The sequence below is a fragment of the Rhipicephalus microplus genome, chromosome X (assembly GCF_043290135.1).
Source record: "Rhipicephalus microplus isolate Deutch F79 chromosome X, USDA_Rmic, whole genome shotgun sequence".
Classification (NCBI taxonomy): Eukaryota; Metazoa; Arthropoda; class Arachnida; order Ixodida; family Ixodidae; genus Rhipicephalus; species Rhipicephalus microplus.
The window spans coordinates 489,449,851-489,594,029 of NC_134710.1; the positions used below are offsets into that span (position 1 = coordinate 489,449,851).

General features: G+C 43.0%; 2 protein-coding genes and 1 non-coding gene across 3 annotated transcripts; 1 reads left to right on the forward strand and 2 right to left on the reverse strand.

Moving 5' to 3' along the window:
• The first annotated feature begins 21,107 nt into the window (after window positions 1-21,107).
• Window positions 21,108-25,012, forward strand: LOC119161654 (piggyBac transposable element-derived protein 3). Its single transcript, XM_075876998.1, has 3 exons — window positions 21,108-21,381; window positions 23,230-23,364; window positions 23,448-25,012. Exons 1-3 carry the CDS (start codon window positions 21,108-21,110, stop codon window positions 25,010-25,012), a joined length of 1,974 nt encoding a protein of 657 aa, XP_075733113.1.
• Window positions 25,013-41,047: 16,035 nt separating this feature from the next.
• On the reverse strand, window positions 41,048-75,826 carry LOC142775061 (uncharacterized). The gene is made up of 7 exons (XM_075876380.1): window positions 75,560-75,826; window positions 72,539-72,655; window positions 67,610-67,818; window positions 63,250-63,355; window positions 63,071-63,168; window positions 44,420-44,606; window positions 41,048-44,290 (listed from the first exon to the last, which is right to left on the reverse strand). The coding sequence occupies exons 2-5, from the start codon at window positions 72,617-72,619 to the stop codon at window positions 63,097-63,099; spliced, it is 468 nt and encodes a 155-aa protein (XP_075732495.1). The 5' UTR covers window positions 72,620-72,655; window positions 75,560-75,826; the 3' UTR covers window positions 41,048-44,290; window positions 44,420-44,606; window positions 63,071-63,096.
• TRNAP-CGG (transfer RNA proline (anticodon CGG)) lies at window positions 44,936-45,008 on the reverse strand. Its single transcript has one exon. It is a non-coding gene; the product is annotated as a tRNA-Pro (tRNA).
• Window positions 75,827-144,179: the final 68,353 nt, after the last annotated feature.

Below are 144,179 nucleotides of genomic sequence, written 5' to 3' on the forward strand. Positions count from 1 at the left end.
AAGACATGTGAAGAAAAAAATGCTGTACTCCTCGTACAAAGTAAATGCTAACTTAAAGCTAGTAATATGTATTAAATGCAAAAAAACAACGTCTGAAATAGAACATTGACTGAAACACGTAAACATACAAAAACTAACAAACCAATAATGCATGATGAACATTTAAAACATTAAAAACATGATGTAAAACCTAAAATAACTATGTATCTCTTTCCCGCAGAGGGCCCTCAGCCATGGCCCGCTTTAAGGATCGGACCACCTGCAGGATGCTCTCCTGTGCTGCTGCCGCCCGCTCCTGTGCTGCGGCCGCCCGCTCCTGTGCTGCTGCCATACGCCGCGCTAGAGAAGTGATGTGGATGGCTGACCTTTTATCCCCCACACCGCCTGCAGTGAATCATCATGGTGGAAATGTTTGCATGAGCTGATAAAGAACTCTCGACCATCTCGTGGCTCGAAGCTGCTGCTGCGGAGAATTGCAACGTGCACAACAATTTCCCCTCAGTTGAAAATTCATTGGCCGGGTGGCACCTTTTGAAAGTGTGAAGCTTCGTGTACAAGCTATGCCCTCTTCGTTTGGATCAACAAACAATTGCTGGAACTACTCTTCATGCATCTCCTCAAATGCATCTCTTACCATGAAACAGCCCTTCAGGGCTAACCAACATTTTGCCCGGCAGTTTATCATTGCAGATGTCAGATACCGTGCCCTCAATACAATGCATGTTTCTTATTTACAGCCCAAGTTGGTTTCAGTCATCCTAATAGAGCATCAAAAATGTTCACACCTTTTACGTAAAATTTAAACAAACGGTCTACTCACATCAAGCAACTGCTCAGTCAGCTCGAAGCTATGGTCGCACTGCGAAGACACCCGCAACAAGGTGTCGGTGCGCCGTGGCCTCTGTCGACGGTGAGGCCGCACAGGAGGCTGAGACACTGAAAACATGCAACAATTTCGTCACCGCATGCTGTGGTAGGCTTTAAGTCTATGGCCATGTTGTGAATAATTGGGCAACTCGAATAACATACGAGAGGTTATTTTCTCAAAACACTTTGATGATCAATAACTCACCCGGTGCAGCGGGAACGCTTTCAGGGTAACTTGGGGGGCCTTCTGTGGAGTAAAGAATAAAAGTTCACGAACTGGGGGCACATACGTCCTATAATCAATAAAACACTAAGTTCTCAGATGCTTACGTGTCACTGTGTCACTGTCACCTTCCACCTCCACCAGTGGCTTCCACCTCCACCTCCACTGCAGGAGCGGGTACATCCGCCTGCTGGAGAGTGTCGTGGGCATAATCTTTCAGAAAAAGGGTAATCATTACTCTGGCTATTTTACAACCTTGCGTACTAAACATCTGCGGAAATGTTCTACAGCTATTCAGTGGTCATTGAATTGGACCCAGGTGGTCTAAATTTCCGGAGCCCTCTACTAAGGCGTCTCTCATAATCATAGAGTGGTTTTGGGACGTTCAACCCCACATATCAATCAATCAATCAATTGATATCACGTATTACCATTTTAGTGCATGCACTTGCCCGCAGGCATTGTGTGTCTGTTATGATAAATAAATACGCCTTTTGCTGCAAGGGCTGCAAAGTGAGATTTCACTTGACAAACCTACCTGCTTTTGAATTTTTTTCCTGCACTATCTTACTGTTCAACAAGGTTCTCCTAAAGGCACCCCTTACAAAATGGGCAAACTCTCTCATGGCACCGCTCAGGAACCCGTGATACTGCGGCGGCAGAGTGCTTACCTGTTGATATTCGAGGCAAGCGAAGACGCCCCCGAAGCGTGCCAACCCGTTTAGCTGCAACAAGCGACCACGGAAGCCTGGCAGACGACCCCCTCCAGTGCCCCTGAAAATATACACCAGTGTCAAAGAACAAATCGCCCACACATTCGACGGTCACTCACGTTTGTGCCTCCTTGATGGCAGCAGCGTCACGGCGGGCCTCGTGCACCTGCCTGCGTCACCAAGCCTGCCACTCATCCACGTTTTCTGCGCAGGGCCTTCAAGGTTCAGCGCGTAGCTGAGCTCTTGCCACAGCCGCCGCCGGTCGGCGACCGTGACGCCATTCTGCAGCTCAATGGCTTTCGCCGCGAGCTGTGGATGTTCAGTCTTGAAGGCGAGCACCAGCGCGCGCTGACCCTCGGAAACGCGGATGAGCCGCTGCTGCTGGTGGCTAGCGGTGCCATTGCCCTCCGCCATGACTGCGCTCGACCGAGCCAACGACTTCGAAAGTTGCGCCGTTTAGTAGTGGAGTTTTGAAAACAGTAACTGCTTGAAACAAAGTTGTACCTAGCGCCACCACTAACCGTTCCGCTAAATTTAGCGTTGTTTAGAACAATAACAGAAAAAATACGTTTGGATTGTATCGTATTCCTTATTAAACAATTGAAAACTAGTGTCAACACATTTTACTAGTGCGCAATAATAGTCAAACACTTCTGAACATGTTACAAACACTTTTTACTTTGCTATACGGTCCCCAAGTCGACGTCAAAACGATGACGCAAGCCTCCACTTCCCTCATTGGTTGTTCACTTCCTCTCGTCCTCGCGACCTTTGCGGACCGCCCACTTTTTGACGTCACCGACAGACCACCTCCGTCCGGATTTGGAATTTGTATATAATTGCACCACAGGTCTCTACCGCATCTTACGCTAAGTAACTGACGTCACTTACAAAATAGCCCCTACGGACCTAGCCATCACTCACCCTCGCACTGACATAGCACATGTTACGTGACTCAACCCACATCAGTCCAGTGCCTCCTGATTAGCACCGGGTTGGTGCTCCAGCGGCTGCGAAAATCATGTAACGGGCGGACGAGAACGACAAAGAGGACAGTAAAAAAGACGACGTGGTCTGTCTCTACAAGTAAGCTGCACGCCATCTTGTCCGCCTCGAGTTCAGTCTGTATTTTGGTCAGTAAATTAAAGTTATTCTCCCCGTAACAATATTAGTCTATATACAAAAGCACCATTCACTACATGCATCTGTGCAACATAGAGGGCCCTTTGATGTGCTAAAGTATTCTGACCCTAATTGTTATTGTAATTTTCATTATTCACTCAATGGAGACGAAATAGTAGAGGCCTGTGTACTGTTCGATGTTAATGTACACCAAAAACACCAAAGTTGAAAATTTCTGTAGCCGTCTACTATGGCGTCTCGCATAATCATAATGTGGTCTTGGGACGTAAAACCAGATATAAAAATCACTCAGTGAAACGTTCGTGGTCAAGTTTCAGTATTAGCACATCCACGTAGATTGAAATTTGTGATTTTAAAACACGTAGAGGCACTACAACAGCCGTCATGCCCATTAGCCGTGCCAAATCAAGCGGGAGATTCTGGTGAGTAAAAGCGCTGTTGTGCATGGCACATGAACATTTGGCGCACTTTTGGAAACTGTGACTTATGCTGCAAATGACGTGTCTCCAAGGCACGGCAGATAAGTTTTACTGTTGCCTAATTCATTTTGTACTTGTGCAGGGCAGAACTAACCACCGGTGCCACCAGCAACATTCGTAAATAAATGGGGAGGAGCAGCAGCATTTAGAGTTAACCTTGTCCAGATGTAAGCATGTGGCTCGCTCTCGCAATGTGTGTCACTAAAGTAAATGAGCTGCCTCTAGCCCTCTGCAAATAACTTTTAAGTCAACCTAGTGTTATCAACTTTATGGGACTTCTCTGCACCACCAGTGTCCAGAGCAGCCCGAACTGATCAAAAAGAAGGCGCTGTCCATGGTATGAATATTTTTCGGGGCCTCGCCCACTATGACTGATGGGGCAAAGCGCTTGTTGGGTGTGAGATGTTAAGAACACTATTTGAGTGCAGAAAGACAAGACTAAAAGAGGCATGGGTAGCTTGGCAAGTTGTTAATGATCCAGGAGTTTACGTCCGTTTTTCGCGCAGTATATTATCTGGCTAAAAAAGGCCAGATAATATCACCCATGAGACTCTGAGACCAGTCACATCGGTGCTAAGAGATGGTGTTTTATTGTGATAGCAATTAAATGGACACTCTCGGCTTGACTTTTCCACCGGCGTCAGACGCATCAATATTGGCGTGGGCGTCGATTCCAGGCACCGTATATGTACACGTATCCATATATATATGAAAATGCAAGAAAGGAAATAATCCAGAAAAGACCCTGTAAAACGTGAAATCGAACGTGGGACCTCTGCGTCGTGAAAGCGAGGCGTTGACCACTAAGCCACCCCGAAGCACATTCTTCACCGCTAAAACGGCTAGCTACTTATATCTACCACTTACCGCTGCTCACGAGCATTTTGGAGGGGGGGGGGGGAGTGGTGTTTTCAGCATTATGTGCAAGATGGCGCAATGAGCGCGCGTCGCCACATCGCGTGGCGGCGCCCGCTTTAATCTCCAAGGCGTACTTTTCCCGGCTTAGAGAACGGGAGCGACGCTCCCTCACGCGCCCTTATCTCACGGTGAGGAGGAGGGGAAGGTCGCACGCCTTGACTGGCCTCGGGATTCACCTGGAATGATTCTTCTGTAATTACCGAGTGCACAAAGGTCACTGCAGTCATTGCAGTCTCCGTTTGCAAAAAGCTCGCGCTTTCCATACACAGCAAAGTAACAAATTGGGCACTTATTCACGTGCATTCGTACCTGTCAGTACGTTTTGTGCGTCATTTGTGCGTGAGTAACACGGGCATGTTTTTATCTGCTTTCCACTCTGCGCATCACCTTTTAATTCGTTGCTATCACGTTGATTGCTTCGCCTTTCCGGCAAAGCTGTGACTTTTTTGAGAATGACATGAGCTTTTGGACAGCTTGGAGTTGGTGCATGACGTGCTGGTGCGCATTTGCTTCATGGCAGCTGGCCACATTCTGTAGAGTGGAGCCTACTCTTAATGAGTACCCCCACACCATTTGGTCAAAGAAGCAGGCTTCTTGCCACAAATAGAACACAACGATGAAAATTGGGAATGAGTCAAGTGGAGGCTCTAGAAGTAAGATAATTGTGTGTCTGTAAAAGTCTGAAAATAACTGATTGGCCTTTGCTTAATTTGAGGTGTGGTGGAAGGAAATGTTTCTCAATGAGTCAATAGTAAGTAATTTTGTTGAATGTGGTGAAAGGATTCTGTTAATGAGCGGGTCCATAAGTCTCAGCTTGGCACAAGTGTTGTCGCGTTAGGCATAAAGCCGACTCATTGGAATTGCATCCAGAAATACTTTTGACGGGATCAGGTAACCACAGAATGTGGGGACCACTGGTCTTCTATTTACTGGTCCTCGCAGAGACTTGTAAAAGATTGTAGCAGCTTAGCATGATACTAAAGCATTCGTGTAGGTTGTGAGTGCTGTACGTTAATGAAAGTAGATGGTGATGACTGTTTAGTTGTATCAAGTGCCAGGACTATGCCTGTCTGTACAAAACATGTAGAAAGCGTGTACATGTTTTGTTGGTACTGATGCTGCATCTATTAGTACTTTTCGTGCATCAAGAACTGTTATAGCAAATTTTTTTTTTGTATTGGGTTGCATCAAAGAAGAAAACATCAACCATATGTGTCGCCTCAAAGCTCTTGAAGATAGCTTTTGCACGAGCAACTCTCCAAACCTTGTTAGTGTTAAGATGGATGCGTAAACCTTTTTTTCACGATGATGGCTTCTTTTTTGATCTGCAGATTTTTCTTAAAGTCTATTATACCTTTTACATATGCAGGACTAAGCCTGCCTTTAAATTATCGCCCAACCTAACACAATCAAGCAGGTGCAGCTGCAAACCTCACTACTGGTAAGCAAGCGTCTCATAAAAATATAACATTTTGCTCGATTCAACAAACTATGACTTGTACAGAAAATCTTTTGCTCCTAGGGTAAACAATAGTACAGTACATTGTTTGCAAGTAACATTGTTTTGTGGTTGAAATAACCTTCAACATATGCAGGGCTGAGTGAACAGCTCTAACTGGCAATCAGCTAACAAGCCAAGATTGTGAACCACTTCGACAGATTAGTGCTGTTTAGAATCCTGTTGAGATATTGACACTTTGCAGGCACTTATACAGCATGACTATAAGGGGCAGTGGCTTAAGTGACAGAATCTTGTTTTTCAAATATATATGTCATGCGGCTATGTTAAAAAGTTTAAATATCTCGCATACTCGTACAAACAGCGAGACTAAAACCACACTAGTGTTGTTCAAAGCATTGTCTAACATTCAATAGCGAATATATGAATTAACTACCCTTGTATATTGCATAATATGTTTTCATTACCTTGAAGTGACATCAGTTTCTGTGGAGGTAATTCATTAAAAGAGTCAGGTTAATATTCATTCTTAAAAGGCATTAAATTGATAGCTTCGTCATAACAGCTGCTTTTAACTGTTTGGGCCACAGTGGCATTATTAGTTAAAAATACTGTAACAGCTAGATGGAGTGTTGCATTTGCCAAAATCAAGGGTGTGCCCCCGCAGTACTGCTATAAAAAATTTCAGAATGGTAAAACTATAAATGAAGACAAGTATGCACAAAGGCTATTTGAAAGCCGCTCATTAGTATCGAAAGATTATTATTGAGCATAATTCAACATGACTATTTACTTACTAAATAAAGCTAGTGAATAAATGCAGAAGGAGTGCAAAGCCTCCACATTTATTTTTGTATACCCCTTTCATTTTCAGTGCGCATTCATATTGATATGAAAGATTACTCTTACAGTTACTTGCATATTTATTGGGCATTCGTGGCACATTGCACATTTCTACTTCTTAGGTCATTACCCAGAAAGAGTTAGAAATAATTCGCTAATTTCAGGTATCCTAATAAAGAATAATCGTTTTCTAGTAAGCTTAGTAACTCTTCCACGACACTTATTGAAATGTAGTAGTTGTCTGAACCTTCAATACTCTCACTCCAAGTACCAACTCTGAAGATTGCCATTTCTGCGTTATGTGTTCCCAAAGTTGGCCACGTAATTATGCTAATTGTATATTAAGTGAAGTTTTCTAGGCTTCATATACAAAACATGTTCGCGGTAAAACTTGTGCGTTTTTACTCCAACTTCAAAGCTCTCCAAGTAGTCCAACGGAATGTGTCTTGCATTAATACTTCCTTCTACATCTGTTGTATGCATTACTCTACTGAAGACTGCATATGAACCATTCGTTCGTCAACAGTTAGAGTACGCAATACTCATTTGGTCACCCCATCAGGCTTACTTGAATAGTTTTCTTGAAGCTATTGAAAATCGCGCCACACATTTCATTTCGAAAAACTAAAACAATCACTCCAGCGTAACAAACTATAAATCGTCACTCTTTCTTGCTACTTTGCAATCACGCTGACTAATTTCATTATTTTGCTTATTTTATAAAATGGTATATAGTGCCCACGAGTCGTCGCTGCCTCTCGTAAAACCTTTCCGCAACTTTTGTCGTTTGAATAACCCATTAAGTTACCAACGCACTTGAGATAAAATCATCGCATTTATTTTGTCCACCTCGCCACAAGCCATTATTCTTTGGTATGGTCTTCCGGAGCACATCGTTAACATTCGAATTGCAATAAAATTCAGGGCCGAGGTAACGGCGATATTTTCTAATTGATGTCCTATTTGCCTACTGTATAGGGACGTTTTCTGTTCCAACTTTTCTTTTTTTCACTTACCATTTGAGCCATTCTGTACCACGTCAATAAGCGTTGTATACAGTTTATATGCTCCAGTTATTGTTACCCATTCTTATACACCCCCCTCAAACATTATTACTCCAATGTAGGAGCCTGTCAGGTAATTTGAATAATAACAATTTGAATATTAATGTTACTCTAAACTTCAGAACAGCAATTCTTGCACAGGTTCTCTAGATGTTGAATTCTAATTAGCTCAGTGAAACGACCTAATAGTTCATATTGTTATGCCTATTGTTTCTACACAACTGTGAAAAAGTACAGATGCGGATCCGCCTGGCAACATCACCGCTCTTGAGCAAGCAGTGTCCATAAGCAAACTAGAAGAAAACGTACGGCACTCCTTGGCTGCACAGCATGCGTGCTCCAATTCAGACTTCTTTTGCACCCCGTTCCGTGTATTTGCCAGCCTCACAAAAACTCACCAGGGCGAATATACAATTTTTAATGTGCATTGTGCAACACTATGTTTGCTTTCCTCACACGTTATCAAGACCATCAAAGAGTAAAAAAAGGAAATGCACAAGTCACAGAGATTTAAGCCGAGAATCTGATGATACAGAGAGTGGGCAAGGTGCCGTAGTGCCTAAAATATCGGCAAGAATTTCCAGGCACCTTGAACGCATTGTAGATATCCTAAGATGGCCTTTACGAATGTTGTTGTGGAGGTAGATGAAATGTTCAATGCCGTTGGAGTTTCTGCCAACATTGAAAAAATAAAAAAATAACCATCTCCGAAAAAACCTGACTGCAAACGTTTTTGTGCCACCTACTGAAGTTAGGCTTGCTGGAGGGCAATAAGCCTACATCGTAAAACTTCTTGATGTTTGAGAAACATCTTGATGATTGTAGAAAATGCTGCTTACACATTCAGAAATTGTACAAATCCAATAATTATGGTATACAATATGACTGTATAATTAGTGATGTCACTGACCGTGCAAGGTTTTGTTCACACCCTGTATTTAAAAAGCAAAAAACTATTATCTTGCTCACATGATGATGTTGAACTTTCAAACCCACTTGGCATGAAGATAGGTAAAAACGGAAAGTTGAGTATGCTTTATGTGACTCTGTTGAACCAGCTGCCTCAAAATCGTTTGAAGCTAAGAGATATTTTCTTGATTGGCACTGGTCATACAGCTAGTTTAAAGCAACTTAGTGAACGCCTCACATTTTTAGGCGAGTTTTTACACGCATTGAGTTTGCAAGTGAAGGTGTTTTTTTATTAGACGGGCAAAGGCTGCGAACAATTTTCGTTGCACTCATGAAAATTACAAACGTTGCACTGGAAACTCACTTATTGGCAGGGTTTATTTAGCCTAGTGGTTTACCGTTCTTGTCGCACATGTCTTATGCCTACAGCAGATCCTGCAGTGTACTCCCGCCAATATCAGTGCTATCTTCGAACAGAGGGCAGCCTCAGGATGTTGATGAAGAAGCTTACTGACTGCAAAAACACCGCAGAAAACAAAAACTATCTAAAGAACCTGAGATCAACACCGAATAAGTGCTGACTTCTTTATTCCTTTTTTTTCTTGACAAGAAAACATACTGCATTATTCGATGCATGTTCATCTGAAAGGTGTTGTGCTCTTTTTTTTTGTCTTGCTATGCGAACAAAATAAAAGGCTCACAAGGAAGCAAATTAACGCTGCTCTCGCTAATTTTTCGTTTTACCGTATAGTCCCCACAAGTGACAGGCCACTGCAGCTTGAAAATGACTCAAATTTTGTTTCTTTTGCAAGTGCCTCTCTTGTATTTATACCTCCATTCCCACTACATGTAGAAATATCTATTCCAGAACACACACTGCACATGAGGTGTCTTATTCAGCTAGTGCCGATTATTCAAATAATTTTGTCACCAGTTCTGACTGCATGAGCTATTGAAGACTTAGTGGAGCTGATTTTGAGCCACCATAAACTGTGCCGTGAATGCTATGGTAATGAAACAATTTTTCAAAAATGCACATCCTAACTCACATTGTTGGCCAAGTGAGGAAACATGACCCAGCATGTCACCCTTGGACAATGTCAATGAAGGGAAAAATGTTTTGCAGAGAAAAAAAATGGTTAATTTGACAAATGTGCCTGTTTCTGTGAGGGATTTTATTCAGACAAACACATCTTATGTCTTTTGGAAGGACGATGGCACACGAAGAACAGGATATGCAGATAGCGAAACTCAACCTGTATAAGAAAACCTCTTGTACGTAGCCACAATAGTTGTGATGAAGTATTGGCTCTTGTATGATATCAGACAGCGTAGCTTGTCACTGCAGAAAGCATTAGTTGTCAATGCGGTGATTAGAAAGCTTAATGATGTCACTGGACGTGTCAGTGAGCTGCCATGTTTTTCTTAAGTTTCTGACATCGTGTGCTTTTAAGACCAGGTTTTCTAAACTGCAGACTTGTGACAACTTTTGTCTAAAAAGTAAATACCTTTGTAGGAGGCATTACAAGACATAAGAACATTTTGTCAACTAAAAGCTTACTTCTCCCATAGCCTGCGCCTACGTATGCCAGGCATGATAAACTCTTGTGCGTTCCTCAGTGTATACACACGGCCCCACATGTTGATGCTCAGTAAATATTTCGAGTAGCTAGCCAACTAGAAGAGAGGGAGGGAGAATAGTTTGTTCAATTGCAGCCTCTCTGCTGTGTGCTGTTGGGCTTTGGTTTTGTTGCAAAGGTCACAAGCAAAGGGCTTCTAGGTGCAACAGTGCTTACATTGACTCATGTTTTCAGTGCATGCAGTATTATTGTGGTACAATGATCCCTGGACTTGTTGTTGTTTGGTTATTAAACCGTGTTAGACAATGCTGATTCACCTATTCACTTTTTTTAAAGATGTGTGTCCTGTTTGATAGTGCTTTAAGGATAAATTGCCTGCTTACTGTCTCGGCAGCCCAAAGATGGGAAGTGAGCAGTGAGCTATCCGATTCAACGTGTGCTCGTGAGTCATGGCGTCGGTGAACCATTCTAAGTTGCAGTCGTTTGGTTCAAAGTGCGGATAAAGCGCATTGAGGGTGTTCTTTCATTACACGTATGTTACACGCCAACACCATGACAAGATATCGAAGTGGAGTAGCGTATCCCAGATATCATCGCTAATAAGTAACAGGCAGGTATTGTTAATAGTCAATTTTAGTTCTTCCGTAGACTTCTTTGCGTCTTGGTAATACCGGATTACTGCAGCTGCCACCATGAGAGGCGAGATAGGTGGGGCCATCTCAAGGCGCAAAGAAGAACCTGGCACAAAGGAACGTATCCTATTTCTCCACTGGTGCGCTTCCCTTGTGCCGGTGTTCGATTGACCCCTTTGCATATACCTGAATATTGTGCATGCTACACACACCAATACTGCACATTTAGACGTTCGAGTGAGAGTGGCCAGAACAAGCATCCCCGGGAACCTTCTCATTGCTTCTTGGAATGGCGTTCATTTTATATTTGCTGTTGTGCAATAGGTTGATTGAAGTAAATATGATTCGCGACGTCATGACTTGAGGCGATAACAAGCTTCATATTTGACGCTAATCGACATATTGTACGGCGGTGACAACAATGTAGTTGACAGGGCATGACTGCATGTGTGCGCCTTGCAGACAAAAGGTTTCTGGAGCAGCATGCCCTGACGTCCCTCTTTTCTGTGGAGAAGTGGTCAGCTGTGGCATGGTCTAGAGGTGAGCGTGAGGTAGCGCCACCAATGGTAGCGCTCCCAGCGCCAAAAAATGGCGGGGCTGTCAGCCGTTTCAATTCGAGCTAATTACTAGTGATATAAATCAATAAAAGTGAAACTTATTCGTCTTTAAATTGCAATTTAGGTCATGAATCGCTACTAGGGAGCTAATAGCTACCCACTGACGCAAAAATCTTGACACGAGTAAATTAAATGTCAGTGCTCATTTAAGGTCATGGGTACCTTAATGTCAGTTAGCATTTTCTGGGTCCCTCGGGTATACTTACGACCATGAGTCAACGCGTTTCAAAAAAATGTCTGTAACTATTTTCCCGCTAACGTAGGCCACTACGTGTGGGCAATCTGCTCCTGGATGTTTAGAGCATCAATTTACTTTGCTTCTGGAATAAGAAGGTAAATGTTACGTGGCAACAAGTTCACAGAAATGCAAAGAGGGGAGCATAGCAGTACGCATGAAATCTACACGCTTTTAGAGGATTGTCATGCTCTGTGGTAGTAGGTTACCACAACGCCATCTTTATGAATATTAGAATTTATTGTGAGATGAATGTTGCCTCGAATGATTTCAAACCCTAATGCTGAGGCTACTTTTACCGCTTAAGGTGGATGCTCAACTGAGGCTTCCAATGACAATGAATGATGCCATTTACCATGCAACAAGTCCAAACAAATCATTATTGAAATGTGTTATCGCGCGATGAAATCCTGTGACATTGATAACTACATGCGTGGTACACATGTAAAGTCTTCATCTACAACTGCAGTGAGTGACGATGCTAAGCAGTTGGAGTGCTTTTTAGTACCCATCAATTTAAAAAAAAACTATGTTATTTAGTGACCTGTTTATTACAGGTTCTATTTGCTCTAAGATAACATTTTCTGCCATTGAATTGTGTCCCTTCAAATGCTGCATTAAGGACATATGTCTAGTACATCTGTGCGCCCACCACTATACACACCTAAGCAATCATGTAAGTTAGTGCAGCCAATCCATTCCTGCCTTTGTGATTGTCCTGAGGTATTTCTATTTTCCAACAAAAACAGAAACCAGGTTTTTCTAGGTAAACATCGAGAGCGTCAAACTACAGCACTCAAGTGTAGAGAAAAGGGACATGCCCAACACACTATAGCATGCCGTCTGTCACTACCTGTGATATGTCATTATCGATAAGTGGCTTCAGGCCTTCATTTCAGCCTTTTATAGAAGTTAGCCAATGTTCTGCTTTTGATAAACTTATGGTCTCAATAAATTCCTAAGGCTGTTGTTCTTGCCCATTTTCATGACACAAACATACGAACATTGCATGTGAAACACCAAGAAACGCTTGCTGATACACTTGTGAGAACTAACAATGTACTTGTGGCTGCTTTGAATCAGCAGAGTTTCAAGCAATGGCATTTATATCTGCATATCGTGGTTGCTGAAACTGCTTTATTTCCTTATACATAAACCACGCCCATAGCCCAATTTCAATTTATGCACGGCTTTGCATAGAAAGCTTGATACATATTATTGCGGGCATTCATTTATCCAATACTTCTGAAATATCACCTTTTTTGTGAGATGTGCAGTGCAAACCATTAAACGTACATTAGTTTTTGTTAGCTTTTCTCAGTGTCTTGCAGATGCCCATGTGTCACCTAGACAAATGACTCTTTAGTACTCGGCTAAAAACTCATTTTTGCGCCGAGAATGTGCCTGTAGCTCTAATAGATCATTTCTTGATTGAAATGATGGTTGTTTGGGACTTACGGGACTTGCAGTATATTCTATCAAGAATTCACCCTGCCCGTCTGCTTTTACCCAAACACTGGGTCTGCTCCGAAATGTGGTTCATAGAGATGAGAGCTTCCCTCGTTGCTGGGCGAGCTGTAAACTGTTCAAGATTCTGGATAAACTGATAAGCGTTTAACGTGCATTATTTTTATGCAAGTTTATTTCGGTTTTGTGTGTTCCTTGCATGTTAGGCTAGGCGAATAAGGCTCCAGGATAGGCAAATTTTCATGAACTTTGAAGACATTCAAGTTTGTGTTGTGTTTATACATTTTTCAAAGCTCTTATTTTTTAGGATACCTGAGTAGAAAGGTACACTAGAAGGGTATTCCTTGATAGACGTCATGTGCAATACTAACTGTGTTTTTACGTACACTCTAAAAGAAGAGCGAGTAAAAAAGTTGTCTTTTTGTCCCACAACAATAATCGTCATCTATAATGCGTTCCATTCTCGCGCTATCGCCCCGCGCTCGGTACATTCCGGTCACGATCGACAAGCCCATTATCAGGGTTACATTGCATTCTCAATAGAAAAGTGGCCAGCTCCGAGTTTTCAAGAAATGAAGAGCATGCAAGCATGATGACGATTGTTGTTGTGGGACAAAAAAACAACCTTTTCACTCGATATTTTTTCAGAGTGTGCAGTAGACTCTCATTGAGTGGAACCTGAAGGAACCAGAAAAGTGTGTTCCATTTAACAGCAGTTCTGATTACTGAGAGGGGAACTGAGTTGCAGATTTCAGGTGTGAAACAAATCATACCAGAGACAGTTTTTCTATTTAGGCAGCTGTGACGTTTAACAAATTTTCATTCACTTAGAGTCCACAGTATTCAGATTAGGTGTTCATTTCATTGTTCTTCTCGTAGTTTACCATACACAGTCATTGTATTATTATTGATTCATAATTTTTAAAAAAGATCTATTAATTAGGTAATTATATTACTATATCACTTTTCGTAATTCACAGCTGATACCAGTGTAATGAAAGTATTGTTACGGATAGAAGGCGTAGAAATATATTGGCCAGTACCTTGAGGAAAGCTGTGTCCTCAAACTTTAGGCCTATTACTATACAGGGTATCCAGTTTAGTTATATACACTTGTTATAAGTCATAGTACCTAAGTTCACTACACTGCTCATGATAATAAACAGAATTTTTTAGGTATGTATTCTAGTCATATATTGCAAACTAAGTGCCAGAAACAGGCTGGAAGTTTGTAGCCTTTGAAGCCCTTCGTTCGCTTCCAAGACTACATATATTTATCAATAAAGGGCCACCTAATTGCAATAGTTCTTCGTTACTTTAGTCACTTCCGTCTTATCTTATTGTGTAATCATGATTGAAAAAGGTAGATGCTACCAATATGTCTTGCAATTTTTCATGTATGTATGGGGTTTTTGTATGTGTAGGGGAGCTCAAAATAAGTATGGATCCTTATGACTTTATTTTAGGCATATGAGAAGTCCTCAATTTCCTAAGTGCAACGAAGCACCATCTCTTTGTTCAAATATTTTATTGCCGTGTTCGTGGCTGTTTTGGAGACCCTGTTTCTTTAAAGTGTATGATTTACTAATTTACAAACTCTATATTGGTGTGTACTTTGTTGCACAGTTTGCCGGTCATTAAAAATAAAGTATGCCAATCTACAAAAAGGGCAGTGTGTGTTCAGGCCTATTGACTGAACAAAAAGAAACAAGTCATAATATTTGTAAAAAAAACCTGGTATGGTATTCAAATAATTTATAGCTGATATTGTCTAGAGAAAGACACAGGTAACTTCTGAGATCACAGTGATAAGATGCGTGATTAAAGCAGCGTGGAATGCATCAATCTGTGCATGCAGATGAAGGTACCAAGAAATTCACAGCAAATTTGATCATTACTGAGAGAGAAATGGTTAAGAAGTTCAACGAAAGAGATCGGCATGTAGAAACTATGGGTAAAAATGATACATTTACTACAATGCTGCATCAGTGAACTTGTAAGACTGCTCATGTCTTGTAGTAGGTGTAGCTTAGGCCACGATTGCAAGAAAATAGCACATGTTCAAGGGCAAGTTGATAAGCTAGCTTGCTAGAGTATAACATATGGACTGCCCCCTTATTTTTTTGAAAGGATACGTTTGTGTGATTCAGTTAGCTTAATCTGATTCAAAAGGAGCTTTGAAAACCGCTTAAAAAACTACTGCGAAATTGTTTAGGGCTTCTACACAAGTGCTGAGGTAAAACACGTGGAGGCTTAGAACTGCCCTACAAAAAATAGAACATATATTTTAGGGTAATTTCATTTTTATATTAATTACACACATTGCTTTATTACTCCAACAATAAAGCATATAGGTGATGAACAGTGACAACGCATATGTATGGACAAATGTCTTCAGCAGGTGAGAAATGGAATGGGACAATAGTGAGCTTCAATGTTTAGTTGGTCTTTTGAAATTTTCCAAACATGTTAAGCGGCAGTGCAACCATGCTCAAAAATAGAAAAGAAAGTACGCAACAGAGCGCTGTATTTTATGTGCCTTTTCTTTGCTTATGGTTTGGTAGTGCTGCTGGCTAAATATGAAGAGCGAGCAACTAGCCCAGGTTTAAGTCTTCTTAGACGTGTGTGCCTGCTTTTTTGTCTGTGTCAACTAGCTGTCCTCCTGCTGTTATATACAAGACCTTGTCATTGTCTTGTGTTTACATTCTAGCGTGACAATATCTTTATATTTTCTTTCATGGCTCTGCACCACATTGTTCTTGTCAGTGGGCAGCTACGTCTCAGCATAACATGTTCATTTATATGAATAACTTCCCTGAAAGAGTTGATAGGTTGAGGGGGAGGCCTGGGCAACCCCTTACATAATTCATTTCTCTAATCAACAAATGTCGAAATGGTGTTTATACGAATACACGTGAGTATAAAAGTGAGTCCAGGCAAGGCTGAAGAAGACTACACATGAACATATAGGGTCGACAAAAAAAGTGGAACTCGACCAGACTCACACAGGAAATACATGTTGCACTTTGGATTCACCCAGACTCTGACTCGCCAAAAGTTTCATGTGGTAAACTCACATGGATTCAAAATCACGAAAAATTTTTTCAACCTGACTCACTCGAACTCCGACTCACAAAACTATTACACAACCGGACTCACTCAAACTCAGACCCACGGCTCGATCTGAATCTTAGTGAGTACGAATGAGTCGACTCATTTGTGAGTTCAGAGACCTGTGGTCTGAGCATAGCTATTGCGAAGCTCAGGTCTCAAAACTTGGCACAAAGAAGATGCTTGGCCGTGCATCTCTTTGTGACAGTTTATTTCTTGCCGTTCTCAGTAATAAATGCAATAGCTACTTATTTAGACATATTTGTTGGCATACTTATTAGATCCATTTCTATATGAGCTTCTAATTCTGCAAGAAAAAGAAAACAGGGCCACAAACAAGACCTGCTATAAAAGTTTTTTCGTGTAGTATTAGCAGCGGTACGATACAATACTTATATGTTGCATGAAAGCTGATAGTTAAATAAAGGTGCACATAAAGCTGCATGATATGGAACAAAAAGAGGGTTGACTGGGACACGAAAACCTTAATATATCGGTGTGCTCCTTTTGTGAAAGTGTCATTTTAAAGTTCAGCAAATATTTGCAACTTAAAGGACGCCCATTGAGTATGGAAAATTCTTTTATGCATACTACTTATTATTATACAATTTCATGTGCACCGTGATCAAAATCAAGCATGATGGTGACTGTGCAAAGACCGGCGACTATATTCTTTTGGAAATCAAGAGAACTGCCAGACATCAATCTGATTTAGCGTTGGTTAGTTTATACATTGAAGTGTCATTCCGCTGAAAGAACACTTGACTGTATGATGTCAATGTGAAGTTACATTGGCTTTTCTGGCTCCAGTCACATCATGTAGTAGTCGCCAAAGAAATAGTCGCTGTCGTTTGTCCCCAGCAAGTAGAATATGAAAACAACCTTCCCCTACTGTTATGTTTTGCCGCTCATAAGTTGATCGTGCTGATGGGACCGCACCAGAAGCTACGTTATTCAAAACTTCTTTCTCGGATCTCTCTCGGCAAGGTCGCAAATTGCTTCCTTTGAGCATGGGATGACAGCGCGGGAAGCTACCTTATACAAAGCTTCTTTCTCGACTCTCTCTCGGTATGCCCGTGTAACTATACAACACTTATCCTCTGGAATGCAAACTAAGTCCGTCTCCTCCACTGCCGGGGACAAACACACAATGTGAAACGAACCCGCTCTGTCAAACGGCTTGGAATGTTTGTGGTTTCCGCTGCCGGGGGCAAACGCACAATGGGATTAAGCGACCCCGTCCTGCCTCCACTGCCTGGCGCGAGCTCAGTGGGAGTAGGCGACACGCTCTGTTCTGGCGATCGGCTCAAATTCGCAGCGATGCACGACCCGAGCACAAGGTAAGCGGAGAAAGTCAAAGGCCGCTTGCTACCTGCGGGGGCAATAACGTTCCGCGCGCAATCATTCAATTACCGGCTTTGGAGGTTCGTCTCGACTCGCTGGGTGTGGGAAAGGGCATGAATGTACGGGGTCTACAATGCCGATATCTCCCGATCGTTAGAATTCCTGAGCGCGTGGGAGATGGAGAGAGAGAGAGAGACATGATGGGAAAGAGTACCAAAACGCCTGTTTAAACTGTAGAAGCGCTGCTGTCGAGAGTAAGGTCAGCCCAGTAGGGAGTGAATAATCTTAGTGGAAACAGATTGGATGAGAGAATGTATAGGCGGACCAGCAGTGGCCCCCTCCCCTTTTTCTTTGTTACCGCAAGATGCTTAAGACTGGAGGGAATCCGTTTCTCTTCAGTCGAGGCTGCAATCACTCAACTGATAGATCAGTACGACTCCGTACGATGCAACTTTTGTCTGGGCCGTAACCACTTGGTGGTCGAACAGTGAGACTAAGTACGTTGTATGTAGTAACAGTGTTCTAGGCTCTAACTTAATAAAAGTTAAGTAGAAGAGTAAGACGCTGTTGATGTCTGTCTTATCATGAGTGTGCTTCGGCAAGTTGTACATATGACTGTAAATATTTCGCTGTAATATACCTTCAAGTTTTCATTACCTCCAACCTGCCTCCTGCTTCATCGACGCCGATCATCTCCTTGACGGGACTTCAATCCATATCAAGGAGATCAACGAACGAGAAGGAAAACTTAACTGGCGCAGTCGACAGGAATCGGCGAGCTCTGAAGCACCATACACTGGACCAGCGCTGAGAGGACCGAGGGGCAAGGCATCCAACAGCCACCAGCGGCAAAGTCAAGACGCTCCCACAGCAGCTAACTCCGGCACCGTGGAGGAGATCCGGGAACGACAGTGCATACAGCAAAGGGTGAGCAGGATTTCTTGCGTGCTTCTCTAGTTGGCATGGCAGTTTATGTGTAGAGCACATGGTGAGAACACGCGGGGGTGCTAAAACAATGGAGTCTAATGAAGATGACGGTACGAGTGCGGCAGATGTGAATCGGAGTCGAGAACCATCCAATGATGGTATTCAAAGTTCTGGTCAGTCAAATGAGGCGACAGTGCCTACTCAGAGGCAAGAATCGATGCAGCAGGCTTCTCAGGTTTTGCCAAAATCAAGCGAAGCGAGAATGCTCGAGCTTGAAATTCAAAAGCTCAATCTTCAGATTCAGTACGAAAAGCTATTGCAGGCTAGAATGAACGCGGAACGTCTCAATGGCACGTTGTTCAACTCTGGGTTGGAGACGGGTGATCAGAGGCGCCGGGGTTTCGATTCTGTTCAGCAATGTGCAAAAGTTCTAAAAGGGTTCCGCCTGCCGAGTGACGCGGATGTCCTATTATGGTTTGAGGAAGTAGAAAAACTTTTTCCTACTTACCAGGTACCGCACGAGAGCCGCGTGCATTTGGTTATGCCAGCGCTAACTGAGCGAGTCCGTTACCTACTGCGTAACCTCAACCCTGACGAGAGTGCAGATTATGAGTCAGTTAAAGCAGCAGTGCTGACAAAACTGAAGCTTTCTGCGGCAGAGTACCTGCAGAGGCTCGAAAGAGCAGTAAAGCGTAAGGAAGAGACGTGGGCGCAGTTCGCGTCCCGCGTGAAAACTTATTTCTCATACTACCTCCAAGTGAGAGAAGCCGACACGGTAGAAGTGATGGCAGAGCTCATGGTTGCTGACCGCATAAAATCGGGCCTTAGTACGGAGGGTCTTGAGTATGTGAGAATAAGGGAAGGCGAGGTATGGCTTAGGCCAACTGAGATCGCGAAAGTGCTTCAAACTTTCGAACAAGCGGAAGGGAAAGGGCGTGCTTCAAAGCAACCAACTGTAGAAATGGGGCAGAAGCCGGCGACACGAGTTGAGAAAGGGGCTCTGAAATGCCACTTATGTCACGGCTCAGGCCATTCCGCTAAAGAGTGCCCGAAGGCTAGTGATAAGGAGAACAACCCCAAGAAGGCTACCGAGCCAAAGCGGAAGGTTCAAAAGGTAACGTTATTCGACGAGACGGATACTTAAATGCCTACTGGAGTACTTAGCGCAAAGGTGAAGTCTCTGAAACACGAGGGTGAAGGCACAGATAAACTGCACTTGATTCCTGTATCATGTGCAGGCATATCCGCGGATGCGATTTTGGATACGGGGAGTGAGATAACCGTCATCCGGGAGAGTCTGCTTCCGCGAAGTGTTGTAGAGCCGTCTGGCACGGTAAGATTGGTGTCCGCTTTCGGTAAAACTATCGAGGCAAGGCTAGCTACGTTACCGGTCAAATTAAATAGCCCACGAGAGGTTACGGAGCCTCAGAACGTCGACCTACTCTGCGCGTTAACTGATGAGCTCGTCGAGGGCACAGATTGTTTGTTGACCAAGGACGATCGGAAACTTTTGTTGAAGGCCAGCAGCCCTCTGGCACCCTATCGAGCGCCGGCCGAGCCTGCTCACGAGGCGGAACGAGCAGTAGAGAAACAAAAGGTAGTTGCCTGCAATCTTACCTTGGAGGAGAAAGATGATTCTGGGGAAGAGACGCAAAGTGATGAAGAAAAAGAGGCATCATTAGGCCAAAGAGTAGAGTTCCGCAATGTACAGTTGGGCGACACTACTCTAAAGAATTGTTGGGAAGATGCGCGTAGTAGGAAATCCGGCATGTTCATTTCAGACGGACTATTATACCACTGCGACTCAATAGCAGGCACTCGAGTGAGTCAGCTAGTTGTCCCCAAAGATAAGCGCACTGAGGTGATGCGCTTAGCACACGAGTCACTATGCGGGGGGCACCTAGGGTCAAAGAAAACAAGAGCTCGCATCAGGTATAATTTTTTGGCCGGGTATGGCGAAGGAGATATTAGAGCATTGTCGTTCGTGCCATGAATGTCAAATTCGTTCAGACAAGCGTCACACGGATAAAGTGCCTATAACTCCGCTCACTAGACCTGAGCACCCTTTCCAAGTTGTCAATGTAGATGTGATTGGACCCCTAGACACACCGTCAGCGAGAGGGCATAAGTACGCGCTGTGCTTAGTGGATCTTTGCACGAGGTGGCCAGAGGTGATCCCACTGCGCTCTTTGACAGCTAAGGCGACTTGTGATGCACTGATTGAGATATTCAGTCACACAGGCGTTCCGGAGATGATCTGCTCTGATCAGGGCACTAATTTCAAATCGCAGCTAACGCAAACGATGCTGGAGAAATTAGGTTGCATGCCGAGATTTTCAACCCCAGAACACCCAGAGAGTAATGGAGTTGTAGAAAAGTGGAACCGAGTACTCAAAAACATGTTGTATCATGTCATTCAAAGAGACTCCAAGAATTGGGACAAATTGATCCCAATGGTTTTATGGGCTTATCGGGAAGTCCCCCATGAGGTAACCGGAGTAGCTCCGTTTCGTCTATTGTACGGAAGGAATCCCACGGGACCGCTTCTAATACTGCAGAAGACTTGGACGGGAGAAATGCCGGTGCCCGCAACGTTGAGAGAAAACCCCGCTAAGTATTTACAGATACTTAAGGAGCAGCTCGAGACGGCCGCTAATATAGCCGAGCTAACTAGTGCAACTCATCAGGAGAGTTACGCCAGTGCCTATAATCGCAGCAGCAGGCTCAAAGATTTTAATGTTGGCGACCAAGTTGTGGTTTTCGACAATGATCGGAGTGGTAAAATGTCAGCTGAGGGAGAAGAGAAGCCTATTGCCTTTGCAAGCCACGGCTTCTCACCGACCCAGATGCGTTGGTCGACAATTGAGAGGGAAGCGTTCGCAATAATATGGGCCTTAAAGAAGTTTGACTACTGGCTTTTCGGTGCCATAGTAAACGTCGTTTCCGACCACAATCCGCTGTCGTACCTTACAACTTCGACTCCGCACGGGGCGAAATTAACAAGATGGGCGCTGGCTTTACAGCGATATCATGTGTCGGTACAACATCGGAAGGGAGTATGTAACGGTAATGCGGATGCATTATCTAGGCTTCAGAATAGTTCATGGAAGCCATCAGAATAACAGTGTCATGCCAACTGGGGGGGCGTGAATGTTCCTGCCCACGTGCTGCTGTATATTGTGGACTGTGTGATTGACATTTCAAGAAACAGAAACTAGTGATCTCACTGCTTGAAGCAGCACTGCTGTACTTGATTGTTTAGCATGTATTTGTTTTCGTTTAGTGTATTCTCCTGTAGTGTTGACTTGCAATTGTGTTTGATGCTTGTGTACAACTGTTGTGTGGTTAGAAAATCCAGTGACTTAATCGCGGCAGTGCTTTATCGTATCACTGAACGTAAGACAGCCCAGTATACTCTTTGGGGGGGACGTGTTATGTTTTGCTGCTCATAAGTTCATCGTGCGGATGGGACAGCACCAGAAGCTACGTTATTCAAAGCTTCTTTCTCGGATCTCTCTCGGCAAGGTCGCAAATTGCTTCCTTTGAGCATGGGACGACAGCGCAAAAGCTACGTTATACAAAGCTTCTTTCTCGACTCTCTTGCGGTATGCCCGTGTAACCATACAACACTTATCCTCTGGAATGCAAACTAAGTCCGTCTTCTCCACTGCCGGGGACAACCACACAATGTGAAACGAACCCGCTCGGTCAACCGGCTTGGAATGTTTGTGGTTTCCGCTGCCGGGGGCAAACGCACAATGGGATTAAGCGACCCCGTCCTGCCTCCGCTGCCGGGCGCGAGCTCAGTGGGAGTAGGCGACACGCTCTGTTCTGGCGATCGGCTCAAATTCGCAGCGATGCACGACCCGAGCACAAGGTAAGCGGAGAAAGTCTAAGGCCGCTTGCTACCTGCGGGGGCAATAACGTTCCGCGCGCAATCATTCAATTACCGACTTTGGAGGTTCGTCTCGGCTCACTGGGTGTGGGAAAGGGCGTGAATGTACGGGGTCTACAATGCCAATATCTCCCGAGCGTTAGAATTCCTGAGCGCGTGGGAGATGGAGAGAGAGAGACATGATGGGAAAGAGTACCAAAACGCCTGTTTGAACTGTAGAAGCGCTGCTGTCGAGAGTAAGGTCAGCCCAGTAGGGAGTGAATAATCTTAGTGGAAACAGATTGGATGAGAGAATGTATAGCTCCAAAGACCCTGCGTGCAACGTATTGCACATTCAGTTTTCAGCGCTCTGTAAACAAAATGAACTAAAAGCGAAACCAAAACAGAGTCTACAAGCTACAGTAGAGACTGGTAGTGCCATCTGTTGGTATTTCATTAAACTGTAGGCGCTGGGTGGCGCTCCTGCTAACAAACAAAAATGGCGTCTTTCAGTCCGGAGGTTTTCTATCGACGCCGTCAAGGTAAATCATTTTCATGTATTTAAAAATGGTCTGATGCTCTTGAATTTTGCTTTACGAGCTCATGAAGGACGAGGGTCTCATTCACTATCGTTATTTTTGCCTGCACTCTTCTGGTTTCTTCTTCATTGCACTTGTAAGTTCAATGTGCAACAGGTTGCACGTCAGGACAATGTTGACTCTTTGCGACTACATTTGGCAGAACCCGTTATCTTCATTTGGTCTTTCTCTCTATTGAAATTAGGGGTCTATTTAATGCAAATAAATAATAAAACATCTCTTTAGATGCCACCGATGCCTCTGCCCTCGAAATTCTTGAGAGGATTGGGGCAAATGGGGACAATTCCGACTTGGATTTGTCAGACTCGGAAGATTCCCCGGATGGTGCAGAAGCGAATGAGCAGTGCGACGGAATTCTAGGTAAAATTTCGTGGACTTCGTGCTTTAAAATTCTACTGCACCCCACTTCTGTCCCGTTATATACACTGTTATAATTATTGCAGATGAAGAGGAGCAGGATTGCCACTACGATTCGGACACCGATGTCGATGACGGCGATGACGGTGTTTCCAACCCAGTCATGCCTTCTCGCGAAAGGTGGCCTTGGAAGCAAGTCTACGCATCCGTGCTTCCCGACCTACCCGAGGTACCGTCCTCTACGGCCGACGAAAGAGATGGCTGGTACGCAAATCAGTACTACGCAAGCTACATGGATGACCAGGCTTTTGAACTTCTCCACGAAATGACAGAAGTGTCGTACCTCCAGCGCACAGGACGGTCGTTAAACTCATCTCCTGGAGAAATGAAGGTATTTCTTGGAGCGACATTGCTCATGAGCTGCTTAGGTTATCCTCGAGCGAGAATGTATTGGGGCCAAGGAACGCGTGTCGCCGCCGTAGCCGACAAAATAACGAGGGATCGTTTTTTTCTGATCCGATCGAACCTGAAGGTTGTCGACGACCTCGCTGTTTCTCATGGAGAGAAAGAAGCCGATCGGCTATGGAAAGTTCGTCCTCTCCTTAACATCATCAGAAACGCTTGCCTCAAACTGCCGCGCTCACCAAACATCTGTGTTGATGAGCAAATTATTCCATTCACCGGTAAGTGCCCAGTGAAGCAGTTCGTTCCTGGGAAGCCCAACCCGACAGGCCTGAAAAACTTTATCTTGGCAAGCCCTCAAGGCCTTGTCCTAGATTTTGAAATCTTTCAGGGAAAAGGGAGCCTCGCACAAAAGAAAGAACATGGAATCGGTGCTGCCGTTGTGCTGAGGCTTGTAGGGACTTTGCCGTGTGGAAGCTCGCTGTATTTCGACCGATATTTTACAGGAACACATCTTCTTGAGTCATTGGCTGAAAAGAACATCAGGGGGACAGGGACAATCATGAAATCACGTCTTCCGAAAGGGCTCAAACTCAAAGGTGACCGGGAAATGCGTGCGGAAGGTCGTGGGGCAATGTCACAGTGTGTCAGCACTGTCTTTAACATATGCATCACGAATTGGTACGACAACAAACCAATCGTGTTGGCCTCCACCCACGTGGGCATGGAGCCTGTGGATGACTGCACACGATTTTCAAAGAAAGACCGAAAGAAAGTTGCTGTCAAGAGACCAGCAGTTGTCGCAGAGTACAACGCTTACATGGGGGGTGTCGATCTCTGTGACAGAATGTTGAGCTTCTACCCCACTACCATGCGCACAAAGAAGTGGACGATTCGGACCCTCATTTTCATGATGGATGTCGGAGTCGTGAACTCTTGGCTGCTTTACAAGCAAGACCATCGAGAGCTAGGCACACAGAGAAAAAGCATCATGCAACTGCTAGACTTCAAGCTCGAGCTCGCCCATTTTCTGCTTGCCTCTGACAAGGGGTTTTCCTCAACTGAAAGTGATTGCGAAGCTTTGCATCTGCGAAAACCAGCAGTTGTGCCACTTCCCTCACCATCCGTGCGCACACTGAGTGCGTCACACATGCCGGAGATTGTGGACCAAAAGTCCGCAAGCAGGTGTCGAAACCCCGGCTGCTGTGAAAGGACAAAGTTCAGATGCTGCAAGTGTAACCTATTCTAGTGCTTGACAGCTGGCCGCAACTGCTTCAAAGCATTTCACAAGAAATGAGACCAGAGGGGGCAATAAAAGCGCGTGTCTATGACATCGTGTCCCACGGGTTTTTTTGACAACTTAGTCCTAGTGTGCAACATATTGCACATCTGATAACTTTTCAACGCAACGTCATAGAAAATAAAGAATCATATCAGAATTATCTCTGTATGCTGATAAACTCAATTAGTTAAAAAAATTGCTGGTTTTTATTACGTCATGTCTCGGGTCTCAGGAGGATAGGCGAACCAGCAGTGGCCCCCTCCCCTTTTTCTTTGTTACCGCAAGATGCTTAAGACTGGAGGGAATCCGTTTCTCTTCAGTCGAGGCTGCAGTCACTTAACTGATAGATCAGTACGACTCCGTACGATGCAACTTTTGTCTGGGCCGTAACCACTTGGTGGTCGAACAGTGAGACTAAGTACGTTGTATGTAGTAACAGTGTTCTAGGCTCTAACTTAAGAAAAGTTAAGTAGAAGAGTAAGACGCTGTATGTCTGTCTTATCATGAGTGTGCTTCGGCAATATGTACATATGACTGTAAATATTTCGCTGTAATATACCTTCAAGTTTTCATTACCTCCAACCTGCCTCCTGCTTCATCGACGCCGATCATCTCCTTGACGGGACTTCAATCCATATCAAGGAGATCAACGAACGAGAAGGAAAACGTAACTCCTACCATATTACCCAACGCATGACCTTCACCAGATTGCTCTTGGGCGCTGCTACGAGGTCAACTGAGGCACGTTGTGGAGCTGGATGAACCTTAAAGGTGCAAACAAAGTGCATATTTATTTTTCTATTGTCATTCACGTTTATCAGCACACATAATATATTATAGTGTTTCCAGTAAACCTTTTCAAGACACATCTTCCTTTTACCAAAGTAACATTATTTTATTTTTAACCCTTGAAAGCGGGGCATATTGTGACTTCATTTCACTTTAAGCATTGTTAGCTTTTTTTGATGAGACGTTTGGTAGAAAACATGGAAACATGTGTTCTAACGGTTGATAGAAGCGATTAAATGCGTGCTATTTTTCGCGCCATTCATGTACTACGTTTCAACATTAGTAAAAAGCAGAGAGAGCACCACTTTCAACTGCCAAAATCTAACTGCAAAAACAAACGACCTTCGACCCGCCGTTATCCCCAGCCTGACAATTCCACGGCATCCCTGGTCAACGCAGTCAGCCTCGAGCTCGGGTGACCACATTCTTTTTCTACAAATCCTTATTCTTTCGACTCGGCAACAACGTTTTGAGAGAAATGAGCGCGTCTTTTCTGACAGCTGGCCCGTCGCCTCAGCACTGTATACTGCATCACACCCCTCTATTGTGCGAATAAAAGATTATGGGCTTTATTGTGATTCTCTGGAATGAAAAGCTACACAATACTGTCCATGAGCGCACCAACAATGCTCATGAAAGACGTGGGAGACTGTACTACACCTACCTACACCTACACTACACGTACACCTACGTGCTTCGCTGAGTGGAGATACGATCTGACTACACTTCGTTATACCTCTCATGAGAACTTTTTATTAGCGGCTGGTTGCACATCAGAGCGCGTTACGCTTCTATAGTATGCTGGCAAATGAAAACGCACTCGAAAACGCGCGTTAATGGTTCACCTTCGTCTTCGTGCGGGAGGCACGAGACATCGGACGAGAAACACGCATATACAGGATGTCTCGCGTAACTTTAGCCAGACTTTAGAAATATGGCGGTACACGTAATTAAGACGACACCAAACGCATGTTGCTATTCCGTTGCCTTGAATGAGATTATTTTTGTGTTCTCAAATATTATTTATTAGATTTGTTTAATTAATCAATATTCGAAGGAACGAAGATGAATAAATAGTTTCAATGAGGAATTGTAGGTCGGTTTACAAAACGTCCAAACAGATAGTTTTAAACTTTGTATCTATCTAGTATTAGTGTGTTTTGGTAATTACAAGTGCCCGCAAAATACTAAAAATTTCACGTGACCAACCCGCTCGCGCGTCAGTGCGCACAATGATTCTTGTCCTTCCTTACGTTCCGCGTGCGGATGACATGCTTTCCTCGCAACGGTTACCGACAGCGATAAGCAGTCACAACAATTATCGTTTTTGTGGCTGATAGCAAAACGTGTTCATCGTGAAGCCACCACCATCGTTGCGGCCCTGCCGTGACAGCACAATGGGGCAAATTTTATGGTAGTTGAGATTAACAAGTTGACGGGTATATATGGCAGCAGCAAGCACAGGACGAAGTTGACTGGCCGAACATGATAGAGGCCTTTGTCCTGCAGTGGACGTAGTCAGGCTAATGATGATGATGATGATGATGATGATGTTGAAAGTTACGTGGGACACCCTGTATAATAGTCTTACACACTCACTGTGACTGCCCGCGAGGGTTCGCGGAATGTCGTGCCCACGTACAGGCGCATTTATACGTGAACGATGCCTCTAATATATGCAAAACTATATAAAAACTTCTAGCAGACAAACAAATCATCTCAGATAACTTGAACTGAATATATAAGGCCGCGCAAGCCCATTCAAACCATGTGGTGGTGCGCGGATGTAGTGGTTATATTTTCTGCCTCCCACGCAGTACCCCTGGGCTCTAATCCCCGTCGTGAAGTGTTCGTCTGTGTGTTGATTTGAGGTTTATGCCTTCTGTGTGCAGTGTTCTTGTGATGTGTAATACATATTCGTGAGGTAAAAAAAAGAAGTCACAACTGGTCAAAGAAAAAAATCATGAACTCTTTTTCGCTGAAAGTTTGTAAAAGGGCCGCATATATTTTCGCCGCATACTGAGCCATATGTAAGCGTCCCAGTGTTGACCTGAAATACCACTAACTTGATCAATGTTAGGCGTTACTTTAAGCGGTGACTCTTAAATGACCTTCTCGCAACAAAAAGAGCCGCACAAACATAGGCCACATAAAAAAGTGCCGCATAGCTAAAAGCCGCAGAGATAGGAGCCACTTGAAGAAACCAGGAGCCACATGAAGAAGAGCTATATAGCCAGAAGCCGCATGAGAAAGCCACATAAATGGGCCGCTTAAAGAGCCACATAGAGGCATCGAAAAGTTGATTTACATTCTACTTAGTATGCGTTGTTTTAAGCGGTTGTTTACTGAGAGTGTAGGTTTGAAGCATGCGAACTGCGAGAATACTGGGGCTTTGAGAATGACGTTGAGCTTTATAAACTTAGAATGAACCATGGAATGAAACACTTTTAAAAAATAATGAAGATGGCATCTATTTGATTGCCTAGATTGATTGATTGATTTGTGGGGTTATACGTCCCAAAACCACCATTTGATTATGAGAGACGCCGTAGTGGAGGGCTCCAGAAATTTTGACCACCTGGGGTTCTTTAACGTGCACCCAAATCTGAGTACACGGGCCTAAAACATTTCCGCCTCCATCGGCAATGCAGCCGCCGCAACCGGGAATCGAACCCGCGACCTGCGGGTCAGCAGCCGAGTACCTTAGCCACTAGACCACCGCGGCGGGGCTTGATTGCCTAGATCCTAATTAAAAGAAATGTAATGCAGAAAATTGCCTAGCTGTGTTACAGTACTGTAACTGCGACGGAAACTATGCTGAGCTGATGACAGGATTTTATTAGAGTCAAGAAATTAAATTATGTTTATATAATTGATGTCTTCTAACGTATTGCAGAAATTAGATGTAAAAGAGATTGGTCTGTACTGTGAGAGAAGTTGTTCGTCACCGCATTTATGCAAGGAGAGTACTTTGGCTGATTTCTATGAGCATGGTACTACACCAGTCTAAGAATTTCTGAAAAAGTTAATTTCAGGTATTGTGCTGGCCATAAGAACTATCGTACTATGAACGAAGTCGAAATAACTTCAGTACCATTACTCTTTTTAGTATCAAAATTCAAAACTAGGTTTAGGCAGTGATCACAAGTTATTGTGATATCTTCTAGTTCGTTAGAACGAAAATGATAACTAAACTCTGAAACTACATGATTATCGAGGGTGGAAACAGATTGAAGTATAAACTGAAGTCATTTCAAATAACACGGTCAATAATTATAGAATCATTATTCCTAAAATACATACTGCCAGTCATGCTAGGAGATAGCGATGTCCAGAGCTTACGAGTATTTGATCTTAGAAGTAGGGAAAGTTGCAATAAAGAAGTAGAAATCCTGATCATATTTAATGACTGTGTGAAGTTCTTCCTTAGCTGGTTTGAAAGTGGCAGAAACGTCAAAATCAGGTTGCTTAGATTGGCGTTGTCTATGAATACGTCGTGATAAGTGCAAGTTATTGCGGTTAATCCAAGTAAGCTTATTTTTCTTTTTAGTTTTCAATGGAATGTAACAAGTGATGCATGAACCTACCAGTATTCAACAAGCGCACCAACATGACACTCGGTACTGAATGACAAAAAGTGATAAAACTTTTTTGCCAGGGTGTCAGTGATAGACGCATCATCAGCCTTTGTGAAATCGCAATTTGTATTATATTTGAAACGTTCGTGCAAGGCAGGAGAGTTATTCTGCGCAAGAGCAGCATTGTGATCGTAAATTCTTTCTAAGGCTTCCTATCCGAAACCTAAACGAGCTAGACTCTCACTATTAAACACTAATTCGAGAATGCAGTTCTGTCAAGCGTTTTCCTGCACTACTTGTATTAGAATATGTGGCAATGAAAAGTAACTAAATCTCGGCAGGCAGGGGTACTAGAAGCGTAATACGTAAAGGACGGCCAGTGAATACCGGGAGAATTGAAGTCACCTAGATTGATTAAATTTCTACTTTCGAGGTGATGCTCGTGCATGAAATGTGGAATGTCTAACATATAACTAGAACCACCAGGAGAGCGATACACACCACATATAATAAAGTATTCTTGTCTATGCGACGCTAACACCAAACTGACTCAACTTTATAGGAACAAATAGGACAATAAATGTGAAATATGAACATGAAAACAAGGTGACACCACCTACTTTTCTACTATAGCGACCACACTGAAGAGCAATATAGCCAGGACGCGTTAACTCAGAATCATAAACTTCACCATTAAGCCATGTTTCTGTGATGCAAATAGCACGAGGAGAACACGAAGAGAGTAGTCAAAAGAATTGCAGGAATTTGTTATTAATGCTTCTGGCGTTAATGAATAGAAACTCCCTATTATTCGTGAGTGGATTGGATGGTTAAGGTATTGAGGATGATGCAGTAATGAATCGAACGTTGAAATCGGTGCCACGCGTAGTTATTAAAATAAAAAAAAACTTGCATGGTAAATATTTCACACAAAAGTGCTTTATGCCAGGGTCTACCACAGCTGCGCTGACGTATTTCCGTCACCAAAATGACGCTGTGAAATATATACTACCCGACTGCAGAAAACGACAAAGAAAAAAGTTTGTTGCCGGGTGTCCATTCCATGGCGTCTCGCTTCGCAGAGCGTGTAGCCAGCCACTAGGCATCAAAGCGCCTGTTGCGAAAATTGCCAACAGCAAGCTATTTATATGCACCATATACCGTTGCCTGTCATCAGAGCTCAGCAATTGCAGCTTTTTTTTTTGTCATCAGTAGTGAGGTAGAGGCAATGGCGTGCATTTAGTGCACCCTAGAGGTCATCGCCCCTCACGTTTTGATGCGCGTGCGCCTCCGCAGAGCTTGCGCGCTCGTGTGCGTGTTTACCTCTTGATTGGGAAAGGAAAGAAGGTCACTTATCTCGCTGCCGTGACCACATTTATGAAAGAATTACGCAGGATACACACCAAGAAATACTCATTGTAAGAGTCGTTCACGATTGTCTTGTGTGAACTTGTGCGTTCATTTTGTGCGTCTTTCTCTCAGTTTGAGCAGCATGCATTAGATGTCGAGCTGTCACAGTTAATAGTCCACACTCTTCCTATATATGCTAGTTCTGTGCAGGCTTCCTGCTTGAGGTGGGCGCTGAAAGTTTCAAGCTGCCTGCCGTTGATTTGATTCATTTGTGAGGTTTAACGTCCAAAAACCACCATATGATTATGAGAGACGCCGTCGTGGAGGGCTCCAGAAATTTCTACCACCTGGGGTTCTTTAATGTGCACCCAAATTTGAGTACACGGGCCTACAACATTTCTGCCTTCATCGGAAATGCAGCCGCCACAGCCGGGATTGCATTCCACGACCTGCCGGTCAGCAGCCGAGTACCTTAGCGACTAGACCATCGTGGCGGGGCAAGCTGCTTGCCGTTGTTCATGTGACATAAAAATTTGTTGCTGTAGCATTCTTTCGTTCACTATTGCGTTGAAACGATACACAATTAACGCTTAATAGCCTTTGTTAAGTCCCCTTTCACATTTTGTTATACCGACTCCCAGACAGATATCAGCCATGGTTTTTTTTTGATACTTTGATGTGTCCAAACACAGTTAGGTAGACATGCCTGTGGCTGTAACCTATTGAAGTGCAGCCAAATCATAAAAGTTTTGCAACATGAACCAATAATCTTAACTTCTGAAGGGCGTGTTGTAGGTGTATTTTGCTCGGAAAATAATGGCAGTGATAGAAGGAAAATTGATATTTCATCGTTCTGACGTTGTTGTAAAACATGCAGATCAGGGACCCCTTGAGACCAGTTTTATAAATCAACCTCAGAATTGTACAGCGTAATGTTGTGTAAAAACTTCGAACTGACGAGATACGCACTACAGGTTCTTCCAGCCATGTCTAAGATGTTCAAAATCTTTATCTATTGATAATTTTCCCATTTCACTTTGCTAACAAGCATTTCCTAACTTTAATGCTGATGTTTCAGCCATATGTGGTAAAATTGAGATGGGTTGTCCACTCAGGGATGCTGTGCCAGGAGCGTCTGCAATTACATTCATATATAATTTACGGTGGCCTTGTACTCATGGGAAGTGAATTTTTTGTAGATGCGTCGCTAAGAAATGGTCAAACATACTTATCAGTGTTAATTTGGTTGCCGATGGAAGTGCAGTCTTAGTGAGAAGAAATCTGTAATTGTTACTGCTGCTTATTTGCTTGAAGAAAGTATGCATTGTGTAAGAATATTACACAATTTTTCTGCATTGAATATAGAAGTATTATCCGAAAGTCTCACCGAAAAAGACCTGTCAAAGAACGAAGAGACAATGCCAACCTCAGCCTTCTCTTTAGACACAAGCAGTAGTCGCAATAATATTGCTTCTATTTAGGTGAGCTAAATATTATTTTGAATGTTTAATACCGAAACGACATTTGTTTCGCATAAAGAAGAAAAATATCGTCAAAGTTTATATCAAGGATTTAATCGAGATTACCTCTGGAACCAATATATTTGATTTTTACATTCAGTGTTTCCAACATTGTGCATTGTTTGCGCTTCGTTTGTGCAAATTGTATATATTTAAAATTGTTTGAACAATAAGCATTTTAAACTTATTTAGCAATGTGCGTGTAGTCACGCTTCCATAGAGTGCACATTATTTCCAAACACTTTGGTAGACCAAGGAACTACCACAAAGCTTCTCTTTATTTACAATAGTACTTGCGGACCCTATTTTTAAGCGGCACGGCCAGAAAATGACACATGTCGAATTCCATGATAGGCGACACACACAGTTTATAAATCGTTATCATTGTATCTCTTCTCAACTCCATTCCACTCTAATAGGTGTTGCAGTGCAAGCACAAAAGTGCTGGAAGAAAGGAACACAAAAAGCGAGGAAGGGAAGGCAAACTGCTGTTCGTTTTTCTTCCAGCACTTTCGTGCTTGCGCTGCAACAATTATTTCAGTGGAATTTAACTAACTAGCCGAAATAGCTGTTCCTACCCATTCTACGGTTCGCCAGCTTCTGTAGCTACCCCATGGTGCCTGTTGCATTACAGTAGAGTTCTTCAAGCTGGCTTCTGCAATGTAGTGTTTCATAATATATGATGCCCAAATACTAACAGCATGCACCCGTGAAAAGAGCTATTTACTATAAATCAGGGAAATGTTCACAGGCTGCCTAATAGAGCGTCTGATAAGCGGGCTTTTTTTACGTTCAACGTAACTTCTAGCATTTCTAAGTCATTATTCTAGCGTATTCACATAACAATGTAGCTTCTGAAATAGAGGGTGCAAATCATTATTTGTCGTGAAGAAAGCAATATGATATTCATACACAATAATTAGATATACTCTTTGTATGGAATGGAGCTTAGGAATATGGTCAATACAACTGGCGACTTCAGAGCTCTCTGTGGTACGCCCTGTCTCTGTTTATATATATTAGATGAGCATCTATCTTTAAAATCTCATAACTTAATTTCGCTTAATGGCTCCGAAACCTATTGTGTGATATAAAAATAACTGCAGTAGCAATGTTTTATTTGTTTATTAAGAATGAATGCTAAACCTTATCGTGCGCCTTAGCGAAATCAAGAGTAACTGCTGCTCAGTAATCACGCTCATGCTGAGCCCGACTCTCTAAATTCGGCACCTCAAATTCAGCTAAAATTATTAACAGCAGTTGTGTGTATATATATATATATATATTGTTACGCCACGTATGTGCCGGACGAAGAAGGAAAAAGAAGCAAGGGGTGTGGAAGAAGAAGATCATCATCATCTGCCTGCGCCGATACGGCTCGTCCCTCGAACCGTGTATCAATAAACCCCCAGACGCCTACTGAGGTCGTAACAGAGTGGTGGAAGGTGCTGGGTATAGGAACCAACGACGGGACCGCTACCCCTCGGATTTCGCCGGAGTCGTCGCCTCGCCGGCCTGCCTCCTTCTTTGGCCATCATGCCTGACGAAACAGAAGCTCGGGAACCAGTCCCCAGCAGTTCTTGGCCGTATCACAGAGAGCCACGAACCTTCTCCGGGAGGGCCAATGACGACGTGGACTCATGGCTCAAACATTTCAAGCGAGTAAGCAACTGCAACAAATGGGATGCTGCCTCCCAACTGTCACGCGTTGTTTTCTACCTCACTGATGTTGCCCTCGTTTGGTATGAGAACCATGAAGATATTCTGACAACATGGGAACGCTTTGTTGAAGAAATCAAGAAGTGTTTCGGCAACTCAGCTGCAAAAAAGAAGCTTGCCGAGCAGAGTCTTGCACAGAGGGCCCAGCTATCCGGTGAGACCTGCACCGTGTATACTGAAGAGATTTTGAGGCTGTGTAGGGAAGTCGATTCCAGCATGTCGGAAGAGGACAAGGTGGGGCATTTGCTGAAGGGAATTGCAGAAGATGTTTACAACTTCCTTATTAGCAGGGAAAGCCTGACTTCAGTGTCTGACGTTGTACGGCACTGCCGCACGTTTGAAACCCTGAAGCAGCGCAGAATAGCGCCTAAGTTTGGTCGTCTGGCAAATGTCACCTCAGTAGCCAGCATAGAAGCGGCCTCAACTGGTGACCTTTCGGCAACCATCCGCCAAATTGTTCGGGAAGAGTTACTCAGACATGGCGAAATGACACGTGAACGGGCAGCTGCCACGTCTCCATCCTATTTCCCGCAGGACACCACTGCCCCACAGCTTACAGTTTATGAACATCCATCCGTCAACGCAACGGAGGTTGCAGGGCCTCGGCGTATTCAGCAGTCAAGTCCGGTTTTTTACGAGCGATCACAGTACCCTCAACGTTTCCGTTCCGTACGCCCATACCACCCACCGACAACTGATTTCATTGAATCTCGGGCTTACGCGAACGCTCGCAGACGTGAACACTTCGAAGAACGGCGACGACCTCGTCCTGCGCCTGTGTGCTACAACTGTGGTCTGACTGGTCACATATCGAGGTATTGCGATCGTTCGCGCATACCACGCTATGATCAGTGGACAAGCTTGACCGATAAACCTGCTGTCCCACCTTTTCAAGGACACTGGCCCACCGACTCAAGACCCGGCAGCAGCTTCTGGCACGGACACTGGCGCAACAACTCCCCTGCCTCTGATCGAAGTGTGACGCCACCTCCTGCGCCTCGATCCCACCGGTCTCCATCGCCACGGCGCCGCCCATCGTCACCACATCAGGAAAACTAAACAGTGCGGCCGATGGGGGTGAGGTCGCTGGTGACTTGCTGCAAAACGAAATACCCCCGTCTGTGTTGATGTTCAAGAACAAGGTAGAAGTTTTTGTTGATGGTGTGTGTACGATGGCTTTGGTGGATACTGGTGCTACAGTTTCGATTATGAGTGCTGCTTTTAAACACCGTTTAGGACAAAAGGTGATGTTTTTGTGGGAGAAGGCAACAACATTCTGTGGCGTTGGTGGTAACTCGCTGTGTCCCATTGGTGTCTGTACCGCAGAAGTGTGCTTGGGTGATCAAGTGTTTGTCACAGAGTTTACGATTCTTCCAAGGAGCACACACGACATAATCCTGGGGATTGACTTCCTTCGAATGTGTGGCGCCACTGTTGATTGTAGAAATGGAGAGGTGTACATATGTGATGCTGCCCCTGGAGAACTATTAGAGAATTCAGACAGGGAGCACGGTGCGCTCCGGGTCAGTGAAGATAGCATTGTGCCGGCATTCTCTGCAGTCTGTGTTCCTGTATACTCTTCACGCATTGAAAACAGTGACAGTGCGTTCGACGCATTAGTGGAGCCCTTTCATCTCAGTTGCATTAAGAAGAACACATTGGTGCCGCATTGCATAGTGTCACTCGTTCAAGGACGCACAGGACTATGGGCGGTAAACTGTTCAGCTGAGTCGGTGGTTCTACCAGGAGGACTGAAGCTTGCCAAGTTCAAAACATACTCACCGATGGCAGTGGCTGCCCTCAGTGATGCTCCAGGTGGGGCCTCAGCCAATACTTCTACGGCCGATTCAAAACTTTTACCTATGATCGACAAGTCACTTACTACTGACAAACGCCGCATGCTTCTGGACGTTTTGTCGAAATACGTGGCGATTTTCGATTTTTCCCATGACCATGCGCCCTCGATTCCCGCGTCTCGGATTCTCCACAGGATAAACACGGGAACAGCACAGCCCATCCGCCAGAAACCCTACCGAGTGTCGCCGTCTGAGCGCAAGATAATTGATGAACAAGTGCGTGATATGCTGCAGAAGGGTGTCATTCGAGAATCATCGAGCCCTTGGGCGGCTCCCGTGATTCTAGTCAAAAAGAAGGATGGTACCTGGAGATTCTGTGTGGACTATCGCCGTCTAAACTCCGTCACAAAGAGAGATGTCTACCCTCTCCCACGCATTGATGACGCTCTAGACTGCCTCCATTCAGCATCCTACTTTTCGTCCATAGACTTACGCTCAGGCTATTGGCAAATACCTGTGCATTCAATGGACAAAGAAAAGACGGCTTTCGTTACTCCGGATGGACTATATGAATTTAACGTGATGCCTTTTGGTCTATGTAACGCGCCCGCTACATTTGAAAGATTCATGGACACCATTCTGCGCGGCTTGAAGTGGAACATCTGTATGTGTTATCTTGACGACGTTGTTATCTTCGGGCGTACATTCAGTGAACATAACGAAAGGGTAGAGCTGGTTTTGAAATGTATTCGAAATGCTGGCTTGGTTCTTAATGCAAAGAAGTGTCATTTCGGAGCTCGACAAACACTGGTGCTGGGACATCTCGTCAACAAGGATGGCATCAGGCCCGACCCGAATAAGACGGCGGCTGTTAGAGCTTTTAAACCACCTGGCTCATTGAAGGAGCTTCGGAGCTTCTTGGGCCTCTGCTCTTACTTTCGCCGATTTATTCCCGCCTTTGCAGAAGTTGCCTTTCCACTGACCTGTCTTCTCCGCCAAGGTGCTAGTTTTGAATGGACTCCTGATTGTGAAACTTCTTTCAACCAACTGAAGTTCTTGCTCACGTCGCAGCCTATCCTGCGGCACTTCGATCCTTCTGCGGCGACTGAAGTTCACACCGACGCAAGCGGCATTGGCATAGGTGCAGTCCTGATACAGCGATGTAATCAAGTGGAACACGTAATCGCATATGCCAGTCGTACTTTAAGTAAGCCGGAACGCAATTACACTGTGACCGAACAAGAATGCCTTGCACTCGTCTTCGCTGTGCAGCGATTCCGCTCATACCTATACGGTCGTCCTTTCCAAGTAGTTACGGATCATCATTCTTTGTGCTGGCTTATCAACCTTCGGGATCCGTCAGGCCGTCTAGCACGCTGGGCCCTCCGGCTGCAAGAGTACAACTTCACGGTATCGTACAAGAGCGGCAGGAAACACGCGGACGCAGACTGCCTTTCAAGGATGCCAGTTGATGCTACAGTTTGCGACGCTGACGATTTCGATCATCTGATTGCGTCCGTAGCACCAGCGTTCCCGGATAAGGCCACCTTTGAAACTGAGCAGCGGAAGGACGTGAGTTTGAATCCGTTATTCGTGATCGCACAAGCATCCACTCCGGAAAGCCGCTTTTGCGTCCGTGATGGTCTACTGTACAAGAAATCCATCTCCGGCACCGGTTCCCGCTTCCTGCTGGTGGTTCCAGAGGCACTACGGTCATCTGTTTTGTACGCCATGCATGATGACGCCACTTCAGGTCACCTCGGAACGACGCGCACTCTTCATCGTACCCAGGAACGCTTCTACTGGCCACGTATGCGCCAGTCAGTTGAGTTGTACGTGGCCAGTTGTGCGCAATGCCAGGCGCACAAATCTCTCTCAGCAGCTCCGGCCGGACATCTACAACCTGTGACGCCTCCCAGTTTTCCGTTCGAACAAATTGGCATTGACCTGGTGGGCCCTTTTCCGCGTTCATCGAAAGGCAACAGATGGATTGTGGTATGTGCTGACCATCTTACTCGGTACTGCGAGACTGCTGCCCTGCCATCCGCGACTGCTGGTCAAGTGTCGTCCTTCCTTCTCCATTCTATCATACTGCGTCATGGGCCCCCTCGCGTCATCATAAGTGACCGTGGACGTCAATTCACGGCAGACGTTGTCGAACAACTTCTCCGTATGTGTGGCTCAGAGCTCAGACACTCGACGCCTTATCACCCGCAGACGAATGGTCTCGTCGAGCGAACAATTCGAACACTGGTGAATATGCTTTCTATGTACGTTGCTTCGAACCACAAGAACTGGGACGATGTCTTGCCGTTCGTCACATACGCGTTTAATACTTCCCAACATGAGACCACCGGCTACAGCCCGTTCTTCCTCCTCTATGTTCGACCCCCCCGTTATACTCTGGATACAATATTTTCCTTCTCTGATCGGGACCAATCAGAAATCTCCCTAGCAGAAACTCTTTGTCTCGCCGAAGAAGCTCGTCGTCTTGCTCGTTTACGTACAATAGCCTCGCAAGACAGATCGAAAGTTCGTTATGACAGCAAGCACCGGCAGGCCACATATATTCCGGGAGATCTCGTGTTGGTGTGGAAGCCTTTACGCAAACGTGGCTTGTGCCAAAAACTGCTCGCGCACTACATCGGACCTTTTGTTATCCTTGACCGCCTGAGCGCAGTCGACTACCGCATCGCACGTCTTACAGCTAGCGGGAGACGTTCCAGAAAGACAGAGGTCACGCATGTCGCTCGCCTGAAGCCTTTCAGTCAACGCGACACTGCATGAAACGCGCGGCGCGCTTTGTCTGCGAGGGGGGAAATGTTACGCCACGTATGTGCCGGACGAAGAAGGAAAAAGAAGCAAGGGGTGTGGAAGAAGAAGATCATCATCATCTGCCTGCGCCGATACGGCTCGTCCCTCGAACCGTGTATCAATAAACCCCCAGACGCCTACTGAGGTCGTAACAATATATATATATATATATATATATATATATATATATATATATATATATATATATATATATATATATATATATATATATATATATATATATATATATATATATATATATATATATATATATATATATGTGTGTGTGTAATGTAAGAAGGTAGCGATGGTTAGGAGTTAGAAGTAGAAGCCGAGAAGGAAGAAGTGCAGAATGGAATAAACATGGCGTATGAGCCAGGCCACGTCACCCATTCATTGTAGCGTCACACGAGCCGACAGGATGAAGACCTGCGATCCCCTTGATCAGCTGCTCATCATCTACACAGTTCTCCGCATGACACCCTGAGCATACATGGACTACCGTACAAGCGACTAGCGTTAAGCATTGACCAGCATCATGTCAGAAGCATCTACTGACCTTCACGCCCCGAAGTGCATCGGAGCAGCTGACAATGAACCCGTACAAGACTGGTTCGACCTGTTCGAGCTCCACGCTACCACTGCATCTTGGTCGGAACGGGAGATGATTACGATCTTCAGCGACTACGTCTCCGGTAAAGCCTTCAAATTCTACCTCACCCACATATTTCAAAACGACGAGTCATGGGAAAAGATAAAACAGGACATGATCGTTTGGTTTAAAGATTACAATGACGACTACGACGAAGACTTGCTTACAACCAACCATCCACAGACAACCGCATTCCGCCGTCACAGTCCACGCTCATTTCTCAAGGAACATAGCCTTTCACCAGATTTCTCTTCGCGAAAGCCAGTGTTTTCAAAGTCGTCGCTCCTGAACACGACACGAGACGTTGCTTACCCACCTAATGCACTTTATTCTTCGTCTCGCGTACGTGGTCCACCACTCGCGTTTCAATCACGCGGCTTTTCAAGTGCTCCTGGCGCTCTCCGTTTGCCTCATAAGGACGCCGTGTTCACGATAGACGAGCTGGCGCACCGGGAACATACCCTGTCGAGCCATGCTCCTTCCGCACGGGTTTCTGCATCCCCATCCGGTGCATACACACTCGACAGTCGAAGCAACACCGAAGGCTCAGACGCATCGAGCGCCACACGCTGCAATTCGCAAGAGCCTCTCGTAGGGAATAGGGTAGAAGAAGCTTCTAAAGAACTTCCTACCAACTCTGAAGCATTATCTTCATTGCCCAAACTGCATGACGACAGCCAACAGACTACCAGCTGCCAACTGTGCACCACATGAAGTTGTCAAGAAAACCAGTGCGATGTTCAAGAAGGCATCCCACCGCAATGCGTTCCTCAGCAACATCAGCAACGCCAGCATAAGGAAGTCCAAGAATCGCAGACACTCCAACAGATACACCGACAAGGATGACGACGCAAAGTAAGCCTCTTAAAACACATTGAAGACGGGAGGCATCTTCGCATAAGCTATCAGCGCCAGAAACGCATTTGGCGCAAGAGATAAAGACTGCGCCTAAGATTACATCTTCGAAACCATAGAAAACGACGACAGAGACCAGAAAGCACCATCTGTACAACGCAGAGACAAAGACATCATTCTGATTTCATCAGCTGCGACCATCGCACACGAAAACTGGAAGCACACCGTCTGTTCCCGCCACGACACACAACTCGACGCCTTCAACATCCGAACTTCAAGTGCTACAAGGAGATCCAACCTTGTCGGTTCCTCACAAGAACTCAACCGATGTCATCGCCCGTGCAGATCTCCAGGATGTGGTTATGCCATCCAGGATGCAACAGCCAGCCTCGCCCAGCCGAGTTCTCTTAGTTAAGGCCGAACCGCTTCCCCCTGCTGTAGATTTTTTGTGCAAGTTAAGGAACTCCCTTTTGAAATGAAACTATGGTGCATTTTGACATTTATAGCTCGCTTTACCACCCGTTTTTGTTGTTTTGTTAATTGTCTGACGCGACTGCTTTCGGGGAAAGGGGTAATCCTGTAACGTAAGAAGGTAGCGATGGTTAGGAGTTAGGAGTTAGAAGTGCAGAATGAAATAAACATGGCGTATGAGCCAGGCCATGTCACCCATTCATCGTAGCGTCATATATATATATATATATATATATATATATATATATATATATATGCAATGAATGAGACATGGTGTCAGTCAGAACACCATTTTCCCCCACTCAACCATGAAGCGTCACACACTTCCCCCTCCCCCGAGAGAGCGTCAACTTATTGTGACAATAGTAGCGACGCAGTTTGTTGATTTGTATAATGCCAGTAGTTCTTAATGGTACTACGTATCGGTCGATCTTATAGTTCACAGGAGAGACTCTGCGAAGAATTGTGTAAAGTTCTTTTATGACCAATCTGAGCTTTCCTTTGTTCGGGTGCCAAGGTGTTTCGTAAAGGACCAATTCACCAGGATGGAGACCTTGTGGTAGGAATTTTCGGTCGTAGATAATCTTGTTCTTCTCATGGTAGGCAAGCGTGTTCTTGATTGCACTTTCCTTTGCTTCTTGCAGACTCTCAATTGGTGCGTCTAAAATTCTGTCATATGATGGGATTCCATACATGAGGTATGATGGTGAATATCGTGTTACTTCATGCGGGGTTCTGTTGTATTCATGGACGACATTCGAAAGATGTTTGACCCAAGACTTCTCTGGTTGCTTCTTCATTTTACACTTTAGCTGGGTTACAATCTTCTGATTCGTACGTTCGTTGATGCCATTACATTGAGGATGGTTGGAGGACGCGAACAATTGGTGGAGACCATTGCGTTTTAGAAACTGCTTGAATTTTCCAGCTGTGAAAGCTGGTCCACGACCAGATAGGAATTTCTGGCGCTTTCCTGCAGCAAAGATGGCGGTGATGCACGAAATGTATGCGTCACAAGTTTCGTTCTTGTGGGGAAACGCCCAGAGATACCGCGTAGCGTGGTCGATTGCCAAGTGAATAAATTTCTTTGTCGAGCCGCATCCTGAGACGTCACCCATAGTGTCTAATGCTAAAAGAACAAAGGTTTGTTCTGCTGGTGGCATTACTCGAGAGATCCGAATCTCTTGGTTTTCATCTTCTTGCAACGCTGACATATGTCACAGTGGCGGACGTAGGCTGAAATATCTGCGATGATTTTCGGCCAATAGTAGGATAATGACAACATGCCCAGAGTTTTTTTTACTCTGATGTGTCCGAACTGACAGTGTGCTTTCTGCAGAAGGCCCAGTCGAAGCTTGAGAGGAAAGCACACTTTGCGAATTTCTTTACGTGTCACAATAGTGACCAAGTTTTCCGTTGTGTACTCGCAGCGAGAGTGGTCATTCTGGTAAGTTTGAAGTTCTGGTAATGAAAGGAGTTAAACCATAGGGCTCCGCGAAAATGCGTCCGCCTCGATGTTTTCGCTGCCGTTTTGATGTCGAATGTTAACGTCATACACCGAGAGCTTCAGAGACCATCAAAAGAGCCGGCTATGGGGGTTTTTATGTTTTTGAGCCATTGTAAAGAAACATAATTGGTGACAACAGTGAATTGTCCTCCATGGAGATAGCAGTGCCACTTGTCAGCCGCGTCAATTGTAGCCAGGCATTCGAGATCTGTATTGGCATAATTTAATTCGTGCATGAGTAGCTTGCGCGAGTGATAGGCAACGGGGTGTTCTATACCATCACGATCTTGTTGCTTCAGAACTGCACCTAGGCCTAAGTTGGATGCGTCGCAATAAAGAGTGCATGCTTTCTCGCAAGAAAAAAATTGTAAAATGGGTTCTTTGGTCAGACAGTGTTTCATGTTCTCAAAACCTTTTTCACATGAGGAATTCTATTCTCATGGTGTGTTCTTTTTCAACAGCTTCGTAAGTAAGAAAACTATGTCATTGAAATACAGTATAAACTGGCGGTAAACGTTGGTGGTGCCTAAAAAACGCTGAAGCTCTTTCGGGGATTTTGGTCTTGGGGATCGCAATACAGCTTCTAGTTCTTCTTATAGGCGACACTGTACCGTGCGACACTCAGTGTCCCAGATATTCAATAGAATCTTGGGCAAAATGGCTCTTCATCATTTTAAGTTTCATATTCTTCATTTTTAGGGCATGCAATAGAGCTTGAAGGTGCTTTAGGTGCTCAGTAAGTGTGCCAGAAAAGACTACAATATCATCAAAATAATTAACGACATTCTTTAAGTTATGTTTTTTGATAACTGATTTCACAGCTATTTTGAACGTAGTAAGAGCGTTTTTCAAACCGAAAGGCATAACAAGCCACTCATGATGGCCATTTGGCGTGACGAAAGCTGTTTTTGGAATGTCCTCGGGGTTCAATCTGACATTCCAGTAGCCTCATCCAATGTCGAAAAATATTTTAATATTCCCAGGTAGTCTACAACATCATCAATACGTGAAATAGTTTGGTAGTCAGGCACTGTGGTAGAGTTAATCTTTTGATAATCAATGCATAAACGTGTGCGTTCTTCACGTTTCTTTCTGCAAGAATGACGGAAGCCGCGTATGGGGGAAAAATGGACACACGACAGCTTGCTTGAGAAGTAAGTCCACTTGCCTGACAATTCCCTCTTTGTCGGCCGGGGAGCATCGATACGGCGGTCTATGGATAGGGGCGTTGTTGCTGAGGGCCATGCAGGGCCGTTAATCTGAGATACATGCGAAGTGCATTTGAGACTTTGAGAAAATGTCCTCGTAACTGTGAAGCACCTCTCTCAAAGCAGCTTGTTGCTATGGTGAAAGGTGCGTGACATCAATTGCTTGGAGTGGTGTTGTATCAGTGGTGAAGACACACTTTGGAGTTTGAAAGGAATTCTGCAGAGCTTTGTTGTATTGAAACAACCCCATCGTGTTGAAGTCCAGTGACAGATTGAAAAAGGAGGCGTTGTCCAGGCCTAGCAACAATTCAGTCTTCATGCCTGGTAGAACGTGTGCTTGGACTGCCCGCTTTATCTTCTCTATTTACAACTGTATGTGTACGCGGCCAAAGTTTTTTGTGGTTGAGGTGACTTGTTGAACACTTATGCACGGATCCTTGAGCAACTGCAGCTTGAGATTTTTTCACGGAACTTCATTGATACAGGTAACAGTTGCTCCCATATTCAGAGTTGCGTTCACCATGTGTCCGTTCACGAGTGCACCAAAACGTATTAACGAAGTTTTGGGCCACCTTCTTCGCTTCCCTGGTTCTCAGTTGGAGCAGGCACCATTTCACGACGAGGGCACTCATTGTGCCAATGAAACTGATTTGGCAACCCAGCGGATGCACAATGTCGGCACTCACTGTGAGAGGTGCGTATTGATCCTACAGGGAGCCATGCTTGCGTAGATTGAGGCTCTCGATGCATGAGCTGCCGCTTTGACGACTGTTGGGAAGCATCTTTGCGGACAGTCTTCCGCTTGAAGCGCAGCAGCAAGCCACTTGACTGGGGTGGTGAGCATTAATCCAGCGAGGCGCCTTTCGATCGCCTTAGGTACACCGTCGGTCAATCTTGATAGTATGTGAACGTCTTTCAAGTCAGCGAGGCGACCAGGGCGCGTCTTCTCTTCGTAGTAGTGCCTCATGCGCTGTTCCCTTTTGAACCTAGAGTAAAAAAAATGGTGGAAAGGGTCACTGACAGGTGCAAAAATAGTGCTATCATGCTTATTGTGATACCTTCCCACGTATCTTCCGCGTCAAAAATCTTGGTGTGCTACCAACGGAATGCCTCACCTTCCAAGCACTCACTGATGCAGTCGATGCAATCTTGTTCAGACCAGCTGAGGTTGCTCGCCCTCGTTTCGAACAGGTGCAACCACTTGTCAACAGGGATGTCGTCTTCAGCTTCGGTGTATTTCGGCAGGCTGATAATCTTCTTTGGTGGGCTCACGATATTGCTGCGGTAGATCCTGTCGACTTACTGTAACGGATGAGACACGGCGGCAGTCAGAACACCGGAGTTTATTATGACTCTTCGTCTTCCTCATCTTCCTTTCCCCCATTTACCCATGAATGGTCTATACATTATATATATATATATATATATATATATATATATATATATATATATATATATATATAAAATAAGGGAGAGAAGTGTATACCTAAGGGCTCGTATTTCCGTGTTTTAACACAATATTAATGAGATATAACAGACAGTAATGCCAAGGAATGTACAGGGGAAATTATTAGAACCAATGGAATGTAAATAAGAAGAAAGAAGAAAGAAAGGTGGATGAAAAAAATACCAGCTGTGAGCAGGAATCGAACCTACGACCTTCGAATACCGCGTTCGATGCTCTAACCACTGAGCTATCACAGCGGCCGTCCCTCTATCCACTTTTTGGGGTTCATATGTGAATTTAGAAGTAGGAGTGACAGTCAGCGCCATCTATAAGCCAAACAACGAGTGTGAAAACACTCTTATTCGCATGTTTGGCGTCACGTAGCACGTGAACTTATTATGAGCGGGCAGCTGAATAATTGTCCCTCTTATACAACCTAAACACACCAAGTCTGCCAGTACGAGACCCTCGTTCAATGAAATAAGGGAGAGAAGTGTATACCTAAAGGCTCGTATTTCCGTGTTTTACCACAATATTAATGAGATATAGCAGACAGTAATGTCAAGGAATGTACAGGGGAAATTATTAGAACCAATGGAATGTAATTAAGAAGAAGGAAGGAAGAAAAGTGGATGAAAAAATTACCAGCTGTGAGCAGGAATCGAACCTACGACCTTCGAATAACGCGTTCGATGCTCTAAACACTGAGCTATCACAGCGGCCGTCCCTCCATCCACTTTTTGGGGTTTATATGTGAATTTAGAAGTAGGAGTGACAGTCAGCGCCATCTATAAGCCAAACAACGAGTGTGAAAACACTCTTATTTGCATGTTTAGCGTCACGTATATATATATATATATATATATATATATATATATATATATATATATATATATATATATATACGTGACCATTCATGGATATATATATATTTATATGGGAATATGGCACAAGGGGAGCGTTGTCAACAAGAAGAAATATATTTATTTTATTTATTTCCCAACAGTTTCGGGAGGGGTCCTTCCTTCGTCAGGGAATGAGTTATTTGTCTGCAACACCACCTACCCAACAGTTTTATCGTCCGCCTACCACTTCACTATTCGCGACGACCTTCTTAACCGACGCTCTTACAACACCGTCAACCACCAGTGGCTACCAGTGATATCCGCCCCGTGCGATCCGAAATACGTGATTCTTTCCGCTCTGATCCACAGAGGGCATATTTAGGCTTATCTAAAATTTACCACCGCCTTCGCAATTATACTTGCGGCACTGCTGAGCAGTATCGAAGACACAAGTATCTCAGACTCTACATTAGACACTCTTTGAATATCTTGTATGTGTATCGCGCTACTTCTCACAAAAAGTGTATTCGTATATGTTTTCTGGCACATTAAGTTATATATCGTAGTTAAAAGGTATCGTCACGTTTAAATGCACACCCTAGAAAGTGAACGTGGGACGACCACCACTGCAGCTCTGTTGGTAGAGCATTAGATGCGCTATTCGAAGGTCACTGATTTGGTCCCTGTCAACAGCAAGCCATCTTTCTGTAGATGGTTAATTTTTCGAACTTACAATACAAATACTCTTATTAACATCCGGCATACTTTTCGTAGCAGCAGCGAGAATTCTCATTTTTACTGTGTCTAACAAATAACGACCGCTTATATTTTCACTTCTTTTCTTTAAGATACTTTTATAGCAATGCCAGCGCGCAAGACAATTATTGCTGGCTGAATTCTGATTCTCAAGTTGATAGTGCTGACACTAAGCTACCTCCATACATCGAGATTCTTTATATGTTTCGCCAGAGTTATCCATGGGTGTAGGTGATAATATTCGCAAATTATGCCTGATGTCACTCACGCCGTCTCGATCAAAACAATCGCGCGAACATCCCCGCGCACCTGATCGTTCGCTTTTTCGGCATTTTGTTTACTTTACTGGTATTGTTCCATAACACCTAATAACTAGCCACTGTAGTCTGCCGCATGCTTCAATGTCTGCGTCGTCTTCACTAAGAATTATGATACCGCTGTAGTTTAGAAGTGTTGCAGCTTGTGCTAGTTGGTATGACATGACGATAGTTATAGCGCAACAACAGAACGACGACACAGCGACAAGAAGCATTCCTCGTGTGCTTCGCGTCCTTCTTTTCTCTGTGTCGTCGTTCTGTTCTCACGCTATAACTATCGTCACCGCTGTAGTGTCGTATTCGGAGTTTCTCGTCGTGAAGGTTTGTTACGAAGACTACAGCGTAGAAAAATGACAATGTTTTGTGTGTCATGGGTTTCACATTTCAGTTTAAAAAGTATCGTAGATGCAAGTTAGAAAGATCCTTACAACTATGGTGCAACCAATACTGACATAAATAAAATTTACCGAGCTTTTATCCAAAAGAAGATATCTTGGCAATTGCGTCTTCTGTCTGCCGACTAAATTATTCAAGGTGTTCGTATGGTTGAAGCTGGTCGATTCTTGCGCGTTCTTTTTTTACTCTCCACTGTATGCATATAACGTTTCTGCATGTTTCTTTTGTGCAATTGGTCTTGGGCAACCTGCTGCTACAATATGCTTTCAACTTTAATTTTATTTCATCAAATAGCATGAAAACACACAAAGACACAGAAAGGAGGCTACACGGGCGCTAACTTTCAACTGACGTTATTTTTTTTCCAGAAAAGCGATATATATATATATATATCTATAAATATATATATATATATATATATATATATATATATATATATATATATATATATATATATATATATATATATATATATATACATATATACAAACGATTGTTCATGCACAACGACTTCATCTGAACACAGAGAAACTGTGGACGTTATGCAGAAATGCTGCCATCTGTTGCTGTCGTGTGCATACCGCCATGTTAGAGACTCAGCGTGGCGTAGTGTACACACAGTCCGCATGTGTTTACGTATACGTATACGTATACGTAAGGCTTTTTGATGTGACGCCTATATAGGCTGATAATTGCAATGCTGACGCATTCGTGCGTCTCTTGCCGCACACAGAGGGAAACTCGGAATGTTGAAGGAAAAAAGGTAAGCGGTAAACTTTATTCCTTTTTATTTTTCAAGCGGATGACGTTTTTAGCATGTGCTCTGGCTACTCCTCTTGAAACATGTTTTTGCGGTTTCCTTTCTAGACGAGTAAAACATAGAATAACATTTATATCGTGTTCTGTCAAATTGCTGCACGCCGAATCAAGACAGTTTTTGCAAATTTTTCGCTGTCAGCCGTTCAACACGCGAAGGCGACTCGTAGGCTTCAAGCAGAAGTCACGTTCACGCAACGAGCTATATCACAGCTAATTACGCTCGCCTACATTTCGTTGAATATGTTGTTTTGTTTGATACGTTTCGGAAACGATATGCGCTAAATTCGAAGTGAATGCGCATCATCGGATTATTCTGACAACGGAGCCATGGTGCTAAAGCAGCTTTGTTTGATGATGTATCGTTTGCTCTTCAGAATTGCGACAAGCTGCCGTTTAGTGGGATCACTTGTGGATGACAGTGAACTTTTTTTATGCATTCGCGTGCTTGGCACAATAAACAAAATACGGGAACGCGCAGTTATCTGCGATAAAGTTTCTTGTATGAGCGTGGCTTCTGCGTGAAGCACAAGAGTCGCCTTCACTTGTCCAATGGCTGACAGTGAAAACGTTGCAAAAACTGTCTTGCTTTTGCGTGCAGCAATTTGAGGGTACATGAGAACAAGCGCTATTGCACGTCTTACTTGCTTGCTTGTAAAGGAGAACACAAACAGGTGTTTTGCTAGCAGTAGCCACAGCACGTGTTGGAAACGTCATGAGCTTGAAAAAATAACAAGGGGAAAAGTGTACGGCTGACCCTTTCTGTTTCAGCATTTGGAGTTTCTCTGTGTGTACAGAAAGGGACGCAGAAATACGTCGCATTGCTAATAAAAGCAAACACACACTTCACTTTGATATGCCTTACATGCCCCGCCGTGGTGGTCTAGTGGCTTAGGTACCCGTGACCTACGGGCTGCTGACCCGCAGGTCACGGGTTCGATTCCCGGCTGAGGCGGATGCATTTCCGATGGAGGCATAAATGTTGTAGGCCCGTGTGCTCAGATTTGGGTGCACGTTAAAGAGCCCCAGGTGGTCGAAATTTCCGGAGCCCTCCACTACGGCGTCTCTCATAATCACATGGTGGTTTTGGGACGTTAAACCCCACAAATCAATCAATCAATCAATATGCTTTACGTATACCTATGCGTAGTATACGTATGCGTTAACACACGTGCACTATGCGTACTGCGCCATGTGAGTCTCTAACATGGCAGTATGCACACGACAGCCGACAGCTATTTCGCATGAGGTCTATATAAACAAAATAAGCAACTTCACTCTTTTTTCGCAGCCCTGACGCCAGCAAAGCTAGTTCCTTTTCAGACTGCGGCCAAATGGGTGGATTATGCATTTATCATCTGAGAAAAAAGCTTGAGCTACCTCTCTAGTGGTTTGATTAGCATCGTTTTGAATTAGTACACCAGATATATCAAAACACAGTATCAGATGCATTCAGCGCCGTGAATGCACACGGGTCAAGTGTTGTATTCTCAGGTGCTGGTGTTTTTTTTTCGCGCTATTTCACAATGCAATACAAACTAGCTCAGCTTTCTGTATTATTGCAGTTTATTTTTTCGTTTGGCTCATTTCTTCTGCTTAAAATGTGTAATTTATTTTTAAGCTTGCCGTTATGCTAAGACAATGTCGAAGACAAAAGAAAACTAATAGAGGGCACGCAGACTATAGAGACACAAATATTCTGCTTACGAACACGTAAAGTAGCTATTTTGACCTTGCAATAAATGCTGTAACATACAATCAAACATATCTTAATGGTGCACAAATTTGAGAAACAATGAGGCAAATATGAATACTCCGTCCTTCTCGTGGACGTCTTAATGATCTGTTTTAAGCACTTTTTCAAAAACGCTCAGCTTTCTATTGTTTAATTTTGACATATACGTTCACAGTATGTGGCACTCGTATGAAATAGCTTCAAGGGATGCCGCCTATATTGTGGTTTACAGGAAGTTTCACAAAACTGGAAGCAAATGTTTTCAAAACTGCCCTAGAATGGGAAAATGCGAATGGTAAGGATTCATTCCTGGGAAGTCACGCATTATGCAATTGCTGTTCAGTGGTACATCAGTGTTGTACCGGAACAGCAACAAAGTCCCCAGAGAGCTCGCCGAAGCATTTTTGATTGAGAAAAAACACTTGTGTTTTCAGTCAGCTTTCACAGAACCTTGAAATCGGTGAGTTAGTTTTCCTCGCGCCAGCCTGGAATCTTGTTAATCTCGTCACAAAGGCTCGAGTCGCATGCAGCATGGGTTATGTAATCGACACGTAGGTCACATCGTGCCTTCGCTTTCCTCGTGACAAAGACTCAAGTCTGAGCTTGCAATATGTAATCCCATTGCAGCACCCGTGGCACTTTCAATTTCCTCGTGACAAAGAATCTAGTCTGAATAAGCCTAATGTATTTGCAAAGCAGCTCACATGGCACCTTCATTTTTTCACCACAAAGACTCAATCTGAGCATACCTATGTTAAAAATTAGCAATACAGTTCACATTACACCTTCTTTTCGTGACGAAAGCTCAAGCCTAAACTTGCGTTATGTTATCGCAATGCAGCAGAAATAGCACCTTCATTTTCCTAGTGACTGAGAATTAAGTCTCAATATGCGTTATGTAATCGCAACGCAGCTCACATGGGACCCTCTATTTCATAGACACAAAAGCTTGAGCCTGGGCATTCGCTGTGTTCTCGCATTGCAGATCACATATACCCTTTCCTTTCTTCGTAACGAAGACTCAAGTCTGAGCATGCCTTGTGTAATTAAAATGCAACACAGATGGCTTTTCTCGTGAGAAAGACTCAAATCTCTGCAGGGGTTTTTAATCAAAATGCAGCAAAGACGCTTTCTTCGGGAGAAAAGCCCAAGCTTGAGCGCGTAGAAGCAATTGAAGTGCATTTCACATGGCATCTTCGCTTTCCTCGTGACAAATACTTAAGTTTCAGTATGTATTAAGTAATCGCAATGCAGCTCATATGGCACCTTCGCTTTTCTAGTGACAAAGACTCAAGTGTGAGCACACATTATGTAATTGAAATGTAGCTCACATAGCACGTACGCTTTTCTCGTAACCATCACTAAAGTCTGAGCATGCGTTACGTAATCAAAATGCAGCTCACGTAGCACCTCCGCTTTTCTCGTAACAAAAGCGCAAGGCTGAGCATGCTAGAGTAATCGCATTGCAGCTCACATGTCACCGATGTGCCCCGCCGTGGTGGTCTAGTGGCTAAGGTACTCGGCTGCTTACCCACAGGTCGCAGGTTCGTATCCTGGCTGTGGCGGCTGCATTTCCTATAGAGGCTAAAATGTTGTAGGCCCGTGTGCTCAAATTTGGGGGCACGTTAAAGAACCCCAGGTGGTCGAAATTTCCGGAGCCCTCCGCTACGGCGTCTCTCATAATCTAATGGTGGTATTGCGACGTTAAACCCCATATGTCAATGTTAGCATGCGTTATGTGTTATGTAATTCGAACGACACACACATAGCACCCTTCGTTTCCTCGTAACAAAGAATCAAGTCTGTGGATGCGTGAGGCAATTGCGATGCAGCTCACAAGGCACTTTCGCTTTCCTCGTGATGAATACTCAGGTCTGTGCATGCGCGAAGCAATCACGGCGCCGGTCACAAAACACCTTCGCTTTCCTCAGAATAAATACTCATGGCTGTGCATGCGTGAAGTAATCACAATGTAGGTCACAAGGAACCTTCACTTTTCTCGTGACAAAGACTCAAGTTTGAGCACGTGTTATGTGATCGAAATGCAGCTCACATGGCACCATCGCTTTTCGCGTGACAAATACTCACGTCTGTGCATGCGTGAAGCAATCACAGTGCAGGCCACAATACACCCTCGCTTTCAACGTAACAAAGGCTCAAGTCTGCAGTGCCAATTTTTGGGCGTGTTGGTAAACGGAACTTGACGACATATTGAGCGCTAAGATACAGAGACATCAGAGAGAGGACTACAAAGTGCGCTAATTTTCAAAATTTTTATTTTCGAAAACCACAAACGTATATATCGATGCACAGTGGCGCTACCCGTCTATCCAATAGCCAAGCAGAAAAGCCCTTTTCCGATCTAAAAGGTCTACTGATCGTGCACTTACACGTGTGTCAGCCTTGCGAAAGATAGCACTGGTGAGAAGTAGGAGCAAAGTGGCAGTAGTGCGTAATCTGCACAAAGCTTCTCATGATCTGAAGAAAATAGCTAGGCGGGTAGGAATCAAAATGGCGTTCTCAGCACCACAAAACCTTGGCAAGACAAGTCGCTTGATAGACCCGCACCGCAAGCTAGCTGTCGGGTGCTCCAAGAACCATCGTGAACATTTTGTAGATTGTGTACAAGGAGTAATTTGTGGCCTCCCGCTGACATGCGATAATATTTCTATAGGTCAGATGGGTAGATGCCTTAAGGATCGTCTTCGCGAACACAAGCTTAATGTTAAAAACAAGAATAGTTATGCCCATTTGTCAGTACATTGCATCGTATGTGGTTGCACGCCATGTAGGAATCCTGCAGTGTGCGGGCGAAGCATAAATATAAAGACGTCTGAGGGATCATTGAAGCCAATGATATTTTTCGCAAAGGTGTCACATGTGTAGATGCACCGTCAGTTGATCTTTTAGAATGGGAAAGGGCGTTTTGCTTGGCTAGTGGATAGATTAGTAGTGCCACTGTGCATGGATATATACGTTGGCATTTTCTGAAATTAAAAATTGTTTAACTTAGCACACTTCGTTATCTTCTCTTGCTGATGTCGCTGTCTTTTAGCACACATTATGTCGTCAAGTTCCGTTTACCACCACGCCCAAAAAGACAATGCTAAATTCATTTCTTGTACATCGGGCTCTTTTCTGTGTTCTTCATAAAATTTGTGTTCAGTAGCTCCCCTCTTGATTCATGCCAACTGCCAACCTCGGTCAATTTACTTCTTCATCAGCTGCAAGCATCTACCAGTTAAAGTCATGCGGTTGTTTGTTGGACTTTCTGCTTTAGCCGGGCATGGCATCAGAGTCCTCAAGATTCTTAGAAAGGAAGGCAAGGGCAAACTCGGATGTTAAAGGACCTGCTGAAGACCTCCTTGTAAGATCCAGGAAGGATGCGATATGTTAGCAGAAAGTGGGAAAACTTCCTAGCGATTGTAAGCAGCGGCATGGAATTCGTGTGGTGGCAGATTCTGCTAGGCTTACGTGCCAGCGTCCCAAAGAAGACAGCTCCAACCACATGCAACGTCAGAACAACCGGCCACGTTTCTCTACCAGACTACGTTGAAAGTGTTCTTAAACTTGAACGTAAGTTCACCGTTGAGCCAAGGTTGAGTGCACTAGAACTTTCGAGCCTTGTACAACGGATATGAAAGTGTGCCCCTGAAGGTGAAGCAAATCTATGTGTATCGGAAGGGGTAGATGTGGTCTTGCGGAAAAATCTCTATGCTTCACGGGTGCCTGTAAGCCACGTAGTGTCGTTGTTGAAGCAGAAGCGCGCGTGCGTTCTGTCAGCGGATAAGGAGGGCGGATTTGCTGTCCTAGGGCAAGGTGGCTATAACGAGAAAACCAGTTCTGCAGTTGCCAATGTGTTTATTGAGTAAGTAGAGAGGAAGAAGATTATGTGCCGCAGTGGGTCATGCCTTTAGCGAGAGGAGCCAAGCGCGAGCGTTTGCCCGGAGTGCTGCGATTCCTGGGTCCGTTGCTGCCACCCGCTTTCCGCATCAATAGACCTAATGTGCAAGTACTACTTGCGCCATTAAACCCCGTTTCAAAGTGGTGGAGGTGCGGGGTAGAGTAGCAGCAACAGCAGCGTCAGTCAATGGCGCAGTGACAGGTGTTGTCTGAGAGACGGGCGGCAGTGCCTCGGAGACCTGTGCCTGTATTACCTCTCTGATGGCGGGCGCGAGACGCTCAGAAGTATCCGTTGCCGGGTGATATGACAGACACGAAAGTTGTCGGGCCACCTCCTCGCGCACATATTGTTCGATTTCCGACACGATTGTGTTGTGATCTCCACCTAGGGTCATTGCCGCGAGAGTTTCGTCGGTAGCCGCTGGCCGCCGTGACATGACCCGTTGTTTGCGCAATTCCTCGAAGCTCTGGCAAAGAGTGGTGAATTTGGACACGTTACGGGGGCCTTTGGCCAGCAGCATCTGGAAGGCGTCATCGTCTATCCCCATCAAGATGTGTTGGATCTTGCCGGCTTCGATCAATGAAGGGTCAAGGCGCTTGCACAAGTCGAGCATATCCTCGATATAGCTTGTGAAGCCTTCCCCCTGAAACTGTGCGCGTCCCCGTAGACGCTGCTCGGCACGGAGTTTGTGTACCTCGGGGCGACCAAATACATCGGTAATGGGTAGCTTAAAAGCACCCCAAGTGGCGAATTCCGAGTGGTGGCTGTTAAACCAGAGACTCGCTACCTCTTTCAGGTAGAAGGCCACATAATGCAGCTTCCATGTGTCGTCCCACTTGTTGCTTGCGCCTACCTTTTCAAAGTCTAGAGCCAATCTTCTACGTCTTGTTCATCGGTACCGTCGAAAAAAGGTGGATCGCGCACGAGTAGCGCAGTGGGCACGATGACCATTGGAGGCTGGGTCGTACCTTGCTGGGCGTTTTCTTTATTTATTTCTGGAATGGCAGGTAGTTTCCTATTGCGGAGTTCCAGTTTGAGTTACCCAGCACCTCCACCACTCTGAAACGGGGTTTATTGGCGCAAGTAGTACTTGCACAGCAGGTCTATTGATGCGGAAAGTGGGCGGCAGCAACGAACCGAAGAACCAATGCACTCGGGGCAAACGCTCGCGCTTGGTTCCTCTCGCTAAAGGCTTGACCCACTGCGGCACATAATCTCTTTCCTCTCTACAGGTGTAACAATTTGTCCCTTAGGAAGATAAAATTAGATACTAAATGTCTTTAAAAATGCGGGCCTGAGTAGATTGTGTTTTCATATTGACACAGACAAGAAAGATAGCCTGTAGATCAACTTCAACGTGAAAACGCACAAGCTTAAATAGCCGTTGAGGGTAATAATCTCAGAAATAGGGCCATGGCTGAAGAATCTGGCCATTTTCTTGCAGAAAAGGCTCGATATTTTTAAATTTGACGACCCTTCTTTGAATAGGCATTCCAAGGAAGTTGTATATTTCCTGAAGAGTAACCGAGACAAATGCTTTTTGGCCTGCTCCTTTGACATAAATAACCTATATTATTCCTTTGCCCCAAAATGAACTAATCATGTGCGTAGAAGAGTGTGTTCACACCTTTGGCGCGGTTGCTTTTTGGAATTCAGCCCAGATATCTGTTCAATGCTTTTTAGATTTCTTTCGCTGGTATCTCCGCTCGACATTCGCCATGTGGAATGAAAAAAAAATTATTTCAGAAGCAGGGCTTCTGCATCAGCTTCTGTTTGGCGCAAGTATTCAGTGACATTTTCCTGGCTCACCATGATAGAAATCTGGCACATGTCTCATCGAAGCACAGGATGGCAAAAGTTGTTAGATACGTGAATGATTACCCTGTCCTGTTCGAGCGAGAAGCATACATAACAGTAAATCAGCTGCGAACTGTTTTTACGCTTGCCTTAGCCAACAAATTATTACAGTGGAAGAGCCGTCCGATGACACGCTGCGGTTTTTAGACATTGAACTTGAATTCAAGCCACAGTACACGTGTTGGTAATACAAACCCAGAGATAGTTAGTCACTTTTGCTGTACCAAACTTCTCACTCGAAGCTAGCAAAAAGCAGTATTGCTAATCTGTGTTTTGGAAACGCATTGCGGAAATCCTGCCACCATGAAATTAAAACAAAATTTTAGAGTCAGTCTGAGAGGTTGTCCGCAGCAAGTTTCTCAGTGTCAGTACAGGTGTCGTTGGTGGAGGGTTTGTTTAAAAGATGCTGCTTGGATAGTCACCCTCCGGAAGCAGCAATCCAAGAGGCGAGAAGTAGGAGCAGAGTGGCAGTGGTGCCTTATCAGCACACAACTTCTTATAATCTGAAGAAAGTAGCTAGTAAGTTAGGTATCAAAGTATTGTTCTCAGCACCACAAAAGCTAAACCGGATAAGCCGCTTGATGGACCTCACCGAGGCCAGATGTCGGGTACTCTAAGAACGACCCCGAGCATTTTGTAGATTGTGTACAAAGAGTGGTATAAGGGCTTCCGCTGACATGTGGTAATAAAATAAACACGTGGTATATATAGGAACAATAATATTTATGGCAATTTGTCAGTACATTGCGTGGAATGCGGTTGCACACTTCTTTACGAATCCTGCAATGTACTGGTGAACCACAAAGTTAAAGACCTGCGAGAGACTATTGAAGCCAATGTTATCTTTCGCAAAGGTGACACATGTGTAAGTGCACCGTTAGTTGACCTTTTAGATCGGAAAAGTACGTTTCTGCTTGGCTAGTGAATAAACTGGTGGCGCCACTGTGCTTGTATATATACGTTGGCTTTTTCTGGAAGTAAAAATTGTTGAATTTAGTGCACTTTGTTGTCCTCTCTCTGATGTCCCTGTCTCTTAGCGCTCAATATGTCGTCGAACTCAAGTCTGACACGCGTAATGCAATCGACACGCGGCTCACATAGCACCTTCGGTTTTTCGTGACATAGAATCTAGTCCGAGCATGCGTTATGGTATTGCAATTTCGCTCACATGGCACTTTCGCTTTCCTCGCAAGAAAGAGTCGAGTCTGTGCATGCTTGAAGCAATCGCAATGCAGGTCACGAGGCACCTCCCTTTTCTAGTGACAAAGACGCAAGCTTGAGTATGCCTTGTGTAATCTCAACGCGGCTCACATAGCACCTTCACTTTCCTCGTGACAAAGACTCGAGTCTGAGCATGCGTTATGGTATTGCAATGTAGCTCACATGGTACCTTCGCTTTCCTTTTGACAAAGGCTCAAGTCTGAGTATGCATTGAGCAATCGCATTGCAACTCGGAAAGTGTCTTCGCTTCTCTACTGACAGTGAATCGAGTCTGAGTATGCGTGAAGCAATCACAATGCAGGTCACAAGGCCCCTTTACTTTCCTCGCGACAAAGAATCAAGTCTCAATATGCGTTATGTAATCGCAGCGTAGCCCACATGACACTTTGAATTTTCTCGTAAGAAATACTCGAGTCTGATCATGCGTTATGCAATCGAAATGCAGCCCATTTGGCACCTTCCCTTTGCTCGTAACAAAAACTCAAGCCTGAGCATGCGTTAAGCAATCACAATGCAGATCAAAAAGCACCTTCTCTTTGCTCATGAAAAAGACTCCCTTCTGAGCATGCGTTTTAATTCTCAACGAAGCTCACATACCAACTTCGCTTTCGTCGTGACAAAACCTCATATCTGAGAAAGCGTCGTGTATTGCAACGTAGCTCTCATGGCACCTTAATTTTCCTCGTAAAAAAACTCGGAGCATGCATTATGAATCAAAATGCAGCACATATGACACCTTCCCTTTCTTCATGACAAAAACTCAAGCCTGAGATTGCGTAAAGCAATTGTAATGAAGCTCACATGGCATCGCTTCCCTCGTGACATAGGCTCAAGACTGAGTATGCATTGAACCGTAATGCAGCTCACATAGCACCTTCACTTGTAACAAAGACTCAAGCCTGAGCATGCGTTACATTATCAAAATGCAGCTAACATGGTACCTTCATTTTTTTCGTGACAACGAATTGAGCTTGAGCACACGTTCGTTATCGTATTGCAGCTCGCATGACGCCTTTGCTTTCCTCGGAACAAAACTCAAGTCTGAGCGAGCGTTAGATGATCAAAATGTAGCACACATGACGCTTTTGCTTTGCTCGTGACAAGGCCTCTAGCCTGAGCATGCGTGAAGCAATCGCAATACAGCTCAAATGGCGTCATCGCTTTACTCGTGACAAAGGTTCAAGTCTTTGCATGCTTGAAGCAATCACAATTCAAGTCACAAGTTACCTTCACTTTTCTCGCGACAAACACTTAAGTGTGCACTCGCGTTATGTAATTTAAATGCAGCTGACACGGCACCTTCGCTTTCCTCATAACGAAGACTCAAGTCTGAGCCCCCGTTACCTAATCGAATTGTAGCTTACATGACACCTTCGCTTTCCTCGTGACAGACTCGAGTCGGAGCATTCGTTATGGTAATGCAATGCAACACATAGGAGAGTTTCACTTTCCTCAAGACAAAGGCTGAAGCCGTGAGCATGCGTAAAGCTTGCTTGCTTGCTTGCTTGTTCCTTTTGTTTTGTGGCTCTCACCCACTAAGGGGGATTGGCCAAGAAGCCGGTGGTTTATGCAAGTAAATACCTATAGATTTTCTAGATTAGGGGAATATGATTACTGCGTTTTGACAGCGAAATTAATTTGGCGCAATGTCAGAAAAAAAAGAAAAAAAGAAAAGAAAGGGGGGGAGAAATAATAGAATTTGTTGAATATCTGTGGTGGAATCTTTATATGAAATTCTCATGGAAGTTGAGTCATTGCAGTGTATCAGCTAAATAATAAGTGGTAGTGTGACTAGTAAAATTCGAGAGCTGATCGCTGACTCAGCAAGGTAATCTGCTTGTGTTATATATGAATTCACAGAGAGCCCCGCAGATGTTCCTGTCGCTGTGTCCCAATGAAATGGCCCCAAAAGACAAAATATTGGGAGTATTAGGTGGTATTTCTAATTTTCTGAATAAAATTTCGAAGAAGTTTTTTTTTTATTTTTGAATCGCTGACATGTGATAACAAAATGGTCGATATGTTCAGGTTCGTTACAGCTTGAGCACATAGGGGATGGCACCAGACCAGACCTGGTTAAGTAGAAATTAAGAGGTGGTACACGGCAACGTAATTTTGTTACCAAGACTTCCAATTTACGCGTGGGACACCATTTATTATTCCATGTGAAGTGCAGGTGCGATAAATCTGGATTCGGTATCATGGTTTTTGATAAGTCTTCAAGAAGAGAAAGTTTTCTAAACCTCGCTGCTGTTACATAAGCTGTAGGAGGCATGATTGGCACAATCGGAAGATCAAGAGATGTTCGCGCAAGTTTGTCAGCCATCTCGTTTATAAATATACTACGATGGCCTGGCACCCATATCATTCGCACTAGACGAATGTTTGCTGGGATTAATGATTTAAAAGTCTCTAGTACTGCTGATGTCGACGACAATGATAAGAATGAACACACGGATTACGAGTCAGTCACTATCACAGCTGTCGAATGAGTCACAGGAAGTTTACGAATAGCTAGTATAACGGCCATTAATTCCACTTCAAATATTGGTGTATAATCTGGGAGGCGTAATGAAAATGACCAAAATAATGAGAGAGAAAAAATAGCCACACCTGCCTTCTCGCCACTCATAGATGCATCCGTTGCAATTACTGTATTAGTACCTAATTGAGACAGGTGTTGTTCTAATAAACCAATCAAATATTTAGAGGGCAAGTGTTTAGCGTTCATGGGGAAGATATCGTCAAATTCTATTTGCACTTGGCCGATTGGTTTGACAGATGGTGTGATCTCGAATATATTAACATTTAAAGCATCTAGAAGTGTTTGAACAAATAGCACTTGGGGTTTATATACACGGGACCAATGCTCATTGAAAAAGACACCAGGCTCGGCAAAGAATACAAATTGTCGCCTTCTTAAAGTGAATTCAGAAAATTTTAAATAGGTGTTTACTGTTAAAATACGAAATCTGCAAGCAAGGGTGGGTATCCGAGCTTCTTGATACAAAACATTGTTAGCTGTGAATTTTGGCACACCTAAACAACTACGTAGGGCTTCCCGCTCTAAGAAAATGAGGGGGTTCCTTTTGTATGCTGGTCCACCAGAGAATAGTACACATCCGAATTCAAGAATCGGACGAACGTACATGCGATAAATCATGATCATCGTATCTCTGCGAAGACCGGAACGGAGGTGGCCAAGCCTACTCATCATTTCAACAGCGCGTGTAGCCTTAATTTTAATATATTCAATGTGGTCACGCCAGCTCAGTTTTTCATCGTACAGTACACCCAGATATTTAATACAATTAACCTGGGGTATTATTTCTTGGTGGTACTGAAGAGAAATAGTAACTGGTGCGTCCATCGGAAAAACTATTATAGCACTTTTAGTTACGTTCAGGTTCATATGAAGTTTCTGAAACCAGGTTTCCAATGTTGCCAAATAACACAGTAAAGTCGAATGTAGTGAATAAATGTCGTTGTCAGATGCAAAGAGCGCGATATCATCTGCATATACATATACGTGTACCTTATCACTCTGTGGTATTGAAATTACCAAATAGTTAAATAGCACAGGCGATAGAACAGAGCCTTGAGGAATACCTCTCGTTTGGCTATACTTCGGCGTGGATATACCTCGTTGGAAGCAATAAAATTTTCTGTCTTTTAAAAATTCGTATATCCAATTTGTTATGTACTGCGGGAACGTAAGCTCTTTTAGGACATTGATAAGAATAGCATGTTCAACACTGTCATATGCCTTGGCTAAATCAAGAGTTACTAGGGCCGCATATTGTCGTCTGTGCTAAGCAAGCTTTATACGAGCCTCTAAATCAACATGCACCCACCATATAGAGTAACCTGGTCTAAATCCAATCTGGCACGCACTGAGTATCGCATTATCTGTTATGAACTTCGTAACTCTAATGTAAAGCATTCTTTCTATTAACTTAACTACGTGTGATGTTAAAGCGATTGGCCTAATGTTATCTATCTGCATTCCTAGTCCCTGTTTTTTAAGAAGCGGTATTATTTTTGCAAGTCTCCAGTCAGGAGGTATCCAACTATTTTGAAGTGAATAGTTGACAACGTTAAGGAGGTCTTCAGGAGAGATGTCGAATAATATTTTTAACATTTCTGAAGTAACGCCATCTGGTCCAGGACCTGTGTTTGGCAGAATACGAACGACGTGCGCAAGTTCATCCCTACTTACTTCAATAAAATCATTTCCGAATGACGGTTTTGCACACTTTATTTTGATTTGTGATGTAAATCTCTTCTTCAATTCTATTGCAATTTCCGGTAATGTATTTTCCGAATCAGTTGGAGAAAAAATAACTGAGTCAATATTTACGTGCGTGTAATAGCTTTACGATTACGGAGAAATCTGAATAGAGCTTTCTTGTTGCCACTCTTGGATAAGTAACTGTACTGTTTTTCTTCATAATCGTCTTTCGCTAATGAAACTGTTCTCCTAAAGGTAACTTTAGCAAATAAATAATTTCTCCAATTAGTCGGACATTGGTTGGTGAGGAGTATTTTTCATGCAGCGTTGCACCGTCTATAATCTCTGGCGCAATCCGCATTCCACCAGGCAGATATGAATTTTCTCTTTGTTGAAGATATAGTGAACTGTGATTTTTTAATTGTACACTTTGGAGTGGAACAAACGCTCATAGATTTCATATTTGTTTCAATATTGGGCAAGGAAGACGGCGTTGACTGTAAGTTCTTTCTAAATTTAGAGTAGTTTACAAAACTTTGCACCTGGCGATCTACCGTCACTAAAGGAATGCTGCCTTCAAATACCAGGGGGCAGTGATCACTACTTGTAGCAGTATCAATAACAGTCCAAGACGATATTGTCACACTTGAGCTAGCAATTGTCAAGTCTAAGACGAACCTCGAATTACATCGAACGAATGTCGGAACTTTGGAGTTCCAACAAATAAAGTTATTCCGATTAGTCCAGTCCCACAACCGTTTTCCTGATGAATCAGTGCGGAATCCCCATGAAACGTGATGGGAATTGAAGTCTCCCGCAAATAGCATACTGTTTCTGCAAAAACTCGCAGTCACGTCAAGGGCTCTTTCATCTTGTATTCCAGCCGGAAAGTAGTTGTTGACTATAGATAGTGGCGCGCATCTGGGAAAGTGAATTTCCAGAACCAATACTTCATAATCGTGTGATATTTGTTGGTAAACTAAGTGTGCTTTATGGCAAATTTTGGATGAAATGAAAAACATTAATCCTCCACCACGTGAGTCTCGGTCCAGTCGAAAGCACTGATAGTCTTTTAGATAGAAGTTTTGATCAGCAGACAGCCAAGTTTCTTTTAAAATTATGACGTCTGGAGACTGTTGAGAAATTAAGTGTAATAAGTCTGTAGTTAAAGAGAGAATTGAATGGCAGTTCCACTGAAGTACTCTAAGGCACCCTATGATGATAAGCAAGCAGTAGCAACTGCTTGATCTAAGATACTATCTTTTAAGAAGTCCGCTTTAGTCCTAGGTTCCTTCACACTCTTTTTTGTTTTTGGATGAGAAGAATTATTAAGTTTGCTAGTGGGTGATCTGGTGCGTTTCAAAAGGCGAGCATCCATATCTACATCCCGATTAATTATTGATTCTGAATCAGATATACTTTCCTGCTCAGTTGTGTTAGGACTGGAAAGCATTGCCTCATTATCGATAGAGACATCTGACTGATGTTCGGCAGGTTTACTAATTGAGGCACTAGGAGGTTGGATACGCTTAGTTATTCGATCAGATGCACCCGACATCTGTGAATTCATAATACTATTGAGTGAGTCGGACAGATTGAGTAAAAATTTTTCTAATACTTTTTCTAGGGCCTTTTCTACCATAGCAGAAATGGACTGAGAAAGTGATGCATCCATAGAAAGAGGTGGACGAGCTGCTATACTGGCATAACCCTGACTGCTGCTTTGAATTTCTGCAATTGCTTCTTTACGAGAGCATCGTCTCCTTTCAATGATTTCAATCACCTGAAGTTCCTTCGATCTTGCAGGACAGTTAGGATTGTCTGCAGCGTGATTTGCCTTGCACAAACAGCATGTCTTATTGTCTGATTGACACACAGCAGTACTATGACCAGCCCCGTATATGGCTCCGCATATGCGGCATCGAGTCTCCGATCGACAACCTTTAGTACTGTGTCCAAAGCGCCAACATTTAGCACACTGCAGCGGACGGAGAGCCAAAGCTTCGACCTTATAGATAAGCGGCCATGCCTTGATCTCCGAAGGGCGATCTGTTTCAGCGATTGTGGCAATTACAGTTTCAGTGGGAACTTTCTGTTGGTTTTCTGTTTGTTTCAGCGGTAAACAGAAATAACACCTGCTGGGGAAAAGATGTCTAAGACTTCTGCTGGGCTTAGACTTGCGTCTACCCCCCGAACCAATCCTTTGCAGCAAGCTAGAAGAGGTGGGATAAAAGAGCTCACCGGATGTGATGCAAAAGTAGTGCACTTCAGAAGGTCTTGGATGCAGGCCTTGTCTGGTGAGCAGCATAGTATCCCCCCGCGTCCAAACTGACGAACCTCTGTTATCAATAGAAAGTGGGGAGTGATCGCACGAAGTTCCGTTTGGATTGTCTTGGGGTTTTTCATGCGGATGAACCTACCGGTGGCCGGCACCAAAGCGACGGGAATGCTACGGGTTCCATTGCGGAGAAACCACTCCAGAGGAAGATCTTGAGGGGGAACAGAGGCTGACCAGAGGGCAGGCCTCTGGTCCGGAGAAGAAACAGACATGAAATAAGAAGAAGTTACACTTATCAATGCACTAAAACAGTTGCGGAACAAGAGGTAGATATAATGAAATAAAATAAAATAAAAGTAACCGCCGGCTACTTGACCGCAACATTGAGGATGGAACAAGGAACGCAGCCGCAGGCACGAACGAAGTCGTTGCGACGTAAAGCAATCACAATGCAGCTCGCATGACTTCTTCGTTTTCTTCGTTACAAAGGCTCCAAACTGTATGAATTAAATCGCAATACAGCTCACATGAAACCTCCGCTTTGCTCATAACAGAGACTCAACTGCGAGCGTGTGTTACATAACCGAAATGCAGCTTACATGGCATCATCACTTTTCTCCTGAAGAAGGCCCAAGCCTGAGCATGCATGAAGCAATCGCAATGGAGCCAGGGGTGGATTCAGCCCCTCTATATAGGGGGGGGGGCTTAGTGCCACACCGGAGAGAGGGGCGTGGTCATTACTTTTTTTTAATTGAACGAAAATTCCATTATAGCATAAATAAAATAAGTGTGTGCTCAAAGATATTTCATTCATTTGTCCTAATTGGCAATAGCAGGTGGTCATCAAGCACTGAACAGAGGGGGATGGGGTACAGACAGGCTTTGAGGGGTGGTCGCTCCGACCCCTACCCTTCTGAACCCGCCACTGAATGGAGCTCACATGGCAACCCCGGCTCCATTTCCGATGGAGGCAGAAATGCTGTAGGCACGTGTGCTCAGATTCGGCTGCACGTTAAAGAACCCCAAGTGGTCGAAGTTCCAGAGCCCTCCACTACGACATCTCTCATAATCATATAGTGGTTTTGGGACGTGAAACCCCACATATCAATCAAGAATAACAGAAATAAACTGCCTATAGAAACGTTGGGTACATGTGCTATATGTAAGTACTTACACCTTACTACATACAGCATGCTCATTCCATTTTAAATACCGATATTGAAAATAACTGCTCTATTAGGAATGTGAAAGGTAAGGTAGAACTGAACGACTCTATAAAAAGTGATCCTATTATGACATCACGTTTTCTTATAACAAAACTGAATAAGACTCTGAAATATCATTATGCAAGAAAAAATCTTCAAAAGAACAATCAAGCTTGAAGTCATAATTATTATTATGGCTACTATGACTATAACTAAGGAATTGACCTCAACATGGCAAATGTTAGTTTTTAAGGCCTATGTTCACTAGACAATGAACTATACCACAAAAAGCACGGCGTTCATGCAAAGCACCACACAAAAAAAGAAAGCAGTCCTTTTTGTTATTACCTACAATGCCTTTAAAATGGTGTTTTTACCTCTGCTTTCCGCTTTTTATCTATTAAACTGGTGTGAAAGAGGTTAGCTGAAAATGCACTGTGCCTCCAAAACCTGTTGGTTGAATCTGAATTTTCAAAAAATGGTGAAGCTTGCACTAAATTAGGCTCCACAAGCCTTGGAACAGCGAGACTACATGACTCCTAGGACTACTTTGGTTACTTGTGTATTGTTTCTGGGCCTAAGCATAAAGACAAGGCCTAACTGAATTGCTGCTAACAAACAAATGCTTTCGAAATTGCCCGAGCGTCAAAGGATGCTCAGCCCATTTGTTGTTTTTCGCACTGCGCTATTCTACACCAAACATACAAACCATACTGCCTGGCGAACATCACAGATGTATAGTTTAAAAATTGATGGTAATTTACTCTTCTGAGAATAGTTATTTGCAGAAATGTTTTGAAGAGAAAAAAGTAGTGGTCACGTGGGTACTTTCAGAATTTTGCAGAATGTCGTGCGGGTGTTATTTGTGAGAAAAATTTCAAAGTACCGCTTTTTCTTACCATATCAAATTTGATCTACATATTAAGTAAAGGTGCTTCTTAAAGTATTTGAAGCCGAGTAACATTAGTGCAATTTTTCCGCTACATAGGCTTTGAAGAATTCAGCCAAACTGTTTATCGTTTGCATTTTTTGTATGGCTATACTGCATTTTGTATGAATATTCAAGCCACAAATACTCACTGCACAGAAGTTATATTTCACGAAAAAAATAATGTTAGGTCCAGATTACAAATATCACTATATATTTGTTTTTGTCCACATTGAGATGCAATTTGAGCTGTGTGTTTGTCTAATTGAAAATTACTTTTATGTGTAAGTTGAAAGCAAATAAACAGTTCTTGTTACATGGCAAGTGTTATCATTTCAATTTTCGTTTAAATGAGGAAAATGATTTTTGAAGTCTCCTATTGAGGGCCATGGGGAACTTCGAAACGAAAGCTGTCGTATATCAAATGCAGAGAACAGCCATCATAAGAAAACTTCAAAAATTCATTTCTACTTTAAGACAAAGTGTAATCATATAACTTGCCATTTAGAGAACTGCTTCCTTGTTTTTGATGTGGCGAAAAAATTACACTAACATTACTAAGCTTCATGCACTACACACAATCACCTTTACTTAATACCAAGACCGAATTTGGTGTAGAAGAGGCAGTATTTTTGAAACACTTTTTACTTTTTACAAACAACACCCAGACGACATCCTGGGAAGTCCAGAAGGCACCAACGTGGCTTGATATTTTGTTCTCTGCGATATATTTTAGCATTTTGCTGTTTTCAGAAAAATAAAGCAAACGAGCACAATATTTTTTTTTTCAAAACACATTTAGGACGGTTGGCAAAATGGCTGGGATGTTTGATGCGTAATTGCCTCACTGCCAGCATTTATTCTTCCGAAGCTCAAGCTATCACCTCTCTGTTACTGCCTCCCTCACATAGAATGCCTGCATAGGAAAGAAAAAGAAAGGCAGGTCCGACAAAGTTCACAAGGCAAGATATTTTCATGTTGGATAAATTCATTACCATAAACAGCAGCAAATAACATTCATTTTGAGTAGTCCAAGACACAAGCTATATACCAGTATACTAAGAGCAAAGTGCAAACTTTTCATTTGATCATGTGTGGTGATCATGTGTGGTGAGCCTGTAATTGAACTGAATGAAGTACAATGCACTGTTCAATCCAACACCACATAGGCATGTTTGCTATAGCAAGGCCATGTGTAATTGCTTCATGCACTAGATGGGACAATACAAATGTAAAAAAGTGAAAAAAAAGAAGGGGAGAAAAGAAGAAAAGGGGGATGCAAATTAGGAGCAGTGTAGCAAACTACTTTTACTTTGCATCCCCCTTTTCTTTCTTCTTTTCTCTTTTCTTTCTTTTACCTTTTTTTTGCTTCCCTTACTCCCAACCTCCGACAGGTAAACACTTTGTATCATCGCAATATAACTTGAAAGGAAGCGAGGGCTGCACACTTCTGCGTTATAGGGTTTTTTTTTCAGACAAACATTACCAACAGGCACACACACCTACACCAAAAGACGATGTCATTACTAACCCCATTTAAACTAACACGCCAAGGATGACAAGGTGACTTCTAAAAAACAGGTCCTCCTATCGCAACATCGGCCAGCCTGTCTGAGGCACTTCTACTGTTCACCCTGATTACCCCACTAGGTGCTTCCATCTGACGACTCGCATCTTCATTTTGGATAACACTAAGACGAGCTTACATTGATGAATACGCACGAAAGTTTAGTGATGTATCATGCATCAGATTAAGCAACTGTGTTAAAAAAATTATTGCGAGGTTGCTTCCAGCCTTTTTATATAACAATACGGTGCTTGAAGTAGCCTGAAGCTGCGTAACATCTTCTATGCACATGAATCAGACTGACAACGTAATGCACAACATGCTTAAAAATATTGCGAGAAACATGATAACGACAAAATGACTAGCCACCCAAATGTTTAGCTGCGCTTGTTTAAAATGTCTATGCTCACTCAAACGAGGTGCTTATGATTACAAGCCCAAAAAACCTACAAGTAAGGCCTTGAAGCCTTCTGTAAGTAGACGTGTAGCATTTTTTCTGTGGAGGGCTTTATACCCATAACTGAGGAACAAAACTCCTGCACAATGAAAAATGTTGGCAGCTATCAGTTATAGAAAAAACCAATGCAGCTAATCGTCCCTAACACATCTGTACATTTACAGAGGTAACGAAGCTTCTGTCATTTGTGGCAGTAACTCCAACAGGACCAGTGCGAAAATTGGCACTATTTGGCTAGACAAATGTCCAAACATGCCTGGCCGACTCCCTCTAGCCATCCCGACTGAATCTGACATGATTTCTTGACTGCTGGCTGGAGAAAACCAAAACCACTGAAGCACTCACAATACACAGCGTGATGTTCCTCTGGAGTGGTCAACTTCTTCTTCTGCGATGAAAGAGCAGCACAGTGCACTAATAAGGCACTTCTTGCAATGGTTTTCAATGCCACACAGTGATTTTGCTGTTCCTGTCGAAGAGAGCTTGGGGAGCTTAAAGAGTGCTTGCTCTCTTTGGGGACTGCGGCCACACCTCGTTTTCTGCTCAAGGTCAACCTGCACCAAGTTGTAGACGAGGCTTTAGGAGTTATATATATAGATATACAAAACTTTGCAGAACACACATTTCCTCGTAGAATACTGAGGAATTTCCTATAAAACTTGAGGCCTCGCATAAGCAAACATTTACAATCGATCCAAAGATGCACTTGACTCTGAAGGAGCGTTTGTTATGTAGTGTATATAAAGAAAGGTCCTTCAGCACAACCACAACTACAGTTGCACATGGAAACAACATTAGCTGGACGCTGTGGGCCGCTTTCATGGCATAGCTTAGCTGACACTGATCGTGCAACGATAAGAAAACTATGCAAAGATAGCCTGGTCGATTTGAGGCAGTACTGACGGGTAGGGCACGAATCTAGCGTTCTACGCATGAGCAATGCACAAAATTCAACATCAGTACCAACCCATTCAGCTAAAAAGTTTGAATAGGATTTCTTCATTAAAGAGACTGACAAGTCGCAGAATGTGTGATTGCAGGTGAAAATCAAAATCCGTGAATTGAACTGCATTCTTTTTGCAACTTGAGTGGCATTTCCTTTTAAAATTGCACTTAAAACGCCTAAAAATCAGTATGTCATGCAGCCTGTATGTTTACTGCAAGTAGGTTGATGCTTTAACATGCAAAAAGATTAGTGGTCAAGGTTACAGCATATATTTATATTACCTGTGCCAACATTATCTGTGCTGCCTACGCAGAGGAGTCAACCCTCAAAAAGCAGCACTGCCATCGTGGCAAATAGTGAGAAATGTGTGCATTTCACACGCATGTGAAATGCCTGCTTTCGCTGCAAACTGCAATGCACAAACATATAAAGCTGTTATGCTGACCTTTCACTGTTAGCAGCCTGTGTTGTGTGAATCTTCATAGCAGTCAAAGACCCAGAAATTCTTAAAATGTTTCCAGCACTTTCTTTGTTACCATTAATTGTACTCATGAAAGCCATGTCAAACAAAAAGGAACAAGCCCCAAAAATTTTCTTCTTTCACTGCATGATTATATGCTCAGACCAGTAAGCTTTCTATTGCAGAAAGAAACAGTCACTATAAAAATTGATATTCGGTCTAATTAACTGCTTTATGCTTCAAGCCATGTTATCATGTTAAACAGGTGTCCTGCTTTACACCATCTGGGCTGCATGAACTATTGAACCGGGCACCATATAGGTTGAAAGATGCACACAGAGTTTGAGACAAACCTAGTTTCCCGTGGAGTATCCTTATGCAATATAACAACACATCTCAATCTAGTTAGTTGATCAGAAGGAGGTGAAAACAGCTCACACTTGAAAAAGCACGGGCAGAAGGAATGACGCCTGCACCCTGTTCTCTCTGTACATTCTTGTTGAGGGTGCAGTTTTCAACTTATCCTTATGCAATTTCGCATTTATTACATTGCTCGCTGCATATTCTTTGTGGCATTAAAGTGTGTGTTACCGTCTTGTGTAGCCCATGTAATTTATAAAAATAGAATTCAAGATAGCTCGATTCAAAAATAACAAAGTGCATACTGCACCATGTCCTGTACGCTTTCTTTACACAAGTGGCAGAATGATTTATTCTTCAAAACATATCTTACTTGTAATTACTACAAGAGCTAACTCGTACACTGGCAAATTTTGTTTGCCTCTTTAGATTATAAGGTACATTTTCAGCAAACACCAAAAAATCTGCAAGAAGAATTGAAGTGTTGTAATTGTGAAGAAAGAAAGTAGAAGAAAAAAAGATAACCTGCCCTGGACAGGGACCAAGCCTGCGACCTTCGAATAACGTGTACTATGCTCTATCAACTTAGCTACCATGGCGGCTATCCCCCTTCCACTTTGTACGCTATATATGTGCATTGAATCATGGAAGAGTCAGTCAGCGCTGCATTCTGGCGGCACGCAGCACGCGCTATTATTACATGAGCTAACAGCAGACCAATTATCCCTCATATAACACCTCTAGGCACCAAGCCTGTCATAACAAGTTCCTCACTACGAATGAAGGGAAAAGGGCTCGTTTTTCTTTGTTAGAAACGATATTATTGAGAACTGACAGTGCTGCCAGAAAAAGTACTAGGGATATTAATGGAAGTATTTGTAATGTAATTGACAAGAAAGTAACGTGGAAGAAAATGTAACTAGTCGTGCGGAATAACCAAATCTGGAAACCTTTGAATAATGCATCTGATGCCCTACTACGAACTATGACAGTTATCTACCCGTCTATTTATGGGGTGCATATGTGCATTAAGCACAGGGGCGTTAGTCAGGCTGCCAGCTTGTAATAACATCACATGCTATGTGATGCCAATAGAAAAGAAAAAGTGTCCCAAACTAGCCATGATGGCAACAAGCGGGGCTGACTGTTTCTTCGAGGATTAGGTACACATATATACCTTGCCAAGCGGAAGGGGTAATAGCTGCTGTGGTACGTAAACAGTTGGTAGAGCACCGCACGCTTTATTCGTAGGTGGCAGGTTCTGTCCCTCACCATGGCAAGTTATCTTCCACTTTTATTTCTTGACAATTACATTACGACTACTTCCAATATCCCTATACTTCTTTGGCAGCATTATGCATCTGTCAGTTCTCAGAAAATGTGCTAGTCATAGGAGGTGGCAATGGTTCACCCTCCCGCCTAAATGCACGTACACGAACACACGCACAACTAATCAAAAAAACAAGTCACACACCGGTAAGATTACTGAGATTCACTGTTTCAGATTCATGAGTAAGGGAAAGAACTATGAATTTCAGGGTTCGTTGTCTTTGCTGAGCACATTATAATGAGAACTAACAGACAATGATGCCAAACAAACTGTAGGTGATGTTATCAAAAATAACTTTACCAAAATTGTGAAAACAAAAGTGAATGAAAATGTACCTTGCCGACAAGTTACTAATGGGTTCACAAATTTGACAATTGAATTGACATTACAATTTATAACAGCCCCATTAGTATTCCTGGGTAATGTTGTCGGGTAATTCTCATTATTAGACTGGTGAGTAGGCCGACAAAGTAAGAATATGGCATTGATACTTCTTTTGAACACCAAATAGTTTGAGGACCTTAAAAGAGCGGAAGCTGCTTTAAGTAGACCAGAATATTTAGTTGGAGCAAAAAAAAGTACATACATTTATACCCGGCTTTCTAACACACTTTGAGACATGAAAGTGTATGCTGCCAGTAATGTTATGTACCATTATTTTTGTCACACTATGCACTGTAGCAGGTGTAGTTAGAGTGGTGATATTGAAGTGGTGATATTGAAGTGGTGATATTGAATCAAGCACGCCACCAACTGCGTTCACATCTATGGTCGCGTATTTTAAAAGTAAACCTGCTGTATAGTAAAAAATTTGAGAGCATTTAAGATTTTATCAAAATCAAGCTATACCGACTGGGTAAGCAAACCATTTGCATAAAATCAAAAAGCATTAAGTGATTCATGTATTATAACTATGTGAACAATTTCAGCAACACAGGGCAAAGTGACAACAGTTATATTAAAATCCCTCTCATCATAACATGAATGAAAAGCACCACACCGGAATATCTTATAGTGCATGTAATATCGAGACTACTCGACTGTCTATTGACCTTTTCGAACAAGGATATCTTCTTCACGTTCAAGGGGCAACCACTTAGCCTTTTCCCGAGCTTTTCTGTGAATATTTCCTGAATTTAAGATATCATTAGGATTGAATTATAGTGAACAGATTTTGCTTACACATTGAAACCTAGTTCTGTATGTAAATGCAATAAAGGGTGCCAAACCACCTCCAATTATTTTTAACATTTAAAGCAAATGTCTGCAACGACTTCAGAATAGTGTCCTGATCAACAATAATAACTGCAGCAGCACAACTATCTATGGGTGCCTAAAAATAGCTAGAAATAATACCTTTCCCTCTTTGTGCCTTTTGGAAGTGTTCAGCCCCTCAGTGCTCACTTTACAACAAATTTGTTTTAATAAATGTTTGTGTGCCCACTGCTCTTGCTCCTTGCACAGTGAAGTAAGCACATGGCAAGGAGTGACAAGAAAGAAGCATAGCGAAAAAACGCCAAATAAGCGAGGACCCCTTTTGTATCATCCAATGTGTGTACCATTACTAATGCGATAACATATAGAAAAATTATCACGGCTATGCATTCATTGTAGAGCCATACACAGCTCCAACACCACAACTAAATTTCAACCTTGTGTTGGTTTAGGATTCCTTTATAGTGGCAAGCTAAAGATATCTGCATTTGTTTGACTCATATTAAGATGCGGTGAAATTTGATATGGTAATCTCATTTAGAATGCACGCCATATGGCCACAAGTAACTCTGGTTGCAAAGCAATATGGCACAGCCTAAACAGACGTCACCGACCACTCCAATCTGAACTTGCCTTCGCTACTTTCCCATTATCATCACAGCAACAAAATGAGAAATTGATTCTGCTATAGATATGTGCAAGCTTATGCTAAGGTTCAAGTGTGAAGTGTGTTTTGTCATTATTGATATAAGTTATTTGTTGAAGAACACTTGCTGTCAAACACAAATATATTGTTGTCGAAGCATCAAGACTCAAATATAAAACAACAAGAAGTGTCTCTTTAAAAATTACTGGCCACAAGGTGCAAGATAAATATTTGATATACTTGGGGTGTAAGGCATGCACAAGAGGTGCTGCTATATTATATTTTTCTCTGTGTTGAAACCTGCTTGCTTTACTCACTTTACACTTCTGTAGAGATGCCGTGAAAACACCAAGCATCTGATGCAGCATGGTTGAACACATGTCCAGGGATTCCACCATTCATATTGGCTAAGCAGCCCTACAGCCTCCACAGTCCTGCAACCATTTATAAGACAAATATAGTTCTACCCAAAGTTCTTGGTTTACATACACACATGCAAGTCGCATAACCACTCTACACTCTAGAGGAAGTTTGCAAGATAATGTGCTGGGTTGCAAAACGAATGCCAATATCAAGTAAGTATCCCGGCCTGCCGCTTCTTTCTTTCCGTTCTTAAAAATTATTCAATCAATGGTTAACAAATGTTCTCCCAATATGAAGTGTTACTGGCAGTCCGGTGAAGAATGGCAATATATTTCAAACACAATCCAATTCATGGCAAGTAAGCATGCAATAGCGTTTTGTCAGCTGTTCAAGAAAACAGCATGAAGTTTAGCTAAAACCCATGTTTTTTATAAACACTATTCAATTTGATATTTAAAGTTGTGAGCGATATGTGAAAGAACACCGATTCATGTTTAATCAATGATAACTTATAATGTACTGATATGAATGCAACTAACTGAATAATAAATGATAATTTTTGCTTGAGCATTTAGAGTTATGAACACTATCGCACTTGCCAGCTGCATCTTGTCCAAAACAGCGGCAAGCTAGGCTAGTTTCTTTAGGTGAGCAGTAATGAACAGTGCAAAGTAACAACGAGAAACACCAGTAACAACAGTATGAGGCAAGCACAGACTGCCAACTGTATAATTTATTGAACAAAAGTTGACCTGAATATCAGCCAGACAACTCGTGTAAATGAAGGTCCAGTTGGAAATGATTAAGTTACGAAATCAACAATGCCTGCTTTCTCTAACAAGACCCTCATTCACATAAAGTATGCAGCGATTTGCTCCTACCGAGGTCCGTCACAGCATGATGTCAAATGGCACACGTACAAGGTGTGGCTGGAAAAACACTACCACTAGTGGTTCAGCCCGGTACAGTCGGTGTTTGGGGCAAGTTTTAATTTTTCAAAGCTTACACTTCACGTTACAATGTCGACATTAGCTGTAGTATTTGTCAGCAAACATCTAACTGTGCGTAAACTCTGTGGTGAACTATTTGCTCCGCTGTCTGTTTATCTTGAAGAAGTGAACACACGTGGTCGCCGGTGCGAGGAACAGCGGCATAGTCTTCAAAATTGTGCACTGTAATTGCGCCATGCAGTGTGCATTCAAAGGTATTGAGAATATTGGTTAAACTGAGAATATTGTGTGTGGTGTGTGCAGTGTGAGTAACAATGTGTCTTGTTTGCGAGGCGTTAGCACTCGTGGCAGCGACCGGTTGTTGAAAAAATTTGATTCGACATTTTAGTCAAGGTAAATATGCACTAGACGCGATTATCTGCGAGTGGGTACGTCGCGGTGTTTGCGCTGTGTGCAGAAAAAAAATTGCATGGTCACCGGCCTGGAAGATACCATTCGCTGAAGCTGCATGTATGCATTGCCGCGACGAGTACGCAAGCCCAATAAAGGTATAACTCGTTTTATTGAAGGCCTCATATGTCTTCATATAATAAGCAGAGATTCTTGTTTCGCATATACACAGTACCTTTACCGCTTGATATTCATGAAGTGACAATGCACATTACAAGTTTGTGTGTTAGGTCAGCAATGTGAATATGCAATGTGAATATGCAAATAAGTTGTAGGTGTCAGAAGCAGCGATGTAACTGCACAAACGAATACGTATATATTAGGCTACAGGTTTGGAATCGCATACATATCAGTGGGTTATCAAGAACATCACCAACAACTTCCTTTCCAACCAGTCCTTGCACCGAGAAAGAGAATGGCTGGCACAGTGCTCGAAGTGACGTCACACGGTTTGCAAACATAGAGAGGTTTCTTACTTAGGCACCATTTTGCACAATACATTTTTAGATGGCAGACTCTACTCGTCCCACATTGATCATACTGATGTCGTTTGTTCTTTGTGCTGTCAATTACTAGGCATTTAGTCACCATGATCTTTAAAAGCTAATTTCAGTGTTCTCTCTCTTATTGCTGACAACTTTTTCGTTGCATATATTGGGCAAAAAAGCAACACAGAAAGGCTGTCACAATAAATACACCAACATGGGTATTCTCCTGCATACAAAAGTTGGCACTGGTCCTGTCATCACCCGTCTTCCTTCTCTCTTTGCCTTGTTTGTGCTAAAACAGCCAAACACCTGATGAGTTGGATGAGAAATATTAACGCATCAAAACTATAAGTGCTTGCATCAGCAACTACACTAGAGCATGATAACCGCACCCCTGCCACACAGCAGCGAAACGTATTTTGAACTTGCTGGCAATGTATTATTTTATAAAAAGCAACTCTGGCAGATTACAAAATCTCACATTGTGCAAGCAAGTTTTCTTCAAATTCAGGCGTACAATGTTGGTGCGGGCCGGTACATTATTAGTTACAAGCAAAGGCGTCTTGCAGGTACACATACAGATTGCACGAACACCCCTCTCTCTCTACACTAGGCACACACATTATATCTTTTACAAGCATACGCCACTGTTTAGGGGCATAATAACGCTCTACTGTGAACGTATGCTTAACAACCCACTTAGGTGGTTGGCTAGGTGAATTGAACCAAGTTACGAATTGTATCGCCCGCGAACATGAAGAAAATGCTGCTTTGAATCAAATGGCACCACAGGCTTCGTTTTATCAACAACGTAGCAGGCGCCGTATGCATCCTCCTCACAACATTGCACTTATGAAAAAAACGATCACCATACACATGCATGTTGCCGCAGTTGTCGTAAATTAGCTCCAGTAAGGCCGCGCCGATGCGCCATGGCTCTGTTGGAGTTAGCGTTGTCAAAGTGAATCGGCAACCGCACTCGTAAAGGCGCGTAAGGCTGCCGTTTCACGACTCCTAGTTCGAGTGCGGCAACACACACTTGCACTGAGTGGCATATTTAGTCTACATGATAAAGTGTCCCCCTTACCTTTAGTTTCTTTCACACTGTCCTGAGGGAAGCGACCACAGGCGTCAGCCGTCACCTCGGAGTCCTTCAAGCGCCCGCACAATCCACCAATTCCTTGGGCGACTCGCACTTGATCCGCACTCGAACAACCGCGCGAATAGGGCGCAATCTTTGCACATCACACGAACGAGGAACGATTCTTCCTTGAGTAAGTTCAACACATTTCGGGATCTCGTGTGTAGCAGCGAGAACACATGAGAGACGCACCGAAACAGCATGCACACGGAAACAAAGAAGACAAACAACATGTGGCTTTAGCTGTGAATAGATTTGACTTGGATATCTGTGTGTGACTTGTATATCTGTGCAAATGAAAAAAAAAATCTGTCGCTGCTATAAACTGAAAAAAATGTATGTTACCTGGCAAAATAACTTTAAAAGTGATAACTGGTTATTCAAAAAACAAGTTACAAATTATGAATATTTTTGCAGGTCTTTGTTTTGTTTTTTGTTCTAGCAGACGACAGCCTCCTACTGCTTTTACGACAGGCGTAGTGCGGTTTTACGTTCGGTGCGTGTCGCCGACGCAAAGCTCTACAGTAGTCATAACAGAGTTATCAATTCTCCATTAATCATAGGATGACTACAAAGCAGTAACATTTTGACATAGTGCAGTACGCGATGTTTCAAGGCATGACATTTCTTTGCTCTGAAGCAAATCGAAGGAAGCCGGCCGGCGCAATAAGCTGATGACGCCGCTACGCGAGGCATGGTCGTGCGCAATAGCGTCGCGCCCCGCGCTCGATTTGTCATCAAGCGAGGGAGCTACTGAGTGGAATACAGCTAGATGCAGGGATTAACAGCGTATCACTCTAATTTCCTGTGGTCGCCGACACAATCACAAGAGAGCCCCAGGAAACAACCTTCAACTGCTCAAGCTTGTGTGTGGGTTTAAAAATACTTGTTTTCATCCGCGACGGGGCGGCAATCTATAGTTGAAAGACATGCGAAAAGCATGTGACGTATATACAATCACAAAACATATGCACACAACAATAGATACGATCGCATATCGTACATAAATATGCCAACACATAGCGTGTAAACAGCAAATTTATATATATCGCCTAAACAAGCACACACTGTCCAGCACGAATACTTTAGCAGGGTAACGCACTCAGTTCACGTACGCGAACAAAATGGAGTGGCGCAGTTTCAAATCCGACCAAGTCTCAATTTTATTAGTTTTTTTTAATGTTTTTGATGTACTGCTATCTTTTCTAATGCGTTACGCTCTGAAACAAAATAAAAGCGGTATTGCGTTCAAGTACGTATGTCGGACTGTGTTTTTGCGCAACAGTTATTAGTATTTTCATTTTCAATGTTACAACTTTTTTTCCATATTATAACAAAATTAAGGACTAAGGGGAACATTGGGTCTGCTTGATTGTGAAGGGACTCGAGAAGTGAGAAAACTCAAAGCAAAAAATTTATTCGAGAAAAACTGAGCATGTCACAGTCGAACCAGCTTCTTCAAGGGTAGGCCCTAGGTATGCGCGGGACTTGCTATGACTCATCTAAAGCTGTGGCAGTTGATGGAAGGCAATATCACCGAGAAGCAGTTCCAAAATATATTTTGGTTGATGTTTTTTGATTCCTCCAAAATAAGAGCTGCACAATTGTGATCGAGCCAAACCAAGAATAGCGGGCATGAAGTCATGAGACAGAAAATGAATGATGTTGATCGTTTGAAAAATTCCCCTTAATAAAAGGAAGAGTTATGGTGTGCTAAGTAGCTTAGCTCGCAGTAGGAATTTTAGATATACCTATCGATAGTTTAAAATGGACAATGTTGCACACACAGACATTGGTTAAATTTCTTTGCAGCACAGTTGAAGCGTCCATGTAGAACTGAAGCGTCAAAAGAAGCTCATGCGTCCTCACTTCATTGCGCTTTACATTGCTTGTATGCGTCCTTGCAGCCGTAATATATTTTAAAGCATTTGTTTCACCTATAATCTTCCCATTCATTAAAGCTGGCCCATAAGTTGTGTCTTATGTAGCACTACAATTGAAGCGTAATCTGCATGGTGGCCTGAAACAATGCTTTTGAAAATCTCGAAACGACCCAGCTCTATACACGACCACCCGAGCATCAATGATAAGCACCATTATGTGTCCGTACGTATCAGTTGTGCTCTCATATTTAATTATTTTTCTGACCACTCCCTCTACCCCTACCTACGCTGTAGGGCAGCAATTTAAATCATCAACCTGGTTGAGCTACCTGCCTTTTTTCTGTCTTCTTTCTCTCTTTTTTCTCTGTTCTACTTCATTTTCCTGTGTACTTCACAGAGGCATTATTCTTGTGGATGAAGATTCACTGCCTATCGTAAAGTAAAGCAAAGAGGCAATTTTGCTTCATGCATCTGTATTTTAAATTTGCTCTCTTGATAACTTGCATGAAACCTCATAGCCAAGTAGCTCGACATGTGTTTGGTTGCACCACAAGATACGAGGTCTCAATCAATCTGTTACTTTGCGTTCTAGAAAACCTGAATAGACCCAAGACGTTCATTTTGCTGTTTAGTTTTTTGTCACGCCACGCACGCCGTGTTGCTTGTGGGTATTTTATCGGCTGTGTGTATACTGGTTCAGCGTGTCGTCTTGGCTCATGGTCACCATTTATTCTGTGATATAAAATTTCTATGCGTATTTATCTAGCGAATTAGCATTTTTTTATTTATTTATTTATTGATACTGCGATCTTTTAGAAGATCATAGCAGGGGTGGTACAAAACATAAACATAAACATCAGTGGAAACAGGCAAACAAACAATCAAAAACAAATGTAATACAAACTTATGTAACTGATAGCTGCAGTGATTCTTCGAGACAAGAGAATCAACAAAAAGCAAGGTACAAACATAGATAACAATCATTTCTGCAGTGACTCTTCAAATGCAGACAATGTATTTAGGGTAACAACATCGTTATGTAGACTGTTCCAATCCACGATAGTCCTCGGAAAAAAAGAATATTTGAAACAATTTGTTCGTTGCATCAATGAAGAGATAGTAAGATTGTGTCTCTGTCTTGTTTCGTAACCCAATGAAAAGTGAATGATATGTGATGTGTCAACTGCATAGTGACCTTTTATTAACTGGAAAAGAAATTTTAAGCGCAATATTCGATTTTTGTCCGGAATGTTTAGAAATTTGCTTTCCAAGAGAAGTTTTGTAATTGAAGTAGGACCGTACGAGTTATGAATGAACCTAACAACCTTTTTTTGCACCCTTTCAAGTTTTTGAATATCAGTCTGAGTGAACGGGTCCCATATGACCACAGCATACTCCAGTATAGGGAGGATAATGGCATTGTAAGCGAGGAGACGAATACTTGGTGTGGTTGATCTTAAAGAACGCCTTAGGAAAAAAGTTTACGGAGAGATTTAGCTACTACAAAATCTATGTGCTTGGACCAGGGTAGATTTTTTGTAATCCAGAGACCAAGGTACTTGTATTGAGTTACTTCTGACAGAATTGTATTGTTGGTAGAATACTGGAACAAAAGAGGTTCTTTTTTAAGGGTAATTCTCATAAAAACTGTTTTAGCAAAATTAACAGGCATCTGCCATTTGTCACACCGCGAAATTACTTTTAGAAAGTTCCGATTTAGTTTAATTTGATCGTCAACTGAGGTGATCTTTTCATATAAGACGCAGTCGTCGGCGTACAACCTAATGTGAACAGAAAGGTCAGTGACGATATCATTTATATATAACAGAAAAAACACCATGTTTTAAGAGGAATAACTCAAGGAATAAACGTTCCAAGTGAGCGCTCGTCCTGTCGACGTTTGTTTTTCGTTTATGTGCTTGTCATTTTGGCACGGGACTAGTTATTTCTGTATATCCTCAGTTTTTATCACTCTACATTTTCCTTTTTCAATTTTTGCGCCCATTTATGTCTGAATTGTCGACATAGACATCTCGTACAATCACAATGACAATACTTTTTCTGAACGCGGTGTAGCAGCACCACGGATCGAATGGTATTTGTATCTGAGACTTCCATTTGAATCTAGTGACATGAACATCTCCGGTCTTATTAGTCTGCTCGCACTCCTTATTTTCCCATATTTCCGTAAGAAAATTTCCGTATGCTCCATAAAACTTCCTTAAGGAAGTCTCCGTATACTCCAAAGAGCTTTCCATATTCCACATCTTTCCATATTTTCCGTAAGTAACCTTCCGTATATACCACGTGACTTCTGTATCGTTCCATATCTTCCATAAGAAATATCTGTATGTTCCATATAATTTCCGTATCCTTCCATAATTTCCTTAAAATGTCTTCCGTTGACGCCATACAACTTCCGTATGTTTCCATAAAAATCCGTATCTTTTCCGTATAGCTCATAAAGAAATCATACGGAGTCCATATGTTTTCTGTAAGATTTCATACGGAATTTTTCAGTAGGGTGGCCTGCTGACAAGACCATCACTAGCAGCAAGTCAGGCTGACGGGAGGCTGATGAGGAGGCGCAATTGTGAAAACAATACATGCACAAACAGAAAAAAAAGAAACTAACAAAGACTTCAATGGGGCTTCAACTACCGACCTCGCAAGTTTTTGATGGGCATCTCTAACCAACTATGCCACAGCTGCCGATCGATTCGGAATGGCTGACAACCGGTTCGGTATTGTTGTCACGCTAGACCTAACTAACATTTTTGTTTATTTTTACGTTTTGACGTAACTTTAACAGCTTCCATCGTTACGTCTAGACGTATCGCTAGATACTCCGACTATTAAAACTAAGCGCCTAAATGGAAAAGTGCATGACGTCACTTCTGTGCAGCGCAGCAGCCGTTTCTTTGTGGGGATAGATCATGCGCCGTGCGTTGCAGCAGTCTCTGCCTTTTTTTGTCACGCCAGGCACGCCGTGTCGCTTGTGATTATTGTGTCGGCTGTGTGTATTCTGGTTAAGCGGGTCGTCTTGGTTCAAGGTGGCCATTTATTTTGCTATAAAAAATTTCTACGTGTATTTGTTTAGCAAATTACTTTTCGCATGTTTTTTTTCAAAGGAATAACTCAAAGAATAAACCATTGCAAGTGAGCGTCCGTCCTGTCAACATGTTTTTTTAATATAAACATTCGACAGAAGTCTGTCTGGTTGGGTACGAAACTGGGAAATAATTTAGACTGGGAGAGGTTTAGTTGATGTGGTCGTCATTTTGGTGTGGGACTAACTATTTCTGAATAACTTCACTTTTCATACTCTACATTTTCCTTCTTCAATTTTTGCAGCCATTTCTTTCTGAATTGTCGACAATGTTATCATGTACAGTCACAATGGCATTACTTTTTCCAGCCGCGGTGTAGCGCCCCCACGGATCGAATGGTATTCGTAGCTCGAACTGCCACCGGAATCTAGTGACATTAACATAGTCCAGACCTATTAGCCGGCTTGCGCTACTTATTTTTCTATAGTACCGTAAGGAAGTTTCCGTATGCTTCGTATAACTTCCTTAAGGAAGTTTTTATATACTCCATAAAGCCTTCCATATTTCCACATCTTTCTATATATGCCGTGAGTAATTTTCGATATGTACGACATGACTTCCGTATCCTTCCGTATTTTTCATAAGGATTTTTCCGTATGTCCTCCATATCTTTCCGTATCCTTCCATAATTTTCTTTAACGGTTTTTTGTATATGGCATACAACTTCCTTATGCTTTCATAAAAAAACTTACCTTGTCCGTACAGCTCATAAAAAATTGTACGGAGTCCATATTTTTTCTGTTTGATTTTGTACGGAATGTTTGAGTAGGAAGTGTTCAATCGAGGCAGCTGAGCGACGTTGCACGGTTTCGTTAACTCCGGAAAACTTGCCAAGATTTTTCGAATCGCGCGAAAAGTATGAGCATGTGGATGGCCATGGCAGTAATGTTGGACATGACTCCAGAGATGGAGAGAAGAGTTTGACCACCTAAGATGAGGTGCCACCGTACGCTTACATCCAAATTGATGTTCAGGGAAAGTCACAGCCAATGATGCCAATGCGTGGGCATTGGAGCAGCACTATCGGCATGGCTCGTAACCCTTGCTTTTTTCCTGTGCAGGCTGCCATCGTATTCCTTCTGGCACTGTCAACGGGCACCCTCACCGACTTGGGATGTGTTTATGCGCATCTACCTGACGCAAACTGTGCCTGAATCGATCCCGACGAATATTTTCCTGCTTTGGTATCTTCAGAAAAAATCATCTTCTAGTCAACAGACGTATCGACCACTGCACTAACCACCAAGGCATACTTAAGCATCTTCCCTGCAAACTTCACTTTCAGTGGGCATTGAAGCAGCACTATCGGCATGGCTCGCAATCCCTGCTTTTATCGTGCGCAGGTGTGTACTGTATTTTTGTTATATGCTAGAAAAAGCGACAACCGTTTCTTAGTGTTGTTGCCGTGCCCACAGGTGATTTGTGAAATTATTTATGATTGTCTTAATACGTCACTGGCCTTGTTACTGCCATGTTCCGGGGACGCTGAGATGATCCCTGAACCTAGTACTCGAGCGGATTCCCTTTTTGATATTGACACCTTACCAGATGACTCTTCAGAGCAAACAAAGACAACCATTTCCTTCATTGAGGACATGCACACCCGCTCACTCCAGTCCTCGAAAACATTTGGCGATATTGAAGCTATCAAGAATAACCAAAAACCGTGGAAACTGAATTTGGAGCACTAAGCAAAAGATTAGACTATGTGGAAGAAAAATGTAAAAATTTTCAAGCAGTTGATGCAGACGTCGCTAGTATGAAAAACACAATTCAGGCCCTAGAAAAAGGAAACGATACATTGCGGTCTCATGCGAACGATCTTGAAGATAGTATACCGCGTAACAAACTAAAAACAAGGTTATATCTGCCCTAAAAGACGTACTTCCATCTTTTCCATTGGATTATATTGAGCGTGATCATAGCTTAGGCGTTTATTACCGGGAACATGCCGACCAATATCAGTAAAAGTTTCAAGTTTGAAGTTGAAAAAAAGTGTTGGATGATTGATTGATATGTGGGGTTTAACGTCCCAAAACCACTATATGATTATGAGAAACTCTGTAGTGAACGACTCGGGAAATTTCGACCACCTGGGGTTCCTTACCGTGCCCCCAAATCTGAGCACACGGGACTACAGAATTTACACCTCCATCAGAAATGCAGACGCCGCAGCCGGGATACAATCCCACGACCTGTGGGTCAGCAGCCGAATACCTTAGCCACATTAGCACCGCGGCGGGGCCAAAGAAATTGTTCTTTCACGACGAAATCACCTCACGTCAGATGGCATTTTTCTTAGCGGAGATTATTCCCCTGCAACCCGCGTACTCGCAGAAATCTTATCAAGTTTGGAAAAGATCAGCCTCGTATACTAGCTTTAAAACTGAGACATGATAAACTGACCGTTGATAACTAATGCTACATCTTTCTTGCTGTTAATAGGCCTGTGATAGAAAAACAGTCGGTGGGTAAGCGAAAATGAACAACCGTTTCTGAAGGGGCTTCGACTTATGGAAGCGACAGGGGTTGTGGACGGCTTACACAACTATATATATCAGTCCTCTTTACTAACGTAAGAAGTGTGTTGAATAAATATTTTTCCTTGTCTTCCACCATTGACACTTGTTCGCCACATATGATCACTTTAACCGAAACATAGCTTTCAAAATATATCAATGATTCTGAAATTTTCGACAACACCCATTGTTTTATGGCTTATAGGGAAGATAGGGCTGTGCATCGTGGTGGCGACGTTTTACTTTCTATCTCTAAAAACATCCCTTCTTCGCATATTTCTGTTGCTGATGATTCCAAAATTGTCTCAGAATCAATACTTATTAACCACCAGAAGTCTGCTGAAGACATGTGCTACCAATCTCCTTCTTCCTCACAAACATTTATGCCCCGCAACCGTGATATAGTGTTTAAGGTACTCGGCTGCTGACCAGCAGCAGGTCGCGGGATCAAATCCCGGCTGGGGCGGCTGCATTTCCGATGGTGATAAAAATGTTGTAGGCCCGTGTACTCAGATTTGGGCGCACGTTAAAGAACCCCAGGTGGTCGAAATTTCCGCAGCCCTCTACTACGTCGTTTTTCATAATCATAGGGTGGTTTTGGGACGTTAAACCTAACAAATCAGTCAATCACCCACATTCATTTACGAATTAAATGATGCAATAAACAAAATCAAGACACAATTCCCATCATCTCTTCTGTATTTGCTAGGTGGATTCAACCTTCCTAACATTAAACGGGCCACTCAACCTCCTTCATTACAGTCGTTCTCATCTCAGGTGAAAGCCTTTTCAGATTTATATTCTACTTTTTTGCTTTCACAAGTTGTAATGCAGGCTACAAGAAACACGGCTAGTGTATCAAATACTCTTGACGAAATACTTACTACTGAGCCCAAGCTGACGTCTCACCTTAAACTTCTTCCCCCTATAAGTGATCATGGTGCTTTACATTTTATCATCAGTTTAAGTCTGCACAAAAATATTCGAAAAATAAGACCATACTCGACTACGAAAAAGCCAATTTCTAGGCTATCAATAGCGAGTTGTGCGCGTTTCTTGACCCGTTCCTTACTATTTTTGATGATCGTACTGTTCAAGCTAACTGGGACATGTTTATTAATGAAGCTAATGAACTATTGCACAAATATATTTTTAGCCGTACCATTACTTCTATCCTACAAGCTCCCTGGTATAACACTCATATTAGGTGACTTTCTAATCGTAAAAAGCGCTTATACCGTACATTTAGATTGTCCCAAAGTGTTTGTCGCGTATCTGCATACAAAACTGCTTCCAATGAGTATAATCAAGCTTTAAAACAAGCAAAACACTTTTTCCTTACCTTCACTCTGCCATCTAATCTGCAAACAAATATTAAGAAATTGTTGAAGGTCATTAGGCCTTCTTCTGAAACTAAATTTCATTATATGGCACTAACGGACAGCCCATCGCTTAGGATGGTGCAGCAACTTGTCTCAATGAAACACTTGTTCAAAACTTTTCACTTGCTTTCTCTAAACAACTCCCTAATTTCGTAACTTTGATTACCATGCAATGTTTCCAGTAATAATTATAGCACATGGCGTTTCTAAACTTATTGATACACTTCACTGCAATTCTTCGCCGGGCTTCGACTGAATGAACACTAAGTTATTAAAGCACTTCTGAATATAGTTCTAATACACTAACAAAAATTTTTCAATATTCACTCGACACAGGTGCTTTGCCTTATCCGTGAAAGGTTGGGAAGGTGATTCCACTCCATAAATCACGTAACAAAAACTAAGCAACCAACCATTGCCCCATTTATCTTACCAACACCTGCTTCGAACTTCTAGAACACATCGTACTCAAAAGCATCGTTAATTTTCTTGAAGATATCACTTTTTTCCTTCACGACACGGTTTTAGGAAATCATATTCTGGCGAGACACAACTCGTATCTTTCACTGATCTTTTGCATCAAATTCTGGATTGTTCATTATGCGCTGACTGCATTTTACCAGATTAATTAGAAACATTCGGTAAATTCTTTCAAAAGCTTCTTATTTACAAATTACAAAACTTGAACATTGACCGTAATCAAATAATATAGAATAAATGTTTTCTTTTTAATTGCTCACAATACGTTACCGCGAACGGCTACAATTCAACCTTGTCCCTTGTTGCCTCAGAAGTGCCCACGGGTTGGTTCTGGAACCTTTGTTGTTTTTAAAAAGGAACTGACACCAAATTTTGCAGTCAAGATTGTCTATGGGGTCGATTCCCCAAAATTCCCCGATTCCCCATCTGCAAAATACCAACAGCGAATATAGCTGGGAAGGTATTTTGAAAGAATTTTGAAGTTTGCGTGAGCCTTCGACTCTATCGTGCCATTGACTACCTCGAAGGTGAACCTTAGAGGACCCTCTACTTCCCTCACCTCCCCACGCTGTAGTGAAGAAAACAAGTTATGATGACATCATAGCTGCCATTTTTCTTTTGCCACGTTTGTTCCCGCAGTCTATATTTCTTGGCGGCTGGTTGCGAGGGCATGGCCATGGCGCACGCTTCGAAAGTCCCGTTTCCTATTCGAAAGTAATTTTTGATGCAGATCGAGCGGAAGTGCGTCATGGTTCTGTGTGCTGACGTGGGCAAAAGCTGCACACGCCAGGTGGCGAAAGTTGCACCAAGTTTTTAGTACTCTCTCAAACCGAAACTGAAATCGGTCAATAATGATGGGCCTGTTGTTATTTCTCATTCGCTTGCTGTAGAAAACAATGTGTCATGTCATGACTAACAGGCCCCCAGAAGCACATCTCATCAGAAAAACGCGAGGCCAATGTTTTTGAGTCAGTACCCGTTTAGTATATAATAATGATATAATAAACTTCTAACATTCGCGTATTCGCTGATGATTGCGTTTTTTACAAAAATTACTTCGGACAAACATTTTAGTTGCCTACACTTCGATAGAAATAAAATATGTAACTCGTATATTACATGGCTCATGGAAATAATTACTAACAAGTGTAAAGTTATGCATGTATCTAGGTCATCTAACTCTTCACAAGTATAATACTCAAATAACCTTCCTTGAAGCAAGTAAGCTCATATAAATACTAAATAACTCATATCGCATCCAACCTTTCTTAGGCAACACACATTAACTACGTCATCACCCACACAAACTACACCTTTGGCTTCCTTAGATGAAACTTTTTCATACTCAAGTCTCTCTAAAACTATTACTCTTTGAAACTCTCATCCGCCCGAGATTATATTTTGCTGCAGCTGTTTGGGACCCTCATAACACTAACCTAATTAACACTTATAACTGGTCTACAATAACGCAGCTCGTTTTACTTTTTCCAAATATAATCGAACTTCCAGCGTAAGAGCCATGAAAACTAACCTATCACTTTCATCTCTTGCAGCCCGGTAAAAAACTTTCTGCTTATCACTGTTTCAAATAATACTTCACCACTCAACATTACATGCCACGTTCATTCATACTCCACACTAATTATCGCGTCGCATAGACCATTCTTATAAGGTTCATGTTTCTTCTAGCAGCACAAGCACATTTTGTCAATAATTCATTCCTAGGAAGTCATTAGATTTGAACCACCTTCCCCAAGACATTGTATCTATTAGTGATAACTTCTTGTTTCGTATTTCTAGAAGCAACATTGCTATGTAGAATGTCATTTATTTACTCGTATACACTACATGTCTGTTTTTCTGGCGTTTTTTATTTTTCATGTCTTGTGCTTGTATTCATTGTACAACTTACCTTGACTTTATGCTTTGGAGCGGTTTCCTTAGGTTTTTTGTCCTTTCTATTACACCCCTATTTATGCTTTACGTATGCTGTACCAACTTCTTACTATTACCACTACCCTCTTCAATACCTTGTTTGGCCCTGAGGGTACAATAAAGGAAATAAAATGAAGTGAAGTGATCGGTTGAAGCACGTCTGCGATGACGAAAACCCGTCGGAAAATGCGATAAAGGCCCAAGTCAACGCTGACAGATTGAAGCCCGTACGTCGCTGTAAACAAGACGCTAGCAGCTTATCCCGGGCATTAGCCAGGGGCACAACGCTAAGTTCCGGGCCCGTATCTGTAAGAAACCTGACACCGGAAAGCTGGTCTGTTACAATGAAGGGGCTGCTGGGACGAGAAGGGAGATCACACGCCACCGTCAGTGGTCTCAGCAGGCGTTTCCCGACCACGAACAGAAAGTTGGGCACTTCATGTCTTATGGTCAGAAACACCGCTTGTTTCAGCAGAGAGGTGAATGGCTAGTACTCTGAGATTGTCGAGTGCATAGAACAGCTCAATATCCAGAACGAGGAAAAACGTGTCTCCTGGAGGGGGCTCTATAGTGCGACATTTCATGCGGTGAGTTCATTGGTGTGGGCCTCAAGACGTGACATTGCCATGCATGCTGGTGGTGAGACAGCGTTAATTGATGAGGCAGTCACTTCATGAACCCGATCAAAGCACCCCGCAAGTCTGTTGTGGTCAACGCCAGCAGCTGCCCAGGAGACAAGGCGGATTGATTGGAAAAGCCGTGAGAGCAGAAGAAATACTGAGGCGTTGAGACGTCGAGTTTCCCAAAAAGCTGTCACATTCGGCACAGTAGTTGTGAGGGGCGCCTCTCGCCAAGGTACCCCTGCCCGAGGAGCTGCTGGAGGAGGGTGCGTTCTGATTGCATTATCGCTCCAGCACCTTGTTAAGAAAATGTTCATATGGTGTAGTGTCGAAGGAGTTGGACAGCTAGGACGTCACAGAGATCGCTGGAAACATCAGGAGGAAAGAGTGAAACAACGTGGCAGCAGAAGGTCCTTTCCGAGGCAACGCGATAGAGCAAGAGTTGCACCTTGACCTGATAATATCAAACTTCTGGGCTCCGGAACCAGAAAGATGGGAGACGCAAATGACTGCCGCGATGCAATGCAGACGTGAGGTTTTTCAGTTGAGGGCGCGTTCGGATCAGCCATTGTGGTCGTCTATATAGGTCACCATTTGTAAGCTTATGCCGCCGGAACAAAGAGATGTCTCAAATAGAGCACTACGCGGGCCCAGGCCAGTCCGGGTAAGGCATAGTTGGATAGGGCTTTGGTCCGGCTAGTGTCCATGAGCGCCAGGCTCTGGTTAACCTTGGGCCTGATTCAGGCCCATATTTGGTTTGGATCTCTTACAAATCGGTTTAATAGCACGTGTACGGAGTTTGCAATGGCGGCTTAAACTTATTTTTCAACTTATTTTGTCGACTGCAAAGCTGATCCTTCTGAAATAAAGCCTACTGAATTATAACAATGTCTGATTCAAGTGAAGTGACGTTCCACATCGGTGCTAGTCCTGTTCAATGTTGGCTTCTGCTCTACAATTTACCTTTTCTTCCCCGCCATAGCCACCGCTTCTTCCTTTATGTCAAACTTTTCATTCTTATATATTGTTGCTGACTTGAGCTACAAGCCTGCAACCACCACCACGAGTCATGTACAGCCATGCTTCAATCTCTCATCTTTGCACCAAGGGCTACGGCTATTAGCGACTAGGCAAGCCACTCTGGCGTTTCCTGTCTCTGCGGGAGATCGCGCTCCGTCCATTAGACACGCCCCGTGTGGTGGAGTTGTTTTCGTAGCACGTAGTCCTGTCAGGCTTTAAACATAACGCTTTCAAGATCGAAGGTTGTTACACGAAGACGACAAGATAAGCATCTTCAGGAAACAGTGACGACAGAAGCTCGCTCGCTATGGGTTCGGCTTGCTTTGGGAGATCTTTTGCACAATGATCGCGGTGACTCGAAGGGAAGGGTAGGCCAGAAAACCTTCTTCTTTGAGCGTGAAAACGTAGTGTGCGTCGGGGACTGTGGCCTGCCAAAGAGTCGATGCGAAAGATTCCACTTATATATTGCTGCCCCGCCACGCATATTCCATCCAGAAGTAGCTAGAGCACATTTTTCTTCATTCCATTGTGCAACAAATCAAGTTTGTAAAAGACTTGATACTTAAAAGTGTGACGGTTAGGGCTCGTTTGTAGGACATGGCAATTGTTATATCGTGAGCTCTGAACGACGTTATAGCGCTCGTCTTCTTGTCTTTTTGTCGTCGGTCTGAGCTCGCGCAATAACAATTGTCATTGATACTTAAACTGAGCAGCCGCAGCTCGTATGCAAGATATGTAGACTCAAATTATAACTTCTGAGCATTTTTTTTTCACTTTAGCAGGTATGATATTCTGTAATCGTTCTTTGAAACACAAAAATCAGACTGCATGGTTAGCACTGAACACATGAGAAAGCCGGCAATGATTTTAGTTATGAATTATATTGCCGGCAATTATATCGCAAAACGTTACGGGCGTAGTTAACCGAACGTATACACAGTACTAGCGAAAGTCGGGACACTGAAAGAAGTTCTCAAAACACTCTAGAGGATATCTTGTTTCTGCAGGTATCTTCACAGTAACCGAAGATGGCTTAGTCTAGGATTTATGCTGACAACATAATTGGCTGAAATGGACTGAGCCGGGCCCAAATCTTTAGGGCCCGGCCAAAAACGGCCCATACTTAAACGAAAATTCACAGCATATCCACGAAGTACATGATATTGAGTCTGGTGAAGGGTCCGTGTGTTCACCCGTCTGTCTGTCCGTCTGTATTCTTGTCTGTCTGTCTGTCTGTCCGTCCGCCCGTCAGTCCGTCAGCCACTGTTTTTGTCGGTACGTCCGTTCATCTGTCCGTCTGTCTGTCTGCCTGCCTGTCAGTCTGTCCGTCAACTATACGAACACCACTTATGACATTTAGTGATATTATTCCCTAAGACATAAACTCACAACGGCGTCTATTAGGTGATTCATAAAGTAGGGGCGGCTAAATATTACTACTACTACTACTGATACAAACAAGAGAACGACTTAAGGAGCTTGACGGTTGACCCCTAAAAAACTGGCCCCGTATCTGCATGTTATCTGCAAATGCCTTCGAAAGACAATAAACTTGCGTGTAGAGAGAGTGAACAAAACAGTTATTTGATGTTCTGCGGGAGAAATCGGTGAATGGTATTCTGGAGGCGCTGCATTAGAGCGCCTCGAGCATGCAGTGTTGGCTAACGTGCGCATGAACTCACGTCACACGTGAGACAAGAGCGCTATCTGGCGGTTTTCTTGGAAAATGTAGCGCGTAATTCTGAGGCGGGCGTGCGTGCCCGTCTTAGAAGTGCGAAGGTGTAGAACGCAAGGCGACGAGAAGGTCGCACCAGCGTGTCGTCTTACCAAAGCGTTGGAAACACTCGCCTTTTCGTGCAAGCGTTGCGTCATCAGTGCAGCGTGATAAGCGCTACGGTCCTTCGATATACTTATGTAGGCATTTCTATTAAAATATGGGCATACAGAATATATACGTGTTACGGTGCCTAGATGCGCACAATAATTGCTTTTTGATTGACAATTGCACAAGTTTGGACGATAGATCTTGAGCAACATTGGTGAGTGTTGCAGATGGGTCGGCCGTTTGAAGTATCAGCTGGTCCGTACAGAGTACCCAGTACCATTAAGTGTGGACAAACAAACAAATGTACAGCAGACAGACAGACAGACAGACAGACAGACAGACAGACAGACAAAAATGTTTGCACCGAAGGTCCCCAAGAAAGACTATCGTCTTTAAAACACCGGGCCGGGTTCGGGCGGGCTAGAAAAATTGGCTCGGGCAGTACTCTAGTTTGAATCATAATCGAAGCCAGCAGCAAACACGAGCCTTGGCATCACATGCCACACGCCAAGCGCTGTCTTTATTCTCCTCCTTTTGCGGTCGCACATTCTTCTTTTTGCGTGCCGTTCAAATGGGGGTGCTACGACATCGTCAGACACATGGTGTTGGTTTAATGACAATCGTATAACGTAAACTATGTCAAAGGGCGAAAATTATTTTTCAGGATGTCAAACACTCATTGTGAAATTATAGCATTAGATTTGTACGTTCTAGGGTACGACCAATTTTCAATCATAAATTGTTATTCCTCACTGGTGCATAAAGTACCAGTCACATGACGAGCACTTTGGCAACATGTAAAAAAGAAACGCTGCTGCCAGGTGAGTTTATTGCTCATCACTCATATTTGACGAGAAAGGCAGATTTGTGTTGTAGACGTCTGTGGGAGAGGCCAATTGACAAAACTTCTTGGGTATGAATAAAGGACACGTAACATTTGTTTGAGGTCTGACTTCCTCAGTGTTAGATTTGACAAATTGCACCAAGGCAATCAATGTTTTGTCATGGTGCGTCGTTGACTTAGCTACTAACAGCACCCACAATCTGGTCGTTTTTGACATTACTTGTCCAATAACAGCTATAGAAGAGCAACCACGAGCATTTGCAAAGCACAGGAAATTTCAAACCTGCTTGCGTTCTGCCATTGCGAAGCTTCAGTATCGCAGTGGTCAGGAAATTCTGAGTTCGCAATCCCATCGAGTGGACCGATTTCCTTTTGTTGGTGGAAGGATGAGTGTACGCGCTATTACAGAAGACGAAAAGCTGTTTAGAAGCAGTTTTTTCATAATCAATGCCTAGCCAATTAGAAATACTATCAGTCTCTTACTGGGGCACCTAAGCGCACTGTTAACCATGCAAAAGAAGATTATGACAGTCGACAGTACAATTATCTTACAAATAACAAATAATCGTGTTTTGTTCGCATATTTGCAGTCAAGAAAAGTACTGCCAACTTCAGCATTAGAATCATGTATCTTGACGCAGCGAGAAATCAACTTCTCACTGCAAGAAATAGCAAAAGGTTTAGAATGTCGCCGTAGTACAAATCTTTCGGCTATTAGTAACACGCTGGTATCTTCGCACAAATTGCTTCGAACTGTACTATATTTACCGAAGATGGCCGCTGGATCAAATGAAATGATGAATTCAGTGATGTTCAAGAATCGTCTGATGTCAATTTAAATATTGTGAATTACTTGTTGAAAACCTGCGGATACCGCTAGAATGGAAACTTGCTAAAATTATGCTGAACTGAAGAAACAAACCACACTGCACCTTATGGATAACATTACAAGACTAATCGCCTTGACGTCAAGTTTAATAAAATTGATTGAGAGAATTATTCACACCTAAATCAATAGATTTATTGACAAGATGTAATTATAGGCCCCTGATAAATCGCGTTCAGGGCTGGGTGTTCAATTTTGAATGCTCATATTGATTTGGAAAGTCGCATACAGTTAGCAGGGCAGCACAACAAATGTGCTGCTTTAGTTACTTTCGATATAGCTAAAGCTTATGATACCATAGAGAACAGAGCAAGAAGGATTGAAGAGGAGAAACCTCAGGCCGCAGCCACACGCGAGGGCGACACGGCATGGCGTCATGGAGGAATGCGGTTTTCGCTGACGCTCAGAAAATGACGATTCCGGAGTGTTGCCATCTTTGACATGGTATTCTATGGAAGCGACGCATAAAAAGCGCGATAGCGCCACGCACAATGTAACTTTTTTCGGATATCTTTCTCTAACATCAATCAGCAGAGGGCACGGATATTTTGGCTGTAGTTACTAATTGATGCTACCAGAATTATAGATCGCACAGCGCTTCGAACGAGCAGCTAAAAGTTCCTGGACAGATGACGTATCCCGCATGCGTATACCCACACCCGTCGCTCCTTGCTCGCATAGTGCGCGTGCGCATACGTAGGTGACCTTGAGAGGTAAAGTTCCCAAGTAGCGGCCGTGAATCCCTTCGCGATCTGGACATCTTCGCGTTTCGCTGACGGCACCGACTTGGCAAACTCCTAATTGTCTGAGTACACTTTTTGTGTCACAATAAAGGCAACTGCTTTGTATATTTTGACCTGTAGATCTTCGGATGTGGCGGAGGTGTGTTGTGACGAGCTGCAAGTGCGGGTATTATACTGCAAAGTGTAGGTAATTGCCCTCAAACTTTTTAGTGCTCAGTGAGGTTGGAAGCGTTGTTCGCGACGTACCAAGGACAGACCGGGAACTGATGCCTCAAGACAATGTTTTCGAAAAGCACTTCTTGGACAGGATCATAAGCAGGTGGCGCTACTGGGGTGAGCTTCATGGCACTCCTGAACAAAGAAAAACAGTCAGTGTTGTTTCTACACGTCATGCCTTCAATCTTTCTGTGCGGTAAACTACATGCCAACTGCCCCCCCCCACACACATACATACATACATACATACATACATACATACATACATACATACATACATACATACATACATACATACATACATACATACATACATACATACATACATACATACACAAATGACCTGGACCAGACGTAAAGTGCGAGAAGTACGCAGACAGACGTCTTGGTGGCTGAGGGTGAACATGCCTGCTCATTTTATGCATGTTTTGAGCTTGTCTTTATAATTATAAGGCAGCAGTTAAAATCTTCGTAGCACTTATTTTATGGTACGGCTTTTTTGGGGGCCAGTCACAAAGTATTTATTAGTTAGTGCGGGTGTGTGTGTTTGAAATTTTTTGCTGTTTTTTTTCCTTTTGCCACCCCGTGGGGTAGGTGCGCGTACGTTGAACACAGAAATTTTTGTAGTAGAGCTTAGACTTTCTTTTTTTACATAGTGCAGGGCTAGAGTTCAGTAATTATAGAGTATAGGGACAATTGGTGTCAGAAAGACAAGGTTGAAAAGACTGTAAAGTGTGCAGGATGTGGAGTGGTTTTGAAAGTGGACCCAAGTGTAGAAGCCGATGGAGAAGAGGCCGACGCGAAGTGTAGGCAATGTGAGGTCGAGGAAAAAATGGAGAAAATGATGGTTGCCCAGAGTGAACTGCTGATGAGAATCGCCGAGCTCGAGACTGCGTTGGCGACATAGCACGAGAAAACAAGGGCAATGGGAGAAAGACTGAAGTCCGCCAAGGAAGCACTGGCGAAGCTGAACAAAGAAGCGGCCTACGGAGAGAACAGCAGGGAACCGAAAACCAGAACGGTGGAGAATGAAGAGCAATCAAGCTTGGAAAAAACAGGTTCAGCCGGTTCAATTGTCGCAAGGCCCCGCTTCAGCGAGGTAGTGGTGGGGCTGGGAGGTGACAAAGCAGCTGGCGTCACAGATGCAAGTAGCCCCCCGGTGCAGAACGCTCCAGCTGAAAAGTCACAGCATGTGATAATCACCGCGGACTCGAATTTAAATCGATGCACAGAAGGCGTCAAAGAGAGGGTAAGAGGTGACAAGAGGGTTGCAGTATGGATGTTCCGAGGACGCAAACTTGAAGCAGTCATGAGGCAAGCGAGCGCAAATCTCAAAACTGCAGCTGATAGACAAAACTTCGTGATAATTTCAGGTAGTTTAAACGAAGTCTTAAGTGAAGATACAGAAGGACTAGCAACCACACTGGCGAAAGGCGTCGATGACATGCGCGCCACTTCTCCTAAGGTACAGGTAGTGATATCCACGCTACCGGAGGTACCGGTGCGTGATAGCCACCTGCAAAGAGCAGTTGTGAACGCAAACCAAGTGATATGGCGGATGAGTCGAGAGAAAGGCTTTGAGGTGGTGGAAATAAACAGAGAGGTGCATAGGTTGAGTGGTTTTCAACGAGACAGAATTCACTTCGATGGCCGGCTAGGTCGTGAGGTGGGCTGGCGGCTTGCAGGACGCGCAGTAGCTTTTTTGGGGGGCAAGCGAGCCCTTCGTTGTGCAGGATAGCTAGTAACGAGGAAAACAGCCAGGGAGACTCTTCGACAGGTGGTATGGACAGATATGATTCCAAAGTGGCACCAGTATCCAAGATAGGTAGAGTCCGAGGCATAAATAGACGTAGCCATGAGCGCCGAGCCAATTCAGACATAGGGTATATTAACATCAGGGTGATAGGAACAGGCTGAAGTGGGAAGAGTCGAAAGAACAGCTAAAGGAAGAGAGGCCGATGGTATGCGGTTTTGTAGAAACACATCTCTGGGACATGGAACAACCTCCGAACAATCTGGACTACACGTGAGAATATTGTAATGGAACAGAAGACAGCAGAAAGGGGGGTGGTATTGGGGCATTCATTCATAAAAGTACAGACTGGCAAATGGTCAAGCAGGAGTGCAAGGAACATTTATGGCTAAAAGGGAAAGTGGCAGGTCAAATAACACTCCTTCGTTTCGTGTACTTGTGGACGGGAGCAAAGGCCATAGAGGAAAACCAGGCAATGATAGAGTGTATATCAAAGGACATTCAGGAGTTGGGAAGAGAGTGCGAGATAATTATACTAGGAGACATAAATGTGCACATAGAAAAAATAGATGGGTATATTGACCCGACGGGCAAAATGATCATGGATATGTGTGAAAGGCTTGATTTGATCATTTGCAACACTACCGAGAATTGTGAAGGGCAAATAACGTGGGAGGTAGGAAGGCTGCAGTCGGCGATAGATTATGCACTGATGTCACATAGGATGTATGATAAGCTCAGGGGAATGCACATAGATGAAGGTGGTTCCAGAAGTCTGGGTAGTGATCACAAACGTATCGAGCTAAGTTTTCGAAGAGCAGTGAAAGTGGGAAGGAGACAAGATGAGCAACTACAGCAAAATTTTTATTCCGAAAGGCAAATTGAAATAGCCATTAAACAAATTGAGAAAGTAATCACGCAGGATAATAAGACAGTGCGGACATACACGAATCTAATTAGACTGTTGGAGCTGGAGCTTGCTAAGACGCGTGACAAGTCACCCCGGAAAAGAAGACACAAACCCAAAAGTTAGCGGGATTAGGAAGTTAAGAGAGCCATAGCAAAATGTCAGGAAGCGTCTAGGGAACACAGACATGCTAAGCAGCAGGATTAACCAACAGATGATGTTGAAAGAAAATAGGAAAACCTTTCTAAGCTGTAGAAGGGATGCATCCCTTCTGATCAATGAAAAGATTAGAAGAAAATGAGCTCAGTGGCTGGCAGAAGTACATAAAAAAGATAGAAAGGCAGCTGCAAAATTTTGGAATCATCTAAACTCCCTAAGAAATGAGACGAGCCTGGAGCAGAGGTTTGTAACTACAGCCCAAGGTGCTAGGCTAGAAGTAGACGAAGCTATCGAATATATAAGAACAAGGGTGGCAGAAAAATTTCAACAAAGAAGTACTTTATGCACCACAAAAGACAAGGACGAACCAAGTGGTGGAATGGCTTCATTTTCACAACGTGAGTGGGAAAGGGCTGAGAAAAGGGTTCCGAGTAGTACATCAACAGGTCCAGATGGCATTCCAATTATGCTGATAAAGACATTAGGTCCGAAGTATACGCAGGCTTTCAGAGAGGCAGTGAGAAAACTAATAATCGATGGTGAAGTTCCCGATGGATGGAAACTTAGCAGGATGAGCGTGATCCATAAAGGAAAGGGGGACCAAGCTGACATAAACAACTACCGTCCCATAACAGTTACATCAGTGATCTACAGGCTGGCGATGCAGATTTCAAAGGAAAGACTGCAGGCATGGATAGAAGATGAGGGGGTTCTGGGGGAACTGCAGAATGGGTTTCGGAAACACAGGAGGCTGGAAGACAAATCTGTTCTCACTGATGCAGTGCATTGAAATAGCAGAAAAGGAACACAGGCCCCTGTGGCTAGCATTTTCGGATATCAAGGAAGCGTACGATAGCATGGTTTAAGAGGAATTGTGGGGAATACTGGACGCACTAGGCGTGGAACATGTAGTCACTAATCTTTTAAAGGATATCTATAAAGGTAACAAGGTAGTTATAAAGCGGGAAAAACAGGTATCCAAGCCTGCAGAGGTAAAACGGGGGTTTAGGCAGGGGTGTTCCCTGTCACCATTATTATTCATCATGTACCTACAAGGAATAAAGGCCAAATTAGAGGGAAGTGGACTGGGCTTCAACCTCTCTTTAGTCAAACAAGGACAACTCATTGATCAGGCACTACCAGCATTAATGTACGCAGATGATATAGTGCTAATGGCCAACAACAAGTAAGATTTGCAGAGATTGATGGACATCTGCGGTAATGGGGGAGATAGGTTAGATTTCAGATTCAGTAAGGAAAAATCTGCAGTCATGATTTTCATTGATAACGAAGGTAGTGAGCTTAGAATACAGGACGTCACGCTAAAGATAACAGATAAATACAAATATCTTGGCGTATGGATAAGCAATGGGACCGAGTACCTGAGGAAACACGAAATATACGTGACGACTAAAGGTAACAGGAATGCAGGAGTGATTAAAAACAGGGAACTGTGGAATTACAATAGGTAAGATGTTGTGAGAGGAATATGGAAAGGAGTCATGGTTCCTGGGCTGACATTCGGCAATGCGGTCTTGTACATGAGATCAGAAGTTCAAACAAGAATAGAAATTAATCAACGTGGAATAGGTAGGCTTGCTTTAGGAGTTCACGGGAATACACTAAATCAGGGAGTACAAGGTGATATGGGATGGACATCATTTGAGGGCAGGGAAGCTAGCAGCAAGATAAAATTTGATAAGCGATTGAGAGAAATGGGGGAGAAGCGTTGGGCTAGGAAGGTTTTGAGCTACTTGTACATGAAGAATGTCGATTCAAAATGGAGGAAGCGAACCAGGAAATTGACTGGTAAATACTTAGGAAACAGCAGGTGGCAAAACCAAAAAGAACTATCGGTTATGAAGAAAGTGAAGGAAACGGTGAGTTACATGCAGAGAATGGGCATGATTAAGAAGTCCGCACTAGAGATCTATCGAACCTTTAAGTAGGAAATTGCCAAGGAAAGGATCTGTAATAATACTCGAAGTAGTTCTCTACTGTTAGAGGCCGGGACGGGAGTACTGCGAACCAAGACATATCGGGCCAAATATGAAGGGGTAGACAAAGTATGCAGTGCGTGTGGAGAGGAAGAAGAAACTGCCGAACACTTGATAATGTTCTGTAAAGGGCTTCACCCTATAGTTCAGGATGATGGCGCTGAGTTCTTCAAAGCACTGGAGTTTAGGAACTGGGAGGGCAAAATAGACTTTAAGCGGGAAGACTTAACTAGAAGGAGGTTATCTGATTGGTGGCTAAAGTCAAGGCACGAGTGAAAATTAAACCCTTCACAGCAAAGTACGAATCCTCAAACTCACTTTTTAAAGAAAAAAAAATAAATCTAGCTTTTGGTTCATTAAGTGTTACGGCTTGGTGGCGCTAGCTACCGCCCGATCTAAAGGGTACAGCCATATTCATCCATTCATCCATCTATCCAGCATTTCGTGAAATCTTCAGGATGCGTGAGCGAGTGCAGTTGTGCTTTCTCAAAAATTATAGATCATCTCCCCCAAGAGAACTGTGATTGGGTGTGAAGCAGCAGTGTTGCGCACGGCGTTGATCCGGTTTAACCAGGCGTCGACGCGGGTGCTGCAAGAACAGTTTAAAGTGAAACTCGTTCTAGCGATTACTCGAGTAAACCTTTCTAGGAAAAGCCGACAAGAGAGTGGGGGGGCTGCGGTTTGTGTATGCTTCATCGCACATAAACAAGCCGAAAGAGTGTTTCCACTCGACGTGTGGTCGAGCGTTTTGGGCGGTGGAGAGAGTGAAGCGAAAGAGAAGTGTGTTGCGAGTGGGCGGAGGAGCCGGCAGCTGCAGGAGTGCGGTGAGCGTGCTGCAGGTGAAGGAGAGGGTGATGTCAGCGCGCCCTTGTGAGGGAAGCGTGCGAGGGGAGCATGACGTCAACGCGCAGCTGTAGTGTGACTGACTTGGCAGCGCTCCAACATCTGCGGCGAGGGAAACGCGTTGCAGTGCATTTGTACGTACGCACGTACGTACGGCGCTACACACGTGAACCACAGCGCTACTTCACGTCTAAAATTCTTGCTCCGTCACTGTAGAATAGGGTATTTGGATAACTAATTTGGAATCTCTATATCTGGCATACATAGCATTGTTGATTAGCAAATGTCTTCTGAACAGAATGTTTCATTGTTTTAAAAGCGGCTTTTCGTCAACTATTCACACAGAAAGAAGATGAGTACCACAAGGCTTGGTGCTTTCCTCAGTGCTATTTATTGTGTTTAGGAGCACCATTTCACGCAACCAGCAAATCACAGCTTTTGTGCATGCGCACGATATTGCGTTCCTTGCAACGACAGACAACATTCAGAGCCTATAAGAACGGCTTCAGTCTTATCTTACCACCCTTGAGAACAGCCTTGATGACAACCAGTTTTTACTGAATCCGATTGATTAAACCGTTCTCGTGTTTCCCTTGCAATATCCCGTGCACATTTCACTGGGGTATCATTGTGAGGACATACCAAAGGTGAAGTCTAATAATTTTTGTGGTAATTTATTATGCTCCTTTCAAGTGACGACGACACATCGAATACATATCTGAAAAAGGGGCACGAGACTTCGCCATGTTGCGTAGAAAAAGCAACTACCGAATAAGCATGAGAAGTGATACACTAGCAATGATATAATGAATGTACGTTAGTCCTGTTTGGGAATTTAGCTGCGTGCTTTTCTCGGGAGCTCCAGTCCACAAAATCTGACTTCGGATTCTTTTAGAAAGATAATCACTGCGCCGATGCTTTTGATTTTTTAGTTGTAGGTATATTACCGATTTTCATTGTAGATATATATTTGCATTTTATACCTACAATCGAGAGTTCCTTCTCTTTTGTGCAGGTTTTGTATTTTGACCATTCAGACATTCTTAAGAATTTACGAGTCACTACAACAGCAATTGGATACAGATTCTACTTACTCTACAGAATTATTTTTGGCACTAGATGGCCACGATTAAACACCCCACGAATTATATTTCTAGAGCGTATACTGGACCCCCTCATTGTACGTATATCCGTGAGATAACAGCGTTTAGCGTTAATTCACACCACTTGGATATGCAATTTGAAATTATTTTTCCTAATAACGAAAGATTTCTCCCCTGTCACACATTAGTAGGTTTATTAGAAGAGCACTTGCATGGCGTCAAAACAAACGTAATTCTTGCTACAGATGCATCACAGTGTAATGAAAAGTCAAGAGCTAGTATATTTAGCACAAATTTAGATTCGTCTTATTCCCTTCAAATGTTTGATTTCAAACTCGTTTTCGCGGCTGACCCGTTTTCGCGGCAGTGGTTTTCGCCTTATACGAAAGTTGAACACGGACATGGCATCAGCTATTAAAATTACAGATTGTCTGTCTCTTTGCCCTGCACTTTCTTTTGGTGCCTACTCACCCATAATGAAGGAGTTTTCGCACTGATACCCACACATTTAGGAAAAGTTCAAATAGTTTGGGTGGCTGGTCATGAAGAGCTGCTCCTGAATTAAAAGGCGGATTCTTTAGCGAAGTCGTAAATAAGTGGGCCAATTTTATCGTCTTTCTACCATCAGCTTTTGGGACAGCTGCACGATTGCACAGGCATAAAATTATGGAAAGCTTTGCAAGCACAGCATTGACGAATTACACGGATTATCAACACCTATTATATCAATGGTGCTAATAATTTTGGCAAACTCGTAAACTTGTTGAAGTCGTAATAGGTGAGCAGTAAAAGAGAGAGGGATTGTGGGATGCACCGTCTGCTACCGGCTTCCGGTTCGAGGAGAGTAGATGACGGCAAACTGCTCCACCGTAAGCCTCAGATTATTCGGGATTCGCGCGCGTGGTCACCCCTTGATCTTTGTCTTGATAAACCATGGTCGGTTGTTCAGTCATTGGCAACTCCAACTCGAGCGTGAAAGGCAAACGCGTGTATTGATTTCTATGAAACGAAGAAAGAAAAATGAGGTGGGCCACTGCTGTGACGAGAGCCACAGCGACAGGTAGCCTTTGGGGACCGAACGTTAGAGCCCGAGTGTGTGAAGACTATTTTTTCACAAGTAGGTGTGTATTCCACACTAATTTTTTATTCATTTTATTTACAAATACTGCTGGCCAGAGGCCGAAGCAGGAGGGGCAAGATAATACAGTTGTCATACACATTTCAAAACAACATCAACAATAAAAAGAGTAAATTGTGGAAAGTGTGACTTATTTATACAAAAGCAACAAAAGCAAAGAGTGGGGAGGGAAAAGAGGAAATAGTTGAAATAGTTAAAAAAACAACTTCAAATTTCAGCGTAAATAAGATCGGGAGAGTGTAAACTGCTTGCAGGCAAATCGTTCCACTCTTCGATGGTACGAGGAAAGAAGGAAAATTTGAACAAGTTACTACGAGCAAAATATGGTGTGAAAGAAAGTGCGTGTGAATGCCGAGTCTGGCGTGTTCTTAGTGGTGTGAGGTAGGGGTCAGAGTTCAGAGCAAATTTGCGGTTAGAAAGTTGGTACGAAAATTTGAGACGTAAGAATCTACGTCTCGACTGCAAAGATGTGATACCATTTGAAAGCATTACACTAGTTACAGAACTACCAGGCTTGTAAAGAGAATAAATGAAACGAACTGCCCTCCGCTGAATTTTTTCTAATGCATCAGTGTTAGTTTTAGTATAAGGATCCCAGGCAACGCATGCATATTCTAATTTAGGGAGAATCAAGGATTGGTAAACTAAAAAGTTCACTTTCGTAGGAGCATCCTTCAGTTTGTGCCTTAGCATGCATAATTTGCGGAAAGCTGCGAAAGAAACTTGTTTATAGTGGGAATTCCAACTTAAATTATTCGTTAGAGTGACACCAAGATACTTGTATTCCTTAACTTCTTTAAGAGGTTGGTTAGAGAGCGTGTAGTCAGTTAGTACTGGCTTTTTCTTGTTAGTGACACCGAACAGAGCTGATTTATCTAAGTTCAGTTTTATCCCCCATTGATTGCACCATAAACATATATTGTTTAGAGTGGACTGGAGAGCTGCTTGGTCATTAGAACTAGTTATCGAGTTAAACAGAATACAATCATCTGCAAAAAGTCGAACGTTAATAGGTGGGTTTACACAATTTACTACATCATTACAGTATATCAAAAATAGTAGGGGACCGAGTACACTGCCCTGTGGGACACCTGAAGTAACCGGCAGAAGAATTGAGTTCTGATTATTAATGCACACACACTGGGAGTGATCAGACAGGTAGTTACAAATCCAGGCTAATAGAAAATTTGGAAGTCCAATAAGCTGTAATTTAACCATAAGTTTATCATGGGGGATGCAGTCAAATAAAATAATAAAAACCTTACGCATGAATAATCCTCAAAGTTACCTAAAATTGCTTTCTCTTCTCTCGACAAATGGCGATACAAGCTCACAGCGTCACAGACATGGTATCAGTGGTTAGTCCATTTGATTGATATGTGGGGTTTAACGTCCCAAGGTTAGTCGATTTGAGAATGGCGAGCTTGGTCGTTATTGGGGCCGCCGAGGGAGGCCGTGACTTGCCTACGCGGGCACCTGTGATCGCACTGAAAGGCCGCGTATTCGTAGAAAAGAATTGGCCCCGTATCTACATGTTACACGGCAAATGTCTTCGAAAGACGATAGATTTGCGTCTGGCGACTGTGAACAAAACGTTTATTTGATGTTCTGCGCACAAAACTCGGTGAGTGGTATTCTGGAGTCGCTGCATGCCTCGAGCGTGCAAGGGAGGTGAACGAGTGCATCAAGTCACGTCACACAGAAGACATGTGCGCTATCTGGCAATTATCTTGAAAAATGCAGCGCGCTGCGTGCAATACGGTGATAAGGTCTAGAACGCAAGGCGAGGGGTAGGTGTCACCACCAAGACGTCTTAGCAAAGCGTTGAAAACACTTGCCTTTTCGTGCAAACGTTGCATGATCAGCGCAGCGTAATAAACGCTACGGTCCTTAGAATTTTTAGGTATCTATTTTCTAGTTAAAGACACACATCGAAAATAATAATGAATTGTTATTGTGCCCCAGATATTTGCAATAGTTGCTTTTAATTTCCGATCACACAAGTATGAACGCTCAATCTTGAGCAATAATGGTGAGCGCTGCGGATGGAGTCAGCCGTTCGAGGTATCATCTGGTGCCTTTTAAGGAACCGTTAAGAGCGAACAAACAGACAAATGTACAGACAGACAGGCAGACCGAACTTGTTGCGTCGAAAGTTCCCAAGAAAGACTATCGTCTTAAAAAAACGACATCATATCCACGGAGTGAGAGATCAAGAAGGTCATGAGTGGGGCGAAGTTTCGAAGAGTTTTGTTAGTGAACCGTCAATCGTCCGTCTACTGGCCGCACCCATCTGTCTGTCTGTCTGTCTGTATGTCTGTCTGTCTGTCTGTCTGTCTGTTTGTCTGTCTGTCTGTCTGTCTGTCTGTCGGTCTGTTTTTCCGATCGTCCGTCCATCTAGTGAACACTTCAAGTAATGACATCTCTTTTTTCATGTTACATTCATCATATAAAAGTACTACAACCTAACGGACATTCCAAGAACTAATCGAGTGGTGGCTACCTACTACATACACCCAGAACGCACGACCCACGGCTCAAGGAGCTTGGCCCCTAAGAAAGTGAAAAAGCGCTCAAGGCCACAAGGTGCGCGTTACACATTTTCTTTCCCCGTGCCATCCCTCTTTAATAAAAGGGTGGTGCCATCAAAGCTTGAGGTTAAAGCAAGCCGATTGTGGGTTCACTCTGTTGCTAGGAGGCTGCACACGAATGGTCCCACACAGTAAACAATAGGAGATATTTTACCTGAACTCCAAAGTCTACCTAGATGTTCCTTCTTTTGACTGAAGCCCATCGCAGGCACCTTCAGAACTGTCGCAGCTCTGTGTAAGCGCCACAAGTGTTGTACAGACATCCCACCAGATCTGTAGTGGGCTAGGCGTGCGCAGGTGTTTTTTTTCATGGGGCTCAAAGGTTCATCGCAGTGCACCCCCTGCCTATTATGTCAATGTATGGGGCTGACTTTGCGCCCCATCCCTCCACAGTCACAGCGCCCGCTTACTATTAGCGCAAAGTGAGTAAAATGAGGCAAAAATTTAAAAATTGTCAATATAATTTTTGTTTCTGTACCTATAAATGTTAACGCATTAACATTCCTTTGGTACAACGTATGTGCTGCATAAATAAGATTATGTTTCCACATTTCAAAGAGACGTGTTTTAAAAAGAATAGAAAAAACCAGGCCTATGCGTAAGGTCCACCACAGTCATAGGAAAAGAATGAAGAGTGCACTTTCAGAGCCTCTTCCGAATACTCTTTGAGGAAGTGCTTGCTGAGTACCCACTGCGCCAAAAATACTCATAATATGTGCGTAGTAGGCCGGTATTAACTATGCTATCCTTCGTCATTCTTCAAAGAAGTGTGGTATCCACTAACAACTTGTAACTAATTTTGTGTTTCATTCAGTGACGATGAAGACGTACGCCTGAAGTGGGTGTGTGCCATTGTTAATAGCTTGGGGAAAAAAGCTTTTGTAATTTGACGTAGCACTGAACGAACCACTCGTTACGCGATTCGCATTTTGTTACACCTAATTTTGATTGTTTCTGTGCTGTTCTAAAACTCTTTATTACTGATAATAACGCGAGTGCTTTCCCAACATCAAGCCTGCCTAATAATAAGGCAAGTTCGCGAAAGAATCCGAAGCACCGGCATGGCTCAGCGGTAGGATACTGGGCAGGGATGGAGTGGACCTGGATTTGAAGCCCACTATGTCAACACACGCTTTTTTTCATATTTTGTGTGTTAGAGGTTACGGACACCGGCAGCGGTGGTGGCGGACCACTACGGCACCGCGCGTGACCCGTGTCGTTACCTCATAACAGCTTTCACAGTAGAATGCGCCAGACGCCTCATTTTGCCCCAACCTGCGTTGCAAAAAAAGACAGCGTGGGGCAACACGGAACAGTGTGAAAAAAAATCTAATTCTTTCAGATTGTGCAGTCAAAGCGCCTAAACTTCACACGGTAACCCACACACAGTCTTCATGAGGTCACTTCTTGCAACCCACGCAATAAACCTAGACGGAACCCGGCGCCGTGTTGCTCCAAAACTCCGAGCAGATCAAGCTGTTTGAGTCTTTCTTCGTGCTAATGGTGTTTTTGTAGAACGCCTAGACTCCATTACATTATTCAATGATCAGAGGCTAGATATGTTTTTTGCCTGTTTTTGGTATTTAAATGCAGAACGGCACGGGCGTTTCGTGACTTATTTTCGTAACACGGGTTTTGTGGGTGATGAATTTTGGACTTTGTATCGCTTTTTGCTTTTGAAATTTTGATATGAAAAATATCTCATTAAACTCATTTACAAGACGTGTTTGAGAAAGGCTCCACCTAGAGATTTATTCATCTTTTTTGTGCGCTTCTAGAGCATCCTTGGGCATGCGGAACAACCTCAATATAGCACGAATGTAGTGAGTACTTTTTCGTTTGTTTCCACTCATGAAGTTCTATATGATACTGTTTCAGACGTCTTAACCTGCCTAAACAATAAATACAAAACATAATTAGCATAAGTAAACAGTTCACCTAAGCAGACACTTTCTGTAGGCGTTTCAACGCCTTTCTTTTATGCTTTGCCTCTCCCCATGTCCGAAATATTAAAAGTGTCCTTTTTGGCACAGTGCACAAAATAACCGAACGGTGTGTAGCTAGTGGCATAAACTAGTAAAATAAATACACAAGTTGTTGTATACTGATGTCGCAGTAGCTTCATGCACGAATCTAAAAAATTAGCTGAACAGATTTTCGCCCTTCTTTTACGGGTCATGAACTCACCGACACCAGCGGCGTAATTTTTCTTACACGAACGCTTTGAGCAATGATGGACTTTTACGCAAGAAAGGTAGACAACTACCAGCACCTATCGCTGAAATAGAGAAACAAAAAAAACCTATAGTATTATCTACAAAGGTCGGCCAAGTCAAAATGCCACGTTTTGCTCCGTGTCTCATTTTACCCCCACCCTACTCTATGTCGATGTGCGGGGCTGTGTTTGCGACACCCCCCCTCTAACGCCCTCGTAGGTGACTACGGAACTGGCCACCCCTCCCATGCACCCGCCTATTGTGGGAAGGCGAGTGACCTCCGGCACCTCCACCGTACACGTAACGGCAGAGCATCGCGGCTGTTGCAAGTTTGTTTGGAGGTGCCTGTGTGGCTCGTGTTTACGAGAGCAGGCGATAATCGACATGAGGTGCGTCACATCTTTGTGCGGTCACGTGACCTAGCCAGATACACCGCTACGCTGAAGCCCAATTCAACGCCCAGACACCGAAACCGTAAAACCCCACAAATAAAAGGCTATATTATTATATTTAGCGAGGATCAACGAATCTTGGTGTGTCTATGATGCTTCCTCGAGCTATAAAAAACGCTTGGGGCAAAAAACGTGCAAACCACAAACATGGTGGCACGACCCTTTCAACTCCCAGCGCTTTCGTCGGGACAAAAAAAGAGTATGCAGTTGTAGTGGGTGACAAATGTCTTTAAGTTTACTCGTGCTAGATGGATTATAAATACTTTTGTAGCTGTTAACCCGCAACCCCAGAAAACACTCTGTGCGCTGGCAACACTTATAAAAAATGGCCACGCTTAACAGGGTCAATGTGGCACTTTCTCGTAGCGTGGTGCTAAAGTTTTTTCAGCACAGCGGCGAAAACGTGCTGGCCGCCGACCACCTCATTCTCAACAGCATGAAAGTATTTCACTGGCGAAAGAACCGAAATAGTTGCTATGTTTGCGCAAAACCTTGATCCTCTTCGGTGAACTGCATGAGAATCACTTGAAGTTGAAGAACCTGTCCAACAAGCCCGAGAAAGAAGAAGGCAACTGCTCATGTGTAGCGAGACTCTCTGAAAGGTGCAAGCACTTGCGCGTTGCACAGCTACGGGCAAGTCTTGCAGGCAAGTTTCGATTGTAATAGGAACGCTCGTTTGTTTTTCTGATTTACGTTATTACGTTTCAAAAAGATAAGGTCATGGGCTTCCGAACACTCGCTTGTTGTTGTTGGTAGTACTTGATATTCAAAACAGATGTATGCACTCACATTACCTGCGCACGTATACACACACGTTGCTCACCTGCGAACAGAGTTGCCGACCCCTACTCCTCAAAATATATTGTCAGTCGCAAGACCCTGCTGAAAGTATTAATAATAAATACGAGGAACTCATAACTAAATAAAGTAAAAAAATTTAAATAACTTCACGTTATGTCTTGGAAAGTTAGCAATCGGTTATTCAGTGGAATGGTGAAAAACTGCAATCTGTGACGCGAGGCTCACAGCATCTTCATACTCCTACCCTCTGTACCCATATCTTTTTTTCCTGTAACTACTAATGAAGTCTATTCTACAATCCAGATTCTAGAATAACTGTAGTGATGGACTAGACAACATATCAGTGTTTTAGGTAAAGCTTGCTGTTCCAGATATTTCAGAAGTATTTGAAGTGATGTAGTAATGCCATTTTTAACTTAGCTTTTATAGTGAGCTCAAAAATGTGCCAAGTTATTCTCGGTACACAAAAAAGCAGAATGGCAGATGTCAGTAACTATCGTCATATTCTATGTTGTCCTCCACCAGTAAACTTATTGAAAAATTATTTTTAAAACATATCAACAAATACCTCAGCAGATTTCAGTTGCTAAAGCCTGCTCAATTCGATTGCTGTATGGTAAGCATTGCTATCATTAACCAATTTCTTGAAATTTTCTATCGACGACGCTAACTTTGCAGGGACAGTTTTTCTCAATTTCACGAAAGCCTTTGAGACCATCACTCATAATATTTTATTTAGCAAATTAGAATCCTTAGGTATTCCGGCTCCATCCTTAACATTCATAAAAAATTACCTACTTGATCGCGAACAATCAGTGTGCATGGGGGGTGTTCAATATGTTGTTAAACTAATAGGTCAAGGAGCCTAATTCTTGGGCTCTTCATGTTTCCTAGATGTATTAATCGTTTGTCTAACTGCCTTCTTAATTCTAAAGTTATTCTTAACGCTGACGTTACGACTGTTTCTATGTCGCATAAATCAATAACTACTCCGATCAAAAAGTTAAAAAACAAACTTACGAATGTTGTTAAGTGGTGTCTTATGAACATCTTGACTCTTGAGCCACTTGAAACCCAGTTCCTGATATTTGAAACCTCAAATACGCTTTCTTTTATACCACATGTGGCTTTTGACCATCACTTCATTCCTGAATCTGACTGTGTGTGTTTCCTGGGCATATACCAGGACCTTCACTTGAAGTTTGATATTCATATACTTTATGTTAGAGAACGACATCATTTGGTGTAAATCACGTCAATTTTTCCACTTGCCTTTATACTTTGCCTTCATACATAGCCACATTACCTATGGGATAACTTTCTGGGTTGATACCTATAACGCTCATCTTTCGTGCGTACGGCACATTCAAAATGAGGCCATGCGCATTATTACCGGAAGTTCTATTCATTCTGATGCTGCCCTACTTCCTCAGGCTAACCGCATTCTTACTGTGTCTGGCTCGTTTCATTTTCACCTAATCCTAATGTTAAATAAACAACTGAACTAGCAGCTCGTGTTTGATTTAATCGATGCTAGATTACTCACTCACACCAACTGCACTAGGTTCGCCTGTATACACAACTTTCTTTTACCTAAATGTAACACCCCCTATAGCGAAATGAATACTTCCTTCGCAGTGAATGAATTTCGGAATTATTTACCCTACTAACTAAAAATATTATCCATCGTTACAGGCATTCAAACATTATCTTAAAACGTTTTATGTTCTTTAACTAGGCTGACTACAATATTATTTAACTATGAAAGTATAAGTACTTATGACTGCAATATTATTTAATTTTGAAAGTATAAGTACTTAAGAATCACTGATTATTATGTAGTTGCATTGCTTTGAGTGTATTTTTTGCTTTTTTACATATTTTTGTAGGTTACCGGTACTTCCACTGTTCCCTTCCAATTATGTTGTGTAATATTACAAGTTGATACAAGTAAACCTTTCCTTGTTATTGTTAACCGAGGGTTCCACTGCAGTCGCACAACTTTGGGACCCTCATCTGCAAACTTTTAACTGCGAACTTTTTATTTTAAATGAATAAAACTGAAACTGAAACTGGGAAACACGCCTGTTCCAAAATACGTTGCATTACACTGTGTCGGAAAGGAACTAAGCAATGCACCTGTGGGTCTAATGCTCGTAAATTTAGAACTATAGCGTTTTGCAGTTAATCTTGAATTTCTTGCGAGCTGATGTACCAAAACTTTCAACGCGCCATGTTTAAAGAGAAAACAGACTGTCTACAGACATCCCAAAGCAAACGCAGGGGAATACACTGTACATCTCTCCGCAACAAATATATTTCTGGTTTCACTACTACTAGCCACGCAGAAAAACTATACAGTGGCGTAGCCGAAACAGTTTTTGGTGACGTATACAACCGCCTTTTGGATATATTCGCGCCAGCAATTGTGCATGTATTTGTGCAACAAACCAAGAATTTTCTAGGAAAGGATTACATCAACTTATTGTGATAATGGGTAGCACTGTCACTTGCACAGAAAACAAGCATATGCGAAAGCTACCCGCACACACAACGCAACAAAGTTCTAAAAGCGCTTGCTTACACAAACGAAATTGTCATGGTCATTTAAAAGCCTGAATATTGAAAAGAATGCACACATGCTAAGTAACGGTGTACACACTGGGGTTAATGACGCCATTGCGAGCGAAGAGATTAGAACAAACCACCATAGTGTCTATCAATTTCTTGCTAATGTGCAAGTTTATGATCTGCGGCGCGCTCTCCGTCGCACGTCGCCTGCATCCTTGTGGAAGAGTTATACTATTACTTTGCTTCACTGAATAAAAAAACTACTCCGAGGTCGGAGTAAAACGCTTGTCCTCTAGCCTCCCCCCTATTCGGAGATATTTTTGCTCCAGACATCCGGAGCAAAATTTTTGCTCCCGCTCACCGGAGAAACTGCGTGGCGCATCCAGAGTACTTTCAAAAAATATTTCACTCCAGCCGTCCGGACCAATGGCGTCGCGCCGTCGGAGTACTTTTCAGAGATATTTTTCTCCGGCAAGCCGGACTGATTATTGGCACCTCCGGAGCAGTTTTAGTGGCTTTTTCACTCCGGCTATCCGTAGCTTTTGTGTGGTATCTCCGGAGTATTTTACAAAGGTACTGACTTTGTACGGACAGAGTTTCAGTAAGGTGGATCAGGAAGCTGTTTGTTCTGCTCTGTATTAATAGTAAGCTAATCGTTTCACGCATTCGTTTGATGAATAAAGTACTTATTCTCACGCAAGCACTGCAGAGGTACTGTGTTTTTTTTCTACAGATCTGTAGCAGATGAAATTCAAGGAAGCACTTGAATATTTATTCTTTGATTTATTCAAAATAAGATGCCGATTCTGGATGATTTACCAGTATTCATGAAAGGAGACAAGAATAAACAAACATGCAAGAAGCCACCAAAAACAAAACAAAATAAGACAGATCAGACGAAATCGACAGGACACAAGTTAGAAGCGCAACGCTTAAAAATGAACCCCATAATGCTGCAAAACGATGCAAGTCAAACGAAGAAAGCGTGGCCTTCGAGAACAGCTCTTCACCATCCCCGAAGTACCGTCCATCGGATTCATTGATTATGCAAGGGTTGAGCTGATCGCTTCCAGCATCATTTAGCAAAAAATAATTATACGTGAGAACTGCAAATCATGCGAAAGGCATGAAAACAGAGCCACAGACAGTATACAGTCTGGGAGTGTATGAGAAGAAGCAACTACCAAACCGACCAAACATGCTCTCTCTCTCTCACTCACTCACACACACACACAAAAAAGACAGGACGAGTGTTCAATATCAAGAAGCACATCTATAGTGATCCGGTGTGAGACAGCCACAACATGATAAAAACACACCTTCCTCACGCGAACAAAGTTCAAAACTGAGCAAAGTTTTCTATATGTTTCCAAATCGATAGTTATACTTTTGCTGAAACATTCAAAACCAATTTTTGAATAAAATATTCTTATTTTTGTACTCTTGTAGATGGCATCAGCAATGCCCCTCCCGATAATACCATTGCGGCTGCGTTGAAATGATAGAGCACGTTTTCTATCACTGCCCTCGTTACAGCGAGCCAAGACGGCAGCTAGCTGCTGCGATAGCTCGTCTTGACGGGATACCCTTGTCAGAACAGTCAGTGCTTAAAAGGCGACATATTGTGTTTTTGCACAGCGAATCAGTGAAAGCCTTATTGAACTTTTTGCGTGGTAGTGGCCTATTGAATAGGCTATAGCACCCCAGATTACTTCTTTATCTTTCTTTCGTGCGTCTATTTTGCTCTTCGTTTTCTTTCCCATCTTTCTTCCCCATTCTCCCTATTCTTAGTGAAGGGTAGCAAACCAGATGCTTCAATTTCTGATTAACCTTCGTCTTTTCCCTCATTTAAATCTCTCTCTCATCCTTGTTTCAACAAATAACAATTCTGATTCTTACAATCGCATTTTAGTGCGTGCTTATTGTCAAACTTTTACCAAAGTGAGCCCTAACTGCATGGTTGTTGCCTGTCTTTAAGAAAAACCTTGCTTAATCTTTTTTGTAAAATAGGTTTGGAGATAAGTTGACATTTTTTGTAATTTGCACTCCCTGCTCTGTTTTGGTACTTGCCGTTGTGAACATTTTTGAAAGTAGTTATTCTATGAACGTGTATTTCTTCAAGACGAAAAGCTTAAAACACAAAATGGGATAAAGTTCACTACAACGTCAAAATATAAATAAGCAATAAAAGGCACAAACATTTCGCTGCCTTAGCCGAATGCATTTTCACAGAAATAAGGGAAGGCTGACCAGTTTACTCCACTGAAAGGTCTGTGCAAACGATTAGAGGCCGCAGAAGGTGATGCACGTGCAAGCGTCACGATGGGTGTCCCAGGCTTGAAGAAATGTTCTTTTTCCTTCTGTTCACAAGCCAGTGTCGTCGCATTTCCTAGGTCAAGAATACGTCTCAGCATTGTTCGCACTCCCGTCTTCCGCCAAAGAACTACTGCAGCCACAGCCACAAGACTGACCCTACTGAAACGTTCCGTATGAAATCTTAGGGAAAACATATCGATTCCGTAAAATTTCTTTATGAGCTATATGGAACAGATAAGGATTTTTAAGGAAGCATACGGATGTTGTATAGCGTATACGGAAGACTTTTAAGGAAAATATGGAAGGTTGGGGAAATTATGTGGAGCATACGGAAAATTTCTTATGGAAGATATGGAAAGATACCGAACTCATGTCATATATACGAAAAATTACTTACGGAAAATATGGAAAGATGTGAAAATATGAAAAGCTTTACCGAGTATACGGAAAATTCATTAAGGAAGTTATATGGAGCATATGAAAATTTTCTTACGGAAATATCGAAAAATAAGTAGTGCGAGCACACTAATAATACTGAAGATGTTAATGTCACTAGATTCAAATGGCAGTCTGAGCTACGAATACCACTCCATCCGTGGTGGTGCTACACCGCGGCCAGAAAAATTATTGTCATTGTAATTGTACGTGATGTCAATGTCGACAATCCAGAAAGAAATGGAAGCGAAAAACGAAGAAGGAAAATGTAGAGTGATAAAAAAGTGAGGATATACAGAAATAATTAGTCCCGTGCCAAAATGACAAGCCCATAAACGAAAAACAAATGTCGACAGGACGAGCGCTCACTTGCAACGTTTATTCGTTGTGTTATTCCTCACAAAACATGCTAATTTGCTAAATAAATACGCATAGAATTTTTATATCGCAAAACAAATGGTCACCATGAGCCAAGACGACCCGCTTAACCAGTATACACACAGCCGATAAAATAACCACAAGGAACACGGCCTGCACGGCGTGACAAAAAAAACTAAACGGCAAATAGAACGCCTCAGGTCTATTCAGGTTTGTTAGAACGCAAAGTAACAGATTAACACCTGGTATCGTGTGGTGCAACCGCACACATGTCGAGCTACTTGGTTATTACCTTTCATGCAAGTTATCAAGAGAGCAAATTTAAAATTCAGATGCATGAAGCGAAATTGCCTCTCTGCTTTACTTTACGATCAGCAGTGAATCCTCATGCACATAAATAATGCCTCTGTGAAGTACACAGGAAAATGAAATGGAACAGAAAAAAAGAGAGGAAGAAGACAGAAGAAAGGCAGGTAGCTCAACCAGGTTGATGATTTGCTGCCCTACAGCGTAGGTAGGGGTAAAGGGAGTGGCCAGAAAAATAATTAAGTATGAGAGCACAACTTATATGTACAGACACATAATGGTGCTTTAATTATGCACGCATGGTCGTATATAAAGCTGAGTCGTTTTGAGATTTTCAAAAGCATTGTTTCAGCCCACCGTGCAGATTATGCTTCAATTGTAGTGATATATAGGACACAATTTATGGGTCAGCTTTATTGAATAAGAAGATTATAGATGAAACGAATGCTTTAAAATATATCATGGCTGCATGGACGCATACAAGCAATGCAAAGCGCAATAAAGTGAGGACGCATGAGCTTCTCTTGACGCTTCAGTTCTACATGGATGCTTCAACTGTGCTGCAAAGAAATTTAAGCAATGACTGTGTGTGCAACATTGTCCATTTTAAACTATCTATATGTATACCTAGAATCTGTACTGCGAGTGAAGCTACGTAGCACGCCATAACTATTCTTTTTATTAAGGGCAATTTTTCAAACAATGAACATTTTTCATTTTCTGCCTCTTGATTTCGTGCCCGCAATTCTTCGTTTGGCTCGATCACAATTGTGCAGATCTTATTTTGGAGGAATCAAAAAACGTCCACCAAAATATCTTTTAGAACTGCTTCTCGGTGATATTGCCTTCTCTCAACTGCCACAGCTTGCGATGAGTCATAGCAAGTCTCGCGCATACCTAGGGCCTACCCTTGAAGAAGAAGCTGGTCCAGCTGTGAAATGCTCAGTTTTTTCTGAAGTAAATTTTTGGTTACAGTTTTCTCACTTCTCGAGTCCGTTTACAATCAAGCAGATCAAATGTTCCCCTTAGTGGTTGATTTTGTTATATTATGAAATAAATAAAAAATGTAGTAATGAAGATGAAATACTAATAACTGTTGTGCAAAAAACACAGCCCCATCTACGTACTTGAACGCAATATTGCTTTTATTTCGTTTTAGTGCCTAACGCATTAGAGAAGATAGCAATAAAGACATTGAAAAAAAAGTTGAATATGAGTGGGATTTGAACCTGCACAACCTGCGTCGGGCTCGCGTACGTGAACTTAGCGCGTTAGCTTGCTTAACTATGCGCGCCGGGGGGTACGGGCTTATTTAAAAAATATATACAAATTTGCTGTTTACACACTATGTGTTAGCATATTTATGTACCTTATGCGATCGTATCTATTATTGTGTGCATATGTTTTGTGATTGTATTTACGTCACATGCTTTTTGCACGTCTTTCAACTATAGATTGCCGCCCCCTCGCGGATGAAAACAAGTATTTTTACGCCCACACACAAGCTTGAGCAGTTGAAGTTTTTTTCCCGGGCCTCTTGCGATTTAGTAGGCCCCCACAGGAAATTAGAGTGATACGCCATTAATCCCTGCATCTAGCTGTGTTCCCCTTACTAGCTCTCTCGCTCGATGACAAATCGAGCACGAGACCATGCCTCGCGTAGCAGCGACATCAGCTGATTGCGCCAGCCGGCTTGCTTCGACTTGCTTCAGAGCGAAGAAATGTCATGCCTTGAAAGATTGCGTACTGCACTATGTCAAAATGTTACTGCTTTGTAGTCATCCTATGATTCAATGAGAATTGATAACTCTCATACCACTACTATAGAGCTTTGCGTCGGCGACACGCACCGAACGTAAATCCGCACTACGTCTGTCGTAGAAGCAGTAGGAGGCTGTCGTTTTCTAGAGCAAAAAACAAAACAAAGAACTGCGAAAATATTCATAATTTGTAACTTGTTTTTTGAATAACCGTTTATCACTTTTAAAGTTATTTTGCCAGATAACATACATTTTTTTCAGTTTATAGCAGCGACAGATGTTTTTTTTTATTTTCCTCACACAGATATCCAAGTCAAATCCATCCACAGCAAAAGCCACCTGTTGTTTGTCTTCTTTGTTTCCGTAGGCATGCCATTTCGGCGCGTCTCTCATGTGTTCGCGCTGCTACACACGAGAGCACGAAATGTTAAATTTACGCAAGGAAGCGCTGTTCCTCGTTCGTGTGATGTGCAAAGATTGCGCCTTATTCCCGCGGTTGTTCGAGTGCGGATAAAGTGCGAGTCGTCCAAGGAATCGGCGGGTTGGGCGGGCGCTCGAAGGACTCCGAGGTGACGGCTGACGCCTGTGGTCGCTTCTCTCAGGACAGTGTGAAAGAAACTAAAGATACGGGGCGCACTTTCTTATGTAGACTAAGTATGCCACTCAGTGTAAATTGTGTTGCCGCATTCGAACGAGGCGTCGTGAAACGGCAGCCTTACGCGTCTTTGAGAGTGCGGTTACCGATTCGCTTTGAGAACGCTAGCGCCAGCAGAGCCATGGCGCATCAGCGCGGCCTTACTGGAGATAATTCGAGACAACTGCGGAACATGCATGTGTATGGTGATCGATTTTTTCATATGTGCAATGTAGTGAGGAGGACGCACACAGCGCTTGCTACGTCGTTGATTAAACGAAGCCTGCAGGGCCATTTGATGCAAAGCAGCATTTTGTTTACGTTCGCGGGCAATACTATTTGTAACTTGGCTCGATTCACCTAGCCAACCGCCTAAGTGGGTTGATAAGCATACGTTCACAATAGAGCGTTATTAGGCCCATAAACAGTGGCGTATGCTTGTAAAAGATATAATGTGTGTGCCTAGCGTAGAGAGAGAGAGAGGTGTTCGTGCAATCTGTATGTGTACCTGCGAGACGCCTTTCCTTGTAACTAATAATGTACCGGCCAGCACCTACATTGTACGCCTGACTTTGAAGAAAACTTGCATGCACAATGTGAGATTTTGTAATCTTCCAGAATTGCATTTTATAAAATAATACATTGCCAACATGTTCAAAATATGTTTCACTGCTGTGTGGCAGGGGTGCGGTTATCATGCTCTTGTGTAGTTGCTGATGCAAGCACTTATAGTTTTGATGCGTTAGTATTTCTCATCTAACTCATCAGGTGTTTGGCTGCTTTAGCACAAACAAGGCAAAAGGAGAAGGACGACGGGTGATGACAGGACCAGTGCCGACTTTTGTTTGCAGGAGAATACCCATGTTGGTGTATTTATTGTGACAGCCTTTCTGTGCTTTTTTGCCCAATTTATGCAACAACACAATTGTCAGCAATATGAGAGAGAACACTGAAGTTAGCTTTTAAAGATCATGGTGACTAAATGCCTATTCATTCACAGCACAAAGTAAAAACAAAAGACATTAGTATTATCAATATGGGATGGGTACAGTCTTGCTTCTAAAAAATGTATTGTGCAAAATGTTGCCCAAGTAAGAAACCTCTCTATGTTTGCAAATAGTGTGACGTCACTTCGAGCACCGTGCCAGCTATTCTCTCCCTCTGTGCAAGGGCTGGTTGGCAAGGAAGTTGTTGGTGACGTTCCTGATAGACCACTGCGATGTATGCGATTCTAAACTTGTAGCCTGATATATACGTAACTTTTGTGCAGTTACATCGCTGCATCTGACACCTACAACTTATTTGCATATTTACATTGCTCCCTTAGAACCTAACACACAAACTTGTTATGTGCATTGTCACTTCATGAATATCGAGCGGTAAAGGCACTGAGTGAAACAAAAATCTCTGCTCATCCCATGAAGACATAAGAGGACTTGGATAAAACGAGTTATACCTTTATTGGGCTTGCGTACTCGTCAGGGCGATTCATACATGCAGCTTCAGCAAATGGTATCTTCTAGCCCGGGGACCATGCAATTTTTTTCTGCACACGGTAGCAGATGGTCGCCTCAAGTGCATATTCACCTTGACTAAAATGTCGAATCAAGTTTTTTTAAAGAGCGTTCCCTGCCACGAGTGCTAACGTCTTCGCAAACAAGACACACTGTTATTGACACTGCACACACCACGCACAATATTCTCAGTTGAACCCATATTGTCAATACCTTTCAATGCACACTACATGCCGCAATCAACAGTAAAACACCGCACGTTTGTACCGGGCTGAGCCACCAGCGGGAGTGTTTTTCCAGCCACCCCTTTTACGTGTGCCAGTGACATCATGCTGTGACGTACCTCGGTAGGGGCCTATCGCTGCATACTTTATGTAAGGAGGGTCCGGTTAGAGAAAGCAGGCATTGTTGATTTCGTAACTTGTTCATTTACGACTGGACCTTCATTTGCTCTAGTTGTCTGACTGATATTCAGGAGAACTTTTGTGCAATAAATTATACAGTGGGCAGTCTGTGCTTGCCCCATACTGTTGTTACTGGTGTTTCTTGTTGTTACTTTGCACTGTTCATTACTGCTCACCTACAGAAACTAGCCTAGCTTGCCGCTGTATGGGACAAGATGCAGCAGGCAAGTGCGATAGTGTCCATAACCCTAAATGCTCAAGCAAAAATTATCGTTTCATATTCAGTTACATGCATTTATATCAGTACATTATAAGAAATCATTGATTAAACATGAAACCGTGTTCTTTCACATAATGCTCACAACATTTATATCAAATTGAATGGTGTTTGTAAAAAACATGGTTTTAGCTAAACTTCATCCTGTTTTCTTGAACAGCTGACAAAACGCTATTGCATGCTTACTTGCCATGAATTGGATTGTGTTTGAAATACATTGCAATTCTTCAACGGACTGCCACTAAACTTCACATCGGGAGAACATTTATTAACCATGGATTGATTATATTTAGGAAAGGAAAGAAAGAAGCGGCCGGCCGGGATTCTTACTTGATATTGGCATCCGTTTTGCTACCCAGTGCATTATCATGCAAACTTCCTATAGAGTGGTTATGCGTATTGCATGTGTGTCTATAAACCAAGAACTTTGGGTAGAACTATATTTGTCTTACAAATGGTTGCAGGACTGTGGAGGCTGTAGGGCTGGTTAGCCAATATGAATGGTGGAATCCCTGGACATGCGTTCAACCATGCTGCGTCAGCTGCTTGGTGTTTTCACGGCATTTTTACAGACGTGTTGAGTGAGTAAAGCAAGCAGGTTTCAACACAGGGAAAAGTATAATATGGCAGCACCTCTTGTGCGTGCCTTACTTACCAAGTATATCAAATATTTATCTTGAACCTTGTGGCCTGTAATTTTTAAAGAGACACTTCTTTTTACTTCATATTTGAGTCTTGATGCTTCGACAGCAATGTAGTTGTGTTTGACAGCAAGTGTTCTTGAACAAATCACTGATCTCGATATTGACAAAACAACCTTCATATTTGGTCCTTAGCATAAGCTTGCACATATCTATAGCAGATTCAATTGTTCATTTTTTGCTGTGATGATAATGGGCAAGTAGCAAAGGCAAGTTCAGATTGGAGTGGTCGGTGATTTGTGTTTAGGCTGTGTTATATTGCTGTGCAACCAGACTTACTTGTGGCCACATATACAATGAAGCCTTATGACGTGCATTCTAAATGATATTAACATATCACATTTCACTGCATCCTAATATGTGTCGAACAAATGCAGATATATTTAGCTTGCCACTATAAAGGGATCCTAAGCCAACACAAGGTTTAAATTTAGTCGTGGTGTTGACGCTGTGTATGACTCTACGATGAATGCATAGCCGTGATAATTTTTCTATATGTTGTCGCATTAGTAATGTTACACACATTCGACGATAGAAAAGAGGTCGTCGCTTATTTCGCTTTTTTTCGCCATGCTTATTTCTTGTCTCTTCTTGCCTTGTGCTCCTCCTCACAGTACATGGAGCAAGAGCAGTGGGCACAAAAACATTTATTTAAAAAAATGTTTTTGTAAGGTGAGCACTGAGGGGATGAACACTTCCAAAAGGCTCAAAGAGGTAAAGGTATTGTTTCTAGCTACTTTTTGGCCACCCATAGCTAGTTGTGCTGCTGCAGTTCAGGACACTATTCTGAAGTTGTTGCACACATTTGCTTGAAATGTTAAAAAAATCTTTGGAGGTGGTTTGACACCCTTTATTGCAGTAACATACAGAACTAGGTTTTAATGCGTAAGCAAAATCTGTTCACTATATTTCAATCCTTATGATATCTGAAATTCAGGAAATATTCACAGAAAAGCTCGGGAAAAGGCTAAGTGGTTGTCCCTTGAACGTGAAGGAGATACCTTTCTTCTAAAAGGTCTATAGACTGTCTAGTATTCTCGATATTACATGCATTATAAAATATTCTGGTGTGGTGCTTTTCATGCATGCTATAATGGGAGGGGTTTTTATTAGAACTGTTGTCACTTTGCCCTGCGTATGATACATGAATAACTTTACGCCTTTTAATTTTACGCAAATGGTTCGCTTACCCAGTCGGTATAACTTGATTTGGATAAAATCCTAATTGCTCTAAATTTTTTTTACTATACAGCAGAGTAATTTTTAAAATACGCGACCATAGATGTGAACCCAGATGGTGGCGTGCTTGAATAATACTTCACTATCACCACTCTAACTACACCTGCAACACTGCATAGTGTGACAAAAGTAATGGTACTCAACATTACTGGCAGCATACACTTTTATGTCTCAAAATATGTTGGAAAGCCTGGTAAAAATGTGTGTACGTTTTTTTCTCGCTCCAACTAAATATTCTGGTCTACACAAAGCAGCCTCCACTCTTTTAAGGTCCTCAAACTATTAGGTGTTCTACAGGAGTATCAATGCCATATCCTTTCTTTGTCAGCCTACTCATCTCTCTAATAATGATAATTACCCGACAACGTTACCCAGGAAAATATAGGGATGTTATAAAATGTAATCTCAATTCAATTGTCAAAATACGTCAACCGAATAGTTACTTGTCGCCAAGTTACGTTTTCATTCACTTTGCTTTTCACAATTTTGTTAAAGTTATTTTTCAGAACATCCCCTATAGTTTGTTTGGCATCATTGTCTGCTAGTTCTCATGATAATGTGTTCAACAAAGACAACAAACCCTTAAATTTATAGTTCTTTCCTTCACTCATGAATCTGGAACAGTGAATCTCAGTATTTTTAGCGGTGTGTGACTTGTTTTTTTTTATCAGTTGTGCGTGTGTTCAAGTACATGCATTTAGGTGGGAGAGCAAACCATTGCCACCTCCTGTGACTAGCAGATTTTCTGAGAACTAACAGATGCATAATGCTGCCAAACAAGTATAGGGATATTGGAAGTAATCGTACCGTAATTGCAATCGTAATGTAATCGCCAGTAGGCACAAAAAAGATCTCCCACACTCGCTATGATGGTAACAAGCAGCGCTGACTGACTCTTCCATGATTAAATGCACATATATACCGTACAAAATGGAAGGGGGATAGAGGCCATGGTAGCTCAGTTGATAGAGCATCGGACATGTTATTCGAAGTTCGCAGGCTCGGCCCCTGTCCAGAGCAGGTTATCTTTTTTCCTTCTGCTTTTCTTTCTTCACAATAACAACACTTCTATTCTTCTTGCAGATTTTCTGGTGTAAAAAAGGTACCTTATAATCTGAAGAGGCAAACAGAATGTGCCAGTGTACGAGTTAGCTCTTGTAGTGGTTACAAGTAAGATATGTTTTGAAGAATAAATCATTCTGCCACTTGCCCAAAGAATGGCGACAGGACATGGTGCTGGATGCACTTTGAAATTTTTGAATCGAGCTTTCTTAAACTCTATTTTTATAAATTACATGGGCTACACATGACGGTATCACACACTTTAATGCCACAAAGAATATGCAGCGAACCATGTTATAAATGCGAAATTGCAAAAGGATAAGGTAAAAACTGCACCCTCAATGAGAATGTACAGGGAGCACGAGGTGCAGGCGTCATTTATTCTGTTTAAGTGCGACCTGTTTTCACTTCGTTCTGATCAACTAACTAGATTGAGATGTGTTGTTATAGTGCATAAGGATGCTCCACGTGAAACTAGGTTTGTCTCAAACTCTGTGTGTGTCTTTCAGCCTATATGGTGCCCGGTTCAAGAGTTCATGCAGACCAGATCGAGTAAAACGGGACACCCGTTTAACATAATAACAAGGCTTAAAGCATAAAGCAGTTAATGTGACCGAATATCGATTTTTAAAGTAGTTTTTTTTCTGCAATAGAAAGCTTACTTGTCTGAGTGTATAATCATGCAGTGAAAGAACAGAATTTTCGGGGCTGGTTTCTTTTTGTTTCACAACGCTTTCATTGTACATTTAGTGGTAACACAGAAAGTGCTGGAAACATTTTAAAACATTTCGGGTCTCTGACTGCTATGAAGTGTCATTCACCAGGCAGCAAACAGTGGGAGGTCAGCATACCACCTTTATATGTTTGTGCATTGCAGTTTGCTGCGAAAGCATGCATTTCACGTGCGTGGGAAATGCACATATTTCGCACTGTTTGCCACGATGGCAGCGCTGCTTTTTGAGGGTTGACTCCTCTGCGTAGGCAGCACATAAAAATGTTGGCACAGGTAATATAGATATATGCTGTAACTTTGACCACTAATTTTTTGCATGTTAAGGCTTCAAATAATTTGCAGTAAACAAAGAGGCTGCATGACATAGTAATTTTTAGGCTTTTAAGTGCAATTTTAGAAGGAAATGCCACTCAAGTTGCAAAAAAATGCAGTTCAATTCACGGATTTTGATTTCCACCTCCAATCACTAATTCTGGCGACTCGTAAGTCTCTTTAATGAAGAACTCCTAGTCAAAATTGTTAGCTGAATGGGTTGGTACTGATGTAAAATTTTGTGCATTGCTCATAAGTAGAACGATAGATTCGTGCCCAACCCTTAAGTACTGCCAGAAATTGATCAGGCAATCTTTGCATATTTTGAGTATCGTTGAACGATCAGTGTCAGCTTAAGCTATGCCATGAAAGCTGCCCACAGCGTCCAGCTAAAGTTGTTTTCGCGTGCAACTGCAGTTGTGGTTGTGCTGATAGACCTTTCTTTATATACACTACATGACAAACTTGCTCCTTTAAAGTCAAGTGCATCTTCGGATCGATTGTAAATGTCTGCATATGCGAGGCCTTAAGTTTTATAAGAAATTCCTCAGTGTGCCACGAGGAAATGTGTGTTCAGCAAAAATTTGTATATCATTATATGCAACTCTTAAAGCCTCGTCTACAACTTTGTGCAGGTTGACCTTGAGCAGAAAACGAGGAGCGGCAGCAGCCCCCAGAAAAGAGCAAGCACCCTCCAAGATCCCCAAGCTCTCTTCGACAGGAACAGCAAAGTCACTGTGTGGCATTGAAAACCATTGGAAGGAGTGCCTTATTAGTACACTGTGCTACTCTTTCAACGCAGAAGACAAAGTTGATCACTCCAGAGGAACTTCACGCTGTGTATTGTGAGTGTTTCAGTGGTTTTGTTTTTTTCCAGCCAGCAGTCAAGAAATCATGAGTCAGATTCAGCCGGGATGGCTAGAGGGAGCTGGGCAGGCATGTTTGGACATTTGTCTAGCCAAGTAGTGCCAATTTTGCTCTGGTCCTGTTGGAGTTACTGCCACAAATGACAGAAGCTTCGTCACCTCTCCAAATGTACAGATGTGTCGGAGAAGATAAGCTGCATTAGTTTTTTCTATAATTGATAGCTGCAAACATTCTTCATTGTACAGGAGTTTTGTTCCTCACTTACGGGTGTAAACTCCTTCACAGAAAAAATGCTACACGTCTACACACAGAAGGCCTCAAGGCCCTACTTGTAGGTTTTTTCGGTTTGTATCATAAGCTGCTCGTTTGGGGTACATGAACATTTTATAAACATGTACAGCGAAAAATTTGGATGGCTGGTCGTTTTGTCGTTATCTTGTTCCTCGCAGTATTCTTAAGCATGTTGTGCATTACGTTGTCAATCTGGTTCGTGTGCATAGAAGACATTACAAAGTTTCAGGCTACAGTATAAAAAGCCTGGAAGCAAGCTATCAATAATTTTTTAACAGAGTTGCTTAATCTGATACATGATACATCACTAAACTTTCGTGCGTATTCATCAATGTAAGCTCGTCTTATAGTTATCCAAAATGAAGATGTGAGTCGACAGATGGAAATATCTAGTGGGGTAATCAGGGTGAACAGTAGAAGTGCTTCAGACAGGCTGGCCAACGTTGCGATAGGAGGACCTATTTTTTAGAAGTCACCTTGTCATCCTTGGCGTGTTAGTTTAAATGGGGTCAGTAATGACATCATCTTTTGGTGTAGGCGTGTGTGCCTGTTGGAAATTTTGTCTGAAAAAAAACATATAACGCAGAAGACAGCAGCCCTTGCTTGCTTACAAGTTAGGTTGCGATGATACAAAGTGTTCTCCTGTTGGAGGTTGGGGGCAAGGGAAGCAAGAAAAGGCAATTAAAGAAAAGAGAAAAAAAGAAGAAAGAAAAAGGGGATGCAAGTAAAAGTAGTGTGCTACGCTGCTCCTACTTTGCGTCCCCTTTTCCTCTTTTTTTCCCTTGTTTTCTCTTGTTTTCCCTTGTTTTCACCTTTTTTTTACATTTGCATTGTCCCATCTAGTGCATGAATCAATGACACATGGCTTTGCTATAGCAAAGATGCCTATGTGGTGTTATGTTGAACAGTGCATTGTACTTCATTCAGTTAATTACAGGCTAATCAGTCTTGCAATAAGTGTTTCCTGTCTATCACCAAACATGATAAAATGAAAAGTTTGAAATTAGCTCTTAGTATACTGGTATATAGCTTGTGTCTTGGACTACTCAAAATGAATGTTATTTTGCTGCTGTTTGTGGTAATGAATTTATCCAACATGAAAATGTTTTGCCTTGTGAACTTTGTCAGACCTTTCTTTTTCTTTCCTATGCAGGCATTCATGTAAGGAAGACAGTAACAGTGAGGTGATAGCTTGAGCTTCGGAAGAATAAATGCTGGCAGTGAGGCAATTGCACATAAAACATCCCAGCCATTTTGCCAACCATCCTAATGGCGTTTTGAAAAAAAATGTGCTCGTTTACTGTATTGAAAACAGCAAAATGCTAAAATATATCGCAGAGAACAAAATATTAGGCCACCTTGGTGCCTTCTGGACTTCCCAGGATGTCGTCTGGATGTTGTTTGTAAAACGTAAAAAGAAGTATTTCAAAAATACTGCCTCTTCTACACAAAACTTGGTCTAGGTATTAAGTAAAAGTGATTAGGTGTAGTGCATGAAGCTCAGTTATATTAGTGCATTTTTTGCCGCATCGAAAGCAGGAAGCAGTTCTCTTTATATGGCAAGTTATATGATTACACTTTGTTTTAAAGAAAAAGTTATTTTTGAAGTTTCCTAATGATGGCTGTTTCTGCAATTGATATACGACAGCTTCCGTTCCGAAGTTCCCCATGGCCCTCAATAGGAGACTTCAAAAATCATTTTTCTCATTGAAACAAAAATTGTAATAATAACCCTTGCCATATAACAAGAACTGACTATTTGCTTTCAAATTACACATGAAATTAATTTTCAATTAGACAAACACATAGTTCAAATTGCATCTCAAAGTGGACAAAAATGATTATATAGTAATATTTGTAATCCCGACCTAACATTATTTTTTGTGAAATATAACTTCTGTAGAGTGAGTATTTGGGGCCCAAATATTCATACAAAGTTCAGTATTGCCATAGAAGAAATGCAAACAATGAACAGTTTGGTTGAATTCTTCAAAGCCTATGAAGCAAAAAAACTGCACTAATGTTACTCGGCTTCAAATACTTTAAAGAAGCACCTTTACTTAATATGTAGATCAAATTTGATATGGCAACAAAAAGCGGTACTTCTAAATTTTTCTCACAAATAACACACACGACATTCTGCGATATTCTGAAGGTACCCAGGTGACCACTACTTTTTCTCTTCAAATTATTTTTGCAAATAAGTATTTTCAAAACAGTAAATTACCATCATTTTTCAAACTATATATCTGTGATGGTCGCCTGGCAGTATGGTTTGGATGTTTGGTATAGAATGGCCCAGTGGAAAAAACAACAAATGTCTGAGCATCCTTTGACGCTCGGGCCATTTCCAAAGCATTTGTTTGTTAGCAGCAATTCAATTAAGCCCTTGTCTTCATGCTTAGGCCCAGAATCAAAACACAAGTAACCAAAGTAGTCCTGAAAGTCATGCAGTTTCGCTGTTCTAAGGCTTGTGGAGCGTAAGTTAGTGCAAGCTTCACCATTTTTTAAAAAATTCAGATTCACCCAACAGATTTTAGAGGCACAGTGCATTTTCAGCTAAATTGTTTCACGCCAGTTACTTAGATAAAAAGTGGCAAGTAGAGGTAAAATGCCATTTTACAGGCATTGTAGGTATTAACAAAAAGTTCTGCTTTCTTTTTTGTGTGGTGCTTTGCCTGAACACTGTGCTTTTGTGGAATAGTTCATTTTCTAGTGAACAAAGGCCTTAAAAACTAACATTAGCCATGTTGAGGTCAATTCCTTAGTTATAGTCATAGTAGCCATAATAATAATTATGACTTCAAGTTTGATTGTTCTTTTGAAGATTTTTTCTTGCATAATAATATTTCAGAGTCTTAGTCAGTTTTGTTATAAGAAAACGTGATGTCATAATAGGGTCACTTTTTATAGAGTCGTTCAGTTCTACCTTACCTTTCACATTCCTAATAGAGCAGTTATTTTCAATATCGGTATTTAAAATGGAATGAGCATGCTGTATGTAGTAAGGTGTAAGTACTTACATATAGCACATGCACCCAACGTTTCTATAGGCAGTTTATTTCTGTTATTCTTGATTGATATGTGGGGTTTCACGTCCCAAAACCACTATATGATTATGAGAGATGTCGTAGTGGAGGGCTCTGGAACTTCGACCACTTGGGGTTCTTTAACGTGCAGCCGAATCTGAGCACACGTGCCTAAAGCATTTCTGCCTCTATCGAAAATGCAGCCGAGATTCGATACCGCGACCTGCGGGTCAGCAGCCGAATTTTTTTTACTTTTGCTCCCCTATTTCTGTGCAGTTCGGTTATAGTTGTCTGGTTTGGGCCGATTTTTAATGGTACCTCCTGATCCTGCTTGCTTTCATGGTGATTTTAACCTTCATAATTTGCATAGGTTTACCTCCCAAAGTTGTTCAAGATGCCAATTTTGTGCACAAACCGTATAGTGTAAAGGCAGCAGATGTACATGCACACACTATTAAATGTACATTGAGAGCTTTCACTGGGAGTTCCTAAAGGTTTACTGCGCAGGAAGCATTTAACTCATAATTTTATAAGGACATATCAATAGATTATCTGAGCCATTGAAAATCGCGAACACAACCTAGTTATTTTCACTGTGATAAGCATGCTATTTTCTTTAATGTGGCAGAACTAATTTATACACTTATTTCTTCACTTATTCACTTATCCATAACATGGAGGGCTGTGTGCGTTACATTTTCAGTTCCGTTCTGTGTGTTATATTTCTTGTGCATGTGAACTAAGGTGCTAACATGTGTCTCTGACATTATTTGTGCCAACTATTTACATTTCCAGGTGCCTATGAAGGACACATAAGTTCTATCGATGTGACCTTCCAAATCTACAGTGGTGCCGGAGTCTCAGGCAGCATTTCTCCGATCTCCACAAGGCGTTCATGAGATAAACACAGCACCACACTTTCACAGTGCTATGATTATTATTCATGTTTAAAGATATTGTTTCAAAATTGCTGGGACATTGTGTTTTGTGCCACCATCCTGTGGCGTAGGTGGATCTCGTGAAATTACGGTGCAGTCACCTCATTTGTGTACCATCAACACTGCAATGTCGCTATACACAGCTGGAGCATAGAGACAATAAAAATATATTGATTGTAGCAGGGCTGATGTGTATAATAATGCTTCTCTATTGCAAATAATAACTTTATAGGTTCTTTAAGTCTTGCATAGAACACTGCAATAATGTGTTGCAATGTAACCACCATTTATGATCGCTAGCATGTTAATTTAGTAGCTTTGTAATGTATTTTATTTAAAAGCTAATTTTGCTTCCCCATCACGACAATTAGAAAGATGGCGATGATTCAATCCCTCATCATGCATATTCAATAAATATTGTGATTTGTACACAGTATTGCCTGTACTCAAGATGCAGACGTTTATTAAATTTACACATTATATTGCTTTGCTTTAGATTCAGACGTAACATGCACACATTTCAGTACTTTCTGCATGGTACGTCTTTCCATAAAATGCGGAGTCCGCATCATACGGCTTCCATATTCCAATAATTCCGTACTTGAGGTCCCCGCATCATATGGAACGTTTCAGTAGGGAAAAAGAGGAAAAAAATGCTGCAAAAGGGATATTAATCTCTCCCATTATCAACACAGGAATGCCTTAGAAGTGTGGCAGCTTGGGCTAGTTGGTATGGCATGACGATAGTTATAGCGTGAAAACAAAACGACGACACAGAGACAAGAAGGATACGAAAGACATGAGTGCTAACTTCCAACTGAGTTTATTGCGCAAAGCACGAATATATATAGAGAAGAGAGTGACCATGTGATGAAAACCATATGGCACAAGAGCAGAACATGAGTAAGAAAAAACAAAAACAAACAACACAAAAACAAAGGCACTGACAAACAGCAAAGAAAAAACCTAGAAGAAAACGAAACAGAAAGATAAAGATCAAATAACTACCTGCCCGCACCGAAACCTTCGAGGAATCTGCGTTCATTCTCGGACAAAGCCACGGAGGGCTTGCTAATACAAGGCACCTGTTCGCGTGCCATCTGCGCGGCCTCGACAATGACCCGGGTGCTTTCATCTCTGTGTTTGTACAGCTTCGCTGTGTCCTTGAAGAGGGGAACACAATTGCACTCAGAGTAGTGCTGGGCAAAAAAAAACATCTTTCCCGTTTCTAACATTGTTCGCGTGCTCTCTCAGCCGATCGTTCAGACACCTTCCAGTCGTTCCGACATAAAAAAATTGCCCGCAGCTTCCCTCGGGGGAACACTGAGGAGGATGCGGACCATATAATTGGTTAACGGGGTGTTAAAGTGCGACTTACTTGGGTCGATGGCTAAATTGGTTAACGTGGTTGTGAAATGGGGTGTTAAATTGCGACTTACTTGGGTCGATGGCTAAATTGGTTAACGTGGTTGTAGGAGGGGGTGTTAAATGAGTGAACACGTACACAAGTATGCGAAAGGGCGGCGCTGGTCGAAGGGACGTCGATCATTGTGTTTGTGGATTCGTTGGAATTCATTTCACCGCGACCTTGGACGTCGACGCGCCGTACAAACCAACCGACGAGCGGCAACTGAGCGAGCGAGCGCCGACCTTGAGTATATATACAGCTCGACGGCGCATGCACTGTCAGCTGTTGAATGTTCTCGAAGCGCGACGCCACATGCGCGTCCACTGGAGAATCAGAATTGTAGATGTCGAACGCGGTGTGTAGAGGAGGAAGGGTGCACAGATGGTGGAGGAGTGAAGCGCGCGCGGTGTGTAGAGGAGGAAGGGATGCACAGATGGTGGAAGAGTGGGCGACGGCGCGACGGCGCATGCGCGCGCGTCAGCTGTCGAATGTTCGAGAAGCGGTGCGGACGGCGCACTACAAGGCGCGAGTATAAGATGCTCCGCATCTAAAAGCACCACATGAAAGGGGGGTCCTATAGACGACTTCCCGGGAGCAGGCCGCATACCTGTTTCGATGTTGAACTCTGCATTCTCTTGATGATTTTGTTTTCAGGGGGTTGGTAGATTTGGTGAGGCTGATTAATTTGAACGGTGCCGAGAACAGGACCCGATTTCCAACTCGTTTCTCGATTTTTTGAGCCTATGTGATATCTGGTGTATGTATGGAATCACGGCTATCCTTTCACGTTCTGTATTCGTGTTGCTCAGAATCTGTCGCTTTCTCTGCTCTGCCTTATTAGTCCGCAGGATCGCCTCAGCAACAGACGCGATAAACGCCTCGGGAAAACCTGAAGCCTTATAGCGGGAAACTTGAGCTTTGAAGCTCGCAGAGATATTGTGGGCGCACGACCTATTTAAAGCATTCTCAAGGCAGGTTCGTGCTACGCCTCGCTTAACTATCTTACTGTGAGAAGAAGAAAAGGGAAGTAGAGGTTCCTGCGCACGTGGTTCATAACACCAAGAGATGTACTGTGAGTTAAAACCAGATTTAAATCCAAAAAGCGTAATTTGTCATTATCGGGCAGTTCATGTGTCAACACAAGAGGCTTCAAACCATTTTCGAACACACCTATAGTTTGAGTGGCCACCGAGTGAAACATAGAAGAATTACAATTTAGAAGAACCAAGAAATCATCCACGTATCCGAATATTTTGACGACATGCGAGCCTTCTAACTTTTCCTGCAGTTTTTTGCCCATTTTTGCCAATAGAAGATCACTGAGTAGAGGTGCTATGCATGAACCAATTGAAACACCCTTTTTCTTCAGATAAATGCAATCATTCCATTGGGCGAAAGTAGACGTAAGATACAGCAAAACCAGGTCAAGAAAATCTCGCGAACTAATGCCTGTTTTTAATTGGAAGTTCAATTCCCCGAAAATTTCTATGTTATCCCTTATACATTCTAGTACCTCAACGTGAGGCAGAGAGTAGTATAGGTCCTTAGTGTCAATTGAAAAACCGAAAAGATTAGATTGATTTGACTGTTTGAAAAATTCTATCAGAGCCTGCGAGTTTTTGATCACAAATGGGTCGTCAATCTTTAGACACTTTAGATGGGTCTGAACAAACAAGCCGAGTTGCTTTTGCCACGTACCACTTTCTGTCACAATGACACGGAAGGGCATGTCCACCTTATGTTTCTCCGAGGCGTTTATCGCGTCTGTTGCTGAGGCGATTCTGCGGACTAATAAGGCAGAGCAGAGGAAGCGACAAAATCTGAGCAACACGAATACAGAACGTGAAAGGATAGCCGTGATTCTATACATACACCAGATATCACATAGGCTCAAAAAAATCGGGAAACGTGTTGGAGTTCGTGTCCTGTTCTCGGCACCGTTCAAATTAATAAGCCTCACCAAATCTACCAAACCCCTGAAAACGAAATCATCAAGAGAATGCAGAGTTCAACATCGAAACAGGTATGCGGCCTGCTCCCGGGAAGTCGTCTATAGGACCCCCCTTTTATGTGGCGCTTGTTATGGCGGAACGACCAAAAGGTGTCTGAACTATCGGCTGAGAGAGCACGCGAACAGTGTTAGAAACGGGAAAGATGGTTTTCTTGCGCAGCACTGCACTGAGTGCAATTGTGTTCCCCTTTTGAAGGACACAGCGACGCTGTACAAACACAGAGATGAAAGCACCCGGGTCATTGTCGAGGCCGCGCAGATGGCACGCGAACAGGTGCCTTGTATTAGCAAACACTCCGTGGCTTTGTCCGAGAAGGAACGCAGGTTCCTCGAAGGTTTCGGTGCGGGCTGGTAGTTATTTTATCTTAACCTTTCTGTTTCGTTTTCTTCTAGGCTTATTCTTTGCTGTTTTCAGTGCCTTTGTTTTTGTGTTGTTTGTTTTTGTTTTTTCTTACTCATGTTCTGCTCTTGTGCCATATGGTTTTTATCACAGGGCCACTGTCTCCTCTATATATTTTCGTGCTCTTCGCAATAAACTCAGTTGGAAGTTAGCGCTCGTGTCTTTCGTGTCCTTCTTGTCTCTGTGTCGTCGTTTTGTTCTCGCACTATAACTATCGTCATGCCATACCAACTAGCCCCAGCTGCCACACTTCTAAGTTACATTTCTAGTTATTCGGGCTCTATTTCGTGTGTTTCTCTTCATGATTCAGTCCTCGTAACCCTCAACGCAGTCTCCATTTGCCGTGCGCGCACCTTTTCCTTTTGCATTCGCACCAAGCGACTCCCTTTGGACGTTAAAGCCTTGTTTGGAGGTTACCACCCCTCTATCGGCCATGGCATACGGGTGTGCAAAATTCTTCGGTCTGAATGGAACGGACAAGAGCGCACGTACCGGGACGCCCTGCAGGTCCAGCTTCAACAGACAGGTCTAATACCGGGAGTGAAGAAAAGAAGATGGCGAGAGTACTGTGACCGAATTGAGTACACTGAAAACCGCCTGTGGTCACATGAGCTCGCCAGCCTTCGTGCGCAGCGCCCAACTAAGCCTCGGCTATCAGGTGTCGTCCACTCATGTAGTGACGTCGTCCCTCAGACTACGTCCACAACACCCTCGCTCTAGGTCCGAAGTTCGCCGTCGACCGAGGGAGGTCCGCACCCGAGCTTCTATCAATTGTGTGCTCTGTGGCTGGCCGTGCTTCACCTGAGGATTCAGACAGGTGCATCTAAGAAGGCGTCGACGTGCTCCTACGGGGTAAGCCTACCAGCAACAGCCTTCCGGTGCGGAAGACGACCAAGTTTCTTAGAGACAATGAACTTTGTGTCGTGCCGTCAGATAAAGAGGGTGGTTTCGCCGTTCTTACCAATTGCTTGTACCTGGAAAAGGCGGTCAAGGCTATCGAATTCGTTTTCTAATGTTGTACCGACATTCGTCTAGATAGAGTAAAAACGCAGGCCAGAAAAATGTGTCGTAAACTAGAGTTAAAACAGTTAGCGCAGCACATTAGCAAAACTGACAAAAATGGGGTGAGCATGCTTTTTTCTGCCAAAACACATAAGGTTGACATGCCCTTCCGTGTCATTGTGACAGAAAGTGGTACGTGGCAAAAGCAACTCGTCTTGTTTATTCAGACCCATCTAAAGTGTCTAAAGATTGACGACCCATTTGTGATCAAAAACTCGCAGGCTCTGATAGAATTTTTCAAACAGTCAAATCAATCTAATCTTTTTAGTTTTTCAATGGACATAAAGGACCTATACTACTCTCTGCCTCACGATGAGGTACTAGAATGTATAAGGGATAACATAAAAATTTTCGGGGAATTGAACTTCCAATTAAAAACAGGCATTAGTTCGTGAGATTTTCTTGACCTGGTTTTGCTGTATCTTACGTCTACTTTCTTCCAATGAAATGATTGCATTTATCTGCAGAAAAAGGGTGTTTCAATTGGTTCATGCATAGCACCTCTACTCAGAGATCTTCTATTGCAAAAATGGGCAAAAACTGCAGGAAAAGTTACAAGGCTTGCATGTCGTCAAAATATTCAGATACGTGGATGATTTCATGGTTCCTCTAAATTGTAATTCTTTTATGTTTCACTCGGTGGCCACTCAAACTATAGGTGTGTTAAAAAATTGTTTGAAGCCTCTCGTGTTGACACATGAAATGCCCGATAATGACAAATTACGCTTTTTGGATTGAAATCTGGTTTTTAACTCACAGCACATCTGTTGGTGTTATGAACCACGTGCGCAGAAACCTCTACTTCCCTTTTCTTCTGCTCACAGTAAGATAGTTAAGCGAGGCATAGCACGAACCTGCCTTGAGAATGCTTTAAATAGGTCGTGCGCCCACAATATCTCTGTGAGCTTCAAAGCTCAAGTTTCCCGCCTTAAGGCTTCAGGATTCCCCGAGGCGTTTATCGCGTCTGTTGCTGAGGCGATCCTGCGGACTAATAAGGCAGAGCAGAGGAAGCGACAGAATATGAGCAACACGAATACAGAACGTGAAAGGATAGCCGTGATTCCATACATACACCAGATATCACATAGGCTCAAAAAAATCGGGAAACGTGTTGGAGTTCGTGTCCTGTTCTCGGCACCGTTCAAATAATCAGCCTCACGAAATCTACCAAACCCCTGAAAACGAAATCATCAAGAGAATGCAGAGTTCAACATCGAAACAGGTATGCGGCCTGCTCCCGGGCAGTCGTCTATAGGACCCCCCTTTCATGTGGTGCTTGTTATGTCGGAACGACCGGAAGGTGTCTGAACGATCGGCTGAGAGAGCACGCGAACAATGTTAGAAACGGGAAAGATTGTTTTCTTGCCCAGCACTGCACTGAGTGCAATTGTGTTCCCCACTTCAAGGACACAGCGACGCTGTACAAACACAGAGATGAAAGCATCCGGGTCATTGTCGAGGCCGCGCAGATGGCACGCGAACAGGTGCCTTGTATTAGCAAGCCCTCCGTGGCTTTGTCCGAGAAGGAACGCAGGTTCCTCTAAGGTTTCGGTGCGGGCAGGTAGTTATTTTATCTTAACCTTTCTAATTAGTTTTCTTCTAGGCTTATTCTTTGCTGTTTTTCAGTGCCTTTGTTTTTGTGTTGTTTGTTTTTGTTTTTCTTACTCATGTTCTGCTCTTGTTCCATATGGTTTTTATTACATGGTCACTGTCTCCTGTATATATTTTCGTGCTCTGCGCAATAAACTCGGTTGGAAGTTAGCGCTCGTGTCTTTCGTGTCCTTCTTGTCTCTGTGTCGTCGTTTTGTTCTCGCGCTATAACTATCGTCATGCCATACCAACTAGCCCAAGCTGCCACACTTCTAAGTCACATTTCTAGTTATTCGGGCTCTTTTTCGTGTGTTTTTCATCATTCAGTCCTCGCAACCCTCATCGCAGTCTCCATTTGCCGTACACGCACGTTTTCCTTTTGCATTCGCACCAAGCGACTCCCTTTGGACGTTGAAGCCTTTTTTGGAGGTTACCACCCCTCTATCGGCCATGGAATACGGGTGTGCAAAATTCTTCGGTCTGAATGGAACCGACAAGAGCGCACGTACCGGGACGCCCTGCAGATCCAGCTTCAACAGACAGATCTAACACCGGGAGTGAAGAAAAGAAGATGGCGAGAGTACTGTGAAAGAATCGAGTTCACTGCAAACCGCCCTTGGACACGTGAGCTCGCCAGCCTTCGTGCGCAGCGCCCAACTAAGCCTCGGCAATCAGGTGTCGTCCACTCATGCAGTGACGTCGTCCTCCCAGACTACGTCCACAACACCTTCGCTCTACGTCCGAAGTTCGCCGTCGACCGAGGGAGGTCCGCACCCGAGTTTCTATCAATTGTGCGCTCTGTGGCTGGCCGCGCTTCACCTGAGGATTCAGACAGGTGCATCTAAGAAGGCGTCGACGTGCTCCTACGGGCTAAGCCTACCAGCAACAGCCTTCTGGTGCGGAAGACGACCAAGTTTCTTAGAGACAATGAACTTTGTGTCGTGCCGTCAGATAAGGAGGGTGGTTTCGCCGTTCTTCCTAATTGCTTGTACCTGGAAAAGGCGGTCAAGGCTTTCGAATTCGTTTTCAAATGTTGTACCGACATTCGTCTAGATAGAGTAAAAACGCAGGGCAGGGAAATGTGTCGTAAACTAGAGTTAAAACAGTTAGCGCTGCACATTAGCAAAACTGACAAAAATGGGGTAAGCATGCTTTTTTCTGCCAAAACACATAAGGTTGACATGCCCTTCCGTGTCATTGTGACAGAAAGTGGTACGTGGCAAAAGCAACTCGTCTTGTTTATTCAGACCCATCTAAAGTGTCTAAAGATTGACGACCCATTTGTGATCAAAAACTCGCAGGCTCTGATAGAATTTTTCAAACAGTCAAATCAATCTAATCTTTTTAGTTTTTCAATGGACATAAAGGACCTATTTTACTCTCTGCCTCACGATGAGGTACTAGAATGTGTAAGGGATAACATAGAAATTTTCGGGGAATTGAACTTCCAATTAAAACAGGCATTAGTTCGCGAGATTTTCTTGACCTGGTTTTGCTGTATCTTACCTCTACTTTCGTCGAATGAAATGATTGCATTTATCTGCAGAAAAAGGTGTTTCAATTGGTTCATGCATAGCACCTCTACTCAGTGATCTATTGGCGAAAATGGGCAAACAACTGCAGGAAAAGTTCGAAGGCTCGCATGTCGTCAAAATATTCAGATACGTGGATGATTTCTTGGTGCTTCTAAATTGTAATTCTTCTATGTTTCACTCGGTGGCCCCTCAAACTATAGGTGTGTTCGAAAATTGTTTGAAGCCTCTTGTGTTGACACATGAAATGCCCGATAACGACAAATTACGCTTTTTGGATTTAAATCTGGTTTTTAACTCACAGCACATCTGTTGGTGTTATGAACCACGTGCGCAGAAACCTCTATTTCCCTTTTCTTCTGCTCACAGTAAGATAGTTAAGCGAGGCGTAGCACGAACCTGCCTTGAGAATGCTTTAATTAGGTCGTGCGCCCACAATATCTCTGCGAGCTTCAAAGCTCAAGTTTCCCGCCTTAAGGCTTCAGGTTTCCCCGAGGCGTTTATCGCGCCTGTTGCTGAGGCGATCCTGCGGACTAATAAGGCAGAGCAGAGGAAGCGACAGAATCTGAGCAACACGAATACAGAACGTGAAAGAATAGCCGTGATTCCATACATACACCAGATATCACATAGGCTAAAAAAATCGGGAACCGTGTTGGAGTTCGTGTCCTGTTCTCGGCACCGTTCAAATTAATCAGCCTCACCAAATCTACCCACCCCCTGAAAACGAAATCATCAAGAGAATGCAGAGTTCAACATCGAAACAGGTATGCGGCCTGCTCCCAGGAAGTCGTCTATAGGACCCCCCTTTCATGTGGTGCTTGTTATGTCGGAACGACCGGAAGGTGTCTGAACGATCGGCTGAGAGAGCACGCGAACATTGTTAGAAACTGGAAAGATGGTTTTCTTGCCCAGCACTGCACTGAGTGCAATTGTGTTCCCCTAGTCAAGGACACAGCGACGCTGTACAAACACTGAGATGAAGGCACCCGGGTCGTTGTCGAGGCCGCGCAGATGGCACGCGAACAGATGCCTTGTATTAGCAAGCCCTCCGTGGCTTTGTCCGAGAAGGAACGCAGGTTCCTCGAAGGTTTCGGTGCGGGTAGGTAGTTATTTTATTTTTACCTTTCTGTTTCGTTTTCTTCTAGATTTTTTCTTTCCTGTTTTTCAGTGCCTTTGTTTTTGTGTTGTTTGTTTTTGTTTTTTCTTACTCATGTTCTGCTCTTGTGCCATATGGTTTTCATCACATGGTCACTGCCTCCTCTATATATTTTCGTGCTCTGCGCAATAAACACAGTTGGAAGTTAGCGCTCGTGTCTTTCCTGTCCTTTTTGTCTCTGTGTCGTCGTTTTGTTCTCGCGCTATAACTATCGGCAGGAATGGCGGCTAGTTTTTCGAAAGGGTGCCTTCTCCTTTCTCTCTTTTTTTCGCTACAATGTCCCCTTTGTCAAAGAATATTGAGCCACGCTATCATTAGGGTTAACTTTACTACCCCCCCCCTTTCACAGAAACGTCGAGTGCTGCACGGCTCGTTCTGCCAAGCCACTCCTCTTCTTTTTGAAGAGCATAGTCTTTCTTGTGGACCTTCGACGCCAAAATTTTCGTCTGTGTGTCTGTCTGCCTACCTGTCTGTCTGTGCAATTGTGTGTTTGTTCACTCTTAACGGTACCGGGCACATTAAATGGCACCAGCGGATACCCCGAACGGCTGACCCCATCCGCAGCGCCCACCAATGTGTCTCAGGATTCAGTGTGCTCACTTGTGCCAATGTCAATTAAACAGATAGTATTGCGCATATCTGAGGCACTATAACAACACGTATGTGCGTATTTTACTAGGAAAGGCATACATAGGTGATTATAAAGACCGTGGCGTTTAACACGCAGCGCTGATTATGCAACGCTTGCACGACAAGGGAAGTATTTCTAACACTTTGCTAAGGTCGGTGGTGGCACCTCCACGTCGCCTTGCATTCTACACCTTATCACCTCTGAGACGGGCGCGCACGCCCATCTCGAAGGGGCGCGTTTCGTTTTTGAAGATAACTGCCAGATAGCACTCGTGTCTCACGTGTGATAAAGCCCCCTGATCTTGGGAAAGTACCGCCATCCACTGTACTCGCTGCCGCACGATCGACCTCCTCTCTCTCTCCTCGTCCCCCTTCGCGTGTTCCCGGTCCCCGACACTTTTGATGGACGATGAATGGTCTCCTGCGCGGTTGCCCTTGGAAACGCGTGGGTCTTGCGCTTTGCTTGTGTTTTTCTTTTTCGCTCGCGCCATTTTTCGCCGACGCTTTGCGTAACAACCGTAGCATACGCTTTGTTATCTGTGCTTTGTGCGGGTGCTATGCCGTGCTGTTGCGCCTATTACTGCTACAACCACAGTGGAAAAAGTTACGCACGTTTCATGGTACCCAAAGGTAAACGCGATGGCTTGCGTAAGCAGTAGTGGCTCCACAACATCGGCCGAAAAAACTTCGTTCCAACAAATAAGAGGGTTCTTTGCGAGGTAAGGCACCTTTCTTATTGCTCGCATCGAAGCATCGCCGAATTCTGCATTCGAAATATTGCTTCGGCTTGCTCGTCAACATTAGTGTTCTTTAGGGGTGAAGCTTCTTACGCAGTGGTTCGTATGTCCCGTGTCGTCGTAGTTGTAGTAGCCAGTTGCATTGCATTGGGCGTTAATAAAAATGGTGACACAGCATATGCATGGAGTGAATGATGAGTGGGACGAAGCGACTGTCAGTCCGTCCGTGCTTTCGTGCGTCCGTCCATCCATTCGTCTGTCTGTGCGTCCGTTCGTCTGCACGCTTTGCCCCACTCGTCATCATTCACCTCGGAGATATTCTGGAATTTTTATTGGCTATTTGTGCGATGCTTCAAACTGGAGTTGTCATCATTATGCTGAATTTATTTGTTAGAAACGAGAAGAAAGTTTATTCGGTTAACATTTTTCTACAAAATTGTGGCAGGAAAAAATTCTTTAAATGTACCTTGTTGCGTTCAGCCAGCCACTACTAGGAATACCCGCCGAAAACATGATCAATCCTCTGCACCAATGATTGCACGAAATAATGCTTACAAATACAGTTATTTTCCCAGAACACTTGATGACTGGAACTCACTGCCTCATAAGATTTTTTCAGCTTAGAATTTCGCTATATCACTGGAAAACACATCTACTTAGTGATTAAATGGATTGATTGATTGATTGATTTTTTCGGTTTAACATTCCAAAACCACGACATGACTATGAGAGACGCCGTAGTGGGGAGCTCCGCAAAGTTCGACCACCTGGGGTTTTTTAACTTGCACCCAAATCTGAGCACACGGGCCTACAATATTTCCGCCTCCATCGGAAATGCAGCCGCCATAGCCAGGATTCAATCCTGTGACCTGCGGGTCAGCAGCCGAGTACCTTAGCCACTAGAGCACCATGGCGGGTGTTGGTGAATAAATTGTTCAGATGAATTTGTTTTCTCGCCAAGTTTGGGGTCAACTGGATCAACCATCTGGCAACCCAGACCTACACATGGAACTTCAGTCATCAGCGTTGCAAGCAGACTACTTTAACGCCCAACGGATGCCTGCGATTTGAGGCACGACGCTGCAACAGAAATGCAACGCTCATTGCCTCGCTTTTTCCAGGCCGCGTTCCTCTGTGGTTGCGTCACCTGGCTCCCAGCTTGGTGTCCTCCCGTTGCTGACGGTCCACTTCAGAATTCGTCGACACTATTTTTTGCTGGGCTAAGTTTGGGGTCAACTGCATAAATCATCTGTCAACCCGGACCTTCACATGGAACTTCATTTATCTGCGTTGCAATATTGATTGGTATGTGGGGTTTAACGTCCCAAAACCACTATACGATTATGAGAGGCGCCGTAGTGGAGGGCTCCGGAAATGTAAACCACCTGGGTTTCTTTAACGTGCACCCAAATCTGAGCACACGGGCCTACAACATTTCCGCCTCCATCAGAAATGCAGCCGCTATCTGCGTTGCAAGCAGACTACTTAAACGCCCACTGGTTGCCTGCGCAATTGGGCGTGACACTGCAACAGAAATTCAACGCTCATTGCACTGCTTTTTCCAGGTCAGTTACTTAGGTCATGCTACCCGCGGGAATAGCAGTAATTACTGTTTAGTTGCGGTGTCATGCCCCTTTGATCCCCTTGATGTGTACGTTAGGTATAAGCGATTTGTGCTGCAGTCATGTATCTGTGATCGGTTGTGCAGTCTTCTGTTGTTACTTTCTGGTGACGTTGAGGTGAATCCGGGTCCTGGTGATGAAATTATGACTTCCTTGCTTGAATCAATGCGTAGACTTAAGTCCGGGCATGTGACAATTTCGAGTGAATTGAAAGGTGTAAAAGAAACACAGGAAGCTACTGACCATGAAATTCAAGGCTTGAGTACAAGGGTCATGAAATTGGAGACAAGCGTTGCGTCACTTGGTGTCACTGACTCTGCTGAAACATTTGCGTCAGTAAGCCCAGCTCGTGACGTAAATGATCAATTACCGATTTTGTAGGCTATGTGAGAGGATTCTGAAAACAGGCTGAGGCGGTCGAATATTCTGTTCTTTGACTTACAGGATGAGAAAAAGGAAGATTGGGTGGCGTAACAACAAAATGTGATTCACGTCGGCTCTGCGCACCTTGGTGTCCCCCTTAAAGCCGATGAATTTGAGCGGGTGCATCGCTTCGGCAGGTTCTCAGCTAATAAAACCAGGCCTATAATAGCTAAACTCGCCTCATTAGAAGACAAACAGGTAATTTTGTCGGCTGCGACAAAGCTGAAGGATACGAATTACTCTAGCGGGGAAGATTTTTCGCTCGGTACTCGGCAAGCCAGGAAAAATCTTCTTGATTTTGTGAAGCCGGTAAAAAAGCCGTTCAAACACTCTGTTGATAAGCTGCACATTGGAAAGGCAACGTATATTTAAGTGCGTGAAACCGAATCTGTCGTGGAATTGCAAAGATAGCCAAGAAAGAAGTGTTCGCAAGGTTGCACTAAACCCTCTCCCGCTACATTAGTTTCACACCTCTCGGTAACCCTTATTAACATACGTAGTTTATTGTCAATTCGCGAATCCCTTTGTCCTTTTTAGAAGATGACAGAAATGTCGTAGTCTACCAACAGCCGATCCAAAGTTTGCGGGCAAGCTTCGACAGGGCTTTGAAATGGAAACCCACAATTTTTCTTCGGATGATGTATATCTTCTAGGTGACTTCAACTTTCCCCAAATAGACTGGCTCACGTTGCCTTCTCCGTATTAAAAGTCAACTGATTTTCTTGACTTTTCGTTAGATTTCAATTTGTTCCAGGCAGTCGATGAACCCACTCGGGAATATAATACACTCGATCTCATCTTCACTACTGAACCCAAAACAGTTGACACTGGTCTTGCCTAGATGGCTTCTCTGACCACTAATTAATTGAGGTATCACTTCGCATCCCACTTGCTCACGCCGGCACCTTCACGAATAAAAGTTGCGACTTCAGCAGGGCCAGTCACGTTGAAATGAACTCGAAGCTAGAACATTTTTTCATGAAAAAATTCTGTCCAATTTAAATGACCGTACAATTGCTGCAAATTGAGTATTCTACCGCAATTATATGGCTACTTTGATCGATCTTTATGTTCCATTAATAACCATCACAAATGACATGACTAATCCTTGGTTCAATGGATCACTACATAGACTGCGGAACACAAAAGAGCGCTTGTATCTAGTAACAGCGCGTGGTTCTGATCCTACGGCTTTCATAAAAAACAAAGAATTCTTAAAAACTTACGCCAGTGCAATATGTGACGCAAAAAAGTACTATTCTAATGTCTTGCCCTCTCTTCAGCAAAATCCCAGAAAGTGTTGGCGGACTATTGCACCTGAGCAGGATTATCAACCCATTTCATTACACGATGATAACCAAGCACCAGTGTCTGATAGCGAGTGTGCAGCACAGTTTAATATTTTGTCTTGTTTGTTTACGCGGGAAGACCACTGCAACGTACCATTTGTACCGGAACAGGGCTGGCGCTATATGGAATCCATTACCATTACTATTGATGGCAATTCACGTCTTATTGCTAACTTCAAGGTGTCTACATCAGCTGGCATAAATAATATCAATTCAAAAATACTGCTAAACACCTCATTATTTTAAAGTCAGATATCATGCTATATATTTAATCAATACTTAAAATCAGCGAACCTACCGGTCGTTTGGAAGGTTACTGAAGTCGTCCCCGTTGTTAAAAACGGGAACAAGCACTCACCAGATAACTGTCGTCCAATAGCCATCACATGCATCAGTTGTAAGATGCTTGAACACATTTATGCGTCGCATGTTTTCAGTCATCTAGAAAGTAATAAGTTTTTCTTCCGCAACCAGCATGGATTTCAAAAATACTTTTCTTGTGACACGCCATTGCTAGAGTTTACTACCGACTTGCGCTTTAACGTGGACATTATTCAGCAGACCGACTGTACAGTCTTGGATTTCTCAAAAGTCTTCGATTGCGTAGCGCATTGTTGAATAATATCACAATTACCAGCCATTAAACTAAACTCAATATCTTTAACTTGAATACGTAACTTCCCGTCTCTCGGTCAACAATTTACAGTATATAGTTAATAGTTTTTTTTTCTTCCCGTTGTCAAGTAACTTCTGGTGTTCCTCAGGCTTGTGTTCTCGGATCCCTTTTATTCTTGATATATATTAATGACTTACCACGTAATATATTATCTGGAATGCGTTTATTTGCGGATGACTGTATTGTTTACCGCGCCATCACGAACGACGCTGACCACATAGCTCTTCAAAACGATCTTAACGCTCTTTCGCATTGGTGTGAAAGCTGGCTTATGTCCCTTAACCTGTCCAAATAGAAGTTTGTATCATTCAGTCGCAAGCGTAACACTTCCACCTTTAAACATATCCTCAACAACTTACCCTTCTCTGAAGCTTCCTCATACAAGTATCTGGGCGTGAATGTAACTCACAATCTTTCCTGGCCCCTGCATCTAACTACTGTTTGTGCAAAAGCCTCCGGAACCTTGAGATACTTACATCGTAATTTGAAACACTGCCCTTAGCATATTCTTAAACTAGCCCATTTTACGTACGTCCATCCTCAACTTATGTTCGCTTGATCTGTTTGGTCCCGTTATCAAAAATACTTAATTTCTATAATCGAATCGATTCAAAACCGTGCTGCACGTTTCATCTCTCAGAAATATAGCCGTCATTTTAGTGCAACTCAAATAAAATTTGATAACGCTCTCAAACCCTTGAAAACCCGTCGTGCTGTTGCAATTGTTTGCGTACTCAAAAGTTTGTAAACTGGCCTTATCTATTCCCTCTTCCCCTAGAAACTCTCGTGCGCATGTCAAATTGACTTAAACAACCAGCGAAGTTTTAAATACATTTACGGCCACACCCAAGCACTTAACTTATCAGCACTGCCCACAGCCGTAACACTATGGATTGTTCTTTCTAGCACAGTAGTTTAAATCACTGACCATACACTATTCCGCAACCAAGTATACCGGCACTACTTTCCATAAAAATGTAGCTCTGTATTCCTGTAGATATGTGCAAATGTGTTCTCACTTAGTTCTTCGTGCTCATGTTTTGGCACCATTTATTTTGAGTACCTGCCATCTATTCAGCTCTGTATTGGACACCTCCATCGTAACTACATTGTTTTTGCTTGCCGTTTCTCTGTAAGTAATTTAATATTACCACATTGTAGTGTTTTCTACTCTGTTGCTTCTGTTATAATTTGGGCTTTTATTTCTCACCCTCTTTACTCAGTGTCCTTACGGGAACCTGTAAGGTAAGGTGAATAATTAAATAAATAAATAAATAAATGTGTTCTAAATTTTGTTGCTTTTTCACCAACATCTGACCTCTGTTAGCGTATTGATACATCTTTCTTTATTTTTCTTTGCTGGTACGAATCACTAGACGTTGCTTATGCCAGTCCTACCTTGATCGAAGTACTGGTCTGAAGTATGTTTAATTAAATAGGTGATAGATATGTGCGGCTGACTAAATCAATGAACAAAAATATAAAAAAAATATTCGGCTCATACTTTATCACCTCGCTTGCACCTCGGCAATCGTCAAAAATGCACAGCTGTAGAATACTTTCGCTGCAAGCAATCACGTGGAATGACTCAGCTTCTCTGTCGCGCTTTGTGTGACTGTTTGGATTTGTTTATGAGAATGTTTGTTGGAGAAAACAAATAAATAGATAAATAGAGATGACACTAATTGGTGTTCATTTTATTGTGGGCATTTATTTTGTTTTGTTTTTTGGAGGGGGGAGTACCACACAAAATTTATGAAATAGATGTGGTCCATCAAAAAAGGAAAGAAATATTAAGGCGCATCGCAGAAAAAAAGCTATAGCACTGTGATACCAAAAGTGAGCCATTTTCTAGGAGACCGTGGCCGTGATTGCTTTGGTCACGCCTGCATTAGCGTGTCTTCCATTCACCAAAAAGAAACTACATTATCTTTAATACCAGTGTCACATGGGTACCTGTGACCGGGATGAGCTAGTCTGGATAGGATTGTTTGGTCGCTATCGACGCGCAGATTATGGTGACCTTGATCCCCATCGGGTGTGATTGCGCTTATAAGCGACTACATAGCAGTACCTCATCCAAATTGAGCCTGATTCAGAACGGGTATTATCCCGATACAAAGTGTGACGCCGATATTATTTAAAGCATTGTCTGCTACAAGACGACTGACCTTAGTGATCACTTTTTTCACCGCAGTGCTTGGGTTTTCCTATTGGGCTTGCACAGATTCACGTTTGTGACACTACTAATATGCGTAGTTTTGCTAGGAAACCAAATGAGAAATTCAGCGATCAAATGACGTGTCGTACACGCCACAAGCGGATATGTCACAAGCGGAACTACATCAGATGCAAACGTACAACATGTTATCATGCGGCAGAAAAACATCCGCATCGTAGAACACCCCATAAAAGCTTTTATTTAATTAGCATGCCCCCATTTGTACGACCTTTGCAAGAAGCCAATTCGTCAATACTCGGTTTCTTCAGTGTTCCCGATTTTATTATCACCTATAAAAAAATTCTGCACTACTGTGGCATGGAAGCTGCCGGAAATAACCAACTTCCATTGAATTCTGCGGCGCGCCCGCGGGAGCATCGGTGAAAAATGGCGCCGCACGCTGCGCCTACCGCAAGCGGGTGAAGAGAATCGAAAAGGAAACGTGCGCGTGGAGAAAAGTGTCGTTACTTTTCCTGGATCAAGGGGTTTTAACGTGAGACGTCACTTGTGCGCTTGTTCGCCTCTGCTACACGCTCGGGGCATTCTAACGCAGCGC

Coding starts and splice junctions, on each gene's coding strand:
- LOC142775061 (XM_075876380.1), bottom strand. CDS start 72,619: ATGGTGGAATCCCTGGACATGTGTTCAACCATGCTGCATCAGATGCTT. Junction 67,819..72,538: donor CATCTCTACAGAAGTGTAAA/GTGAGTAAAGCA, acceptor AACTTGGTGCAG/GTTGACCTTGAGCAGAAAAC. Junction 63,169..63,249: donor CGCTTTGGTGCCGGCCACCG/GTAGGTTCATCC, acceptor TATTGATAACAG/AGGTTCGTCAGTTTGGACGC.
- LOC119161654 (XM_075876998.1), top strand. CDS start 21,108: ATGCCGGTGCCCGCAACGTTGAGAGAAAACCCCGCTAAGTATTTACAG. Junction 21,382..23,229: donor CTTCTCACCGACCCAGATGC/GTTGGTCGACAA, acceptor ACATCTCTTTAG/ATGCCACCGATGCCTCTGCC. Junction 23,365..23,447: donor GCAGTGCGACGGAATTCTAG/GTAAAATTTCGT, acceptor TAATTATTGCAG/ATGAAGAGGAGCAGGATTGC.